This window comes from Hevea brasiliensis, chromosome 17 (assembly GCF_030052815.1).
Source record: "Hevea brasiliensis isolate MT/VB/25A 57/8 chromosome 17, ASM3005281v1, whole genome shotgun sequence".
NCBI lineage: Eukaryota > Viridiplantae > Streptophyta > Magnoliopsida > Malpighiales > Euphorbiaceae > Hevea > Hevea brasiliensis.
In genome coordinates, this window is record NC_079509.1 from 20,858,598 (window position 1) to 21,002,776 (window position 144,179).

The window sequence follows — 144,179 nt, forward strand, 5'->3', positions numbered from 1 at the left end:
CACTTTCTTTGGTCTTTTGGGCATGGTTTCTTCAGCAAAATTGTTTACTGTTCATTTGGTCATTCTGCAGAATCTGATTTCAGGGTATCCGGATTAGGGCCAATTTTTGGTCCACTTGCTTTGGTCTTTTGGGCATGGTTTCTTCAGCAAAATTGTGCCATTATATGTCTAGTTTCATGTCCAATTGGCCAATTACCAATTGAACCTACATAGCCAAAGATATGGCAGTCCAAACAGGCTGGACTCATAGCCTCCCTGCTGCCCTCACTAGGCAGCAATACCATTTCAGTTTGTAACACTCTAGTTCACTTCAAATTATGGTCAACTTACCTCAAATGGTCACTAATTGACCATTAGAATGTTCACTTATCATTTCATAAGCCAAGTCCAAATTTCACTCCCAAAACCCTAATTCCTATTATGATTCACACCACACACCTTAGTTAACACTTTCATTCCTTATATATATATATATATATATATATATATATACACTTTAAACACCCTCTCTAATCCACTCTAAGCCCATCTAAACCATCAAAGTCATAACCCTCACTAGGCAGCCGAATTCCATGGTATACATACACATGAGTTCTAGTCCATTTAATTCACAATTTCATATTAATTTCAAGTCCCTAACATGGAATAAAAGAAGTATATGCATAAATAAGCACTAACCTCTTGTAGGGCAGAATTTTCCAAGCTTAAACTTCACTTTCTTTCCTTTACTAGGCTGCCTAAGGGTTATTCAAGGTGCAAGGATGAATTTTAATGAAAGGAGTAGGAGGATTTATGGTGAAACAAAGAGAGAAATGGAGCTTGTGGAAGTGTTAGTGGAGGTTTGGTCTAGGGCATGGATTTCGGCTGGTTTGGGGAAGAAGAAGGCAGCTGGTATTTTTAATTCCTTTGGTCTTATTTTGTCTCTTTTTATTAGTTAATTAGATGATTGTTTAATTGTGATTGGAGGGAGCTTTTAAATGACATCATAATATGTCATAAATGAGCCTTTTATCTCATTTTCTATTCTTTACTTCTCTACTTATTTTCAATTTAATTTTTAGCAATATTTATTCACATTTTATGTCATAATAATTATTTACTCAACTGGACAAGTCGGCCAAAAATCGTCTCTGAAGGCAAAATGACCAAAATGCCCTCCGTTTGGCTTAACGGGTCAAAATTGTCTGTACCGATTGAAAAATTTTTCTAAATATTTTCTTGGCATTCTAATGCCATAGGAACCTCAATGACCCTTCTCTGAAGTCCAAAAAATTATTTTATGAATTTTTCCTCGGGTCTAGGGCTCCTAGTTGCCAGAACCGCAACTTCCCTTTGGGTTACCCATCGCTTGAGCATCGACTCATTTGACTTGGTTGTATTTTATTTCTAAAATTTTTACTAAATTTTTCTTATTAATGTTTGAGTTAATTATGGTCTCTCACTTTAATTTAAATATTTTTCCGGACGTTCTAGCTGTCCGGACCGACACTAGTCACCGGAACAGTAGAATGTACGGAGTTGCTACCGGGAGGGTGTTACAAGGCATCACGCTATGATTGACTATAGATTGAAGACAGTCACTTTTGGTCTCCCTCAGTACAGTGATGTAGTAATATATGGGGAAGGGCAGCTATTGCCATCTAACATAATTTCGGCTGCACTAGCCAGAAAAATGATCAGAAAGGGGTGTGAATCATACTTGGCCCATGATAAGTGCATAATTTATTAATTTTACTCCCATCACATTTAGTGTTTCTAGTGTTTTTTTACGCATAATTCAGTTGATTAAAGTATATTTATCATTTAGGCATATTTTTAGATAATTGTTGGAATAATTGTGTTAAATGGAGAAATTTTCAACATTTGACCTTTGCTGTAATTTTCAGGTGTTTCTAAAGTTGTGGGTCTCCCAATTAAGTGCTGTTTAATCCATTGAAAAGCTCAGATAGAGCACTACAAATGATAAAGAGGGACCAAAGCCCAAATCAGTCTCCAAGGTTGACAAAATGAGCTATGGATCTATTACAAAAGCTCAGACTTGATGTGTGACGACCATTTTTAGTATTTATTTTGTATCTAGAGTTCTAAACGTCCAAATGAAGCAAGCCTAAGCCCAATTGAACCTTAAGAGCTACCTCTACAACTTTTATGAAGGGCTGGATGCGAGCTGAGGCCATTTTAATTGTCAAAAATGGCAATGAAGTCGTCACTATGGGCTGGACCGTCTATCTGAACCAGTCCCAATTTTTGGGCCATAACTTGGGTTGTAGACCTCAGATTTGGGCAAATGAGTACCCGTTGGAAAGCTAAGAATTAGGCTTATAACTTTCCTGAAGAGGGCAGAGGCAGACTAGGAAAGGAAGTTGCTAAAAATCAGCCTTGATTTCAAAAACGTGAATGCAGGCTGAAAATCTATCTTTTGAATTTCAAAACTTTTCCTAGTTTGATTCCTATCTTTGGGATTAGGTTTTTGATTATAAATACATCTTTGGGCAGCAGCTAAGAGCATCCCATTTAGACCTTCATTCTCCATAGAAGACATTCATTCTCCATTCTCTTTTTAGATTTATTCTTTATTTTTCTTTAGTTTTTCTGTAAGCCATGAATATGAGTGGCTAAGTTTTTAATTCAGTTCAAGGGATTCAAGTTCTTTTGCTTGATTTGTAAGACTAGGTTATTAATTTAATTTATATCTTTTTGAATATCTATTATTTTTTGATTTCATTGTCCTTGATCTATTGAATGATTTGCTAAAAAGGCCTATTAGTTTATTGTTTGATGTGGTCAATTGCTAGTTTATCTTCATAATCCGTAATTATTGTGTAAGATTGAATATGAGTAGTAATTAGGTTTTATTGATTATGATCCTAGTTTTCGATAATAACTTAAGGAAACAATAGGGTGAATTAAATGATTTATGCTTCATAAATTGTTGTTCAGCTTAACCATTTCCTATTCTTAAAGCAGTTATTAATTTGATGAGGATTGCTTAATACCAATTCAGTTAATAATTAGAGTCAACAAGAGTGCTGGGCTCGAATTGATGAGTATAGGGAAGTCAGGGGTTTACCTCGCTGTTTGGTAAATCTACGTTTAGTATTCAATATGAGATAATTGTATTTCTTTTGTCTATGATCAAATTAATGCATTGGAATGCGAATTACCTTGAACTAAAGTTTGTTTAATTAGAGATTTTCTTATTTTTAGATCTTAATTTTGGATTTTTGATTTCTTCTTTGGATTGCGAATTAAGCCCCCCCCCCCCCAACCTTTGTTTCTTTTTCCATTACACAAGTGTACGAAATTTAATAATTAAGTCTCTAAGGTTCGACCTAGATTTACTACTTACTGCATAAAATATTTCATAATTGATGATTTCAGTTAATTTAATTTATGGTGGATTCAACAACCATCAAGAATTTTAGCGCCGTTGCCGGGGACTGAAATTCATTGGATTTCGTATTTTTAGTGTTAGGGTATTTTTTTTATTAATTTTGTTTGGGAAGTGTTGTTATTTTTAGGTTTTTGAAAAAAATTACGGTGTTACTATTCATTGACAATTTTTTGGTTGAATTTGGAGGGCAGCCCATGCCTATTTTGAAGGAAACGATGCTCTGATCAAGACCAATCAATCCATAAAATTCCTTGGCCCCACCCTCTTAAGGCCAAATTCCATTGTTTTCTAGGGTTTTGAAGCATTTTTCTAATTTTACTTTAATTTTTTTGTTTATGACAAGAACTTCTCAATCTGGTGAGTTTATCTTTGATCCAGAAGTAGAAAAAATAGCTAAACGGTTGAGAAAATTGGCTAAGCAAGCTAGGCAGATTTCGAGTACATCTAAAGGAGTTCAATCTCCAAGGGAGTTAAGTTCAGATTCAGATTTGGATTCAAATCCCAAAAACGAAACCATGGTTGCTAGAACTTTGAAAGAGTTGGCTGCTCCTTATCTAAACCAACAGCCTTTGTGTATCCAATACCCTGCTTTAAATGTTGCTTTTGAGTTGAAATCTGGACTAATCCATTTGTTGCCTAAATTTCATGGTCTTGCGGGTGAGGATCCACATAAGCATCTAAAGGAATTTCATATTGTATGTTCCAGCATGAAACCTCAAGGAGTTTCAGAAGATCAAATCAAGCTTCGAGCTTTCCCTTTCTCACTGGAAGGCACAGCCAATGATTAGTTGTATTACCTTCCTTCTGGATCTATCAACTCATGGAATATGATGAAGCAGATATTTTTGGAGAAGTATTTTCCTGCTTCCCATGCTGCCAATATAAGAAAAGAAATTTATGGCATTCGGCAGTACAATGGAGAGAGTTTGTATGAGTATTGGGAGAGATTTAAGAAGCTGTGTGCAAGCTGTCCCCATCATTAAATAAGTGAGCAGCTATTGATTCAGTATTTCTATGAGGGACTTCTACCAATGGACTGTAGTATGATAGATGCTGCTAGTGAAGGAGCTTTGGTTGACAAGACACCAGAAGAGGCAAGGAGGCTGATTGTTGACATGGCAGCAAACTCTCAACAGTTTGGAATGAGAATGGATCACACACCCATGAAGGTTAATGAGGTAAGTACATCTAACCTTGAGAAACAGATTTCTGATTTAACTTCTTTGGTGAGGCAATTGGCTGTAGGGAAAATGCAAACTGTTAAGGTATGTGGGATTTGTTCGGGTTCGGGTCATGCTACTGATATGTGTCCTGCATTACAAGAGGATGAATTAATGCAACATGTTAATGCAGTAGGAAATTATGGATAGCCATAACACATGTATGATTCCTATTCAAATACTTATAATCCAGGATGGCGAGATCATCCCAATTTGAGTTATGGGAATCAACCGGTGCAAAACCGATACCATCAGCAGAGACCACAAGTGAATCAACCACCTTCACCTCCATCTCCGCCTCCCTCAAATCAAGGTATATCACTTGATGAAATTGTTAAGGCTTTGGCTAACAATACACAACAGTTTCAACAGGAGACCAGAAATAGCATTCAAAACATAGAGAGGCAGATTGGTCAGTTAGCTTCATTTGTGAGCAAGCTTGAAGCTCAAGGTTCTGGAAAGCTTCCATCACAAATAGTCATGAATCCCAGAGAAAATGCGAGTGCGATACTATTACGAAGTGGGAAAGAAGTTGATAATCAGACTCCACATGAGCCAATAAAAAAGAAGAAGTAAAGAGCAAAAGAGTCTGAAGTTCTTGAAGTTGAGGTAAATACTAAACCTAACTTGAATAAGGTTAATAATTCTATTCTTCCTCCATTCCCATGCAGGTTGGCCAAGACGAAGAAAGAAGAATAAGAGAAAGAAATTTTGGAGACTTTCAGGAAGGTAGAGGTCAATATACCTTTACTTGATGCGACAAACAAATTCCCAGGTATGCTAAATTCCTTAAGGAGTTATGCACTACAAAGCGCAAGTTGAGGAATAATGAGAAGATCAGTGTGGAAGAAAATATGTCAGCATTAATTTAGCAAAAATTACCCCCTAAGTGTAAGGATCCAGGTTCATTTTCTATTCCCAGCAGAATAGGCGATTCTAAATTTGAATATGCAATGGCAGATTTAGGAGCATCTATTAATGTTATGTCAAATTCCAGTTTTTCAAACTTTAAATTTGGGTCCTTGGAAAGAAACCAGTGTCATTATTCAATTAGCAGATCGTTCTAATGCTTACCCATTGGGAGTAGTTAAGGATGTGTTGGTGCAGGTTCGAGAATTGATTTTTCCTATAGATTTTTACATTCTGGACATGGAGGATAGTGTTCCCACATCAAAGTCAGCTTCGATTTTATTTGGAAGACCTTCCTTAAAAACTGCCAAGACAAAAATTGATATGGATGAGGGTACCTTAACTATGGAGTTTGATGGAGAGATTGTCAAATTTAATATCTTTGATGCCATAAAGTATCATGCTGATAATCATTCTATTTTTTCTATTGATGTTGTTGATACATTTGTACAGGATGTTTTCGAGTTAAGCATGGAGGATGAGTTAGAAAGAAAATTTGTCACACCTTATCCCTCTGTAAGGCATAACATGATCCCGTAGAATACCTAATGAACTACAAAACTTCACCTACCGATAACTCATTAAGTACCCTACAAGGGATTTTAAAACCATTTTCTTACTTTTTGGAAGTGGTGAGCATTTTCTTATATTTAATAGAAGTTTATAAGCTAGTTAAAATTTTTGTCCATTTTTATCTTTTGGCAAATTTTGAAAAAATTTCGGCAGATTGCCATCTATATTTGGGGAAAACAGTTCTTCAAAAACCTGTAAAAACACATCCTATAATTCTTTCCATCAAAATCCATCACTACCACAACAACAAACTCAACATCAATTTTTCCCAAACTCCAAAATTCCAACACAATTCTCAATTCAAATATCATAAAAAATAATACTAAATAATTTCATTAAAGTAAAATCAATTTACATTCATCAACCAAACTTTACATTAGCAAATCCAAAATAATATTATTACAAACTCTGTACAACTGCTCGTGACCAGTTTATACATGTACATACATCAAAAAAAATATTACAATCAGGGTATAAAATATACTCGATAAACTTCAAGGGTGTAGCTCCAATATCCTCAGCAGCTCACTCTGTTGCTTCTCTAGTCTCTATATCTGCGACAGCAATAACAACCATCGCTGAGTATTATGACTCAGTGGTGCACAACATACTAAAATAATATTTATACATAATTTAAATCACATTTATTCAAATACATTACTAAAAATGAAAGGCAGGTGCAAAACATGATTTATAAACTTTTAGTCCAAACAATTTCATTTAGGAATTCTCAAATCAATTGCATAAAAACACACAGTTATATCATGCCATTCGAAACATATTCATCTCAATAGCCGAAGGCTTATGAGAAATCACAAGGCTAGCTAGCTCAAACTATGGGTACCCATTCAAATTTCTTCTTCTACTGGCACACACCTCAGCACTTCAGCTAGAGAAGGAATCAAAATTCGAAACTAATTTCTCCCACTAGTCATGCTAGTGAGACATTCAAATATATGGTCATGACACTGTGGTTTCAAAACTATCTTATCAATTTATCAAACATTTACTGACAATTAAATCACATATCATCAAATTTCCAACAATTTAGATAAAAAACATAGTGTACATTTCAATCATTATTTTGCAATATAATTAAACCACAAATCATTTCATGCACTGTGCACAGAAATTTTAAAGAATGTTTATATTGTGCACAAACCTTATACGAGTCGCCTCTTGGCCTTGACTCGATGCTTCAGGTTCTTTCTCAGTATTTTTTTTGACTGAAACACACAATTTCACAGTGTTTCAGTATCATAATTTATCATAAATCCAAAAATAATTTCAAATCTATTTTTACCTAGCTTTAATATGCTAAACTTGATGTTCGTTAAAATTTATACTTCGGGATTACTATTCATGATACTATTCAAGTTAATTTGTTGACTTTCTAATGCTTAATAGGTATGGGAATTCTAATTTCACCCACATACCACATTTTGGTTACCTAATTTTTTAGTTTTGGTTGTTTCCTCAAACTTCAAGTCTCTTAGGCACAAATTTCAAAATTTCAATTTTGGTGTTCAGTCTTGCACTGTTCCATTGGTCATGTTGCTGTGATAATTTGGCTAAGTTTTCTTCATAGAAGTTGTTTCTTATTGTCTTAACTTTATTTTCCTTTTTGAATCACTCCATTTGGAGTTTTGTAGCCCAGGTTATAGCTATTTGAACATGACTGGCCGGATTTGGTATTACCCAGAATTTTGGGCAAACTCTGGATTTTGGCAATTTTTGTGGGTTGACTGCAAGTGATTTTTCAAACAGCTTATGATCAAATTTTGGGTTTGTTTTCTTCATGAAAGTTGTAGGGCTATGTCTCAGCTTTATATCAATATAAAATTCAAGTCATTTGGACCTTCCTAGACCAAGTTATGGTCGTTTACATAACGACTGTTCATTTAGTCATTTTTGTACAGGTCAGTGTGCCCACTTCCAGATTTGGTCTAATTGTTCACTAAGTTATGGTCACTTTTTGGGCATGATTCCTAAATGAAAAATTTTCCATTTTGTGTCTAGTTTCATTCCTAATTGGCCTCACACCAATTGGGTTAGTAAATTATTAGTTTTAATCCCTGAAAGGGACCTAGGTCAAGCTGCCTGCATATTGACCCTAACCAATCTGAATTGAAACTTATTTCTAACAAATCACACACACCACAAATGATCACAATTGACTATTTCTCAACTCAAATAAGGTTATTTACATTCATTGACCAATTTATACAATTTTTCTTTTTCAAACCCTAAGTCAAGAACCCTAATTTTCTGAGTAACATAATTCACTCAATTTCAATTACTTAAATCATGCATATACTTCATACAACACTAGAATTCATATTTGATTAAACCAAACCACTCAATTCATCATCCACCCATCCTAGCCGAATTCCATACTCTTCCACTCATACAATTTCCTCTATTTCTCATGGCATTTCATCACCATTAAACTTAAATTCATGAACTTAATAAGAATTTAAGCTTGAAGTTGGACTTAGCTCACTTGGTCAATTTTCTCAACCTTCCAAACTTCAAGATTTCTTCTTTCTTTTGCTTCCAATCACTCTAACAAGGCCAAATGGTAAGTTTTTATTCTAGGGGCTATGGAAAATATGGCAAATTTTAGGGTGTCTTTAAGCTCAAAATGAGCTTTTACGGAGGAAGTGGAAGAGAAAAGAGAGAGATGAGAGAAAGAAAGGCTCACAGCAAGAAGAAGAGAGGAATGAAAAAAAATGTCTTTTTAATTTTTTTAAATTCTCTTTAAATGATTATCCTCTAATTTTCAAACTATAAAATTTAAAATTTATTTCATCATGCTTAGGTAATTTATGATGTCATAATATTCTTTCTTTTTGAATTTTTCATCTTATTTTTTTTTCTTTAGTTCTTTAATTTAATTCTCGATCCCAAAAATTTTGTTTCTTCGATTTTATTAGACAGTTAGGCCAGGAGTCAGCTTTAGGGGTGAATTGACAAAGTTGCCCTTCGCCGGTTCGATCCAGTTTGCAAGTTATTCGATATTTCTTTCAGATCCCTAACTTAATTATTTAACTTGCTTAACAATTCTTTTCTGTGAGTTTCTCTTTTCCATTGTGTTCGCAATAGTCCTAAGGACTGCAACGTCACATTTTACCATTCGAAATTTGAGTTTAGACTGACCTCGTAGTCATTCCCGAAAAGGTCACCCATCGCTGTGACTCCCGGCTCATTTAACTTATTGTATTCTGTTTTTCTTCTTTATACTTAACTATTTGATAATTACTAATTATTTAAGTTCAGGGCTTATCTAGGTGTCTTAGACATGGTTTTAATTCTCTTAATTATCCGGACTGACACCGGTCACTGGAACAGTGAAATATACTAGGCTATACAAATAGAGGTATTACAAAATCATATTTGCATGAATTAGAGGAAATTTGCCTTAAGGCTTATGAGAATTCTAGGATCTATAAAGAAAAGATAAAGGCATTCCATGACAAAATAAGGAAGCAGTTTGTGATTGGACAAAAAGTTTTATTATATATTTCCATATTGAAGCTGATGCCTGGTAAGTTACATTCTAGTTGGATTATACCCTTTGTTTTTACTAATGTGTTTCCTTATGGTGCAATTGAAATTCAAAGTTTAGGAACTAACAAAGTGTTCAAGGTCAATGGTTATGAACTCAAGCCATTTTATGAATGGTTTCAAGAGCATTCAGTGGATTAAGGAGCTTTATCATGTCGAGCTAACGACGATAAACAAAAGCGCTTCTTGGGAGGCAACCCATGGTTGGCTTGTTAGCCACAATCAGATTTGTTTTCTTTTCCTTATTTTATTTTTTTTCTAGCATTTTTTTTCTTTTCTTTTGCATTTGGGCTTTACATTGGGGACAATGTAAGTTTTAAGTGTGAGAGAGGAGAAATTTTGTAACACCCCTATTTGCATAGCCTGGTATATTTTACTATTCTCGTGATTGGAGCCAGTCCAGACAATTAAGGAGATTAGAACCACACTTAAGACAACTAGAGAAGCCATAAACATAAATAATTAGTAATTGCTAATTAGTTAAGTATGAATAAGAAAAATAGAACATAAGAAGTTAAACGAGCTGAGAGTCATAGCAATGGGTGACCTTCTCGGGAAGGATTGCGAAGTCAATGTAAACTCGAATTTCGAACCGTAAAATATGACGCCGCGGTCCTTAGGACTATTACGAACACAGTAGAAAAGAGAAAATCACGAAAAAAGGTTGTTAAGCCAGTCAAATAATTAGGTTAGGGAGCCGAAAGAAATATTGAATTATTTGCAAACTGGGTTGAACCTGCGAGGAGCAATTTGGTCAATTGACCCCGAGAGTTGACTCCTAACCTAGCTGTCAAATAAAATCGGCGAAAAGAAAATTTCAGAAATAGGAATTAAATTAAAAAAATAAAATAAAAGAGATGAAAAAAAAATTCAAAAAAAAAGAAAAGAATATAATGACATCATGTGGTGACCTAAGCATGATCATAAAAATAATTACATTTAATTTTTTTTTTGACTAAGTCAAAAATTGAATAAATATACAATAAAAATAACTAAATAAAGAAAATTAAAATTTGGTATTCTTCATCACTTTAGGCCGCCACTCTTCATTCTCTCTCTCTAAATTTTTTTTCTTTCCTCCATTAAAGCTTTCCTTTGAGCTTTTGTGATCTTAAAACCCCCCATAAATCCCTTAGAAAATTAGTAGAAATCCTCAAATTAAGCTTCAAGGAGGAGTTTGGGAGAAGTGAAATTAAAGAAAAATTGGAGGGTTGGAAGATTGAAATACAAAGAAGAGGTTAGTGCTTATTCCCTTCAAATTCTATTTAAAGATTTGTTTATGTAGTAGAATATAAATTTAGAATTGATAAAAGAAATGAAACAAACCAAGTGTGTAGAGTATATGTGAAATTCGGTCAATATATAAGATTTAGGATGTGAGTGATATGGATGCAATCAAAGACACAATTAAGCTTGGTAAAGTATGTAAACAATGTTTAGACACTTTAATTGCACTTTGATTTAACTAATTGAGCATTTTGCATGAGTTAGGGTTTTGGACACTTAGGGTTTGTCACACCCTACTCTCCCGTAAGATGTAACATGATCTCGCAGTACACTTAATGAATTACTGTACTTCGCCTACCGATAACCCATTAGATATACTACAAGGGATTTTAAAATAATTTTCGTGAAATTTAAATCATCGATTAAAATCTGGTGTTATAAAATTTTTTCAAAATCTAAAGTGAAACAGCTAACACATTTGAATTATTAGTAATTTCTGTAAAAATTTTGGCGGAGTGCCATCTGTATTTTGAAAAACAGTTCTTCAAAACCTGCAAAGAAACACACTTCCAATATAATTTCTCAAATACAACTCCAATAAACTTTATTTCATCTCACAATTCAATCTCAATAATCAAATCAATTTATTTTCAAACCAACCTCATCATAAAAGAAACATTTCATTGATTACACGACTCAAAAATTAATATTACAAAGCTATTTAGTTGAATGAAATCTCAGATTTATATTTATAATAATTTACATTTAATTACATACTAAAATATTTTACAAGAGTTTTTATACAACTGCTCAAATAATTTTCATACATATTATTACATGCATACATCAAAACCTATGTACATGGGTAAACTTGGAGCTGATCTGAATGTCTCTTCAAAGAAGCTTACTCAATTGCTCTATGCTCTTTTCACCTGCGACAGCATACAAAGCTATCGCTGAGTGGTGAACTCAGTGGTGTACAACTATAATTTAAAACATAGTACAATATACCTTAACAAAAATTATAGCAAATAATTTGGAAATCTGTGTTAGTAGTATGCCCTAGAGCATATCATTTAGTATGTATCTTGTAGATATTTTATTAATAAAAGGCATTTCCACTTTTCCGTTTACATAATATATTTATGTGTAATAGAAAAGGTCCATTGATATTTTGTTAGAAATATTATTCTTAAGTTGTTAAGAATATGAGTGACAATATTTCTAGCACAAAGTATCATAAATAGGTTCACAATCGAGGATACTTCATAATAAGGACATGACTTATCCAGAAAGATTGTATTCATGTTTGTTCCCAAGTTATTTATATGAGATATAAATAAGATGGAATGGTGAGTCTCATGCCATATAACAAACATGATAGGCACTTATAAATGATAAGTAGGCTGAACCAGTGACGCTTATGACAAGCACATGGAGTTTACTCTTGTCAATGTTTTGTCATAAATCATATCAGTGCATATAATCTTTAGACCTGAGATAGCACAGTTATCTTGTATATAGGTAGTTTGAGTTTGATATTGCTTTCATACTTGTACTATGTATGGGTATATGGGCATCTGTTGGCTCCTACTAGTTATATATGGAGGTAGGTGTTGATCAAGATGGAATCTGTTCCTCTAAGTAAATAGAGATAAAATCCTATGTTCATTTAATTGTTCTTGATGTTTCAAGTTCTGCCAGACAGATAGATTTATTCGTAAAAGAGTTTCGATGAGAAAAATCTTTTAATCAAGAACTGGAATTAAAAGAGAACATAATATTCATAGCAAATGGAGTTTGACATAAACCATGACTCGGCTTGAGTTGGGATTTTGTAACAGAGAGATTCTAGTGCATGGTAACATATGATTATAGGTTCATTTAAGGTAAATCTTATTACTAATTGGGTGGCCATGGCATGCTATGCTAGGTGTTAACCATGGTCTATGAGGTTCATAAAATGATTTAGAGAAATCATTTATGGTAAGAAAGAGTTCTGATGATATTAAGAGTTGATATCATGTCTCATTGCCAATTAGTGATGAGCCTAGTAAGTCACACACATACACAAGTTATCACCTATTTAAATATGATTTAATTAATTAATTAAAGAGTTTAATTGATTAATTAAATAGATTTGGTTTGCAATTAAATTGCAAAGTCCCTAGCATGACTTGAAACCAAATCTAGATTATTGGATGTGTAGTATAAATTAAATTTATATTTAAAGTGTTTAAATATGAATTTAATTGATGAGAAATTAATTAATAGAGATTAATTAATTAATTTATATTTGATATAAATTAATTAGAAGAAGAAAATAATTATTTTGGGTTAAGAACTCAAAATTAAGACAGGGCATTTTGGTCATTTTGCGGGTGACACGTGGCACCATGAGATGGTGACACATGGCATAACACATAAGCTTACAAATATTTTTAATCATGTAAGATTATTAAAATCAAGATTAAATATAGGTTTGACACTTGGCACAATGTGATTGGGTCACTTAAACCTAGAGCTAATCAAAAGGTGACATGTGGCTAGGGTTTAATGTGTTAACCTAGCTATTTAAGTGTGGTTATGAAAAGAAAACATAACCAGTAGCCTCTCCTCTCATATGTCACGCCACTTTGAGCCTCTCCAGCTATTTCTCTTCATCTCTCATCAATTCAAAGAGATTAGCCATCAATCTCTTGAATTAAGAACACTAGAAATTGTTTCTAGTGTCCTGTTTACATCTCTAATCTCTTGAAAGGCAGAACTTGAATTTCTAATTAATAGAAAAGGCTTTAGAAGCTGTTCAAGGGCTGCCATAGGTGTTCTTGGTGTGGACAAGCTAGAGGGACAACATCCGTGTCCTCAAGACGAATCTCAAAGGCGCAGACATGCAAGACATCAAGAGGTTAGTGTAATCGTTCTTGATTTAATCTAGGTTCTAAAATTAATCTGATTAATTTTAAAATCTTAAATGGCAAATACAGATCCAAAAACATATTAAAAGAGTTTTAATATGTTGTTTATCATTGAAATCAAATAGATAAAAATAAATCTTGCATGGTGCTTGTGACCCTAGGTGAAAATTTTTGAATTCAATGGTATAATCTTGTGTTTTTCACGCCTGCCTTCAATTGGTATCGAGCCACTATTTTTGCCATTTAGATTGTTGATTATATAATTTAATTGTGTGTTTGATCATGAGATCAAGAGATTCATTGCTGGTTGGATCATGAGATGTGGCGTCACACATGGAGAAGCCACCATTGGTGGCGGCAACAATGGTTCCATGGGTGATTCAAGGTTTGGCTTTTATTTCTGCAATTGTTGTATGATCTAAGGCCTATTCTTTGACTAATTAAAGTGTTTAATTAGTTGTTTTAATCACACAATTAAATTATGATTCAAATCAGAATTTTAAAAAATGTTTGAATTTGATTCAAATCAATTTTAAAAGTTGTTTGAATGAGATTCAAATCTGAATTTTTAAAGTTGTTTGAATCATATTTAAATCTGATTTTTAAAATTGATTCAATAAAATTCAGATCTGATTTTTAAAAATATTTGAATGTGATTCAAATCTGATTTTTTAAAAAATGTTTGAATGTGATTCAAATCTGAATTTTTGAAGTTGTTTGAATGTGATTCAAATCTGAATTTTTAAATTTGTTTGAATGAGATTCAAATCTGAATTTTTAAATTTATTTGAATCATATTCAAATCTGGAATTTTAAGTTGAATATGAGATATTCAATTTAATTTAAGAATGTATGTTTTATTTAATTGTTAAATAGTGATATGCATGATGGATGATCATGGACTATAAAAGACCAATGTGATTGGATTTATTTCTTTTATGTTTCTTTGGGATTGTAAATTAATTAATTTAATTTAATTTATTTTGGGCATGTATTATTAAGTTTGTAATATTTTTTGGGTTGTAATTTCATTTATTTAAGTTCTTGTATATTCGCCTTGGTATGCCAAGGATTACTATGTAATATTGGATTGCAAGAAGTTCAAGGAGGTCAAGAGCATTGGTGGGACCAGTGGGAGGAATTCAATATCAAGTGTTGATTATGTACTCCTTCAGCAACTCTTGTAAAATGAATGAATGAAATGCACCTAGGAATGCCCAGATTCAATTCTTAGTGGCTCGATTGAATCCCTTAGAAAGTCCATGATCATACCATATTTACTGCTTATCCATGAATGCATGAGATGTATGGGAATGTATGCAATTATATGATATATGCATGCTAAATGGATAATGTGCAAAGTGAGACCTTAATAGTAATTAGGATGGCTATAAAATCTTCCAAACAAATGATTAAGTTGGAAATGCTATAATTAAAGTAATTATAACATAAGCCCTCCATTGGGGCAATTATTTTAAGAAATTTTAAATAGTTGCATGAGATGCAATTAATTTAAGAGATTTTCTTAAGAATAATTGTTAAGCATGAGATGTTGTAAATATGTAAATGGTTTGGTGGCCAATATTGGATGTACTGAGGACATTAAAATTATTTGCATAATTATCGCTCAATGGGATCAACTTAACTAATGCAAGATAATTCAATATTGCATGTACCAGAGATTTTGAGCATTAGGGGCTAGTAAAAGGATTGAACCTCACATGAGATGTGATGGGCAAGGAGTTGCTCACTTATAGTTTATTGTAATTCCAATAATGGATGTACCTGAGGATGATCAATAGAATTATAAGAATTCAATCACCCACTAGAAATCCATCCAACTAGGATTTCCGTTTTCTACTTTGGAAGTGTAGGATTCGCTAAGTTAGTGGGAGGACCAATTTGATTAAAAGACCATAATCATTTTGGTTAATTACATGATACATTTACTAATTAATCGTTATTTTCTGCAGTTAATTTTCTCGATAAAAATGAGCACAAAACAACCACCACCATCCAATATCCTTGCAAGCATACTTGATCGCAATAGGTTGACAGACCTAATCATGCGATTGGCTAAGAAATTTGAAACTTGTCTTGAACCTTGAACATAGAGGATATGTTCTAGATTCAAATGTTCCTGGTCCCTTACCTCCAGAGGCCACACAAGAGGAACATGAAACTTTGGACAAGTGGAAGGGGCATGATATGAGAGCTAAGTGTTACATGTTTGCTTCCACGAGTAATGAGTTACAGAAGCAGCATGAAAACTTGCAGAGTGCAAGTGAGATCCTCCTTCACCTACAAGAGTTATATGGTGAGCACAGTAGCAATGCTAGGTATGAGATATCTAGGCAAATTGTCCGCATGAGGATGTCCGAGGGATGTAATGTTGGGGATCATGTCCACAAGATGATTCGGCTGATTGAGCAGTTGGAACATCTTGACTTCAACATGGATTTCCAACTACAAACGGATTTGATCCTTCAGTCCCTTCCTGAGTCTTTTGGGAATTTTGTGACAAATTTCCATATGACTAAATAGGAATGCACCTTAGCTAGTTTACTCAACATGCTGGTTATTGCCCAAAAGAATATGCCAGGCAATAAAGGGAAAGAGGTAGCTTTGGTTGCATCTTCTTCTGCTGGAAAGTCCAACAAGAAGAAGGGCAATAAGAAAAAGAAACCTCAGATTCCTGGTCCTTCCAAGAAAATAGCTAAACAGAAAAGGAAGACCAAAGCTGACAAAGGCAAAGGAAAGCGTTTCCACTGCCAACAGGAAAGTGTTTCCATTGCCAGTAAGAAAGTGTTTCCACTGGCCAGAGTATATCAATCTAAATGAATGCAATGCCATGGTGAAAACCAACTCAGGTTCAAAATATATTTGGCACTTAAGGTTATGTCATGTTGCAGAAGATAGGATTGCAAACTGGAGAAAATGGGGATTCTATCCTCATTGGGCTCGAGCCTACTCTAACTTGTGAATCTTGCCTTGTGGCAAAATGACTAAATCACCCTTTGTTGGACAAGGGCTAAGAGCTGAAAATATTTTGGAGCTAATACATAGTGATGTATGTGGTCCATTTAAAGAAATGGCTAGAGGGGATTTTCATTATTTTATTACCTTTACTGATGATAAATCAAGGTTTGGGTATTTGTATTTGATGAAATACAAACATGAATCTTTTGAAAAGTTCAAAGAATTTAAATCTGAAGTAGAAAATCAAACAGGAAAAAATATTAAAGCTCTTCGATCAGATCGTGGAGGTGAATATTTGAGTACTGAATTTGATGAATACTTGAGAGAGCATGGCATTGTTTCTCAGCTGACTCCTCCAGGAATGCCACAACTGAATGGTGTATCTGAAAGGAGAAATCATACCCTATTGGATATGGTACGTAGTACGATGAGCTATACTGATATGCCAATCTTCTTTTGGGGATTTGCATAAGAATCAGCTTTGTATATTCTGAATAGGATTCCATCAAAATCAGTTTCTTCCACACCTTATGAGATATGGCATGGAAGAAAACCAAGTCTTAAGCATGTTAAGATTTGGGGTTGTCCAGCTTATATTAAAAAGCTGAACACTGATAAATTGGAGACCAGATCAGAAAAAGGTCGATTTGTTGGATATCCAAAAGATAGTTTTGGATATTATTTTTATTTGCATACTTCACAAAAGGTTGTGATAAGTAGAGATGCCACATTTCTTGAACAACAGTTTGTTCAAGAAGGAGGCAAAAGAAGGCAAATAGAGTTAGAATTGGAGAATTCTGACCAACCAACAGATCAGATGGATATAGATCCATCTAGTCAACCTATACCCATTGATGAAACATCTACAGCTGTTCCTCGTAGAACAACCAGGGTATCTCACCCACCAGTGAGATATGGTTTTCTTCATGAAGAAGAACAAGAGTTGTCTACTCATGAAGAAGTAGATCATGGAGATGATCCACTTACCTATGAAGAAGCTATATCAGATATAGACTCTTCAAAATGGATTGATGCTATGAAATCCGAGATTGATTCCATGTATAAGAATCAAGTTTGGGATCTTGTTGACCCACCTAAAGGTATTGTACCTATAGGGAACAAATGGGTTTTCAAGAAGAAAATTGGTTCTGATGGAAAGGTAGAGACCTATAAGGCAAGGCTAGTAGCGAAAGGGTTTCGCCAAAGGCAAGGAATAGACTATGAGGAGACTTTCTTGCCTGTTGCCATGCTTAAATCAATTAGGATTTTATTAGCAATAATGCATACTATGATTATGAGATTTGGCGGATAGATGTCAAAAAACTTTTCTCAATGGATACATTGAAGAAAACATTTTCATGGAACAACCTAGGGGTTTTGAATCCCAAGATGGTTCCAAGGTATGCAAGCTAAAGCAATCCATTTATGGGTTGAAACAAGCTTCGAGGAGTTGGAACATCCGTTTTGATGAAGCCATTAAATCTTTTGGTTTTATCAAAAATGAGGATGAGCCATGTGTATATAAGAAGGTTAGTGACAGTGCTATCACTTTCCTTGTCTTATATGTGGATGACATACGTTGATGGGTAATGATACAGTATGTTGATGACTATAAAGGTATGGTTGTCAAATACATTCTCCATGAAAGACTTAGGGGAGGCAACCTATATTCTTGGGATTCGCATCTATAGAGATAGAGCGAAAAGAATAATTGGTTTATCCCAAAGTCTATACTTGGAAAAGGTGTTAAAGAGGTTTAACATGCTTGATTCCAAGAGAGGATTGTTACCAGTGAGACATGGTATCCACCTTTCTAAAGAGATGTCTCCAAAGACACCTGAAGAAAGAGATAAGATGGCCAGATTCCATATGCTTCGCTATTGGAAGTTTAATGTATGCAATGTTGTGTACTAGGCCTGATATCGCATATGTTGTTAGTTTGACTAGCGGTATCAATCCAATCGTGTTTGGAACATCGATAGTCACAAGAATATCCTTAAGTACTTGAGAAGAACTAAGGATTTATTCTTGATTTATGGAGGTGGAGACTTGCAATTGGATGGTTATACTGATTCTGATTTCCAATCAGATATCGATGATAGAAAGTCTACCTCTGGATATGTGTTCATTTGTAATGGAGGTGCAGTCAGTTGGAAGAGTTCCAAACAGAGCACGACTGCAGATTCCACTGCAGAGGCTGAGTATATTCTTTGCATCGAATCTCGCAAATGAAGTCGTTTGGATAAAGAAGTTCGTAACAGAACTTACAGTAGTTCCTTCCATTGAGTTAGCAGTTCCACTACACTGTGACAACAATGGAGCAGTCATACAGGCTAAGGAACTAAGGTCTCACCCAAAATCCAAACACATAGAAAGGCACTACCACATTATCAGAGATATAGTTGGGCAAGGCGATATAGCCATGCAGAAAAAATAACCTCACGTGTAAAACCTGTTGATCCATTCACGATGCCTTTGTCACAAGCTCAGTTAGACTGACATCTTGAGAAGATGGGTCTAAGGTATTGTAATGAATGGCTCTAGTGCTAGTGGGAGATTGTTAGTAGTATGCCCTAGAGCATATCATTTAGTATGTATCTTGTAGATATTTTATTAATAAAAGGCATTTCCACTTTTCCGTTTACATAATATATTTATGTGTAATAGAAAAGGTCCATTGATATTTTGTTAGAAATATTATTCTTAAGTTGTTAAGAATATGAGTGACAATATTTCTAGCACAAAGTATCATAAATAGGTTCACAATCGAGGATACTTCATAATAAGGACATGACTTATCAAGAAAGATTGTATTCATGTTTGTTCCCAAGTTATTTATATGAGATATAAATAAGATGGAATGGTGAGTCTCATGCCATATAACAAACATGATAGGCACTTATAAATGATAAGTAGGCCGAACCAGTGACGCTTATGACAAGCACATGGAGTTTACTCTTGTCAATGTTTTGTCATAAATCATATCGATGCATATAATCTTTAGACTGAGATAGCACAGTTATCTTGTATATAGGTAGTTTGAGTTTGATAGCTTTCATACTTGTACTGTGTATGGGTATATGGGCATCTGTTGGCTCCTACTAGTTATATATGGAGGTAGGTGTTGATCAAGATGGAATCTGTTCCTCTAAGTAAATAGAGATAAAATCCTATGTTCATTTAATTGTTCTTGATGTTTCAAGTTCCTGGCCAGGACAGATAGATTTATTCATAAAAGAGTTTCTGATGAGAAAAATATTTTAATCAAGAACTGGAATTAAAAGAGAACATAATATTCATAGCAAATTGAGTTTGAAATAATCCAAGACTCCTGCTTGAGTTGGGATTTTGTAACAGAGAGATTCTAGTGCATGGTAACATATGATTATAGGTTCATTTAAGGTAAATCTTATTACTAATTGGGTGGCCATGGCATGCTATGCTAGGTGTTAACCATGGTCTATGAGGTTCATAAAATGATTTAGAGAAATCATTTATGGTAAGAAAGAGTTCTGATGAAATTAAGAGTTGATATCATGTCTCATTGCCAATTAGTGATGAGCCTAGTAAGTCACACACATACACAAGTTATCACCTATTTAAATATGATTTAATTAATTAATTAAAGAGTTTAATTGATTAATTAAATAGATTTGGTTTGCAATTAAATTGCAAAGTCCCTAGCATGACTTGAAACCAAATCTAGATTATTGGATGTGTAGTATAAATTAAATTTATATTTAAAGTGTTTAAATATGAATTTAATTGATGAGAAATTAATTAATAGAGATTAATTAATTAATTTATATTTGATATAAATTAATTAGAAGAAGAAAATAATTATTTTGGGTTAAGAACTCAAAATTAAGACACAGGGCATTTTGGTCATTTTGCAGTGTGACACGTGGCACCATGAGATGGTGACACATGGCATAACACATAAGCTTGCCAAATATTTTTAATCATGTAAGATGATTAAAATCAAGATTAAATATAGGTTTGACACTTGGCACAATGTGATTGGGTCACTTAAACCTAGAGCTAATCAAAAGGTGACATGTGGCTAGGGTTTAATGTGTTAACCTAGCTATTTAAGTGTGGTTATGAAAAGAAAACATAACCAGTAGCCTCTCCTCTCATATGTCACGCCACTTTGAGCCTCTCCAGCTATTTCTCTTCATCTCTCATCAATTCAAAGAGATTAGCCATCAATCTCTTGAATTAAGAACACTAGAAATTGTTTCTAGTGTCCTGTTTACATCTCTAATCTCTTGAAAGGCAGAACTTGAATTTCTAATTAATAGAAAAGGCTTTAGAAGCTGTTCAAGGGCTGCCATAGGTGTTCTTGGTGTGGACAAGCTAGAGGGACAACATCTGGTGTCCTGAAGACGAATCTCAAAGGCGCACGCGGCACATCAAGAGGTTAGTGTAATCGTTCTTGATTTAATCTAGGGTTCTAAAATTAATCTGATTAATTTTAAAATCTTAAATGGCAAATACAGATCCAAAAACATATTAAAAGAGTTTTAATATGTTGTTTATCATTGAAATCAAATAGATAAAAATAAATCTTGCATGGTGCTTGTGACCCTAGGTGAAAATTTTTGAATTCAATGGTATAATCTTGTGTTTTTCACGCTTCCGTTCCTTCAATCTGGATATTCATCAAATTCCAAAACTCAAAATATTCATTGCCAATAATATGAATCATTTATATAAAATGAATTTGATCACGAAGTTCAATTTATCAAATCATAACTAACCATTTAAGGTAATTCCAACAAAATCAATTATACATAAATCATAATTGAAATCACAATTCTTTACTATTTAAAAACATTCTGTATCTCAAAAACCATTATGTATCTCACTAACTATGCAAAACTAATCCGAAAGGGCCATCTTCGGAGTGATTCTAACTCCCTATGGTCGGGGAGGTCGAATCGGATTCTAACTCCCTATGGTCGGGGAGGTCGAATCATCGTGTACAGTACACATCATAATAATGAATGTTCCAAAAGGGTCATAACATAAAAAAAAAAAACTTAGATGTAACCTCTAATAAGAGGAGAATCTAAGCCTGTGCACGTGCCATGGTAATCAAAACACAACTAACTCCATTGTCTTCTCAACAAATGAGAGAGACGGGTAATAATCTAGTCAAGCATCTATAGTGAGATATAAAACAATATCACAATCCTTTTAGTGAGCATAAATCACAATACAATTTGATTCAAAGTCAATTCCAATATCCAATAATTTTTATGCTCATCACCATTCAAATCATAAATTTGCATTTTCCATGCAAATTTCCCATCACAATTGAAAACATGTTCTATCACAATTTTTCAAAACATAATTTATTCAATTCACAACAATGCTTAATACTTGTGGAAATACCATTTCACAAAGCTAAATTCATACATACTATAACAATTTCAATAATCATTGAATTAAATCCAATGCTTGTTAAATATAATACATAAGAAAAATATGTCATTTAATCATATGAAATATTCAGAACAAAATCAGTTAAAAACTAGTTGTGCACAAACCTCTGATAACTGTCTCTTGGCTCTGACTTAGTGTTTCCTTCCCCTTCCCTAAGTCTTTGCTAATTGAAACACACAATTTGAAGTGTTTCAGTACTCATTTAAACCGTTTCTAACAATAAAGCTTAATACTTAATTTATTGAATTCTATTATTTCCTTAGTCAACCTAAGATGTTGACCCTCGATGCACTCTAGGTGAATTAGGTTTTAATGTTACCAATGTGTCATTTTTAATAGCCTTTTAGTGTTGGTACATGTTACCCAATTCATTTTCATGTATAGTGCATTTTATTGCAATTTGCTGGATTATGGTGTACTAATTTGACCTAGCCGGATGACCTAGTTCCCTCGGTTTTTAGGTTTTGGTCAAAACTACAAACTTGTAGTCTATGTCTTATTGCACGTGAGGCAAAATTTTAAATCATTTTGAGTTATGTAGACCAAGTTATGGTCAATTTACCAATGCTGGTCAGAATGCATCAAAATGATCACTTTAGGTCATTTTTAGGTCACTTTTGGTTCGGCCAGTTTTTGGACCGGAAATTTTGCAAGCTATTTGAGTTGCTTATGTTAATTTCTTGGTGTTAGTGTCTTTATAAGAATTGTAGATATATGTCTCAACTATTCATGGTAAAAATTTCAGGTCAATTGGACCTGTTTTGAGTGAGTTATGGCTAAAACACTAACTGCTGCCCAAATGATCAATTTTCAGGCTTTCAATGCACTAATCCGGATTTGGTCATTTTTCAAGTCATCTTCCAAGTAGAATTTTGGTAAGCTTCCTTCATGAAAGTTGTCAAATTTTGTGCCTAGTTTCACCTGCAATTGGTCTCATACCAATTGGAGTCACACACTTAAGGTTCTAAGCCAAAACCTACACTGCCCTATTACACATTGTTTATCCCTCATCAAAGGACACATTCAACACTTACCAAGTTACACATCCATGCCAATTCTGGTTTATACCATAACATAAACACATTTAGTAACTCATTTTTGGTCATCTTAGCAGCTTATAACCACACTCAATATGCACATTATAGTCTAGAATTTTCCAAGTCCAATTACAAACAATTTAACCACATGACAAGCTCATTTACATGTCCAAACTCAAACCTTCATACACATATACATGCTGCCCTAACAAGCACCATAATTCAATGATATAATTCCATAAACTAAACCATGAAACAACACTTTTTTGGCCTACACTTCAAGTTTGCCGAATTGTACATCTCTCCAATTAGCTTCCAAGCTTCCAAAATCAAGTGTACTTTCACATATACATTTAGTATACATTATCCAATTTATTCCTATACACATAAATACTTACATCAACACTTTAATCTACCATTTACATGCAAAGATAAACTACTCTCAATGAAGTTCCATGGCTTCCAAAATATACCTCTCCATTAACACATCAAACTTCAAAAATCCTTCCACAATTCAACTACCCATAACATCACTTCAAGGTTTAATGAAACAATAATAAAAAATAAATACTTACCACTTTTGAAACTCTTCAAAATCTCACCAAAACTTGATCTTCTTGTTGCCTATCTACTGCCCAAGTTGTGTAGGGCAACTTTAGTGAAGGGATCAAGTGGAAAAATGGCTTGGATAATGGGAAATGGAAGCTTGCATGAATTCGGCCATGGAGGATTTTCTCAAGGAAATTTTCGGCTGGTGTTTGGGAGGGTTGAAGAAGATGAGTTTCTGTCCAAATGAAGGTATAGTGGTCCACTTAAGTGGAATAAGTGGAGCACTAAGTGAGGGTTAAATATTTATTTATTCTAAAGTTCCAAATTCTCACATTAAGCTCCTATCTTTTGCTATTTGAATTAGGTACCACCAATTTTATTTTTCATGACATTTTCCAAGTGTAACATCATTTATTTTTAATGGAAATTTAGGTCAAAAGATAACTTGGGGTGTCAAATGACCACAATGCCTCTGTTCGGGTTGCATTCTCGATTTTTCGATAACACCGAGTTTTGTCATTTTCTCAATTTCCCATTTTTCTTTGTACTAATTAATTAATTTTTCTTTGATATTTTTAATAATATTTATGCTTCAATAGATGTCTATTTAAGTCTTAAAAATATTTTTCAGGGTTTCCCACGGTCCAGGGCTAGTTAACGGTCCACGCCGTAACTTTTTGGTGTGGTCACCCATCGCTAGGGTTCTTGGCTCGTTTAACTTGATTACATTTCATTGCTATTATTTTTCCTTTGTTTTTCTTGTATTTTCTTTTCTTGTATTTCGTTATTTTTTGTCTCCTCATCAATATTTAAATGTAGTTCTAGGCATTCTAGCTGTCCGGACAGACACTGGTCACCAGAACAGTAGAACGCACTACCGAACATAGGGGTGTTACAATTCTCCCCCCCTTAAAATAAATTTTGTCTCTAAATTTTACCTGGAATTAATCTCTGAACAGCTATGGGTGCTGTCTCCTCATATCCTCTTCACGTTCCCAAGCAGCTTCCTGGCCTGAATGATGGCTCCACAGCACTTTAACCAGGTATATCTGTTTATTCCTCAGCTGCTTCACCTCATATGCCAGAATTTCTATGGGTTCTTCCTCATATGAGAGGTCTAGATTTACCTCAATCTCTTCAACTGATAGCACATGAGATGGGTCAGATCTGTACCTCCTTAACATGGACACATGGAAGACACTGTGTATCCTTTCTTGCTCCAGAGGTAATGCCAACCGATATGCCAAAAGACCCACTCTTTCCAGAACCTCATATGGTCTGATGAAACGAGGACTTAGTTTCCCCTTTCTGCCAAATCTGATAATCCTCTTCCAAGGAGAAACTTTGAGGGATACCTTATCACCCACTGCATATTTAATATCTCTTCTCTTCAGATCAACATAGGACTTCTGACTGTCTGATGTAGCCTTGAGTCGATCTCTGATCAATCTGATCTTTTCCTCTGTCTGCTGAACAATTTCTTGCCCAATCATCTTTCTTTCACCAACTTCATCCCAACATAGGGGAGTTCTGCACTTTCTGCCATACAAAGCTTCATATGGAGGCATCCCAATGCTTGATTGGTAGCTGTTGTTATAAGCAAACTCAATCAAAGGCAAGTGTGTATCCCAACTATCTTCAAACTCAATCACACAAGCCCGTAGCATATCCTCCAATATCTGAGTTACCCTCTCAGATTGGCCATCTGTCTGTGGGTGGAATGCTGTGCTGAAGTTCAATCAAGTTCCTAGGGCTCTCTGAAGACTACCCTAGAATCTAGAAGTGAACCTAGAATCTCTGTGAGATATAATCGCTACTAGCACTCCATGCAATTTTACAATTTCATATATGTACAATATGGCCAATCTCTCCAGGCTATAGTCCATTCGAACTGGCAAAAAGTGAGCAGACTTGGTCAGTCTGTCAACAATAACCCATACTGCATCATGACTATTCTGTGTCCTTGGAAGTCCCATCACAAAATCCATAGTTATCCATTCCCTTACAGTGTTTCATAGGGTGCCGTTTGTATGCTAGCTTGACACTTATTATTATATACAAATTCTGTTAGTGGAAGGTATCTGTCCCATCTTCCCTCGGATTCAAGGACACAAGTTCTCAGTATATTCTCGAGGGCTTATTACATTTTACAGGTTATTATTATCATTTCATTTCATTGTTTATAGAAACTCAATGAGTTTCAAAATTTACCTGAATCACTTATTTCGACTGTCCATCCGTCTGAGGATGATAAGTCATACTGATATCTCTAAGCTTATAGCAATTACTATGGTACAGGTAGTTCACATTAATGTAACCGAGTCACTGACTCTAGCTACCTTACAAGTGTAGTCGTTTGATAGGCTAGTTCTGAAGTTTTAAATTTCTTACTAGAATTTTCACATTTATTTCCCGTAATAGTACTCTATTCGGGCGCAACTGTATCAAATTATAGATTACTTACAAATATTCTTAGTTTATTGTACCACGAGGAAGCACGTAGCTCTATATAACAATCCCATGTCGGTACTGTAATCTGCAGCTTACAATACAAACACTGAGAACATTATATAGTCACTATGTTATAACCTCATGGACTAGGTTTTCTAACATCTTTATCTTTCTCGAATCCACTAATATCCTAAATCGATTCTGATTACAATATCCCTTGGCAATTACTCACAGTAACATCTTTGTCCTCATCTAGAGCAATTCTATTATTGTAACTTACTTTTAGGTCCTCTTGCCTTACATTAAGTAGGCTCGCCAATTAGCTTTATAATTTATGGTGTTTTAGAAAATACTTTTAGCTAACAATTCTTCCAAAATTAATGTCAATCATACTTGTTATTATAGTTCTTATCCTAAAAAACTAGTCACTAATACATCAAAATTTATTCCCATGTAAAGGAATAGCAACAAAACATATAGTTCTAACACTAACATACAACTAAGTAGTGCTGGGATCAAATAATAACTAATTGTTTCTTTCAAAAATTAAGAACTTACTAGCAGCTACATTCGAAGTTTCTGTTCTTTCTCCTTGGTGCATAGTGGACGCTCTGACTGGTGCGCTACTATATTCGGGTTGATTCACTGTGTTATAGTGGTGAGGAGTACCAACTCTATTTCTATCTCGACTCTGACTGATGGTTTGTGAACCCCGGAGAGCAGATCGAGGTGCTCTAGTACAATCTCTAACAAAGTGTCCAAGCTTTCCACAATTGTAGCAGGCTCCAGAGGCCTTACGATAAATACCTCCATGTAGCTTACCACAAACATGGTAGAAACGGGTAGAATAGGAACTTCTGGTTATTCGATAACTAGATCTTAGTGTTCTCTGCCCTGATGATCCGCCTCTGTCATATCTCTGAGCTCAGGGTTCCTCAAATTCTTTTCTCTTCCCCAAATTACTGTTCGAGCTCTGACCCATATGTTCCTCCCCTTTCTCCATTTCATGTTGCCCTTGTGGGGGTTGGGTTTGTGCTTGAGCTTGAGCTGATAGAGTATCAGCCATTTGTTGAAAGAAAGTGGCCATTTGCTGGGCCATTTGTGCAGTAATTTGTATCGGTAAAACTGGTACAGTCGGGCCTTCGACACTCTGAGGAGCTGGGGCCTTAACTTGTACTTTTGCCATCACGGACTGTTCTATTATCTCATTCTTCTCTTCCATATTTTTTTACAAGATTTTCTATTCCTGTACAACCAACACAAGGAGATTTCTCTCCATTAGTTCATATTTATGATGTAAATGTACTATATATATCAAACATTTGAGCAGTTATAGTTACCGACAATAAGATTTCAAATACATAGTTCAAAATTTACTTTAAAACCATACCACAAAATATGTCACCCTACTCCCCCGTAAGATGTAATATGATCCCGTAGTACACCTAATGAATTACCGTACTTTGCCTACCGATAACCCATTAGATATAGTACAAGGGATTTTAAAACAGTTTTCATGAAATTTAAATCATCGATTAAAATATGGTGTTATAAAAATTTTTCAAAATCTAAAGTGAAACAGCTAATACATTTGAATTATTATTAATTTTTGTAAAAATTTTGGCAGAGTGCCATCTGTATTTTGAATAAAACAGTTCTTCAAAACCTGCAAAGAAACACACTTCCAATATAATTTCTTAAATACAACTCCAATAAACTTCATTTCATCTCACAATTCAATCTCAATAATCAAATCAATTTATTTTCAAACCAACCTCATCATAAAAGAAACATTTCATTGATTACAAGACTCAAAAATTAATATCACAAAGCTATTCAGGTAAATGAAATCTCAAATTTATATTTACAATAATTTACATTTAATTACACACCAAAATATTTTACAAGAGTTTTTATACAATTGCTCAAATAATTTACATACATATTATTACATGCATACATCAAAACCTGTGTACATGGGTAAACCTGGAGCTGATCTGAATGTCTCTTCAAAGAAGCTTACTCAATTGTTCTATGCTCTTTTCACCTGCGACAGCATATAAAGCTATCGCTGAGTGGTGAACTCAGTGGTGCACAACTATAATTTAAAACATAGTACAATATACCTTAACAAAAATTACAGCAAATAATTTGAAAATCTGGATATTCATCAAATTCTAAAACTCAAAATATTCATTGCCAATAATATGAATCATTTATATAAAATGACTTTGATCACGAAGTTCAATTTATCAAATCATAACTAACCATTTAAGGTAATTCCAACAAAATCAATTATACATAAATCATAATTGAAATCACAATTCTTTACTATTCAAAAATATTCTGTATCTCAAAAACCATTATGTATCTCAAAAACCATTATGTATCTCACTAACTATGCAAGACTAATCCGAAAGGGCCATCTTCGGGGTGATTCTAACTCCCTATGGTCGGGGAAGTCGAATCAGATTCTAACTCCTTATGATCAGGAAGGTCGAATCATCGTGCACAGTACACATCATAATAATGAATCTTCCGAAAGGGTCATAACATAAAAAAAAAAAAAACTTAGATCTAACCTCTAATAAGAGGAGAATCTAAGCCTGTGCACGTACCATGGTAATCAAAACACAACTAACTCCATTGTTTTCTCAATAAATGAGAGAGACGGGTAATAACCTAGCCAAGCATCTATAGTGAGATATAAAACAATATCACAATCCTTTTAGTGAGCATAAATCACAATACAATTCGATTCAAAGTCAATTCCAATATCCAATAATTTTTATGCTCATCACAATTCAAATCATAAATTTGCATTTTTTCATGCAAATTGCCCAACACAATTCAAAACATGTTCTATCACAATTTTTCAAAATATACTTTATTCAATTCACAACAATGCTTAATACTTGTGGAAATACCATTTCACAAAGCTAAATTCATATGTACTATAACAATTTCAATAATCATTGAATTAAATCCAATGCTTGTTAAACATAATACATAAGAAAAATATATCATTTAATCATATGAAATATTCAGAACAAAATCAATTAAAAACTAGTTGTTTATAAACCTCTGATAACTGTCTCTTGGCTCTGACTCAGTGTTTCCTTCCCCTTCCCTGAGTCTTTGCTAACTGAAACACACAATTTGAAGTGTTTCAGTAATCATTTAAACCGTTTCTAACAATAAGGCTTAATACTTAATTTATTGAATTCTATTATTTTCTTAGTCAATTTAAGATGTTGACCCTCGATGCACTCTAGGTGAATTAGGTTTTAATGTTACCAATGTGTCATTTTTAATAGCCTTTTAGTGTTAGTACATGTTACCCAATTCATTTTAATGTATAGTGCATTTTATTGCAATTTGCTAGATTCCGGTGTACTAATTTAACCTAGTCTGATGACCTAATTTTCTCGATTTTCGAGTTTTGGTCAAAACTACAAACTTGTAGGTCTATGTCATATTGCACGCGGGGCAAAATTTCAGGTCATTCTGAGTTATGTAGACCAAGTTATAGTCAATTTACTAATGCTAGTCAGAATGCATCAAAATGGTTACTTTAGGTCATTTTTAGGTCACTTTTGGTCCGGCCAGTTTTTGGACCCGAACTTGTGCAAGCTATTTGACTTGCTTATGGTAATTTCTGGGTGTTAGTGTCTTCATAAGAATTGTAGATATATGTCTCAACTATTCATGGTAAACCTGTTTTGAGTGAGTTATGGCTAAAACACTAACTGCTGCCCAAATGGTCAATTTTTAGGCTTTCAATGCACTAATCTGGATTTGGTCATTTTTCAAGTCATCTTCCAAACAGAATTTTGGCAAGCTTTCTTCATGAAAGTTGGCACATTTTGTGCCTAGTTTCACCTCCAATTGGTCTCATACCAATTAGATTCACACACTTAAGGTTCTAAGCCAAAACCTACACTGCCCTATTACACATTGTTCATCACTCATCAAAGGACACATTCAACACTTATCAAGTTACACATCCATGCCAATTCTGGTTTATACCATAACATAAACACATTTAGCAACTCATTTTTTGTCATCTTGGCAGCTTATAACCACACTCAATATGCACATTATAGTCTAGAATTTTCCAAGTCCAATTACAAACAATTTAACCATATGACAAGCTCATTTACGTGTCCAAACTCAAACCTTCATACACATATACATGCTGCCCTAACAAGCACCATAATTCAATGATATAGTTCCATAAACCAAATCATGAAACAACATTTTTTTGGTCTACACTTCAAGTTTGCCAAATTGTACATCTCTCCAATTAGCTTCCAAGCTTCCAAAATCAAGTGTATTTTCACATATACATTTAGTATACATTATCCAATTTATTCCTACACACATAAATACTTACATCAACACTTTAATCTACCATTTATATGCAAAGATAAACTACTCTCATTGAAGTTCCATGGCTACCAAAATATACCTCTCCATTAACACATCAAACTTCAAAAATCCTTCCACAGTTCAACTACCCATAACATCACTTCAAGGTTTAATGAAATAATAATTAAAAATACATACTTACCACTTTTGAAACTCTTCAAAACCTCACCAAAACTTGATCTTCTTGTTGCCTATCTACTGCCTAAGTTGTGTAGAACAACTTTAGTGAAGGGATCAAGTGGAAAAATGGCTTGGATTATGGGAAATGGAAGCTTGCATGAATTCGGCCATGGAGGAATTTCTCAAGGAAATTTTCGGTTGGTTTTTGGGAGGGTTGAAGAAGATGAGTTTCTGTCCAAATGAAGGTGTAGCGGTCCACTTAAGTGGAGTAAGTGGAGCACTAAGTGAGGGTTAAATATTTATTTATTCTAATGTTTCAAATTCTCACATTAAGCTCCTATCTTTTGCTATTTAAATTAGGTACCATCAATTTAATTTTTCATGACATTTTCCAAGTGTAACATCATTTATTTTTAATGGAAATTTAGGTCAAAAGACAACTCGGGGTGTCAAATAACCACAATTCCCCTGTTCGAGTTGCATTCCCGATTTTTTTGTAACACCGAGTTTTATCGTTTTCTCGATTTCCCGTTTTTCTTTGTACTAATTAATTAATTAATTTTTTTTTGATATTTCTAATGATATTTATACTTCAATAGATGTCTATTTAAGTCTTAAAAATATTTTCCAAGGTTCCCCGCGGTCCAGGGCTAGTCAACGGTCCACGCCGCAACTTCCCAATGCGGTCACCCATCGCTAGGGTTCTCGGCTCGTTTAACTTGATTACATTTCATTGCTATTATTTTTCCTTTGTTTTTTTTTATTTTATTTTCTTGTATTTCATTATTTTATGTCTCCTCATCAATATTTAAATGTAGTTCTAGGCAATCTAGTTGTCTGGATAGACACTGGTCACCGGAACAGTAGAACGCACTGCCGAACATAGGGGTGTTACAGGGTTTAGGAGTAAAAAATGAAAATTTACAAGTCCAATTGGTATGAGACCAATTGGGAATGAAAATAGATACAAAATGACACATATTTTTCATTTGGGAATCATGCCCAAAAAGCGACCAAAACCTAGTGAACAGATTGACCAAATCCGGATTTTTGCAGTCTGACCTGTACAAAAATGACCAAATGAAAAGTGTTTGTTCATTTAGCCATAACTTGGGCTAGGTAGGTCTAAATGACCTAAAATTTTACCAGTGGATAGCTGAGATATAGACCTAAAACTTTTGTGAAAAACACAAACCCAAATTATGCCCTTAACCAAGTCATTTGGCCACCCAAATTTGGTGACCTAAAATTGCCAGAACCAGAATTTACCCAGAAAATCTGGGTTAAGTCTAATCTGGCAGCCATGATTCAAATGGCTATAACTTGAGCTACAAAACTCCAAATGGAGTGATTCAAAAAGGAGAATAAAGTTAGGAAAATAGGGAACATTTTCTATGAAGAAAGTTTTGCCAAATTCTAACAGAAAGATAACCAATGGAATAGTGCAACTTAAGACACTAAAACTAAAAATTTACAAATTTGCCTAAAAGACTTAGAATTTGAGTAAACAACCAAAATCAACAAATTTAGTGACCAAAATGTAGTATGTAGGTGAAGTTGGAATTCTTATACCTATTAAGCCTTAGAAATTCAACAAATTGACTTAAATAGTATAGTGAATATGTCACACCCTACTCCTCATAAGATGTAATATGCTCCCGTAGTACACCTAATGAATTACCGTACTTCGCCTACCGGTGACCCGTTAAATATACTACAAGGGATTTTAAAACAATTTTCATTTTTTTTTAAATTGGTTGGTAAATTTTTTTTTTCAGATATTAAAAACCTTTATTTAAAGTCCAAACATAAATCAAATTTTTAGATAATTAAAATCTCCGTAATTTTTACAAAAATTTAGGTAGAGTGCTATCTGTATTTTGAGAAAACAATTCTTCAAAACCTGAAAATAAAGACACTCCCAATATTTTTCAATCACAACTCCATTATTCAATCTCATTTCACAAATCAACACAAGCAACTCAATACGCAGTTTAAATTAATTCAAACATTGAAATATCTCATTAAGATAACAAAATGAATATTTACATTCATGGGATTATTAAAAATTTAGTAATACAAACTTTATAAATATATAAAATCTCAAGATAACCTTATAATAATTTGTATTTCAATACAATCCAAAAATATATTACAAAAGAGTTGGTACAACTGCTCAAAGGAAATTTCATACATATAATTACAGAATTACATCAAAATCTAAAGTACAAGGGTATACCTATGATATACCCAAAGATAGTCTCACTACGTCTTTTCAGAAATCTTGCTCAGCTGCTTTATTATTCCTTTCACCTGCGACAGCATACAAAGCTATCGCTGAGTGGTGAACTCAGTGGTGCACAAACTAATAATTTAAATCTTAATACAAATTATTCTTAACAATTCATAATGAATAAAAATTTAAAATTTCTAAATTCTTTAAAATCCATGAAATTCAAAAATCATTATTTTTATTCATGCAAATTATTCATTTGAATAACATTTTGATTAAATAACAACTATTTATTTACATTTCTTTTAAATTCCAAAACACTACAAAAATATTTTGAATCACTAACAAATTATTTATTTCAACCACAATTTATCAAATTATGCATAATTTAAAGGGTGTTGCCAACAATTCACACAGTTGAACCCATGACCCAAAATTCAAATAGATGCCGTGTTGTACACCATGACATTTCACACTCTCCCAATAACCAAGGCTAAAAGGGAGGAACAAAGACTAGCTAGTATATATGAGTACTCATTCAAACTCTTCCCCAACTGGCAAGCCAGAGAGGAAGGAACTCGCCCCATCTAGTGGAGGAGATATCTCACTAGACAAGCTAATGAGAATTCACAACAAATTTTGTCATGTCAACTGTGGTTTCAAATCATATTCAAAACAATTTCTATTTACAAAGTGTTTTCAAATCATCAACGTATTTAATCATCATAAATTCATGCTTAAGGTTGGCAACACATCAAACTTAAAATTTACAATCCTCGAAACATACAATAAATCCTTAAATGCATAAGAAAATTTATATTTAAATTATACAATTTCATTTAATAAGTTAAAATTCTCAACACAACAAAATCATAAGTCACAAAATAAACTTGTTCAAATCAATTTAGAAGTAAAAAAAAATAACAAAAGAGTTAGTTGTGCACAAACCTTATACGAGTTGCCTCTTGGCCTTGACTCGATGTCTCGGGTTCCTTCTCGGTATTCTTTTCCATTGAAACACACAGTTTCACAGTATTTCAGTATCATAACTTAACATAAATCCAAAAATAAATTTAAATTCACTTTTACCTAGCTCTAATGTGCTAAACTTGACGTTCTTTAAATTTTGTGTTTTGGGGTTACTATTCACTACACTATTTAAGTCAATTTGTTGACTTTCTAAGGCTTAATAGGTATGGGAATTCCAACTTCACCCACATACCACATTTTGGTCACTAAATTTGTTGGTTTTGGTTGTTTACTCAAATTCTAAGTCTTTTAGGCAAATTTGAAAATTTTTAGTTTTGGTGTCTAAGGTTGCACTGTTTCATTGGTCATCTTACTGTTGGAATTTGTCAAAACTTTCTTCATAGAAAATGTTTCCTATTGTCTTAAGTTTATTCTACTTTTTAAATCACTCCAATTGGAGTTTTGTAGCTCATGTTATAGCCATTTGAACCATGGTTGCCGGATTGGACTCAACCCAGTTTTCTGGGTAACGTTTGGTTCTGGCAGTTTAAGGTCACCAAATTTGGGTGGCCAAATGACTTGGTTAATGGCATAATTTGTATTTGTGTTCTTCATGAAAGTTTTAGGTATATATCTTAACTATCGATTGGTAAAATTTCAGGTCATTTAGACCTGCCTACCTCAAGTTATGGCCAAATGAACAAACACTGTTCATTTGGTCAGTTTGTACAGGGTAGACTGAGATTTTCCAAGTTTGGTCAATTTGTTCACTAGGCTTTGGTCACTTTTTGGATATGTTTCCTAAATGAAAATTGTGTCATTTAGTGTCTATTTTCATTCTCAATTGGTCTCATACCAATTGGACTTGTAAATTTTCATTTTTGGTCCCTTAAAGGGACCTTGGTCATTCTACTAATAGCATGACCACACTCAATCCGAATTTAAACTCAACTCCAACACTTCCAACACACTTTATTTGGTCACAAATGACCATTTCTCACCTCAAACTAGGTCAAACACATCATTTCACCATTTCTCCAAATTTTGTCTCCCAAACCCTATGTGTCCAAAACCCTAACTCACTAATTTGTTGCATTTAACCAATTCAATACCTATACACATGCTTCTTCAGCTCAATCAAGCTTCCTAACACATTTAATTCATTCAAAACACATCATATTCTCATACATCCATGGCTGGCTGAAAGTCACTAAAAGACCCCCAACAATTATTTCCTTTGATTTTTAGATTAAAATCTAAGTTAAATTAACTTAATATACGTGCATCAAAACTAAAATTTCAAAGAAAATTACTTACCTTCACTTGAATTCCAATTCTTCAATTTCACTCCCTTTTTCCTTTTCTTTTCTTCTTCAAATGGTTCCCCAAGTGAAGTTAACAAGTTTTTATAAATTAAGTTAGGGACAAAATAAGGTTAAGTGGGTGGAATCAAGCTTGTAACCAAGCTTTAATGGTGGATTGTCAATGGAGGTGAAAATGGGTGGGGCGGCCAAAACTTAAGGAAAAAGGAAGAATTGATTTTTCTTTTTAATTTTAGGTATTTTAAATGAAATTTTATGTATTAGACTTGGTAAAAAAAGTTGAGAAAATAAAATTAATTTTTTGACATCACAATGATGTCATTCACATGATGTCATATACCTTTTTCTTTTCTTTTTCAATTTTCCTTAATTTTTCATTTATTTTTCTTTAGTTCTTCAATTTAATTCTTGATTCTGAAATTTTTTTTTCTCTGATTTTATTTGACAGTTAGGTCAGGAGTCAGCTATCGGGGTCAATTAACCAAATTGCCCTTCACTGGTTCAACCCAGTTTGCAAATAATTCAATATTTCTTTCGGCTTCCTGACCTAATTATTTGACTGGCTTAACAATTCTTTTTCGTGATTTTTCTCTTTTTCACTGTGTTTGTAATAGTCCTAAGGATCGCGGCGTCACATTTTACGGTTCGAAATTTGAATTTAAATCGACTTTGCAGTCCTTCCCGAGAAGGTCACCCATCGCTGTGACTCTCGGCTCGTTTAACTTCTTATGTTCTGTTTTTCTTATTTTACTTTTCTATCTGGTAATCACTATTTATTTTCAATCAAGGCTTTTTTAGGTGTCTTAAACATAGTTCTAATCCTCTTAATTGTCTGGACCGATATCGGTAACAGGAACAGTAACATATACTAGGCCATGCAAATAGGGGTGTTACAGAATAGTAACCCCAAAACACAAATTTTAAAAAAACGTCAAGTTTAGCACATTAGAGCTAGGTAAAATTGAAATTAAATTTATTTTGGATTTTTGATAAGTTATGATACTGAAACACTGTAAAACTGTGTGTTTCAGTTGAAAAGAATACCGGGAAGGAACCCGAGGTGTCGAGTCAAGGCCAAGAGGCGACTCGCTTAAGGTTTGTGCACAACGTATAATTTTTGTAATTTATCTTCTGCATATTATTTTGAATAATTTGAAATATTGAATTGGAATATCATTATGATGAAATGTTTATTATGCTTTTGATTTAAATTGTTGTAAGTTATTTGTGTATATTTGAAATGGCAATGTTTAGTAAATTGTTAAGATAAGTTTTGAAACCACAGTGTCATGACCATATATTTGAACACCTCACTAGCATGACTAGTGGGGGTGATCAGTTTCGAATTTTGATTCCTTCTCTTGCTGAAGTGTTGAGGTGTGTGCCAGTAGAAGAAGAAATTGAATGGATATCCATATATTTGAGCTAGCTAGCCTTGTGATGTGACTTCTCCTTAGCCTCTGGCTATTGAGATTATATTTGTTTTGAATGGCATGATATAACTGTGGGTTTTATGAAATTGGTTTTGATACTTCAAAATGAACTTGTTTGGATTAAAATCTCATAATTCATGTTTTGTATTAAATTCTCATGTTCAGTCCAATTTTTGAATAAATGTGATTTAAATTCTGCATAAAGATTATTTTAGTATATTGTGCACCACTGAGTCCTAGTACTCAGCGATAGCTGTTATTGCTGTCGCAGATTTAGAGACTAGAGGAGCAGCAGACTGAGCTGCTGAGGATTGAGGACCTACCTGCTTGATGTTATCGGGTATATTTTATATCCTGACTGTAAAAATTTATTTTGATGTATGTAATGTATGTAAAGGTATGGACATGGAAATTGGTCTTGAACAGTTTGTACAAAGTTTGTAATAAATTTTAGTTGGATTATTTCATAATATAAATTTTTAGTATGATGTATATAAGTTGTTTTACATTTAATTACATATGAATGCAAGTATTTTATTCTAATTTGAATGAAAGTAATTAGTAATATTTTGGATGGTATTTGAATTGGATATTGTGGATTTGAATTTTTGGAAATTGATAAATGATGTTGAAATTGGTTGGGATGATTGTGAATTTGAAGAAGTTGTTGAGAAAATTATTGGAAGTGTTTTTTTTAGGTATTTGAAGAACTGTTTTCTCAAAATACAGACGGCACTGCCGAAATTTCTATAAAATTTGCGAAAAAATAAAATGAGAAAAATATTTTAACTAGTTTTCAACTTTAATTAAATGATTTTAATACCTATTAGAAAATAATCACCACTTATAAAAGTAAGAAAATTGTTTTAAAATCTCTTGTAGAGTACTTAATGAGTTATCGGTATGTGATGTTTAGTAGTTCATTAGGTATTCTACAGGATCATGTTATGCCTTATAGAGGGGTAAGGTGTGACAAATTTGTTGCTGCAATCTTTTTAATTGTTTAAAGAAAAAAAATAATAAAATAAAATAAAATAAAATTTGTTCTCATAAGCTTAATTCATGATTCTATATTAACTCTCGGAGATAAGTGCTTTGTCCTTGAAATGACTTTTCTATTTTAGATTGAATTTTTGAGATTTTAGGCAAGATAATAGTAACTTTAATGATGGATTTTCCCTCTTCTCCATACCATATAGCAATTTTTTCTGCATAAATCATTTAGGCTTGATTTAATGGTGAAATGATTAGTTATGTGTGCTTTAAACTAATGTCAAGCATATTTCAGAACTTTGTTTAATCTATCAGGGCACTTTTATAATATGTAGATGCTTAAATTGGGGGAAATAAAATGTTGAACTTGAAAATTGCTCCGCTATTTTAGTTAAGTAAACTAACTAGGGGTCTTCATGAACCCCATATCGATTCTCAAGCTAAAAGTTAGCTAGGATATGAGCAAGGTACTTTTTTGAAGGTGACGGTTGGAAAAAAAAAATAGTAACTGTGACAAGAGAGAAGTACCAATTTCAAAATAAAAAAAAAATCTCCTCTAAGATTTGCAAAGAGTTATAATTGTTGTGCCTTGATAAATTAGCCTTGTGTTTTGGTGTGTATTGATTTAAAATTTTATGAAACTTTAATTGTGTGAGCTTAATTGATTTCAAGCCTTTTGTTTTATGTTGGAAAATTATTGATATATTGGTATGGTGTTGATGGAATTTGTTGTGATGGTTATTACCTTACTTGCCTCTTTTTTCAAACTTTTAATCTTTTGTTAGAGAATGTTGTGATAGGGTGAAGTTAAGAAACTTCAAAGTGGAGTTGATTGGGAATTTAAGTCATGCTTTAGGACAAGCATGGAATAAGTGTGGGGGAATTTGATAAGTGTATAATTTATTAATTTTACTCCCATTGCTTTTAGTATTTCTAGTGTGTTTTTATGCATAATTCAGTTGATTAAAGTATATTTATCATTTAGGCATATTTTTAGATAATTATTGGAATAATTGTGTTAAATGGAGAAATTTTTAGCATTTGACCTTTGCTGTATTTTTCAAGTGTTTCTAAAGTTGTGGGTCTCCAAATTGAGTGTTGTTTAATCCATTGAAAAGCTAAGATAGAGCACTACAAATGATAAAGAGGGACCAAAGCCCAAATTAGTCTCCAAGGTTGATAAAATGAGCTGTGGATCTATTGCAAAAGCCCAGACTTGATGTGTCACGACCAGTTTTAGTATTTATTTTGTATTTGGAGTTCTAGACATCTAAATGAAGCAAGCTCAAGCCCAATTGAACCTTAAGAGCTACCTCTACAACTTCTATGAAGGGCTGGATGCGAGATGAGGCCATTTTAATTGTAAAAAACGATAATGAAATCTTCACTATGGGCTAGATCGTCTGTCTGAACCAATCCCAATTTTTGGGCCATAACTTGGGCTGTAGACCTCAGATTTGAGCAAATGAGTACCCGTTGGAAAGAGAGCTACAACTTTCCTGAAGAGGGCAGATGCAGATTCGAAAAGAAAGTTGCTGAAAATCAGCCTTGATTTTACAGATGTGAATGTAAGCTGAAAATCTATCTTTTAAATTTCAAAAATTTTCTTAGTTTGGTTCCTATCATTGGGATTAGATTTTTGATTATAAATATGCCTTTGGGCAGCAGCTAAGAGCATCCCATTTAGACCTTCATTCTCCATAGAAGACATTCGTTCTCCATTCTCTTTTTAGATTTCTTCTTTGTTTTTCTTTATTTTTCTGTAAGCCATGAACATGAGTGGCTAAGTTTTTAATTCAGTTCAAGAGATTCTAGTTCTTTTGTTTGATTTGTGAGACCAGGTTCTTAATTTAATTTATATCTTTTTGAATATCTATTGTTTTCTGATTTCATTGTCCTTGATCAATTGAATGATTTGCTAAAAAGGCCTATTAGTTAATTGTTTGATGTGGTCAATTGCTAGTTCATCTTCATAATCCGTAATTGTTGTGTAAGATTGAACATAAGTAGTAATTAGGTTTTATTGATTATGATCTCAGTTTTCGATAATAACCTGAGGAAACAATAGGGTGAATTAAATGATTTATGCTTTATAAATTGTTATCCAGTTTAACTACTTCCTATTCTTAAAGCAGTTATTAATTTGATGAGGATTGCTTAATACCAATTCAGTTAATAATTAGAGTCAACAAGAGTGCTAGGCTCGAATTGATGAGTATAGGGAAGTCAGGGATTTACCTCACTGTTTGGTAAATCTACGTTAAGCATTCAATAAGAGATAATTGTATTTCTTTTGTCTATGATTAAATCAATGCATTGGAATGCGAATTACCTTGAACTAAAGTTTGTTTAGTTGGAGAGTTTCTTATTTTTAGATCTTAATTTTGGATTTCTGATTTCTTCTTTGGATTGCGAATTAACACCCCCCCCCCCAACCTTTGTTTCTTTTTCCATTATACAAGTGCATGAAATTTAATAATTCAATCTCTAGAGTTCGACCTGGATTTACCACTTACTATAGAAAATATTTCATAATTGGTGATTTCAGTTAATTTAATTTTTGGTAGAGTCAACAACCATCAGCCCATGTGGTAAACACCCATGTGAGGAGTCCAGCATTGAGGGGCATCTCTACAGTGTGTGACTTTCCGAATGTGTTTTCTGAGGAGTTGCCAGGATTACCTCCAGAAAGAGAGGTGCAGTTTGAGATTGATGTTATGTCTAGTGTGGACCCAATCTCCATTACACCTTACAGAATGGCACTAGCAGAACTAAAAAAATTGAAAGTGCAGTTGCAAGAGTTACTTGACAAGGGCTTCATTTGCCCTAGTGTGTCATCTTGGGGAGTGCTAGTATTATTTGTTAAGAAAAAAGATGGCACTCTCCGCTTGTGTATTGATTATCAACAGTTGAATAAGGTGACAATAAAGAACAGATATCTATTACCCTGCATTGATGACCTGTTTAATCAACTTAAGGGTGCAGCTGTGTTCTCTAAAATTGACTTAAGATCAGACTATTATCAGTTGAAGGTGCAAAAATAGAGTATCCCAAAAACTGCATTTATAACTTGATATGGCCGTTATGTGAAGGAGCGGAAGCATGAAAAACATAAGTTTAGATCATTGAATTAAAAAATTTTTCATCTAGGGTCACTTGCATCATGCAAGATTCATTTTTGTCTATTTGATTTCAATGATAAAAAACATATTCAAACTCTTTTAATATGTTTTTGGATCTACATTTGCCATTTAAGATTTTAAAATTAACAGATTAATTCATTAGAACCCTAGATTAGATTAAGAACAAGTACACAAACCTTTTGGATACACTGCAGTGTGTTTGGCACCTTTAGGATGCACTTAGGACACCAGATGTTGCCCCTCTAGCTTGTCCACACCAAGATCACCAATGGTAGGCCCTTGAACAGCTTTTAAAACTTTTCTAATCAAATAGAAAATTAGGTTTTGCCTTTTGAGAGATTATAGATGTAAACAGCATACTAGAAACAATTTCTAGTATTTTTAATTCAAGAGATTGTTGGTAAATTTCTTTGAATTGATGAGAGATGAAGAAGATGAGAGGGAGAGCAAGGCAAGGGTGGTGGTACCTTTGGATGAAGTAGATTGTATTTTGTTATTTCATCCTTTCCCTTATCTAGCTAGGTCACCACTTAAAACCCTTGCCACATGTCACCTTCTGATTGGCTTTAGGTTTAATTGACCCAATCACATTGTGCCAAGTGTCAAACCTATATTTAATCTTAACTTTGATCATCTTACATGATTAAAAGACATATGGCAAGCTTATGTGTAGTGCCATGTGTCACCATCTCATGATGCCACATGTCACCCTGTGAAATGACCAAAATACCCTTGTGTCTTAATTTTGAGTTCTCAATCCAAAATAATTATTTCTCTTCTTCTAATCAATTTATATCAAATATAAATTAATTAATTAATCTCTATTAATTAATTTCTCATTAATTAAATTCATATTTAAATACTTTAAATATAAATTTAACTTATACTATACATCCAATAAATTAGATTTGATTTCAAGCCATGCTAGGGACTTTGTAATCTAATTACAAACCAAACCTATTTAATTAATCAATTAAACTCTTTAATTAATTAATTAAATCATATTTAATTTGTTGATTACTTGTGTATGTGTGTGACTTACTAGGCTCATCACTAATTGGCAATGAGACATGATATCAACTCTTAATATCATCAGAACTCTTTCTTACCATAAATAATTTCTGTAAATCATTTTATGCACCTCATAGACCATGGTTAACACCTAGCATAGCATGCCATGGCCACCCAATTAGTAATAAGGATTACCTTAAATGAGCCTATAATCATATCTTACCATGCACTAGAATCTTTCTGTTACAAAATCCTAATTCGAGCTGGAGTCATGGTTTATGTTAAATCCCATTTGCTATGAATATTATGTTCTCTTTTTATTCCAGTTCTTGATTAAAAAGATTTTCTCATCAGAAACTCTTTTCTGATTAAATCTATCTGTCCTAGCCAGGAACTTGAAACATCAAGAACAATTAAATGAACATAGGATTTTATCCCTATTTACTTAGGGTAACATATTCCATCTTGATCAACACCTACCTCCATATATAACTAGTAGGAGCCAACACATGCCCATATACCCATACACAGTACAAGTATGAAAGCAGTATCAAACTCAAACCACCTATATACATGATAACTGTGCCATCTCAGGTCTAAAGATTATATGCACTGATATGATTTATGACAATACATTGACAAGAGTAAACTCCATGTGCTTGTCATAAATGTCACTGGTTCGACCTACTTATCATGTATAAGTGCCTATCATGTTTGTTATATGGCATGAGACTCACCATTCCATCTTATTTATATCTCATATAAATAACTTGGGAATAAACATGATTATAATCTTTCTGGATAAGTCATATCCTTATTGTGAAGTATCCTCGATTGTGAACCTATTTATGATACTTTGTGCTAGAAATACTGTCACTCATATTCTTAACAACTTAAGAATAGAATTTCTAACAAAATATCAATGGACCTTTTCTATTACACATAAATATATTATGTAAATAGAAAAGTGAAAATGCCTTTTATTAATAAAAACATGTACAAGATACATACTAAATGATATGCTCTAGGGCATACTACTAACATTATGAATTCCTGGTTATGCCATTCAGGTTAACTAATGCTCTAGCTGCATTCATGGACCTGATGAACACTATCTTCAGGCTATACTTAGATCAGTTTGTGGTGGTATTCATTGATGACATATTAGTCTATTCTAAGAGTGCAGAGGAGTATGATAGATATCTACGGATTGTGCTACAGACTTTAAGGGAGAAATAGCTATATGTCAAATTATTGAAATGTGAATTTTGGCTGAAAGAAATTTCTTTCTTGGGGCACATAGTATCGGCAGAGGGCATTAAGGTAGATCCCAGTAAGATTGAAGCTATCCTTAATTGGAAGCCACCTAGAAATGTTACAGAAATCCATAGTTTTTTGGGTTTAGCTAGATACTACCACCGATTTGTGAAGGGATTTTCTATGTTGTCTTCTCACTGACCAAGCTACTTTAGAAAGATATGAAATTTCAGTGGATGAATAAATGCCAGCAAAGTTTTGATGAAATGAGGAGGTGTTTGACTGAAGCTCCAGTCCTTACTTTACCTACACCGGGTAAAGAGTATACAGTTCACAGTGATGCTTTTCACAATGGGTTAGGCTGTATACTGATGCAAGATTGAAATGTCATTGCATATGCATCACGCTAGTTGAAACCACATGAGAGAAACTACCCTACACATGACTTGGAGCTTGCTGCTATTGTATTTGCTCTTAAGATCTGGAGACACTATTTGTATGGGGAGAAGTGTTACGTTTACACAGATCACAAGAGCTTATAGTACTTGGGCACCCAGAAAGAGTTGAATTTGAGACAGAGGAGATGGTTAGAGTTGATAAAGGATTATAATTGTCTAATAGACTACCAGCCAGGGAAAGCAAATGTAGTGGATGATGCCTTAAGTCGTAAGACTATGGCAAGTCTAAGAATCTCTCTTTTGTCCATGGTACATGAGTTGAAAGCACTACAGGCTAGTTTGGACGTTGATGATGAGGGGCAGACGTTAATTGCATGGCAGATACAGCCAGTGTTGATTGATCAGATTAGAATGGCTACTCAGAATGATGAGAAATATCAAAAGCTGCTGGAAGACGTTCGACAGGGCAAGAAACCTAAATTCTATGTGAGAGATGATGGCTTACTACTACATTAGGGTAGAATGTGTATTCCTAATGATGTTGAATTGAGACAAATCATTATGAAGGAAACACATGAGTTTCCTTTTGCTATGCACCCTGGTGGCACTAAGATGTACAGGGGGCTAAAGGAGCATTACTGATGGATGGGTATGAAAAGAGATATAGCTGATTTTGTATCTAAATGCCTAACTTGTCAACAAGTGAAGGCAGAACATCAAGTATCAGCTGGGTTACTACATCCATTGCCAGTGCGTGAGTGGAAATAGGAAAGGATAACAATGGATTTTATGATGGGACTTCCGAGAACACAGAAGAACCATGATGCAGTATGGATCATAGTTGACAAATTGACCAAGTCTACTCATTTTCTGCCAGTGAGGATGGACTATAGCCTAGAGAGATTTGCTAAACTATATATTGATCAGATAGTGAGATTGCATGGAGTGCCAGTATCGATTGTATCAGACAGAGATCCTAGGTTCACTTCTAGATTCTAGGATAGTCTTCAGAGAGCCCTAGGAACTAGATTGAACTTTAGCATGACATTCCACCCATAGACAAATGGCCAGTCTGAGAGGGTAATTCAGATATTGGAGGATATGCTATGGGCTTGTATGATTGAATTTAAAGGTAGTTGGGATACACACTTGCCACTAATTGAGTTTGCTTCTAACAATAGCTACCAATCAAGCATCGACATGCCTCCATATGAAGCTTTGTATAGGAGGAAGTTCAGAACTCCTCTATATTGGGATGAAGTGGGCGAAAGAAAACTAATTGGCCCAGAGATTGTTCAGTAGATAGAGGAGAAGATCAGACTTATCAGAGATTGACTCAAGGCTACATCAGACCCACAGAAGGCCTATGTTGATTTAAAAAAGAGGGATATTGAGTACACAGTGGGTGATAAGGTATTCCTCAGGGTTTCCCATTAGAAGAAAATTATGAGATTTGGCAGAAGAGGAAATTAAGTCCTCGTTTCATTGGACTATATAAGGTTTAGGAAATAGTGGGTCCTTTGGCATACCGATTGGCACTACCTCCAGAGTTGGAGAAGATACATAATGTCTTCTATGTGTCTATGTTGAAGAGGTATAGATCAAACCCATCTCATGTGCTATCAGTAGAAGAGATTGAGGTAAATCCAGACCTCACATATAAGGAAGAACCTATTAAGATTCTAGCATATGAGGTGAAACAACTAAGAAACAAGCAGATACCCCTAGTAAAAGTGCTATGGAACCATCATTCAGGCCAAGAAGCTACTTGGGAACGTGAGGAGGATATAAGAAGATAGCACCCACAACTGTTCAGAGACTAAAGATAGGTAAAATTTCGAGATTAAATTTATTTTTAAGGAGGGGGGGGGGGGGGGGGAAGAATTGTAACACTCCTATATGCATAGGTTTGTGTATTTTACTATTTCGGTGACCGGTGTTGGTCTGGACAATTAAGAGGATTAGAACCATATTTAAGTTATCTAGAAAAGCCCTAAACAAAAATTAATAATGATTACCAGAATGTTAAATACAGATCATAAAAATAGAACATAAAAGGTTAAATGAGCCAGGGGTCACACCGATGGGTGATCCAGACTGAAGTGATCATGAGATCATCAAAACCCTAATTTAAATGACGGCATTGTGACACCGCAGTTCTAGGAAAAATTGCGAAGCTAGGGGAAATGTGAAAATCACAGAAAAAGGTAAAGAACTAGATCAAATAATTAGGTTAGGGCTCTGGAAGAAATACTGAATTATTGGTAAACCGAATCAGACCAGTGAGGGGCAAATTTGTCAATTCACCCCTAGAGGTGACTCATGACCTAATTGTCCAATAAAATTTGAGAAATGAAAATTTTGAAGTATAGATTTAAATTAAAGAAGTATGGAAAAAAGAAAGGAAAAAGAAAAGAAAAGAAAATAGAATAATGACATCATCAAGAAGACATCATGCATGACCTCAAAAATATTTACCCATTTAATTTATTTTTGACTAAGTCAATTATGGGCATAAAAACAAAATTAAAAAGACATTTTTTTTACTTCTTCTTCACATTGCTGTGGCCCTCTCTCTCCCATTTTTCTCTTACTACACACCTCCATTAAAGTATGAAATCAAGCTTTTAAAACCCCAAAATTTCCATAAATTCCCCAAATTCTCTACTTAAACCTTGCTCTTGCAACTTGAAAAGAAGGTTAAAGAAGAAAAGGAAGGAGGAAAAATAGATATTTGAAGAATTGAAATTCAAAGAAAGAGGTTAGTGGTTAGTTTCCAATTTTATGTTTAAATTCATAATTAAGTAGTTGAATTACACTAGAAATTGATAAAAAAAAATGAAACAAATCATGCACATCTACACTTATAGGAATTTCGGCCAACACTAGAAGGATTAGGGTTTGAGCGAGTTTAATGCAATTGAAAGTGTAATTAAGTGTGTAGAAGAGGATTATAAACTTTAATTGCATCAATTGAATAAGTTGCAAAATTAGGGTTTTTGAGCCAATGAATTGAAGGAGCAAAAGCATGAAAAATTATTAGTTTAGAATATTGAATTCAAAATTTTTTTTCTAGGGTCTCATGCATCATGCAAGATTCAATTTTTACCTATTGATTTCAATGTTTAATTGCATATTAAAACTCTTTTAATATGTATTTGGATCTATGTTTTCCATTTAAGATTTTAGAATTAACAGATTAATTCATTAGAACCCTAGCTTAAATCAAGAACATGTGCACTAACCTTTTAATGCACTGTAGTTGTGTTTGGTACCTTTGGGATGCACCTATGACACCATATGTTGCCCTCTAGCTTGTCCACACTAAGATCACCAATGACAGCCCCTTGAACAGCTTCTCAAGCCTTTCCAATCCATTAGAAATTGAGATTTTGCCTTTTAGAGAGGTTACAGATGTATATTGTACACTAAAAATGATTTCTAGTAATTTTAATTCAAAGAAAATAATTGTTTTCTCTTTGAATTGATGAGAGATGAAGAAGAAGAGAGGAGAGAGTCTCTTTGGGTGGCGGCACACAATGAGAGAAATCAGATTGTTCTTTTGTTCTTTCATCCTTTCCCTTATATAGCTAGGTCATCACTTAAAACCGTTGCCACATGTCATCTTCTGATTGACTCTTAGTTTAATTGACCCAATCACATTGTGTCAAGTGTCAAACTTAGATTTAATCTTGACTTTGATCATCTTACTTGATTAAAAGATAAATGGCAAGATTATGTGTAGTGCCATGTGTCACCATCTCATGGTGCCATGTGTCATCCTGTGAAATGACCAAATTACCCTTGTGTCTTAATTTTGAGTTCTCAACCCAAAATAATTATTTCTCTTCTTCTAATCAATTTATATCAAATATAAATTAATTAATTAATCTCTATTAATTAATTTCTCATAATTAAATTTATATTTAAACACTTTAAATATAAATTTAACTTATACAATACCTCCAATAACCTAGATTTTGTTTCAAGCCATGCTAGGGACTTTGCAATCTAATTGCAAATCAAACCTATTTAATTAATCAATTAAACTTTTTAACTAATTAATTAAGTCACATTTAACTTGGTGATTACTTGTGTATGTGTGTGACTTAATAGGCTCATCACTAATTGGCTATGAGATATGATATTAACTCTTAATATCATCAGAACTCTTTCTTACCATAAATGATTTCTCTAAATCATTTTATGCACCTCATAGACCATGGTTAACACCTAGCATAGCATGCCATGGCCACCCAATTAGTAATAAGGAATACCTTAAATGAACCTTTAATCATATGTTACCATGCACAAGAATCTCTCTGCTACAAAATCCCAATTCAAGTTGGAGTCATGGTTTATGTCAAACCCCATTTGCTATGAATATTATGTTCTCTTTTAATTCTAATTCTTGATTAAAAAGATTTTCTCATCAGAAATTCTTTTCTGATTAAATCTATCTGTCCTGGCCAGGAACTTGAAACATCAAGAACAATTAAATGAACATAGGATTTTATCTCTATTTACTTAGTGTAACAGATTCCATCTTGATCAATACCTACCTCCACATATAACTAGTAGGAGCCAACACATGCCCATATACCCATACACAATACAAGTATGAAAGCAGTATCAAACTCAAATCACTTATATACAAGATAACTGTGCTATCTCAGGTCTAAAGATTATATGCACTGGTATGATTTATGACAATGCATTAATAAGAGTAAACTCTATGTGCTTGTCATAAATGTCACTAGTTCGGCCTACTTATCATGCATAAGTGCCTATCATGTTTGTTATATGGCATGAGACTCACCAGTCCATCTTATTTACATCTTATATAAATAACTTGGGAACAAACATGATTATAATCTTTCTGGATAAATCATGTCCTGTGTGAAGTATCCTCGATTGTGAACCAATTTGTGATACTTTGTGCTAGCAATACTGTTACTCATATTCTTAACAACTTAAGAATAAAATTTCTAACAAAATATCAATGGAGCTTTTCTATTATGCATAAATATATTATGTAAACGGAAAAGTGAAAATGCCTTTTTATTAATAAAATATGTACAAGATACATACTAAATGATATGCTCTAAGACATACTACTAATAATCTCCCATTAGCACTAGAGCCATTCATTACAATATCTTAGACCCATCTTCTCAAGATGTCTGTCTAGCTGAGTTTGTGACATAGGCTTAGTGAATGGATCAGCTGGATTTTCAGCTGATGCTATTTTCTACATGGCTACATCGCTTCGCCCAACTATCTCTCTGATAATGTGGTAGCGCCTTTCTATGTGTTTGGATTTCTGGTGAGACCGGGGTTCCTTAGCCTGTATGACTGCTCCATTGTTGTCACAGTAGAGTGGAACTGCTGACTCAATGGAAGCAACTACTGCAAGTTTTGTCATGAACTTCTTTATCCAAATAGCTTCCTTTGCAGCATCTGATGCAGTAATATGGTCAGCCTCAGTAGTGGAATCTGCAGTCGTACTCTGTTTGGAACTCTTCCAACTGATTATACCTCCATTACAAATGAACACATATCCAGAGGTAGAATTTCTATCATCAATATCTGATTGGAAATCAGAATCAGTATAACCATCCGATTGCAAGTCACCACCTCCATATATCAAGAATAAATCCTTAGTTCTTCTCAAGTATTTAAGGATATTCTTAACAGCTATCCAGTGCTCCAAACCTGGATTGGATTGATACTTGCCAGTCAAACTAACAGCATATGCGATATCCGACCTAGTATATAACATTGCATACATCAAACTTCCAATAGCAGAAGCATACGGAATCCTGACCATTTTATCTCTTTCTTTAGGTGTCTTTGGAGACATCTCTTTAGAAAGGTGGATACCATGTCTCACTGGTAACAATCCTCTCTTGGAATCAAGCATGTTAAACCTCTTTAACACCTTTTCCAAGTATAGATTTTGGGATAAACCAATTATTCTTTTCACTCTATCTCTATAGATACGAATATCAAGAATATAGGTTGCCTCCCCTAAGTCTTTCATGAAGAATGTATTTGACAACCATACCTTTACAGTTGTCAACATACCTGTGTCATTACCTATCAATATAATATCATCCACATATAAGACAAGGAAAGTGATAGTACTATCACTAACCTTCTTATATACACATGGCTCATCCTCATTTTTGATAAAACCAAATGACTTAATGGCTTCATCAAAATGGATGTTCCAACTCCTCGAAGCTTGTTTCAATCTATAAATGGATCGCTTTAGCTTGCATAACTTGGAATCATCTTCGGATTCAAAACCCCTAGGTTGTTCCATGAAAATGTTTTCTTCAATGCATCCATTGAGAAAAGTTATTTTGATATCCATTTGCCAAATCTCATAATCATAGTATGCAGCTATTACTAATAGAATGCTAATTGATTTAAGCATGACAACAGGAGTCTCCTCATAGTCGATTCCTTGCCTTTGGCGAAACTCTTTCGCTACTAGCCTTACTTTCTAGGTCTTTACCTTTCCATCAGAACTAATTTTCTTCTTGAAAATCCATTTGTTCCCTATAGGTACAATACCTTCAGGTGGATCAACAAGATCCCAAACTTGATTCTTATACATTGAATCAATCTCGGATTTCATAGCATATATCCATTTTGAAGAGTCTATATCTAATATAGCTTCTTCATAGGTAAGTGGATCATCTCCATGATCTACTTCTTCATGAGTAGACAACTCTTGTTCTTCTTCATGAAGGAAACCATATCTCACTGGTGGGTGAGATACCCTGGTTGATCTACGAGGAACAGCTGTAGATGTTTCATCAATAGGTATAGGTTAACCAGATGGATCTATATCCATATGATCTGTTGGTTGGTCAGAAATTCTCCAATTCTAATTCTATTTGCCTTCCTTTGCCTCCTTCTTGAACAAACTGTTGTTCAAAAAATATGGTATCTCTACTTATCACAACCTTTTGTGATGTAGGCAAATAAAAATAATATCCAAAACTATCTTTTGGATATCCAACAAATCGACCCTTTTTTTATCTGATTTCCAATTATCAGTGTTCAGCCTTTTGATATAAGCTGGACAACTCCAAATCTTAACATGCTTAAGACTTGGTTTTCTTCCATGCCATATCTCATAAGGTGTGGAAGATACTGATTTTGATGGAATCCTATTCAGAACATGCAAAGCTGATTCTAATACAAATCGCCAAAAGGAGATTGGCATATCAGTATAGCTCATCATACTACATACCATATCCAATAGGGTACGATTTCTCTTTTTAGGTACACCATTCAACTGTGGTGTTCCTGGAGGAGTTAGCTGGGAAACAATGCCATGCTCTTTCAAGTATTCATCAAATTCAGTACTCAAGTATTCACCTCCATGATCTGATCGAAGAGCTTTAATACTTTTTCCTGTTTGATTTTCTACTTCAGATTTAAATTCTTTGAACTTTTCAAAGGATTCATGTTTGTATTTCATCAAATACAAATACTCAAACCTTGATTTATCATCAGTAAAGGTAATAAAATAATGAAAACCGCCTTCAGCCATTTCTTTAAATGGACCACATACATCACTATGTATTAGCTCCAAAATATTTTCAGCTCTTAGCCATTGTCCAACAAAGGGTGATATGGTCATTTTGCCTTGAAGGCAGGATTCATAAGTTGGAGTAGGATCAGAACCCAATGAGGAATAAATCCCAATTTTCTCCAGTTTTGCAATCCTATCTTCTGCAACATGACCTAACCTTAAGTGCCAAATATATTTTGAACTTGAGTTGATTTTCATCATGGCATTGCATTCATTTAGATCACTTGCATTCAATCTGTGTTTATCATTATTATCCAAATAATAAAGACCATCATGCATATAACCCGAGCCAACATATTTATTTTCAAAATAAATATTGCAAACATCATCTGTGAACTAAAATTTATAACCATCTCTAGTCAAACTAGATATCCAAATGATGTTCTTAAAAGCATTAGGTACATATAAGATATTATTCAAACACGAAATATGTTCAGACATGTAAAAAGATTTAGATCCTATGGCTAAAGCTTTAATAGTTGAGCCATCACCAATCCGGAGTCTAACATCTCGAGAACGCAAGCTGCTATAGTTTATTAGTTCCTGCATATCATAAGAAATGTGAGAACTGGTACTAGTATCTAAAACCCAAGCTGTAGATGAACTATGATTATCATCAGAATCTAAATAAAAAGATATGGACATACCTTCCGAAGGTGTATCCTTCTTGTCCTTCAATGAAGCAAGATACTGGGCAGTTCCTTTTCCAGTGCCCATCCTGCTGGCAGTGGAAACACTTTTCTTTGTCTCCATCAGCTTTAGTCTTCCCTTTCTGTTTAGCTATCTTCTTAGAAGGACCAGGAATTTGAGGTTTTTTTTTTTTCTAATTGCCTTTCTTTTTTTTAGAATTCCAGCAGAAGAAGATGTAATCAAAGCTACCTTTTTTCTTTTATTTCCTGGCATATTCTTTTGGGCAATAACCAGCATGTTGAGTAAACCAGCCAAGGTGCGTTCTTGTTTAGTCATATGGAAATTTGTCACAAAATTTCCAAATGACTCAGGAAGAGACTGAAGGATCAAATCCGTTTGCAGTTGGAAATCCATGTTAAAGTCAAGATGTTCCAGCTGCTCAATCAGCCGAATCATCTTATGGATATTATCTCCAACATTCTGTTCCTTAGACATCCTCATGCGTAATAGCTGTTTAGATATCTCATACCTAGCATTCCTGTTGTGCTCACCATACAACTCTTGTAGGTGAAAGAGGATCTCACTCGCACTCTGCATGTTCTCATGCTGCTTCTGTAACTCATTACTCATAGAAGCAAGCATTTAACACTTGGCTCTCATATCATGCTCCTTCCACTTGTCCAAAGTTTTATGTTCCTCTTGAGTGGCCTCTAGAGGTAAGGGACCAGGAACATTTGAGTCTAGAACATATCCTATATGTTCAAGGTTCAAGACAATTTTCAAATTTCTTAGCCAATCAGAGAGATTAGGTCCTGTCAACCTATTGCAATCAAGTATGCTTGCAAGGATATTGGATGGTGGTGGTTGTGGTATGCTCATTATTATCAGAAAATTAACTGTAGAAAATAATCAGATTAATTAGTAAATGTATCATGTATTTAACCAAAATGATTATGGTCTTTTAATCAAATTGGTTCTCCCACTAACTTGGCGAATCCTACACTTCCAAAGTAGAAAACGGAAATCCTAGTTGGATGGATTTCTAGTGGGTGATTGAATTCTTATAATCTTATTGATCATCCTAAGGCACATCCATTATTGAAATTACAATAAACTATAAGTGAGCAACTCCTTGCCCATCACATCTTATGTGAGGTTCAATCCTTTACCTAGCCCATAATGCTTAAAATCTTAGGTACATCCATTATTGACTTATCTTGCATTAGTTAAGTTGATCCCATTGACCAGTAAACATGCAAATAATTTTAATGTCCTCAGGCACATCCATTATTGGCCACCAAACCATTTACATATTTACAATATCTCATGCTTAACAATTATTCTTAAGAAAATCTCTTAAATTAATTACATCATATGCAAGTATTTAAAATTTCTTAAAATAATTGCCTCAATGGAGGGCCCATGTTATAATTATTTTAATTATACCATTTTCAACTTAATCATTTGTTTGGAAGATTTTGTGGTCGTCCTAATTACTATTATGGTCTCACTTTGCACATTATCCATTTAGCATGCATATATCATATACTTGCATACAATCTCATACATCTCATGCATTCATGGATAAACAATAAATATGATATGATCATGGACTTTCTAAGGGAATCAATTCTGAGCCACCAAGAATTGAATCGGGGCATTCCTAGGTGCATTTCATTTATTCATATTACAAGAGTTGCTGAAGGAGTACATAATCAACACTTGATCTTGAATTCATTCCACTGGTCCCACCAATGCTCTTGACCTCCTTGATCTTCTTGCAATCCAATTACATAGTAATTCTTGGCATACCAAGGCGAATTTACAAGAACCAAATAAATGAAATTACAACCCAAAAAATATTACAACCTTTATAATACATGCTACTAAAATAAATTAAAATAATTTAATTAATTTACAACCCAAAGAAACATAAAAGAAATAAATCCAATCACATTGGTCTTTTATTGTCCATGATCATCCATCATACATATCAATATTTAACAATTAAATAAAACATACATACTTAAATTAAATTAAATATCTCATATTCAACTTAAAAATCTAGATTTGAATCTCATTCAAACAAATTTAAAAATTCAGATTTGAATCACATTCAAACAAATTTAAAAATTTATATTTGAATCACATTCAAACAAATTCAATTGTGTGATATAATTCCTAATTAAACAATTTAATTAGACATGGGCCTTAATATTATGCAACAATTGTACATACAAAGCCCATTTACCTTGCGCATACCATGGTGCTCAAACCATGCGCATGCTTTGTGGTCACTACACCATGCCACCACTCTTGGTGAAGGCAACCAGTAATGGATCAAACATCTTATGATCAAATCACACAATTAAATCATATGTTAAACAATCTAAATGGCAAATATAGTGGCTCTGATACCAATTGAAGGAGCAGAAGCATGAAAAATTATTAGTTTAGAATATTGAATTCAAAATTTTTCTTCTAGGGTCTCATGCATCATGCAAGATTCAATTTTTACCTATTGATTTCAATGTTCAATTGCATATTAAAACTCTTTTAATATGTATTTGGATCTATATTTGCCATTTAAGATTTTAGAATTAACAGATTAATTCATTAGAACCCTAGATTAAATCAAGAACATATGCACTAACCTTTTGATGCACTGTAGTTGTGTTTGGTACCTTTGGGATGCATCTAGGACACCAGATGTTGTCCCTCTAGCTGTCCACACCAAGATCACCAATGGCAGCCTCTTGAACAGTTTCTCAAGCCTTTCCAATCAATTAAAAATTGAGGTTTTGCCTTTTAGAGAGGTTGCAGATGTATATTGGACACTAGAAATGATTTCTAACAATTTTAATTCAAAGAAAACAATTGTTTTCTCTTTGAATTGATGAGAGATGAGGAAGAAGAGAGGAGAGAGTCTCTTTGGGTAGCAGCGCACAATGAGAGAAATCAGATTGTTCTTTGTTCTTTCATCCTTTCCCTTATATAGCTAGGTCATCACTTAAAACCCTTGCCACGTGTCATATTCTGATTGGCTCTTAGTTTAATTGACCCAATCATATTATGCCAAGTGTCAAACTTAGATTTAATCTTGACTTTGATCATCTTACATGATTAAAAGACAAATGACAAGCTTATGTGTACTGCCATGTGTCACCATCTCATAGTACCACATGTCACCTTGTGAAATGACCAAATTACCCTTGTGTCTTAATTTTGAGTTCTCAACCCAAAATAATTATTTATCTTCTTCTAATAAATTTATATCAAATATAAATTAATTAATTAATCTCTATTAATTAATTTCTCATAATTAAATTCATATTTAAACGCTTTAAATATAAATTTAACTTATACTATACATCCAATAACCTAGATTTGGTTTTAAGCCATGCTAGGGACTTTGTAATCTAATTGCAAACCAAACCTATTTAATTAATCAATTAAACTCTTTAACTAATTAATTAAATCACATTTAACTTGGTGATTACTTGTGTATTTGTGTGACTTACTAGGCTCATCACTAATTGGCAATGAGATATTATATTAACTCTTAATATCATCAGAACTCTTTCTTACCATAAATGATTTCTCTAAATCATTTTATGCACCTCATAGACCATGGTTAACACCTAGCATAGCATGCTATGGCCACCCAATTAGTAATAAGGAATACCTTAAATGAACCTTTAATCATATATTACCATGCACTAGAATCTCTCTATTACAAAATCCCAATTAAAGTTGGAGTCATGGTTTATGTCAAACCCCATTTGCTATGAATATTATGTTCTCTTTTAATTCCAATTCTTGATTAAAAAGATTTTCTCATTAGAAACTCTTTTCTGATTACATCTATCTGTCTTGGCCAAGAACTTGAAACATCAAGAACAATTAAATGAACATTGGATTTTATCCCTATTTACTTAGGGTAATAGATTCCATCTTGATCAACACCTACCTCCACATATAACTAGTAGGAGCCAACACATGCCAATATACCCATACACAGTACAAGTATGAAAGCAGTATCAAACTCAAACCACCTATATACAAGATAATTGTGTTATCTCAGGTCTAAAGATTATATGCACTGATATGATTTATGACAATGCATTGACAAGAGTAAACTCCATGTGCTTGTCATAAATGTCACTGGTTCGGCCTATTTATCATGTATAAGTGCCTATCATATTTGTTATATGGCATGAGACTCACCATTCCATCTTATTTATATCTCATATAAATACATTGGGAACAAACATGAATACAATCTTTCTGGATGTCCTGTGTGAAGTATCCTCGATTGTGAATCAATTTATAATACTTTGTGCTACAAATACTGTCACTCATATTCTTAACAACTTAAGAATAGAATTTCTAACAAAATATCAATGGACCTTTTCTATTACACATAAATATATTACATAAATGGAAAAGTGAAAATGCCTTTATATTAATAAAACATGTACAAGATACATACTAAATGATATGCTTTAGGGCATACTACTAACATGAATTTGGTGGGAAAATTTGGAGAAAATTTGTAATTGATGTAATGGGACCTAATTGAAAATTGAAATGGTCAATTGGAGTCAAATGGAGTGTGTTGGAGTGATGAGAAATGAAATCAAATTCAGATTGGTGAGAGTCAATTATGGACAGCCAGACCGAGGTCCATTTCAGGGACCAAAACTGTAATTCTGCCACTCCAATTGGTGTCAGGCTAATTGGAGATGAAAGTAGACACATAATGTCACAATTTTCATGTGAAAACTCTGCCCAAAAAATGACTTTAAGTTAGTGTCGTAAGGGTTTTTGAGGTCGCTTGGACGAACACTTCACCGTAGTGGGAAAAGTGAGGAGTCACCACTTTAATTTTGAGGGAAATTAAAGAAAACCATTTGTAATAAAAATTTAAAAAGAAACTACTTCGAAAACAGAGATTCTAGGTTTGAGGTCCGTCTACGGGTGGGGAAGGTATTAGGCACCCCACCTCGTCCCTCAACGAGGATAAGCAGATTTAACATTGTGCTATTCATAACTTAAAACTAGTAATTAGGGGGGTTGGAGTGACGATGTTAATCTTTCATATGAATAAAAGGAATATTTGATATTTCACTATTCAGGGCTGCTCGAGAACATAAGTGCATGAGATGACCCTTAGTGAGTAGATATCGTGTAGTGGATTTTTGTTTAGGGGTTACTTTGTGTATTGAAGTTGTGATATTTTAATGTTGATTTTAGTTATGAGAATTCGGATAAGAAATTTCTCCCGATTTCTTGATGTATTTTGTTAAGAGTTTGAGCAGGAGATTTTGGATAAGAACTATCCTCCGATCTCCACATATGTTATTAAGATTTTGGCTGAGAATCGAGTAAGAACTCTCCCTCGATCTCTTAAAGTATTCTGTTTAAAGTTTAAGTGAAGGATCTCGGATAAGGACTCTCCTCCGATCTCCACATTAAAATTTTGGATGAGAATCGGGTAAGAACTCTCCCCCAATCTCTTAAAGTATTCTATTTAAAGTTTTAAGTGAAGGATCTCAGATAAGAACTCTCCTCCGATCTCCACATATTTTATTGAAATTTTGGTCGAGAATCAGGTAAGGACTCTCTCCCAATCTCTTAAAGTATTTTATTTAAATTTTTAAATGAGGGATCTCGGATAAGAACTCTCCTCCGATCTCCACATATTTTATTGAAATTTTGGTCGAGAATTGGGTAAGAACTCTCTCCCGATCTCTTAAAGTATTCTGTTTAAAGTTTTAAGTGAGAGATCTCGGATAAGAACTCTCCTCCAATCTCCACATATTTTATTGAAATTTTAGTCGAGAATTGGGTAAGAACTCTCCCCTGATCTCTTAAAGTATTCGATTTAATGTTTTAAGTGAAAGATCTCAGATAAGAACTCTCCCCGATCTCCACTCATTTTATTAAAATTTTGGTTGAGAATCGGGTAAGAACTCTCCCCCGATCTCTTAAAGTATTCAGTTTGAAATTTAGATTGAGTTCGAGCAAGAACTCTTCCTTGAACTCTTAAGGTGTTTGTCGGAATTGCATTTTATAAGAACTACGAACTAAAGATTCTGGTGACCGAGGGCGCAAGAAAACCCTACCAAACTTTTCCTACCCCACTGAGCCTTATAACTAGAGAGTGGATGCAAGACCGAACTTCTCACCGATCTCCTATGTGATCGCCTTATCAGAATTCTTTGATTGGCGATATCTGATCTCTTTTAATCACTTAGTTAGGGATCCGATCCTATCTCGATTCTCGCTCTATTATGTTATCACCTGGGCTCATTTCGTAGCCCGACCTCATAACTTATTTGTTTGACCTACTATTCGACCTTTTGTTACATCTATGCTTTTGTCATTTTTTGATTGTAAACTCTCATATCGAAATACCCCTGCCTACGTCTTTTGAATATTTATAAGTTACCTGTGAGTTGAATGTCTACTCTTAAAGGAAATGAAAACTAAATGACAATAAATGAAATTTACAAATGAGAGAGAAGACACAGGAAATAACTATTAGCTTGGACAATCTATTTTAGCGCGACTGAATATAAAAGAAATTTTAAGAATGAAAACAGAGAAAATAAGCACGAGCATTCGACAAAATGACAGTCTAGACACTTACTTGTGAGAAGTTGAGGAGACTAATGAGCTAGTTCCTGTGTCCACAAATCTTGTAGAGGTGAACGCCAAATGGCCAAAAGACTAGTGCTCACTCGAAATAGCGTGAACTAGTTCGAAATGAAGTTGAGCTTTGGAGAGTAATGTACCGATATTAGGACGGTGAGAATGAAACTAAACAAAGAAAATGCCCTTACAGAGCAATGAACAGGCACTGAAAATGAAAATTTTAGGGTTCAGAACTCCTTCGATGCAGATACTTAAGAAAACTGGTTTCTAAAGTTTCTCAAAAGCTTAGAAAAGCAAAGTAGTAAGACTGAATCAAATTTTAGAGTCTTTCCACTATAATCACCACCACCTTTTTTGTCCGTCCCTTCTACAGTATTGCATGTAGGTATTTATAGGGAACGGGTGCTCATCATGGAGGGTCAGGATCTCATCAGGGGAGACAGAGGGTTTAGATTCAAAGGGACATAATCCGATGTCTGAAAATTAAAGAGAATCAAAATGGAGGGTTAGGATTCTATCCAGAATATCCGTCCTTTCTTCTTTTAATCCAACGGCTCAGGGTATTGCCTTATAAGATAAATCCGAAGGCTAGGACTAAAAAGCGCCGAACTTATCGTCTGCTTTTTGATCCAAGGGCTCTAGGTCCATCCTTACAATTGTGATCATCGGTGGAGATCGAAATGTACAGGACTGCCATAACTGTTTTAGCGTCTGTCAGCTAGGTAGGCATTTCTGCAGATGAGGCGTGTGGTGAAGATTTGATCACACCTGCAACGCTTTAACTAACTCGACTCTGATTATGAAGAGAGTTTATTGAAAGTTATTCAATCTCTCCGATCTCTATTTCTTCCGATCTCCCTATTATGACCCTCTCCTTTTCCGATCTTTCTCGTATCGGGTCTTCTCTCATTTCCTGATCTCACCCATTCTAGATTTTTTTTCTTTATCCGACTTTCTTTGGTCAATCGCAATTAATTCTTCAGTTATCGATGCATCTGCTTCAGTTTTTGTATGCAATAAATGCCCAGGCCCTATATATATGCACCAACGGGGAAATCCCCTTCACACTTCACTTTTCTCCTTCAGTTTTTTTCAATGCCCTTTTTCTCCAATTCAAGCTTCTCTGGTAATAATTCTGACTATGGTGGCCATTTTGATCTTTTTCTAACTGTTTTCTTCACCCTTTGCCTGAAAGTTTATGATCCCAGTGATCGGAGAACCATCAAGACGTTATCTGATGTCAGTGATGGAACCAGACTAATTTACCAATCAAGATCGAAAGTGATGAACGTGCCGATCTCGAATAGGTCTACCAGTATAATCGGTGGACCGATCTCAGGCAAGAGGACTGCTAATTTCAATCTTAATGTCGTTGACTGCCTCTTGAAGTTCATTTGGCCCCTCACCACATTGGGCATCCCGACTGCAGCTCGGTTCTGGTTGATGACATCGACGATGACTCTGCTCACTATCATGAGAGTCATAGTCACCCTATCTGTGTCACACCCTACCCCTCTGTAAGGCATAACATGATCCCGTAGTATACCTAATGAATTACCAAACTTCGCCTACTAATAACCCATTAAATACACTACAAGGGATTTTAAACCTTTTCTTACTTCTTTTTACAGTGGTGAGCACTATTACAGGTGTTAAAAAGTTTCTTTTACTGAAGTGAAACAACTAACACATTTGAAGAATTAATAATTTCTATAAAAATTTTGGCAGAGTGCCATCTGTATTTTGAATAAAACAGTTCGTCAAAAACCTGTAAAAAGCACTTCAAATATATTTCTCAATCTCAAACTCCAACATCCAATTCAAAACAATAAGTTTCTCAACATTTGTCTACTCAATCCACAATAATTTTTCAGTGTTTTCAAAAGCTGAGATAAAAGAAATATATCACAATATTTACAAACCAAAATAATTTACAAATTTAGTTTACAACTTTAATGTACAATTTTAATTTACAACTGCTCAAAACCAAGAACACTATATACATATAGTGAACATACATTATAGTACAAAATGTAAAATATGGTATACTCAATATACCAAACTCTCAATATAGCATTAGCAGCCTAGTCTGCTGCCCTGTCAGTCAGTCTACCTGCTACAGCAATGAAAAGCTATCGCTGAGTAAAATTTACTCAGTGGTGCACAATAATAATTTGAAATGCGATATATAAATCTTTTATTGACAATTCACAAATCAAATAATTCACAATTCCATTTCACAATTTACAAAGTTCATAAACACAAATTTGATCAAACAATTGAATAACATAGTTTTGCCAATCAATAACACCATTTGATCAAATAACTGAATAATACAGTTTTGCCAATCAATAACACCATTTGATCAAATAACTGAATAATACAGTGTTGCCGATCAATAACACAATTTAGGCCATGACACAAATTTTTGACACATGCCGTGTTATACACCACGACAAGACACACTCACCCCAATAATCGAAATCAATGAGGGAGGAAGCTAGCTAGATAATGAGTACTCATCCATACTCACCTCAGACTGGCAAGTCAAAGAGGGAGGAATATAATCACACTCACCCTAGACTGATAAGTCAAAGAGGGAGGAATATAATAACAGTGTCATGCCAAGTGTGAATCAAAACAATTCCAAATCACAATATTTCATACAATTCCCAAATCACATTTTATCTCAAAATTTCCATTTGCAAAGTAGGCAACACAATAATTTCCAAATAAGATTCTCAAAGCCAAAACAATAAAAAATTATTCATAATTCATTTCTCTAAATAAATTTTCTAGTAAAAGCAGTGAATATAAAAAGTATTGTGCACAGACACAATTTAAAACTATAATATTCAAATAAATTTTTAAGTAGAATCAAAATTATTGTGCACAAACACAATTTAAAACAATAACATACAATTAATCATAATTTATTTCAATTGAAAAATTCAAAAGAAATAACTATTGTGCACAAACCTCTAATATATGCCTCTTGGCCCTGACTCAGTATTCCTTATGCTTTTCAATATCCTTTTCAATTGAAACACACAATTTAAAGTATTTCAGTACTCAATGAATTTGTTTCTAACAATAAAATCCAATATTTAAATTTTCTTGGTACTATTCCCTTTAATTCATTTCATTAGTCAACCTATAATAGTGACCCTTGATGCACTCTAAGTGAGTCAATTCTAATGTTATCAATATGTCACATTTAATAGCCTTTTAGTGTTGGTACATGTTACCAAATTCATTTTCAAGTATATTGCATTTTATTACAATTTGCCGGATTTCGGTATACTAATTTGACCTACCCGGATGACCTAGTTCCCTCGATTTTCGGGTTTCGGTCAAAACTACAAACTTGTAGGTCTATGTCTTATTGCACGCGGGGCAAAATTTTAGGTCATTCTGAGTTGTGTAGACCAAGTTATGGTCAATTTACCAATGCTGGACAGAATGTATCAAAATGGTAGGTTTAGGTCATTTTTAGGTCACTTTTGATTCGGCCAGTTTTTGGACCTGAAATTGTGCAAGCTCTTTAGCTTGGTTCTGGCCATTTCTGGGCTTTGGTGTCTTCATAAGAATTGTAGATATATGTCTAAACTATTCATGGTAAAAATTTCAAGTCAAGTGGATCTGTTTTGAGTGAGTTATGGCCAAAATACCAACTGCTGCTCAAATGGTCAATTTTCAGGTTTTCAAAGCACTAATCCGGATTTGGTCATTTTTCAAGTCACCTTCTAGGCAGAATTTTGGTAAGCTTCCTCCATGAAGGTTGGCACATTTTATGCCTAGTTTCACCTCCAATTGGTCTTATACCAATTGGAGCCATACACTTAAGGTTCTAAGCTAAAACATACACTACCCTATTGTACATTGTTCACCCTTTACCAATTACACATCCTATGCTTACCAAGTCACTCTTCCATGCCAATTCTGGTTTATACCATAACATTAACACATTTAGCAACTCATTTTTGGTCATTTTGGCAGCTTATAACCATTCTCAATATGCACACTATAACCTAAAATTTTCCAAGTCCAATTACAATAATTAAACACGTGAATGCACCTCATTTACATGTCCAAATTCAAACCACTATACACATATCCAAATTCAACCAATTATTCATATACACATGCTGCCATCAATGACAACATAATTCAACAATATTTCATGAACTCAAACACTTCAATCTTCTTCATAAGGCTACCACAAATTTGCACATACCCATCAATTGCCATTTTCACTTTTTAAGCTTCCAATTCAAATCTTACACATGGAATTCAACTTCAATACAATTAAACATTTAAATCATCATCCAAACCACTATTTACATGCAAGAATAAACTGTTCTTATTGAGGTTCCATGGCTGCCAAAATGTACATCTCCATTAAAACATCAAACTTCAAAAATTCTTCTACAAATCAACTACCCACAACATCCATTCAAGGTTTAATGAAACAAGAATAAAAATACATACTTACCCCTTTTGAAATTCTTCAAAACCTCACCAAAACTTAAATTTCTTGCTAGCTATCTACTGCACAAGTTGTGTAGAACAACTTTAGTGAAGGATAATGGAAGAAAATTGGCTTGGATCATGGTGAGAGAGAGCTTGGCCATGGACGGCCATGGATAAATTTGAGAGAAGAGAAGCATTTGGCTGGTTTTTATCTTTGAGGTTGAAGATGATGTTCAGCTGTCCATTTAGCTTATATAGTGGTCCCAAATCTGCCTTAGTAGAGCACTTACATGATTTTAATGTTTAATTATTCTAACTTTCTAAATTTTCATTTTTATGCCCCAAACTTCCATCATTTATATTATGTACTTCAATTTTAATTTTCATGACATTTTCCAAGTGTAATATCATTTATTTTTAATGGACATTTAGGTCAAAAGACAACTCGGGGTGTCAAATGACCACAATGCCCTTGTTCGGGTTACATTCCCGATTTTTTTGTAACACCAAGTTTTATCGTTTTCTCTATTTTTCATTTTTCTTTGTACTAATTAATTAATTTTTCTTTGATATTTCTAATGATATTTATGCTTCAATAAGTCTTTAATTATTTCTTAAAAATATTTTCCAGGGTTCCCCGCGGTCCAGGGCTAGTCAACGGTCCACGCCGCAACTTTCCAGTGCGGTCACCCATCACAATGGTTCTCGACTCGTTTAACTTGGTTACATTTCATTGCTATTATTTTTTCTTTGTTTTTCTTGTCTTTTCTTTTCTTGTATTTCATTATTCTATGTCTACTCACTAATATTTAAATATAGTTCTAGGAATTCTAGCTGTCCGGACAGACACTGGTCACTGGAGCAGTAGAACGCACTACCGAACATAAGGGTGCTACAATCTGAGCTGCACATCTATCCAATACCTGTGGCTGACTTTCTGATCAAACACATTTTTTGATTCAGCCATAAGACTAGGCTTTGACATAGGTAAGATGTAGTGCTGATCTTTAGAGATCGCCCAAATGATGTAATCCGATCTTTAATGATTTCCCCAATGATGTAATCCGATCTCTTGAGATCGCCCAGATGATGTAATCTGATCTTTTGAAAATGAAATAAAATTTTATTTGAAGGTTTTTATTTTATTATTGCATTAGTTATTTTTTTGATCTCTGATATGCATGTCCGATCTGATCCCTAAACGAATCACCATTAGCCGATCCATGATTTTGGAAGTTTGTTTGATCCGAAGACCTCGGCTAACCGATCTAATTTATTCAATTTTTATTATGTTTCTAGAACCTTCTTGCGATGTGTCGACAAAGTGGTCGGTTCCGCTAACCGATGCGTCGCTTGGGACTTCACGAGCATTTAAATGCTTAGACGGGTATAAATAGGGACGAGGTGAGTCAGTCATTTCCTTATGTCATTTTTAGAACCTCTATAGTAATCCCAGCATTTTCTCTCATTTTCTCAAGTTTCTCCGACACCGATCACATTTTGGTAAGGATTTTGATTCTTTTCTCGGTTAATTTCTTTTGTTTTCTTGAAAATGAGTGGTGCCGAGGGTCAGAAAGCTGCTAGCCTGCCTTCCGTCCATGTTTCATGGACCTCGAAAGAGGGCGATGTGATTAGATCTGGTGGTCAAACTAGTACGGCCATAGTTTCGATTACTGGTCCGACTGCCAAACTAAAGCGAGGAACCTCTTCGAGGAGGGAAAACCTTCCAGTTGATGAGCTACCGTCTGTTCTGAGGGAAACCGATCTCCAGTCCATAAGTCAGGAGTACAACCTACGGATCGACTCCTTCGAACTGATCAAGTGCCATGGCGTCCATCGGGCCCATCACTTCTTTGATGAAGGCAATCTCCTCATAGTATATGAAGAATAGCTAAAAGCTGGACTCTGTTTTCCTTTGGACGAGTTTTACAAGGCCTTCCTAAAGTTCCACCACGTCTTGGTAGCTCAAGTGCATTCAAACTCCTAGCGGACTTTAATAGCTTTCCGGGGCCTCTGCCGAGCTAAGGGACTAGAACCCACGGCTAAAGTCTTTGCCGAGCTATATAGGCTTGCCCGAAGGAAGGATGACGAGTTCTGGTTCTTTCAGGCTAAGCCAAACCGCTCACTCTTTATTGATCTCCCTTCTTCATTGAAGAATTGGAAGGACCGCTTTCTTATATTGAGGAGTAAGATTCCAAAAGGCTTTGTGGGTATCCCACGGAGTTGGCAACACCTGGTCACTTTGATCCTGAAGAAGATCACCTTAAATAAGGACAAAGAAGCCATGGTGAAAGAGTTAAAGTCTCAGGCGTCCATCTAGAAATTCTCATGCTTAGACGCGGTTATGGCCGAACTGAAGTATTGGATGATACGGCTGATCACTGACGAAGACTACGAGCTTCAGCTCTCTGACCTCGGCCCTGGTACTATCCATATCTCTGGCCTCTGAATCTTAGCGAACTCACTGACTTCTTCACTGTGTAGGTATGGCGAGCGGCGACACTTCGAAGGAGAGCCGCAAGCGAAAGAGGGAGGTCTCCCAAAAAGTGCGAGCGATGAAATGGGCCACTGTTGCTGATGCTCAAACCCCTCAGTGTAAATTGGTAGAGGTGCCAAGCTCTCCTCCCCGACCTCAGGAGCAACCGATCCCAGAGGTAGAGGTCGTCGCTCCTACTGCTCAGCAGATCAAACTTTCGCCTCCCCCGCCTCCTCCAATCTCTTCCAATGTCGAAGGGGAGTCCTCAGGTCCTACGGTTAGGATGCTTTCCTGGGGCCCTCAACTCCTGATCCAATCACTGGAAAGGAACCGCTCTACAAGAGGGAATCCCGCCCTAGCCAAAGTTATGGGTGCCTCCATCTGCTTCCAAGAGGATTGGAACAGATTGGCAGAGGAGAGCATTGATGATATTCTAAGTCAGACTATGAGTTTGGGCTTGAAGGCCATCGCAAATCAATACGTGATCAGAGAGAAGGCCCATGCCTTAAGGAGGGAGATCCTTAAGGGGGTCCAGGACACCTCAGCTGCACAAGCTCAATTCTCCTTTACTAATGACTACATCGCTGGAATGGAAGATTGGATGAAGCATTATGAAGAGAGGATAGCAGAGGTGGAGCAGAAACTTAAAGACTCCTAGGCTGGTCTATCTGCTGATTTCACTCGTTTTGCTGAGGCCCTTGGGGCCAAAGAGGAGGAGCTCCGAGCCAAGGATGAGGAGCTCTGAGCCAAGGATGAGGAGCTCCAAGCTAAGGAAGAGGAAAGCACCATAAAAGAGGCCGGGGCTTATGAGAACGCCCATAATGACCTTCTGGCCAAGCTGAGGAAGCAGTATCCTGAAGAAGAATTCTTGTGAATGAATGAGCTCACCCTAGAGGCTGAAGAGGAGAGCGACGAGGAGCTAGAGAGAGAGAGAGAGAGAGAGAGAGAGAGAGAGAGGGAGAGAATCAGAGAGTGGAGGATGTACCTGGGGAGCAGGCTGGGGGTGACCCACCTACTGAGTGACTTGTATATTATTTTTCTTTGAAATGAATGGAAATCCTTTTTGTTTAATTTCTTGATGAGATCGGCAAGCGTTCAAATTGTATGAGTACCTAATTATTTGAACGTATTGGAACATTAAACTTGAAAGCAACCATTAACCCAAGTATAAGAGATCGGAAAAACATTACACATAAGCATGAGATCGGGCTAAGCCATGACCAAATACCGAGTAAAACTTTAGAACATTAGAATTGGAAAGACTTGACATTGATTTGGATTCTTAAGATCGGGATCGTCATTAGACCAGACAGAAACCTTAACTTCATTTTAAGGAATATCTGGGGCATTCAAGTGAGAAGCACGATCATAACATTAGCGAAATGAAGTTTCACAATATTTGTAAAGAGAGATCGGAGGTAAGACAGGATGGTCTAGAGACCCAACATTGATTCGAACCCATCTAATAAGAGATCGGAAAATAATTAACTAAGTATGGGATCGGTTTATTCCATGGTTGAGCAATCGGTGAGTTTGAAAAAGTCATTTGTGATCGAAGGACGTCGGCTGAGAGCGGATGATAAAGTCAATTTTAAAGTCCCTTGACTTCGAAGATCGGCCAAAATATGGTGTCGACAGTTACCCCTCTTTATATAATTTCTATTGAAGAGAATGAAATTCTCCTGTATAGGAATTATGTAAAGATTCAGACCTATATTTTGGGCGGTTGGAGTATGGAAAATTAAAATGCTGAGAATCAAAATCAACTTGGATCTAGGAACCAAAGGTTGATAACTGAAATTAAAATGCTAAAAATTAAAATCAACTTGGATCAAGGAACCAGAAGTTGATGACCGGAAATTAAATGCTGAAAATTAAATTGATGATCGGAAATTAAATGCTGGAAATTAAAATCAACTTGGATCAAGGAACCAGAGGTTGACAACTGGAAATTAAAGTGCTGGAAATTAAAATCAACTTGGATCAAGGAACCAGAGGTTGGTGATCGGAAATTAAATGCTGAAAATTAAAATCAACTTGGATCAAGGAACCAGAGGTTGATAATTGAAAATTAAAATGCTAGAAATTAAAATCAACTTGGATCAAGGAACCAGAGGTTGATAACTGGAAATTAAATGCTGGAAATTAAAATCAACTTGGATCAAGGAACCAGAGGTTGATAGCTGGAAATTAAAATCAACTTGGATCAAGGAACCAGAAGTTGATAACTGGAAATTAATTGCTGGAAATTAAAATCAACTTGGATCAAGGAACCAAAGGTTGATAACTGGAAATTAAAATGCTGGAAATTAAAATCAAGTTGGATCAAAGAACCAGAGGTTGATAACTGGAAATTAAAATGCTGGAAATTAAAATCAACTTGGATCAAGGAACTAGAGGTTGATGATCGAAAATTAAATGCTAAAAATTAAAATCAACTTGGATCAAGGAACCAGAGGTTGATGACCAGAAATTAAATGCTGAAAATTAAAATCAACTTGGATCAAGGAACCAGAGGTTGATAACTGGAAATTAAATGTTGAAAATTAAAATCAACTTGGATCAAGGAACCAGAGATTGATAGCTAAAAATTAAAATGCTGGAAATTAAAACCAACTTGGATCAAGGAACCAGAGGTTGATAGCTAAAAATTAAAATGCTGGAAATTAAAATCAACTTGGATCAAAGAACCAGAGGTTGATGATCGAAAATTAAATGCTGGAAATTAAAATCAACTTGAATCAAGGAACCAGAGGTTGATGATTGGAAATTAAATGTTGGAAATCAAAATCAACTTGGATCAAGGAACCAGAAGTTGATGATTGAAAATTAAATGCTGGAAATTAAAATCAACTTGGATCAAGGAACCAGAGGTTGATGACCGAAAATTAAAATGTTGGAAATTAAAATCAACTTGGATCAAGGAACCAGAGGTTGATAGCTAAAAATTAAAATGCTGAAAATTAAAATCAACTTGAATTAAGGAACCAGAGGTTGATAACTGGAAATTAAATACTGGAAATTAAAATCAACTTGGATCAAGGAACCAAAGGTTGATAACTGGAAATTAAAATGCTGGAAATTAAAATCAACTTAGATCAAGGAACCAGAGGTTGATAACTGGAAAGTAAATGCTGGAAATTAAAATCAACTTGGATCAAGGAACCAGAGGTTGATAGTTGGAAATTAAAAGCTAGAAATTGAAATCAACTTGGATCAAGGAACCAAAGGTTGATAGCTGGAAATTAAAATGCTGGAAATTAAAATCAACTTGGATCAAGGAACCAGAGGTTGATAGCTGAAAATTAAAATGCTGAAAATTAAAATCAACTTGGATCAAGGAACCAGTGGTTGATAGCTGGAAATTAAATGCTGAAAATTAAAATCAACTTGGATCAAGGAACCAAAGGTTGATAACTGGAAATTAAATGTTGGAAATTAAATGTTGGAAATTAAAATCAACTTGGATCAATGAACCAGAGGTTGATAACTAGAAATTAAAGTGCTGAAAATTAAATCAACTTGGATCAAGAAACCAAAGGTTGATGGCAGGAATTTAAAATACTGAGAATTAAACATACTGACAAAGTAAGGCAAACCTGACACAAGATGCTCCCCAATCAAAGTGCACTTAACAAGGTTCTGAAGATAAATGATTAATGGAGGACGAGACTCAAGACTTGGCCTACAATTTCCTTCTCTTACTCACTCCTCAGGACGCCCTTTCTGGTTTTCATTCCTTTCTTATTTGCAAAAGTGCCATTACGGGTTTTCACTTTCTCACATTTTGCTAGGAGTGTCCTTTCGGGTTTTCACTCCTACATATTTTTTTTTGGTGGCCATCATTCATTTCCTGCAAATCTCATAGCAAAGTATATGAGGTTATCAATATTGAAATCCTGATCTTATGATAAAGTTTTAATGAATTAATAGCACATAAATAAAGGTATATAAGAAAGATAAATTAGAGTGAATGAATGACTTTATTATGGTTTGAGAATAAAGGTACAGTTTCAAAGGAAAAGGGTACAAGGATAAATCTCACAAATTCCTTGTAGCTAACTTTGAACTCACTTTATTGCCATTATTTCAAGTAATCTTTCGACGAACGTTCATGCCGTGGTGATTTATTTCCTTTCCTGGTCCTGTGCTCCCTTCCTTATTTCTCCGTTTTCTGGTTCTAGGGGCGCCTTTTTGGGTTTTCACCTCTAGACTTTTTTTTTTTTTTATCATTTTCGCTTGCTTTTTCAGGATGCCTTTTCAGGTTTTCACCCTTCACTCATTTTACAGAAAGCGCCCTTATGAGTTTTCGCCCTCTTTCGCACATTTTTCTAAGAGCGTCCTTTCAGGTTTTCACTCCTACGTTTTTTTTTTTGGCATAATACCTTTTAATAGCATTTGCATTCATGGGTCTCGAGAATTTTTCGCCGTCCATATGAGTCAAGATCAGTGCACTACCAGAAAATGCCTTCTTAACCACGTAGGGTCCCTCATAAGTTAGCGACCATTTGCCCTGGGAATCATTTTGATTAGGGAGGATCTTTTTCAAAACCAGATCTCCCAATTGAAATTCGCGCTGGTGAATGCCTTTGTTAAATGCCCTAGCCATTCTTCTTTGGTACAATTGCCCATGACACGCTGCTGCTAGTCTTTTCTCGTCCAGTAAATTCAGTTGGTTCAACCTTGATTGAATCCATTCTGACTCATCGATTCCTGATTCTTTCAGAATTCTCAGGGAAGGAATTTCCACTTCTATAGGTAAAATGGCCTCCATTCCGTAAACCAATGAGTATGGAGTTGCCCCAGTCGATGTTCTCACGGAGGTCCGATAAGCATGAAGGGTGAAGGAAAGCATATCATGCCAATCTCTATAAGTGATGGTCATCTTCTTGATTATTCTCTTGAGGTTCTTATTAGCGGCCTCCACTACTCCGTTCATTTGGGGACGGTATGGTGAAGAATTGAGATGCCGAATTTTGTACCGGTCACATAAACTCCAAACCTTTGGACCATTCAAATTCTTAGCATTGTCAGTGACAATTTCGCTGGGGAGGCCGTGTCGACAGATGACATTATTCTTTGAGAAATTTAAGGAACGTATTCTACGTGATATGAGCATATGATGTCGCCTCAACCCATTTGGAAAAGTAGTCGATGGCCACCAAGATGAACCTGTGCCCATTGGATGCCTTGGGATTAATGGGACCAATTACATCGATGCCCCACATTGTGAAAGGCCAAGGCGAGACAAGATTAAATACCTGATAAGGGGGGATGTTTATTGGATCAGCATAGATTTGACATTTATGATACTTTCGAAAGTACTTGATGCAGTCTTTTTCCAAAAATAGTCCAGAAGTATCCTCGTCTCATGATTTACTTGGCCATCATATGCCCATTGGTATGAGTAGCACAATTTGCCTCATGAGTCTCAAAAATGATCCTCCTTGCTTCTTTTGCATCCACGCATCTCAATAATTCACCATTGGAGCTCCTCTTGTACAAAATTTCACTGCTGGGGAAGTATCCCAGTGCTAATCTCTTAATCATTCTCCTTTCGTTTCTGCTTGCCCCTGTAGGGTATTCTTTGGTCTTGATGTAGACCTGGATATCATGATACCAGGGTTTACCATTGGTTTCTTCTTCGACCATGAAGCAATAAGCCGGCTCACTCCTTGTTTTGATTTGCAACACCTGTGTTTTCTGTCCCTCTTCCATCTGAGCCATGACAGCTAGAGTGGCTAAGGCATCGGCAAATTGGTTCTTGTCGCGATTGAGGTGAGAGAAGGAAACCTCTTTAAATTTCTTAATTAATTCCAGGAGGTACTTTTGGTATGGGATCAGTTTCGAATCTTTAATCTGCCATTCCCCTTTGACCTGGTAAATGATAAAGGTCGAATCTCCGTACACCTCCAACTTTCTGACCTTCATTTCGATGGTAGCTTATAAACCCATTACACAGGCTTCATATTCTGCAACATTGTTGGTGCAATCGAACCTCAGCTTGATAGCTATCGGGAAGTGCTTTCTGTCAGGGGATACCAATACAGCTCCAATCCCATTATCAGACAAATTGACTGCTCCGTCGAAATACATTTCCCATGCATCAGTCGATTCTTTGTCCTTCCTACTGACCTCATTGACATGCTCATTGGGGAATTCGAAATCCAAGGCTTCATAATCTTGGATTGGGTTTTCTGGCAGGAGATCAACAATCACACTTCCTTTTACTGCCTTCTTGGTCATATAGATGATGTCATATTGAGAGAGTATGACTTGTCATTTCGCTATCCTTCTTGGCACGAACGGGCTTTCAAATACATACTTAATGGGATCCATTCAGGAGATGAGCCACATTTTATGATTCAACATGTAGTGTTTGAGTCGATTTGCCGTCCAGGCCAATACGCAGCAAGTTTTCTCCAGGGAAGAGTACCTCGACTCGCAATCGTTGAATTTCTTACTTAAATAGTAAATGGCTCTTTTTTTTTTTTGCCCCGTGTCATCGTGCTGCCCCAGAACACAACCCATTGAATTCAGCTGAACTGCCATGTACAGAATCAATGGCCTTCCCACCACTGGAGGAACCAATATTAGCAGATTTGATAGGTATTGCTTAATCTTTTCAAAAGCCTCTTGACAAACTTGATCCCATCGAGCGGTGTTATTCTTCCTGAGTAGCTTAAAGATGGGCTCAGCTTTAGCAGTGAGGTTGGAAATGAATCTTGAGATGTAGTTCAGCTTTTCCAGAAAACTACGCACCTCCCTTTTTGTCTTTGGGGATGGCATTTCTTGAATGGCTCGAACATTGTCTGGATCTACTTCTATTCCCTTTTCACTTACTATGAATCCCAATAGCTTACCCGACCTGGCCCCAAACACACATTTAGCTAGGTTTAATTTTAGTTGATACTCTTGAGTCTTTCGAATACCTTTTTCAACACTTGTACATGACTTTCTCCCTCTCTGGACTTGATGATCATATCATCCACATACACCTCCACTTCCCTGTGCATCATGTCGTGGAATAATGTGAGCATGGCGCATTGATAGGTAGCTCCAGCGTTCTTTAATCTAAATGGCATGACCCGATAGCAGAATATCCCCCACTGGGTAATAAAAGCAATTTTGTCTTTGTCCTCGTCATCCATGGGGATTTGGTTATACCCTGATGCTCCGTTTATACACGAACATCTCCCCAGTCCGACAGCATTGTCTATTAACACATCTATATGAGGGAGAGGAAAATCATCCTTCAAGCTCGCCTTGTTGAGATCCCTATAATCAACACACACCCTGACTCTTCTGTCCTTTTTCATTACCGGGACAATGTTGGCTATCCATTGAGGCTATTTGACCGCTTCCAGGAATCCAGCATCATACTGCCTTTTGGTTTCATCCCTAACTTTAAGCAGTGTGTCGGGGTTCATTCTTCTTAACTTCTGTTTTACTGGAATCGTCCCAAGAATTAGAGGGATCTTGTGAGTTACTATTTGAGGATCCAATCCAGGCATATCATCATAGCTCCATGAGAATATATCGATGAATTCCTTGAGCAAGCTGACCATACTCTCAAATTCCCCATTATTTACGACTTTGAGTTCCTTCTTTATTTCTTCAGTCCCTAAATTTATGGTATGCGTTTTATCCCCATAAGGCACCAGGGAAGGTTCGTCTTTTTCACCCCGTTCTTCTACAGGTTCTTCTTCAGAATCACTTAAAGTAATGGCAGTTATGGGAGTTTTAAAATTAACATAAGGAACTTCTGAGTCAATTGAATTATTAGGTGTGATTCGGTCAATGGTCTTGAAGAAATGAAAGTGGAGTATATTAAAAGAATGGATTTTAAGGAAAAGAGAATTGGATGCAAAACGTGCTATTAATTCATTAATTCATTTATCATAAAAAGGGGTCCATTTACAGCACTACACTTGTCACCATGGACAAAATGATCAAGTGCTGATAACAAAATGTACTTTACTCGAGATTGAGCACAGGAATGTCTTCTGTTGCCTAATTATCCAGTTCTTGCCCCTCAGCAATCGGTGAGATCAGTGCTTCAGATAGGGAGTCTAGTTGTATGACATCGACGAATGGTTCTTTAGGAGATTTTTCACCTTCCTCTGGATTCTCAATGATCGGTTTGGTGAAAACATCTGTGATTTTCGGGACAACTTTTATTTTCCCGACTCTTTGGTCAAACCTTTGATCCCAGAGCGTGTTCCTCATCCAGAACCTCTCATACATGAGAGCCTTTTCCTCATATCCCAGGCTGAAGCGACCGATCTTCTGAATAGCTGGTATGCATTTAACAATTCCCTGTAACGTGACGCCCAATCCCTTGCCCTTCTCGTATCCACTCTTAAGCATCACCTTCACAACCATAGCGGCAGCCCCTTCATCCCTCTAGGTAGTTTCTTATAACTCTAGTGTTTGGAAAGAACTTTCCAAGGACTTTTCAGCTGTTTCCACATAAGGAACTGATTGCGGCTTGGTGACTAGCATGGCTTCCTCCCCCCTTATTGTGATGATTTTGCCACCCATGATGTATTTAATTCTCTGGTGCAGGGTCGAAGGCACAGCGTTTGCCTAGTGGATCCAAGGTCTCCCCAATAGCATGGTGTATGCAGGCTCGATATCCATCACATGGAAAGTGATGTTGAAGGTGCATGCCCCAATTTGCAATGGCAAATCGATGTCCCCAAGCACTTCTCTCTCGGTACCATCAAAGGCTCTTACCACCATAGCACTCTAGCGGATGGCTGAAGGGTTAACGGGTAGTCTTGCCAAGGTGGCATTAGGCAAGACATTAAGAGCTGATCCATTGTCAATCAGAACCTTGGCAACTATGCATCCTTTGCATTTGACTATCATATGTAGAGCTTTGGTGTGCTTTAAGCCAGCCGGATCTATCTCGTCTTCCGAGAAAGTAACAAAACTGGATGCCTGAATTTGTCCCACTATTTTCTCAAATTGCCCTGGTGTGACATCGAGGTTCACAAAGGCATGATCCAGAATCTTCTGTAAGGCTTAGTGATGCACTTTCGAGTCCAGAATTAGTGACAGTAATGAAATCCGAGCAGGCGTCTTTCTCAATTGCTCATTGATGTCATACTCACTCTGCTTCATTATTTATAGCAACAATTCTTCCTCTTCCTTTGGTTCAGCAGGTTCCCCTTTCTCAACTCTCAAAGCCCCATCCTCCATGTTCTCTTGTGGCTCTCCTATTTTTACTTTTCCCTTCTTCTTTTCCCTCTTATCATTTTCGTAACACCTCTCACTCCGAGTTATAAATTCTACCTCTTGATCTAGTGGGAAGGAGTCAGTGGTCGTGATAGGTTTTGGGTTTGATTGGGGAGTAGCATCATTGGAGGGTCTGGAATAAGTCATTTTAAAGTGCTCGTGAGGAGCGAAACATGGTTTAGAAGGGGTTATAGGTTGAGTACGTGTATAATTGAGGGTAGGGGCTAAGGTGCTGTTGGATACCTCCTGAGTAAAGACTTGAAGGTTATAGTTCCAAGGCACTACATGGGTGTTTATGACTGGGAGTTGAGGCGGGGTTCGGATGATTGTTATTGGAGGTGGTGGTGTTGGTATGCTGGGAGCAGAAAAGGTTAATCTAGGATTGGGGGTGGAGGCAATCTGGCCAAACCTAGCTGTGTTCACTTCGCCCTCCAACCTTGTTCTCCGCTGACATCTCAAAGTTTTGAGTGACAACATCCTTCAGACTTCCTGCTTGAACTGTAACACCCTAGGCAAATCCCACATCGACAAAACATGGGAGAGATGCTAGGTTTATAAGTTGGCAGTTCATAACCCCTAGCAACACATTTTAAAATCGTAAGGGCTTCGGCCTAAAGCGGACAATATCACTAGTGGGTCGGGCCATTACATTAGTGGTATCAGAGCCGCTCTGCGTGCAACCTTGGGCGATGGTGGGGCGAACCTCAGCGAGGACGCTGAGTCCCATAAGGGGGGTGGATTGTAACACCCTAGGCAAATCCCACATAGACAAAATACGGGAGAGATGCTAGGTTTATAAGTTGGCAGTTTGTAACCCCTAGCGACACGTTTTAAAACCGTGAGGGCTTTGGCCCAGAGTGGACAATATCACTAGTGGGCTGGGCCATTACATGAACTCTTCACAGTTTTATAGCTCATGGTTAGCCGCTCCTCTGTGGTAGGGGCATCCTATACCACTTTCCGACCTGGACGTCTGAGGGCATAGATATCCCTCTTTTATTGCCATAGCAAAAATCTTTTTGAAATGAGGAATCAGCCGATCTACTTCCAAAATTGAATTTTCATCTTGTGGCTCTATCATATTCACGCCACTGCCTGTACCATGATTAGGCAATGGGTTTGAAGTGACATTGGGAGGAGAGCCATTTCCCTCAATTTTTAACCAAACGTTTCTATTCAGGGCCTGCACTCTTCCCCTGAGAGCTTCGCAGTTGTCAATTAAGTGCCCGAGTGCCCCGCCATGATATTCACATCGGGCATTGGCATCATACCGCTTGGGATATGGTGGCTAAATCAGATCAAGGGGGATAGGCACTATTTGATTTATACCGAGTAAGTACCGGTATATTTTACTGAGTGGAAGGGGGAGAGGTGGATCAGGGTTCCTTTATGGTCTCGGGTTAGTTTGGGGAGGAGGTGGTCTTGATTAATTCGGTTGGGCAGGCGGTCTGGGATTGTAAGCTGCTTGTGGTGGATATTGTGGGCGAGGGTGAGGATAATTTGGGAAAGGGGGTGGAATGTTTGCTACTGTCGGGCCTTGGTACGGCCGAAAATTATTCTGAGAGAATGGAGGTTGGGTTTGTCGGGTGATGGAGTGCACATCACCTTTTTTCTTCTTTCCATAACTGGCGGTCTTCTTTGCAGAGTTCTCAGTCAACTCCTATAGTCTCCCTAACCTGAGGTTAGCTTTAATTCTTTCGCTAGCTTGAATGTTGTTTGAAAAGCTGTTGGAGGTGTTTCGATCATCATATTGAAGTATAGAGCCTTCAATGTCTCAATGAACAGAGAGCAGAGTTTATTATTAGTAACAGGAGGATATACCTCCGTTGCCTTCTCTCTCCACCTCTGGGCATACTCTTTGAAGCTTTCCCTTTCTCTTTGCACCAGATTTTGGAAGTCTCTCCTTGTGGGGGCAACGTCATAATTGAACTTGTACTGTTTTATGAAAGCATTGACCAAATCTTTCTAGGAGCGCAGTTTGCTCCTATCTAGTTGAATGTACCATCGCAGGGCTGCCTCGGAGAGACTCTCATAGAAGAAGTGGACTAGAAGCCTGCCATCTTTTGTAAGGGCTGACTTCTTGGAGATGTAAGTGGCCAAGTGAATACGGGGGTTTGAATTCCCAGTATATTTGTCGAAGTTTGAAACTTTGAATTTGGGTGGTACCACCACATCTAGTACTAATCTCAGTGACGACACATCTACTAAACCATACATGTTCAGACCCTCTATTGCCCTTAATCTTTCTTCTAGAGCAGTAAACTTCTAATTTTCCTTTGCTCTACTTTCTCCTATTGCATAGGGCATTCCCCTAATTGGGAAATAAGTTGTAGGGTGAAAAGGAGGGGTCGGTATGGAAGTGTGTAACTCGGCATTTGAGACAGTCGAATGATAAGGGAAATGTAAGTCATTATTTGTGAAGGTCGGATTGACAATGATCGTAGGATCAGGGATAGGAGGTTGAAAAGTGAAAGAGGTTGAAGCTTGATGGGAATCAACCGTTGTAGACAGTGGGGGAGGTAGTGGCAAATTTGGTTCTGATGCAGGTTTATTTTGGGATATCTCCTTCATTAGTTTCATGAGTTTTGAGACTTGGTCTCTCAATTCAAAAACCTGCCCCTGTAGGTTCTAGACTTGTTCCTGGTGTCACACCTTACCCCTCTGTAAGGCATAACATGATCCCGTAGAATACCTAATGAACTACCGAACTTCACCTACCGATAACTCATTAAGTACCCTACAAGGGATTTTAAAACAATTTTCTTACTTTTGATAAGTGGTGAGCATTTTCTAATAGGTATTAAAACATTTAATTAAAGTTGAAAACTATTTAAATTTTGGTCTATTTTATTTTTCCACAAATTTTATAAAAATTTTGGCAGAGTTTCGTCTGTATTTTGAGAAAACAGTTCTTCAAATACCTGTAAAAAGCACTTCCAATAATTTTTCTCAACCACTACTTCAATTTCATAATCAATCTCAACCAATTTCTCAATTCTCAAAATTCAATAGTCAACATTTCTCAATTTCCAAAAATTCAATAATCATTAAAATAATATCTATCAATTTCACTCAAATTAAAATAAAACATTTCCATTCATTATTTCATTAAAGACAAACAATCTATATATACAACATACTAAAATCTACATTAGGAAATTCAAACTAAATTTTATTACAACTTAATACAAACTTTGTACAGACTGCTCAAGACCAATTACATGTCCATACATTTATGTACATTATATATATCAAAATAAATTTCTACAATCAGGGTATAAAATATACCCGATATAACTTCAGGATGAGTCGTTCGATAATCCTCAGCAGCTCACTCTGCTGCTCCTCTAGTCTCTAAATCTGCGACAGCAATAACAGCTATCGCTGAGTACTAGGACTCAGTGGTGCACAACATACTAAAATAATCTTTATGCAGAATTTAAATCACATTTATTCAAAAATTGAACTGAGCATGTGAGTTCAACACAAAACATGAATTATGACATTTTATTCCAAACAATTTCATTTCGAAGTATCAAACACGTTTCATAAAACCCACAGTTAGATCATGCCATTCGAAACAAATATAATCTCGATAGCCAGAGGCTAAGAAGAAGTCACATCACAAGGCTAGCTAGCTCAAATATATGGATATCCATTCAAATCCTCTTCTACTGGCACACCTCAACACTTCTCCAGAGAAGGAATCAAAATTCGAAGCTAATTACCCCCACTAGTCATGCTAGTGATGTGTTCAAATATATGGTCATGACACTGTGGTTTCAAAACTTATCTTAACAATTTGCTAAACATTTCTATTTCAAATATATACAATAACTTTCACAATTTAAATCAAAACATCATAAATAATGTCACAAATAAACTTTCAACAATTCAAAGCAAAAATAAAATACATATTTCATTCACTTTATCAATGAATTTTAAAGCATAGTGATGTTGTGCACAAACCTCAAGCGAGTCGCCTCTTGGCCTTGACTCGGTTCCTCGGGTTCTTTCCCGGTATTCTTTTCAACTGAAACACATAATTTTACAGTGTTTCAGTACCATAACTTAGCATAAATCCAAAAATAATTTTAATTTCACTTTTACTTAGCTCTAACGTGCTAAACTCGACGTTCTTGAAATTTTGTGTTTTGGGATTACTATTCACTACACTATTCAAGTCAAATTGTTGACTTTCTAAGGCTTAATAGGTATGGGAATTCCAACTTCACCCACATACCACATTTTAGTCACTAAATTTGTTGGTTTTGTTTGTTTATTCAAATTCTAAGTCTTTTAAGCAAATTTGATAATTTTCAGTTTTGGTGTCTAAGGTTGCACTGTTCTATTGATCATCTTACTATTGGAATTTGGCAAAAATTTCTTCATAGAAAATGTTCCCTATTGTTTTAATTTTATTCTCCTTTTTGAATAACTCCAATTGGAGTTTTGTAGCTCAAGTTATAGCCATTTGAACCATGGCTGCCGGATTAGACTCAACCCAGTTTTCTGGGCAATTTTTTGGTTCTGGCAGTTTTAGGTCACCAATTTTGGATGGCCAAATGACTTAGTTAATGGCATAATTTGGGTTTTTGTTCTTCATGAAAGTTTTAGGTCTATGTCTAAACTGTCCACTGATAAAATTTCAGGACATTTTGACCTGCCTAGCTCAAGTTATGACTTCATTTGGTCATTTTGTACAGGGCAGACTGAGATTTTTCGAGTTTGGTCAATTTGTTCACTAGGTTTTGGTCACTTTTTGGGCATGCTTCCTGAATGAAAATTGTGTCATTTAGTGTCTATTTTCATTCCCAATTGGTCTCATACCAATTGGACTTGTAAATTTTCATATTTGGTTCTTCAAAGGTAACTTGGTCATGCTGCCAATAGCATGACCACATTCAATCCGAATTTGCTTTTGATTCAAACACTCCTAACACACCTCATTAGGTCACAATTGACTATTTCTCTCCTTAAACTAGGTCAAAGACATCATTTACAAGTTTCTCAAAATTTTGTCTCTAAACCCTAATGTCCAAAACCCTAATTCACACTAATTCTTGCATTTAACCAATTCCATGCCTTTAACCATAGTCATTCAACTAATTAAGGTTCATATACTCATTCAAATCCAACAAACCATGCAATACACCCCCACACACATGCTGGCTGAAATTTACTCATGATCCTTCAACAAGAATTTTCTTTTCATTTTAAGTTTATTTCTAAGTTAATTAGGTCATAAACACAAGTAATAAACTCATTTTGTAACTTAAATCACTAACCTTTGTGTAGTAACTTCTAACTCCCCTTTTCTCTAATTTTCTTTCTTTTTCTTGCTCCTCTATACTCTTCAAGATGCAAGGATGAGGTTTAAGTTGATAATTTAGGGAAATTAGGGTTTAATTGGTGAGTTCAAAAGCTTTGTGAGGCTTATCAATGGTGGAGAATGAAATAAGAGAGAGGGAAGAGAGAGAGAGAGGGTGTTTCGGCCAAATGAAGAAGACAACCCAACAATTTTTTTTATTTGTTTTTACATCTAATTATCTTAAATTTTGACTTAGTCAACTTTAATTAAATAAATTGTATTTTTGACATCATGTATGATGTCATTTGGATGATGTAATAATTCATATTTCATTTTCTTTTCTTTTTCTTTTATTTTTTCATGCTTCTTTAATTTAATTCCCGATTCCAAAGTTTTCTTTTCTATGATTTTATTTGATAGTTAGGTCAGGAGTCAGTTCTCAAGGTCAATTGACCAAATTGCCCCTCGCCGGTTCAACCAGGTTTGCAAATAATTTAATATTTCTTCCGGCTCTCTGACCTAATTATTTGACTGGCTTAACAGTTCTTTTTCATAATTTTCTCTTTTCCACTATGTTCGTAAGGGTCCTAAGGACCGTGGCGTCACATTTTACGGTTCGAAATTTGAGTTTAAATCGACTTCGCAGTCGTTCCCGAGAAGGTCACCCATCGTTGTGACTCTTGGCTCGTTTAACTTCTTATGTTCTATTTTTCTTATTTATACTTAACTAATTGACAATTACTAATTATTTGTGTTTATGGCTTATCTAATTGTCTTAAGTGTGGTTCTAATCCCCTTAATTGTCCGGACCGACACCGATCACCGGAACAGTGAAATATAACTGGCTATGCAAACGGGGGTGTTACAATTCTCCCCCCTTAAATAAATTTCACCTCAAAATTTTACCTGGTATTAATCTCTCAACAGCTGTGGGTGCTGTCTCCTCATGTCCTCCTCTCGTTCCTAAGTAGCCTCCTGGCCCAAATGATGGTTCCACAGCACTTTCACTAACGGTATTTGCTTGTTCCGTAGCTGCTTCACCTCATAAGCCAGAATCTCTATGGGTTCTTCTTCATATGTGAGGTCTGGATTCACTTCAATTTCATCTACTGGTAGTACATGAGATGGGTCTGATTGATACCTCCTCAACATAGACACATGGAAGACATTATGTATCTTCTCCAACTCTGGAGGTAGTGCCAAACGATAAGCCAAAGGACCCAATCTTTCTAGAACCTCATATGGCCCAATGAAACGAGGACTCAGTTTCTCCTTTCTGCTGAATCTCATAATTCTCTTCCAAGGGGAAACCTTGAGGAATACTTTCTCACCCACTGCATACTCAATATCCCTTCTCTTCAGATCAATGTAGGACTTCTGATGGTCTGATGCAGTCTTAAGTCGATCTCTGATCACCCTGATCTTTTCCTCAGTTTGCTGAACAATTTCAGGTCCAATCATCTTTCTTTCACCCACGTCATCCCAACACAATGGGGTTCTACATTTTTTGCCATATAATGCTTCATATGGAGGCATCCCAATGGTTGATTGATAGCTATTGTTGTAGGCAAACTCAATTAAAGGCAAGTGTGTATCCCAACTGCCCTCAAATTCAATCACACAAGCCCGTAACATATCCTCCAAGATCTGAATTACCCTCTCGGGTGGCCATGCATGCGTGGGTGGAATGCAGTACTGAAGTTCAATCTAGTTCCTAGGGCTCTCTGAAGACTACCCCAGAATCTAGAAGTGAACCTAGGATCTCTGTCTGATACAATGGATACTGGCACTCCATGTAGTCTCACAATCTCATCAACGTACAACCTGGCTAATCTTTCTAAATTGTAGTCCATTCGAACTGGCAAAAAATGAGCAGACTTGGTTAGTCTGTCAATAATGACCCATAATGCATCATGACTCTTTTGTGTCCTCGGAAGTCCCATCACAAAATCCATCGTTATTCTCTCCCATTTCCATTCTGGTACTGGTAGTGGATGTAACAACCCAGCGGGTACTTGATGCCTTTACTTGCTGACAAGTTTGGCATTTGGAAACAAACTCTGCCACATCTCTTTTCATACCCATCCACCAGTAATGCTCCTTTAGCCCTCTATACATTTTTGTGCCACCAGGGTGCATGGCAAAAGGAGACTCATGTGCTTCCTTCAAAATAATATGCCTCAAATTAACATCATTAGGAACACACATTCTGCCCTGGTGTAGCAGCAGATCATCATCTCTGATTGAGAATTCCGGTTTCTTGCTCTGCCGGACTTCTTCCAATAGCTTCTGATATCTTTCATCATTCTGAGCAGCCATTCTGATCTGATCAATCAACACTGGCTATACATGCCAGGCAACTGCTGTCTGCCCCTCATCATTAATCTCTAAGCTGGCATGTAATGATCTCAATTCATGTACCATAGACAAAGGAGTAACACGTAGACTTGCCATAGTCTTGCGACTTAAGGCGTCAGCCACAACCTTAGCTTTCCCTGGCTGATAGTCTATCAGACAATCATAGTCTTTTATCAACTCTAACCATCTCCTCTGTCTCGAATTCAACTCCTTCTGAGTGCCCAAATACTTCAAACTCTTATGATCTGTGTAGATGTAACACTTTTCCCCATACAAATAGTGTCTCTAGATCTTAAGAGCAAACACAATAGTTGCAAGCTCCAAATCATGTGTTGGATAATTCCTCTCATGCGGTTTCAGCTGGCGTGATGCATAGGCAATGACATTTCGATCTTGCATCAATACACAGCCTAACCCATTGTGAGAAGTATCACTATAAACTGTGTATTCTTTACTCAGACTAGGTAAAGTAAGGACTGGAGCTTCAGTCAAACATTTCTTCAATTTATTAAAACTCTATTGGCATTTATCCGTCCACTGAAATTTCACATCTTTTCTAAGCAGCTTGGTCAATGGAGATGCCAACATGGAGAATCCCTTCATAAACCTACGGTAGTATCCAGCTAAACCTAGAAAACTGTGAATCTCTGTGACATTTCTTGGTGGCTTCCAATTAAGCACAGCTTCAATCTTACTTGGATCTACCTTGATGCCCTCTTCTGATACTACATGCCCTAAGAAAGATATTTGTTTCAGCTAAAATTCATATTTCGATAATTTGGCATATAGTTGTTTCTCCCTCAAAGTCTGTAGTACAATCTGCAAATGTCTATCATGCTCTTCTGTTCTCCTCGAATAGACCAATATATCATCTATGAATACCACAACAAACTGATTGAGGTATGGTTTGAAGATAGTGTTCATCAGATCCATAAAAGCAGCCGGAGCATTAGTCAACCCAAATGGCATGACCAAGAACTCATAATGGCCATAGCGGGTTCTGAAGGTAGTTTTAGCAATACTCTGCTCTTGTACTTTCAGCTGATAATAACCTGATCTCAGGTCAATTTTGGAGAATACAGCTGTACCCCTGAACTAATCAAACAAGTCATCAATGCGGTGCAATGGATATCGATTCTTTATTGTCACCTTATTCAACTGTCGATAATCAATATACAAGCGGAGAGTGCCATCTTTCTTCTTTACAAACAACACTAGCGCTCCCCAAGGTGACACACTAGGACGGATAAAGCCCTTGTCAAGTAATTCTTGCAACTGCACTTTCAACTCTTTCAATTCTGCAGGTGCCATTCTATATGGCGTTATGGAGATTGGGTCCACACCAGGCATAATATCAATCTCAAACTGCACCTCTCTTTCTGGAGGTAATCCTGGCAATTCATCAGGAAACACATCCAAAAAGTGACATACTATAGGGATGTCCCTCAGGGCTAGACTTCCCACTTGGGTGTCTATCACATATGCCAAGTATGCTTCACACCCCTTTCTAATCATTCTCTGGCAAGTGCAACCGAAATAATATTTGATGGCAGTAAATGCCTCTCCCCATGTATTACCACATCACCATACAAAGGGAGACCAAAAGTGACTGTCTTCAGTCTACAGTCAATCATGGCGTGATGCCTGGCTAACCAATCCATGCCCAAGATGATATCATAATCTCTGAAAGGCATTTCAATCAAATCTGACAGAAAAACATGTCATTGGATCACCAAAGGATAGTCCCTATAAATTCTTTTGACCCGAACCTCTTGTCCTAACGGACTAGTTACTAGCACTTTAAAACCCATTTGCACACATGGAACAACAAGTGAACTAACTATGCTAGCACTAACATATGAATGGGTTGAACCCGGATCAAACAATACAAATACTTCTTGATCAGAGATAGGGAATGTACCAGCTACAACATCGGAAGTCTCAGCCTCTTCTCGCTGTCTCATCGTGTAGACTCTGGCTGAAGCACTTCCTTGTGCTGACTAACCAACCGTACCTTGATTGCCTGAAGTAGTGCCTCTACCTCTGCCTCTTCCTCTACCAACTGATTGTAAACCTTTGGGAGCAGGACTCTGAATAGATCCCTCGGCAGTAGTAGGAGCTGGACCATATCTCGGAGCACTAGTGCAGTCTTTAGCTATATGGCCCTTGCCTCCATAGTTAAAGCAGGCTCTAGTGGCCCAATAACATTCTCCCCCATGAATCTTCCCACAAGTCTCATAGGGGCGGGTAGAATGTGAACCCCTGCTCGACTGCTAACTAGACCTAGGGGGTCTCTGTCCAGAAAAATCTACCCCTACCAAGTCTTCCACCTCGACCCTTGCTGGGTCCACTAAATTTCTTCTTCTTTCCAGAGGTACCACTAGAACTTGGCTCTACCGACTTTTCCCCCTTGTCTTTCTCTGATTTCTCAGCTTTCTCTGATTTTTCTTTTATTGGGGTTGCCTCTGATTTAATCCTTTCTAGCTCATGTGCTTGAGACATGAGTTCTGAAAAATTGCTGTGCCTGAATCCCACTATTTGCATTCTCAAATTGGGCTTCAAACCAGTCTCAAATCTCTTGCATCTTGCCTTGCTGGTAGTAAGGAGACTCCCTGCATAGTGACTTAAGCGGGAGAACTCCCTCTCATACTCTGCCACTGATCGATTCCCTTATTTCAAACTTAAAAATTCTTGTAACTTCTGATCAACATATGCATCTGGGATGTATTTCTGTCTGAATTCTCTGATGAAGTCATCCCAGGTCAGTACTGGTGGTTTAGCCAAGCTGTAGGGGATAGTCTTCCACCAATCATACGCATCCCCTTGCAGTAGAGACACAGAGTATGCAAACTTCAGTTCATCTTGGTAGTGCAGCTTCTTAAATACTCTGTCCATTCTTTCAAGCCATTGCTCTGCCTCTAAAGGGTCCACTGTACCATTAAATTCTGTAGCCCCATACTTCAATAACTTATCATACTGTCTGGCTGGAGGCAGTGGTTGTGCCATAGGTGTCTGGGGTGGAGCTTGAGCAAGCATACCCCCAGCCATTTGTTGAAACTTCACAGCCATCTGCTATGCAAACTGTGTAGGAAACTGCAGCATTTGTGGGGCTAGTGCTATTGATCCACTAACATTCTGCAAAGCTGGGGCTTCCCCTTGCGCCTCAGCTTCAACAGACTGCTCAACTGAGCGATCCCATTCTTCCATTTCAGTCTGAAGTTAGGGTATCTCCTGAATAAGTAACACATGGAGATTCCCTCCGTTAGTTCATATTCATGATGTAATGCACTGTATGTAACAAATATGGACATTGAGCAGTTGTACTTAACAAGGAAAGACACAAATTCTTCAAGTTAAAACATACTTCAAAAATTTTCTCTGATACCACTAAAACATGTTACACCTTACCCCTCTGTAAGGCATAACATGATCCCGTAGAATACCTAATGAACTACCGAACTTCACCTACCGATAACTCATTAAGTACCCTACAAGGGATTTTAAAACAATTTTATTACTTTTGATAAGTGGTGAGCATTTTCTAATAGGTATTAAAATATTTAATTAAAGTTGAAAACTATTTAAAATTTTTGGTCCATTTTATTCTTCTGCAAATTTTATAAAAATTTTGGCAGAGTTCCGTCTGTATTTTGAGAAAACAGTTCTTCAAATACCTGTAAAAAACACTTTCAATAATTTTTCTCAACCACTACTTCAATTTCATAATCAATCTCAACCAATTTCTTAAGTCTCAAAATTCAACAGTCAATATTTCTCAATTTCCAAAAATTCAATAATCATTAAAATAATATCTATCAATTTCACTCAAATTAAAATAAAATATTTCCATTCATTATTTCATTAAAGACAAACAATCTATATATACAACATACTAAAATCTATATTAGGAAATTCAAACTAAATTTTATTACAACTTAATACAAACTTTGTACAGACTGCTCAAGACCAATTACATGTCTATACATTTATGTACATTACATATATCAAAATAAATTTCTACAATCAGGATATAAAATATACCCGATATAACTTCAGGATGAGTCGCTCGATAATTCTCAGCAGCTCACTCTGTTGCACCAATAGTCTCTAAATCTGCGACAGCAATAACAACTATCACTGAGTACTAGGACTCAGTGGTGCACAACATACTAAAATAATCTTTATGCAGAATTTATATCACATTTATTGAAAAATTGAACTGAGCATGCAAGTTAAACACAAAACATGAATTATGAGATTTTATTCCAAACAATTTCATTTCGAAGTATCAAACACGTTTCATAAAACCCATAGTTAGATCATGCCATTCGAAATAAATATAATCTCAATAGCCAGAAGCTAAGGAGAAGTCACATCACAAGGCTAGCTAGCTCAAATATATGGATATCCATTCAAATCCTCTTCTACTGGCACACCTCAACACTTCTCCAGAGAAGGAATCAAAATTCGAAACTAATTACCCCCACTAGTCATGCTAGTGAGGTGTTCAAATATATGGTCATGACACTGTGGTTTCAAAACTTATCTTAACAATTTGCTAAATATTGCTATTTCAAATATACACAATAACTTTCACAATTTAAATCAAAACATCATAAATAATGTCACAAATAAACTTTCAACAATTCAAAGCAAAAATAAAATACATATTTCATTCACTTTATCAATGAATTTTAAAGCATAGTGATATTGTGCACAAACCTCAAGCGAGTCGCCTCTTGGCCTTGACTCGGTTCCTCGGGTTCTTTCCCGGTATTCTTTTCAACTGAAACACACAATTTTACAGTGTTTCAGTATCATAACTTAGCATAAATCCACAAATAATTTTAATTTCACTTTTACCTAGCTCTAACGTGCTAAACTCGACGTTCTTGAAATTTTGTGTTTTGGGGTTACTATTCACTACACTATTCAAGTCAAATTGTTGACTTTCTAAGGCTTAATAGGTATGGGAATTCCAACTTCACCCACATACCACATTTTGGTCACTAAATTTGTTGGCTTTGGTTGTTTATTCAAATTCTAAGTCTTTTAAGCAAATTTGATAATTTTTAGTTTTGGTGTCTAAGGTTGCACTGTTCCATTGGTCATCTTACTATTGGAATTTGGAAAAACTTTCTTCATATAAAATGTTCCTTATTGTCTTAATTTTATTCTCCTTTTTGAATCACTCCAATTGGTGTTTTGTAGCTCAAGTTATAGCCATTTGAACTATTGCTACCGGATTGGACTCAACCCAGTTTTCTGGGCAATTTTTTGGTTCTCGCAGTTTTAGGTCACCAATTTGGGTGGCCAAATGACTTGGTTAATGGCATAATTTGAGTTTTTGTTCTTCATAAAAGTTTTAGGTCTATGTCTAAACTGTCCACTGGTAAAATTTTAGGTCATTTTGACCTGCCTAGCTCAAGTTATGACTTCATTTGGTCATTTTGTATAGGGCAGACTGAGATTTTCCGAGTTTGGTCAGTTTGTTCACTAGGTTTTGGTCACTTTTTGGCCATACTTCCTGAATGAAAATTGTGTCATTTAGTGTCTATTTTCATTCCCAATTGGTATCATACCAATTGGACTTGTAAATTTTCATTTTTAGTCCTTCAAAGGTAACTTGGTCATGCTGCCAATAGCATGACCACACTCAATCCGAATTTGCTTTTGATTCAAACACTCCTAACACACCTCATTAGGTCACAATTGACCATTTCTCTCCTTAACCTAGGTCAAAGACATCATTTACAAGTTTCTCACATTTTTGTCTCTAAACCCTGATGTCCAAAACCCTAATTCACACTAATTCTTGCATTTAACCAATTCCATGCCTTTAACCATAGTCATTCAACTAATTAAGGTTCATATACTCATTCAAATCCATCAAACCATGCAATACACCCCCACACACATGTTGGCTGAAATTTACTCATGATCCTTCAACAAGAATTTTCTTTTCATTTTAAGTTTATTTCTAAGTTAATTAGGTTATAGACACAAGTAATAAACTCATTTTGTAACTTAAATCACTAACCTTTGTGTAGCAACTTCTAACTCCCCTTTTCTCTAATTTTCTTTCTTTTTCTTGCTCCTTTATACTCTTCAAGATGCAAGGATGAGGTTTAAGTTGATAATTTAGGGAAATTAGGGTTTAATTGGTGAGTTCAAAAGCTTTGTGAGGCTTATCAATGGTGGAGAATGAAATAAGAGAGAGGGTGTTTCGGCCAAATGAAGAAGACAACCCAACAAATTTTTTTTTATTTGTTTTTACATTTAATTATCTTAAATTTTGACTTAGTCAACTTTAATTAAATAAATTGTATTTTTGACATCATGTATGATGTCATTTGGATGATGTAATAATTCATATTTCATTTTCTTTTCTTTTTCCTTTATTTTTCTATGCTTCTTTAATTTAATTCCCGAATCCAAAGTTTTCTTTTCTCTGATTTTATTTGACAGTTAGGTCAGGAGTCAGCTCTCGGGGTCAATTGACCAAATTGCCCCTCACCTGTTCAACCCGGTTTGCATATAATTCAATATTTCTTTGGACTCCCTGACCTAATTAATTGACTAGTTTAACAGTTCATTTTCATAATTTTCTCTTTTCCACTATATTCGTAAGGGTCCTAAGGACTGCGGTGTCACATTTTACGATTTGAAATTTGAGTTTAAATCGACTTCGCAGTCATTCCCGAGAAGGTCACCCAACGCTGTGACTCTCAGCTCGTTTAACTTCTTATGTTCTGTTTTTCTTATTTATACTTAACTAATTGACAATTACTAATTATTTGTGTTTATGGCTTATCTAATTGTCTTAAGTGTGGTTCTAATCCCCTTAATTGTCCGGATCGACACCGGTCACCGGAACAGTGAAATATACTAGGCTATGCAAATGGGGGTGTTACAATTCTCCCCCCCCCCCCCTAAATAAATTTCGCCTAGAAAATTTACCTGGTATTAATCTCTGAACAGCTGTGGGTGCTGTCTCCTCATGTCCTCCTCTCTTTCCCAAGTAGCCGCATATAAGCGCGAATATTTATGGGTGGCCGCCTGAGCTTTTAATTCTTTCACCGTGGCGCCTTCGACTTTGTCTAAAGTGAGCTTCTTAGGAACTTGGGGGACCAAATAATTCCAATTACGTGGGATCCCCTCAAACCCATTTCGATCCTTGCTCCTAGGGATGAAAAACCGATCCTTCCAGTTTTTCAATGAAGAAGGGAGATTGGTGAAAAGCCCGCAGTTCGGCTTTGCCTTAAAAAACCAAAATTTGTCATCCTTTCTTCAGGCAAGCCTATGTAGCTCGGCACAAACCCTAACCGTGGGCTCTAGTCTCTTGGCTCGGCAGAGACCTCTGAAGGCTACTAAAGTCCGCCAGGAGTTCAGATGCACTTGAGCTACCGAGACATGGTGGAATTTCAGGACGGCCTTGTAAAATCCATCCAAGGGAAAATGGAGCTCGGACTTCAGCTGCTCCTCGTGCACTATGATAAGATCGCCTTCTTCAAAGAAGTGATCAGCTCGAAGATTGCCATGGCATCTGATCAGTTTAAATGAGTCAATCCGCATATTGTATTCTTAACTAATAGATTGGAGATTAGCCTCTCAAAGGATTGATGACAGTTCATCAACTGGCAGGTTCTCTTTCTTCAAAGACGTTCCTCGCTTCGGTCTGGTAGCTTGACCAGCAGCCGGAATGATGGTTGTGCTGGATCGCCTGCTTGGTCTAATCGCATGGCCTTCTTTCGAGGTCCACGAAATCTGGGCTCGCAGCTCTCTGACCCTTAGTACCACTCATTTTCAGGAAATAAAAAGAAAAATTGATCGAAAAAAGATTAAAGCTCTTACTGGAGTACTATTCAGTGCCGAAAAAACTTGGAAAACGAGAGAGAATTTGATATCGATGAGAGAAATCTGAAAGTGGCATGATTTGATACCCCCTCCCTATTTATACCCACTGGTGCATTAAATGCTGCATCGATAAGTGAAATCTGACCGTTCCAATGCCCCGAGAAAATTCCAGAAGTGCGGAAAAGAGATCGGATAAAGGAGATCGGTTTATGAGTTCGTTTGGCGGGATTAGATTAGACACAATTAAAAGAGATCGAAAAATAATGCAATAAAAAAAATAAATATTCAAATAAAATTTCATTTCATTTTCAAAAGATCAGATTACATCATTTGGGAGATCTCTCAAGATCAGCAATTACAAGTATCCTTACACTACATTCTACCTAACTCAAACTACTTACGAACTCAAAATGTCACACGATGGGCCTATGTCAAAGCCTAGTCTTGTGGCAGAATCAAAGATATGTTTGATCAGAAAGCCAGCCACAAATATTAGATAGATGTACAGCTCAGATAGGGTGACTATGATTCACATGATATTGAGCGAAGTCATCGCCGATGTCATTGACCAGAACCTAGCTGCAGTCTGGACGCCCGACATGGTTGGGAGCCAAATGAACTTCAAGAGGCAGTCATCGACATCAAGATTGAAATTAGCAGTCCTCTTGTCTGAGATCAGTCTACCGATCATACCGGTAGACCGATTCAAGATTAGCACGGTCGTCACTTTCGACCTTGATCGGTAAATTAGTCCAGTTTTGTCGTTGTCATTAGATGACATTCTCATAGCTCTCTAATCACCAAGGTCATAAATTTTCAGGCGAGGGGCGACGGAAACAGTCGAAAAAAGATCAAAATGGCTATCATAATTAGAATTATCGCCGAAAAAGCTAGAATTGGGGAAGTGGTGCATTGGAAATAAATTGGAGAAGGAAAAGTGAAGTGTGAAGGTGATTTCCTATTGCTGCATATATATAAGGCCCTGGCATTTATTGCAAAACTCGAAGCGGGCTCATCGGTAACCGAAGAATTTATTGCTTTGACTGACACAAGTCGGATTGAGTAAGAGATTGGAAAATAGAGAGATCGGGAAGTAAAAAGGACCGGATGCAAAAGAAGATAAAGATCGGAATAACAATCTTAAGATGGGTCAATCACAATAAGATCGGAATAACAATCTTAAGATGGGTCGTCACAATAAGATTGGAATAACAATCTTAAGATGGGTCAGTCACAATAAGATTGGAAAAAATAGGGGACGATCTATAGAGATCAGAGAACTCATGAGGGTTAAATAACTTCTAGTCAGGACCTTCAATTAGCTTCTTTCACCATCAGATCCGAGTTAGTTAAAGCATTGCATGTAACACCCTAGGTAAATTCCACATCGGCAAAACACGAGAGAGATGCTGGGTTTATAAGTTAGTGGTTCGTAACCCCAAGTGACGCATTTTAAAACTGTGAGGGCTTCAGCCCAATGTAATGGCCCGGTCCACTAGTGATATTGTCTGCTCTGGGCCGAAGCCCTCACGGTTTTAAAACGCGTCACTAGGGGTTACGAACCACTAACTTATAAACCCAGCATCTCTCCCGTGTTTTGCCGATGTGGGATTTGCCTAGGGTGTTACATTGCAGGTATGATCTGATCCTCACCACACATCTTATTTACAAGGACGCCCTCCTAGTAGCCAAACGCCAAACAGTTAAAATAGCCCTGTACATCTCGATCTACACTGTTGATTATAATTGTAAGGACGAATTTGGAGCCCTCAGATCAAAAGCATATGACAGATTTGGCACCTTTTGTTCTCAGCCTTTGGATCCATTTTGTAAGGCGAGACCCTTGACCGTTGGATTAAGGGATGAAAGGACAGATATTCTGAACGGAATCCCAACCCTCCACTTTGATTCTCTTTAATTCTCAGACATCAAATTATGTCCTTTTGAATCTAAGCCTTCCGTCTCCTCCTGATAAGATCTTGACCCTTCATTTTGAACACTCATTCCCTATAAATACCTACATGCAATACTATAGAAAAGAAGAGGTGGTGATTATCGTGGAAATACTCTGAACTTTCAATCAGTCTTACTGCTTGTCATTCTAAGCTCTCAAAGTTTTGAGAAAGTTTAGAAACCAATTTTCTGAAGTATTTCATTTTAAAGAGCTCTAAATCCTGTGATTTTCATTTTCAGTACCTGCGCACTACCCTGTGAACCCAACTTCACTCCGCCTCATTCCCATCACTTTAGTATCTGTGCATTACCCTTCGAGCTCAACTTCATTCCGCTTTATTCCCATTACCTCGGGTAAGCTCATGTTCTTCGGCCGTCTGCCTTCAACTCTCTAAGATTTGTTAATACCGGAGTCGGCTCATTTGTCTCCCCAACTTTCTACAGGTAAGCATCTAAACTGTCATTTTTTGAATATCCTTGGTTCGTTTTCTCAAGTTTTTTTTTACATATCTAGTCACACTAAATCTCAGAATAGGTTGTCTTAGCCCTTAGTTATTTCCTTTGTCTTCTTTTTTTTATTCAATCATAAATTTCATTTATCATCACCCCATTTTCATTCCTTTCGAAAGTAGATGTTTGAGTCATTGGCGACTTATAAATACTCCAAAGAGTATAGGCAGAAGTACTTTAACAAATAAATGAAAACAATAGGATAATGAACGTAACTCCGGCGATCATAAAAAGATCACAATAGGCTAGAGAGGCCGCCGAAATGGAAAATAAGCTATGAGATCGGGGCCTGGAATAAACTCTGACAACAAGACAAGAGATCGTAAATCAAAACGAAGTTCGGACCTCAGGCAGGCAACCAGAAAAGGGATCGAGTCTGAAACCAAAGAGTTTGGATAAAGCAATCATGCGGGAGATCGGCAAGGAGTTTGGCCTAACGTCCGCCATTTAGTTATAAAATTCCATAGGCTAGGAAAAGCTTTTTACAGGGGTTTCCTGTGTCTTCGGTATTTCTTTCTCATATAAAAGGGATCAAGAAAAAACCTTTACCTGAATCCCTAGTTTGAAGTTCTAATAAAATGCCATTCTTATAAATATATTAAGAGATCGGGAGAGAGTTCTTACCCGAACTCAACCAAATTTTCATGCAAAGCATTTTAGACTGGGAGAGAGTTCTTACCTGAACTCAGTCTAATTTTTAACGCAATATATTAAGAGATTAGGGGAGAGTTCTTACCCGAATTCTCAGCCAAAATGTTAACAAAATATATTAAGAGATCGGGGGAGAGTTCTTACCCGAATTGTTAGCCAAAATTTTAAAATATATTAAGAGATCGGAGGAGAGTTCTTACCCGATTTCTCAGCCAAAATTTTAACAAAATATATTAAGAGATCGGGGGAGAGTTCTTACCTGAATTCTCAGCAAAAATTTTAAAATATATTAAGAGATCGGAGGAGAGTTCTTACCCGATTTCTCAGCCAAAACTTTAACAAAATATATTAAGAGATCGGAGAAGAGTTCTTACTCGAATTCTCAGCCAAAATTTTAAAATATATTAAGAGATTGGGGGAGAGTCTTACTTGAATTCTGAGCCAAATTTTTGACAAAATATATATAGAGATCGAGGGAGAGTTCTTACCCAAATCCTCCGCTTAAATTTTAACAGAATACATTAAGAGATCGAGAGTGAGTTCTTACCTGAATTCTCTTAGCTTAAATTCAAATTAAAATATATTAAGAGATCAGGAGAGAGTCTTTACCTGAATTATCTTAACTAAAATCCTAATAGAACATTTTAGATCGGGAGAAAGTCCTTTCCCTTCTAACTCCATTGCTATAATTAATACTCATCATACGTCCTAAATGGTGAGTCTGTGGGAGAGTTCATCCAAAGTATCCCGAATATTATGTTGAGGCCCAATGGAGAGTCCTCCTCAAGGCACTCATATTTATAGGGCAAAAATTCTCCCTGAAAATATCGCAACTTCAGTATTCATATTAATCCCCAAAATACCTATTACACAATACCTATTCAGTGAAGGGTTATCTCAAGTACTCGTGTTCTTGGGCAACTCATAATAGTGAAATATCAAACATTTCTTTTATCTGTATAAAGGATTAACATCATCATTCTAACGAGCACAACATTAAATCTACTTATCCTTATTGAGGGACGAGGTGGGGTGCTTAACACCTTCCCCACCCGTATATGGATCCCGAACCTTGAATCTCTGTCTTCGAGGTGGTCTTTAATTTGTTCTTACAAACAGTTTTCTTTAATTTCTCTCAAAATTAAAGTGGTGACTCCTCACCTTTCCCATTTCGGTGAGAATCATTCAACGATCGCAATGTCCTTGCGACAAATCATATACCATACATAAAGGAAAAGGCTAAAGCTATCCCTGATGCTTTCTCTTTAAAGCACTCTTATAATCCTACAATCCTGCATGTCACACCTTATCCCTCTGTAAGGCATAACATGATCCCGTAGAATACCTAATGAACTACCGAAGTTCACCTACCGATAACTCATTAAGTACCCTACAAGGGATTTTAAAACAATTTTCTTATTTTTGGTAAGTGGTGAGCATTTTCTAATAGGTATTTAAAACATTTAATTGAAATTAAAAACTAGTCAAAACTTTTGGCCCATTTTATTTTTTCGCAAATTTTATAAAAATTTTGATAGAATTCCGTTTATATTTTGAGAAAACAGTTCTTTAAATACTTGTAAAAAAAGCACTTCAAAAAATTTTCTCAACCACTACTTCAATTTCACAATCAATCTCAACAATTTCTCAAATCTCAAAATTCAACAGTCAACATTTCTCAATTTCCAAAATTCAATCATCAGTAAAATAATATTGTGACACCCCTTACCCGTGTACAGTATATCCGAGTAAGCAATGTCACACGGTGTACCGGCACACTCTGATTTACCTTAATTAATTTTTATCATAGTTTTGAATATAACTTGTGAAATATTATTTATTTAAGTCATTTATTGAAATTATAATTTATTTGGGGTTCCGAAAATTTTATAGAAAATCCGACAGAGTACCGGCTAAAAATGGAGAAAACAGTTCTTCGGAACCTGTGAAAAATACTTCCAAAATCATTTCCAAACAATCCCAACTCCATTTTATCAACAAAGTCTCAATATGATTTTCAACAACCTTTCCATTACTCAAACATTCATTTCTCATGATACTCATATACAAGCACTAAATAAATACTCAAATTTTACATTCATAACCACAATTTTCATTATTTACATGAACATCAAAATACATTACATAAGTTCAATTACATATGAGAAAATAAAAATTAGTTACAAAATACCAAAATGAAACCTAGTGTCCTACCAATGCACTGAAGATGGTGAGGTGACACGAACACTATGCAGGGCTGCAGGATGGTCTCACCCAGTCTGCGGTCTACTGGGCTCTCGATCAGTATCTCCAGAACCTACGCGTGGCAAAAGCAATGCGCTAAGCAATAATGCTTAGTGGTGCAATAATAAAATAAAAGGAAATAGCAGAAAATAAATATGTATTGAATGTATCGATGTTTTACTGGTTTTGTACTTGTTATAATCATTTATTTCGTTAACTTTATCCACTTTCATTCTTTTGGTTGCCCAAGTAACCTATACTGGGCGACTGGACTGGATAAACAGGTAAACTGATACTGGGTATCAAGTACCTCAGACCGTCACACCATCGGTCACATATGTATCTCCCGGTGTGCAACAGAACAGCTAACAAGCTATAAATAATATTAGGCACGAGGCCAAATCTCAACACAATGTCAAAATGGCTAAAAGTCATAAAATCACAGAATGGCATAATGCCATGTGCAGTACTGCTAACTGAACCCTATTGGCATGCCAAACTATCCAAACCAATCTTGTTAGGTATACTAGGGCATTTAATACTTTTGAATTCTTCAATTTTTGAATTTCAAGTTTTGGTGTCACTATTCACTTCATTGGTCAACAAAAATGTTGACTTTTGGATAGAAAATAGGTACATTGGTTTTAACACTCTCAATGTACCACATTTTGCATTCAAAACTTGTTGGATTTAATCACCAATACCATTTCTAAGCTTAGAACTAAGGGAGCAGAATTTTCAGTTTTTGTACCTTAACTTTACTGTTCCATTAGTGACTGTTACAGTGGGAATTTGAGAAAATGATAAACATGAAAGTTGTTCCTTGTTTTGTCTATTTGAATTTCCTTTTTTGAATCACTCCATTTGGAGTTTTTTAGCTCCAGTTATGGTCCAAAAACCACAGCTGGCCGGATTGAAAAATTGCAGAATTGACCATATCTACAGTGCAGTGAATAGTGACTGCTACTGCCTTGTTGGATAGGTTCGAGTCATAATTTGGGATAGGTTTCTTCATGAAAGTTGTTTTTCTATATCTTAACTTGTTGCTGTAAAAATTTCAGGTCAATTGGGCCATTCTACAATGAGTTATGGCCAAATGAACAATTACTGTTCATTTAGTCATTCTGCAGAATCTGGTTGCAGGGTATCCGGATTGGGGCCAGTTTTTGGTCCACTTGATTTGGTCTTTTGGGCATGGTTTCTTCAGCAAAATTGTGCCATTATGTGTCTAGTTTCATGTCCAATTGGCCAAATACCAATTGAACCTACACAGCCAAAGTTATGGCTGTCCAAGTGGGCTGGAATTACAGCCACCCTGCTGGTTACACTAGGCAGCATACCAAACCAGTTTGCAATGCCATAATTCACTTCAAGTTATGGTCAACTTCCCTCAAATGGTCACTAATTGACCATTAAAATGTTCATTCACCATTTCATAAGCAAAGTCCAAGTTTCTCTCCCAAAACCCTAGCTCAAATTCAAGGTTCACACAAGTTACCTTAGTTAAACTAACTAATTCATTATCCTTATATATATATACTTTCAACATGATCTCTAGTTCACTCCAAGTCCATCAAAAACACTCAATCTTATTCCTTCCTTAGGGCTGCCGAAATCCATGGTGTACATACACATAAATTTTATTCATTTAATTTACAAATTCTTACTTATTTCAAGTCTCTAACATGGAATAAAAGAGGTATATGTATAAATAGGCACTAACCTTGAATGGGGTAGAATTTTCTCAAGCTAAAACTTCACTTTCTTTCCTTTTTTAGGCTGCCAAACACTTTCCCAAAAGGTATGGATAAGTTTTAATGAAACGTGTCTAGGGTTTAGTAGTGGAAATTCATGGAAAATGGAAGTAATGAAAGAAAATTTTCATGGAGGGAGTGGAAGAGAGGGTCACGGCTTTGGAAGAAGAAGAAACCAGAAAATGGTTTCTTAATTTTTCATTTTTCCCTTTTTAAAGAATTTTTGTTGTGTTGTTGAATGGTGATTAGTGGAGGGCATTTAAATGACATCATAGTGATGTCATAATTAAGGATTTAAGTCATTTTCTTTTTCTTTCTTTTCTATTCATTTTTAATTTAATTTTTAGCAATATTTATTCATATTTTAGATCATAATAATTATTTACTTAACTAGACAAGTCGGCCAAAAATCGTCTCTGAAGGCGAAATGACCAAAATGCCCTCCGTTTGGCTTAACGGGTCAAAATTGTCTGTACCGATTGAAAAATTTTTCTAAATATTTTCTTGGCATTCTAATGCCATAGGGACCTCAATGACCCTTCTCTGGAGTCCCAAAAATTATTTTATGAATTTTTTTCCCGGGTCTAGGGCTCCTAGTTGCGAAAACCGCAACTTCTCACTAGGTTACCCATCGCTAGGGCACCGGCTCATTTAACTTAGTTGTATTTTATTTCTAAAATTTTTACTAAATTTTTCTTATTAATATTTGAGTTAATTATGGTTCCTAACTTTAGTTTAAATATTTTTCCGGATGTTCTAACTGTCCGGACCGACACCGGTCACCGGAACAGTAGAATGTACGGAGTTGCTACCGGGAGGGTGTTACAAATATAAATCAATCTCATTCAAATTAAAATGAAGCATTTCCATTCATTAAAGATAACAAGCTATATATATACATCATACCAAAATCTACAGTATGAAACTTTAAACTAAATTTTATTACAACTTTATACAAACTTTGTACAAACTGCTCAAGATCGATTTCCATGTCCATACATTTATGTGCAATATATACATTAAAATAAATATTTACAAGCAGGGTATAAATTATACCCGATAACTTCAAGCTGATAAATCCTCAATCCTCAGCAGCTCAGTCTGTTGCTCCTCTAGTCTCTATATCTGCGACAGCAATAAAAGCTATCGCTGAGTACTAGGACTCAGTGGTGCACAACATACTAAATAATCTTTATGCAGAACTTAAATCACATTTATTTGAAAATTTCACTGAACATGAAAACTAAATACAAATCATGCATTATGAGATTTTAATCCCAAACAATTTCATTTTGAAGTATCAAATCACATTTCATAAAACCCACAGTTAGTTCATGCCATTCGAAACAAATAGAATCTTAATAGCCAGAGGCTAAAGAGAAATCACATCACAAGGCTAGCTAGCTCAAATATATGGATATCCATTCACATCCTCTTCTACTGGCACGCCTCAATACTTCTCCAGAGAAGAAATCAAAATTCGAAACTAATTACCCCCACTAGTTGTGCTAGTGAGGTGTTCAAATATATGGTCATGACACTGTGGTTTCAAAACTTATCTTAACAATTTGCTAAACATTTTCATTTCAAATATACACAGTAACTTTCATAATTTAAATCAAAACATCATAAATAAGGTCACAATACTTTCAACGATTCAAAGCAAAACTAAAATGCATATTTCATTCACTTAATCAATGAATTTTAAAGCATAGTGATGTTGTGCACAAACCTCAAGCGAGTCGCCTCTTGGCCTTGACTCGGTTCCTCGGGTTCTTTCTCGATATTCTTTTCAATTGAAACACACAATTTTACAGTGTTTCAATACAATAACTTAGCATAAATCCAAAAATAAATTTAACTTCACTTTTACCTAGCTCTAACGTGTTAAACTCGACGTTCCTTAAATTTTTGTTTTTCGGTTACTATTCACTATACTATTCAAGTCAAATTGTTTACTTTCTAAGGCTTAATAGGTATGGGAATTCCAACTTCACCCACATACCACATTTTGGTCACTAAATTTGTTGGTTTTGGTTGTTTATTCAAATTCTGAGTCTTTTAGGTAAATTTGATAATTTTCAGTTTTGTAGTCTAAGGTTGCACTATTCCATTGGTCACTTCTGTTAGAATTTGGCAAAACTCTCTTCACAGAAAATGTTCCTTAATGTCTTAAGTTTATTCTCCTTTTTGAATCACTCCAATTGGAGTTTTGTAGCTCAAGTTATAGCCATTTGAACCATAGCTGCCGGATCGGACACAACCCAAAATTCTGGGCAATTTTTTTTGGTGCTGGCAGTTTTGGGTCACCAATTTAAGGTGGCCAAATGACGTGGTTAATCGCAGAATTTGGGTTTGTGTTCTTCATGAAAGTTTTAGGTCTATATCTCATATAACCACTGGTAAAATTTCAGGTCATTTATACCTGCCTAGCTCGAGTTATGACCAAATGAACAAATACTATTCATTTGGTCAGTTTATACAGGGTAGCCTGCAATTTTCTAACTTCGATCAATTCGTTCACTAGGTTTTAAACACTTTTTGGGCATGCTTCCTAAATGAAAATTGTGTCATTTAGTATCTATTTTCATCCCCAATTAGTCCCATACCAATTGGACTTGTAAAATTTCATTTTTGGTCCCTCAAAAGAAATTTGGTCATGCTACCATACTCCATCCGAATTTGGCTTTGATTCAAACACCTCTAACACTCTTCATTAGGTCACAAATGACCATTTTTCACTTTACATTAGGTCAAAGACATCATTTACCACTTCTCCCATTTTTGTCTCTAAACCCTAAGTCCAAAACCCTAGTTCACAATTTCTTTGCATTTAACAAAATCTAAACATTTCAATCTCAATACCACATTCACATAAGCTTGCCTAACATATTAAATTCAATCAAAACACATGCTTTTCATCACAAACCCTAGCTGCCAGAATTTCCATCTAGTCCTCCAACAATTAATTTCTTTTCATTTTAAGCATATTTCCATGTTCTTCATGCTATAAATACTTAAATTAAACTATAATTTCCAAGTTTAGCTACTAACATTTAATGTAGAATTTTCAATCTCCCTTTTCTTAATTTTCTCCTTCTTTCTTTTCCTTGAATCTTCTTTTCTAGTTGCTCAAACAAACTTTAACCATGGTAAGACAATTTTCTATGGTGGGATTTTGTAGTCTTCAAGCTCAAAGATGAGAAAGAGATGGGTCACGTTTTTTTGAAGAAGAAGATGACTTTATTTTTCTTTTCTTTTCTTTTCTTTTCTTTTATGTCTTAGGAAGACCAAAAATTCCAATTAATTAAATATATTAATTATTATTTTTATAGCATCATGCATGATGTCATGCATGATGTCATCAACTTTTTAACTTTTTCATTTTCTTTTTTATTTATTTATTTTTCTATTAGTTTTTTAATTTAATTCTCGATTTCGAAATTTTCTTTTCTCCTATTTTATTTGACAATTAGGTCAGGAGTCAGCTCTCGAGGTCAATTGACCAAATTGCCCCTCGCCAGTTTAACCCGGTTTGTAAATAATTTAATATTTCTTTTGGCTCCCTGACCTAATTATTTGACTGGCTTAACAGTTCTTGTTCGTGATTTTCTCTTTTTCACTGTGTTCGTGATGGTCCTAAGGACCGCGGCGTCACATTTTATTATTCGAAATTTGAGTTTAAAATGACTTCGCAGTCCTTCTCGAGAAGGTCACCCATCGCTGTGACTCTCGGCTCGTTTAACTTCTTATGTTCTATTTTTCTTATTTATACTTAACTAATTGGCAATTACTAATTATTTGTGTTTATAGCTTATTTAGTTGTCTTAAGTGTGGTTCTAATCCCCTTAATTGTCCGGACAGACACCGGTCACCGGAACAGTGAAATATACCAAGGTATACAAATAGGGGTGTTACACTGCACCAGGGGGTTAGGGGAATAGGGAAAGCTTACACAAGCTTAGTGAGTAAACTAACCATCAATAATTATATTATTCATTCACACATGTGCAATGCATCATTCATATGGGTTTTTATATTATAAACATTTCACGTAAGATGGATATTATCACTAATAACTCTCCAAACTTTCCTTTTAACATCACCTGTGTGATGTATCCTGGGGCAACTTACAGATCTCCCTTGAAGGGCAACTTAAAGATCTCCCTATGGGATTTACATTATGGATCTATAACATATGTAACATTACATAGTCATAACATGGGGGGAGTTAGTGGGTCATCCAATATCCATCAATGCACTAATGACAAATTATACAACATCTTCATGTTCCACACGCATATATCCTAAGTAAATATGACATGATGCATGAGGATGCTCATTAATTACCTGTAAATGGTTTTCATTTTATTAAGGTTAGAATTACTCACCTCTTGTAGCTTATTAACCACCTTACTCAAATGGGAGCTATCCTCGATCCTTACCCTTCTAAGTCCTTCACATTTGATCCTATAAAATCAGGCACTAGAGAGTTATAAAAGGTTTTAAAAATCTATACATATCATAAATATCCTATTCTAAGCCCTTAAGAACTATGAAATCATGTTTTGGAACCTTAGAAAAGAAGGGAAAAAAAGTTAGGCAGTACCCACTTTCGCTACTGAAGTCCTGAACTTCGGTTGCCAAAGTCTTAGACTTCAAATAACACTTTTGTCCAATGTTGACTTTAGCTGCTGAACCTAAACTTTTCTTAATTTTTTGAGAAATTACATGCTTTGGCTACCGAACCTCTAGCTTTTAACAACCAAACCTGGGAATTTCTAGAATTTCTAAGTCGAAAACCTATAAATTCCTTCTCCCATCAACACCCAAACTCATTTCAAAGTTTCAAAATATAATCCTATCACATAAACACATCTTTGGGGCCTAAGACAACTTGGAAACATGCTTAATACTCCCATACATTAATTAAAAACTCAAATCCTAGGTTTCCCTCAAAACCAACATAGCATATACATGGATTTCTTCAAATCCATTAAGGGAAACTAGCCATTTAAGGCCCATAACACTTAAATATAACTATTTTAACCATAAAACATGCAACTTCAATAGAAGATCACAAAACCCTAACCCTAACATGCATAAGTTTCCCTTAAAACTCAACTGAAAACAATTTTTCATGAAATTAAAGTTACAGAGACCTTATCCCTCATCAGCTTTCTTATATCTACCTATTAAATCAAGAAGAAAAGACAGTTACATGTTTTCTTAGAGCTTGGAGGTGGGAAAACCAAAACTTCAAATCTTGAATATACTCTTCCATATTATTAAATGGAAGAATCGCTCTCTAAATTTTCAAAAATCCAAGGAAATCTCTTCAAAGAGCTCCTTGTATACCTCAATAGTTAAGAGAGAGAGAAAAGAAGGAAAATCCAAGTGTTTTTTATAGCAAAATAGGTTTTGGACCCCTTTTATACCCTCCTTATCGAGGGATTTTTGGCTGCCGAAGTCGTTTATGATCAAAAGAGCTTTTAGGTAGTAAAAAGGAGTTTCGGCTGCTAAAAGTCTATATTTTAGCTACCAAAATTTCTTCTATCAGACACACTCAAAATTTAAAAAAAAAAAATTTCATTCTTAAGTACATTTTGAACATTACATACATACATAAGCATACCTTCACATATTACTGCCACTCTCTTATTAATGAAATTTTACTTTTCACTAGAGTATTCCGTTAAAGATAGATATTCCGATATTGAAAAATGGCCGATATTATAAACCGGCTCTTAATGCCTGTATCTCTCATTCTCTTGTAAAAATCTCTCGCCCAAATAACTGATTGCTTCTTCAAATTCACCATAATAATTATGATTAACAAGATGCTACAAATCATTGAAAGTATCATTAGGATCCATCTCTAGAGTGATTAACTCTAATCATTCCATCTACTCTAGCCCTTTGTTGAGTAATAAAGATCTTATAATGGTTCTAACAAGATAAACCATATTGTTGTATATATACAGAAAGAAAAATTTAAAGTCCATAAATATTTATTTTCTAAAAAATAAATAACATTAATAAAAATAATAAAAATATTCTAGGTGAGTGAAAAATAATTTAAAATTATATCTAAATAATTTTGGATATTTTAGAATGATTTTAGATAATTAAAATAATTTTAAAGAACTAAAATTAAAATAATTATCAAAAATCCAAAAAAATAATAAAATAAAAAAATGTCATAGAAATTAAAATTTTCATCACCAATATTTTTAAAATAATTTTGGGACCTCGTAGAAATTTTTTCCAGAAAAAAACTCTGTGAAGACTAGTTTTCTAATTTATATATATATATATATATATATATATATATATATATATATATATTTCAAATAAATAATTAAAAAAATGATATTTCTTATTCGTTTGAGTAGGATATTTTCGAAAAGATAAGGACTTCATCATAAGGTTTTGGGGTGTATACACCTTAATCGCAACTGAAAACTCGCTAGAAGGGTCTCTTTTAACTTTTTATAATATAAAATTTCGGGTGACTTTTCGATAATTTTTAAAAAATATAACTCTCTTATCTTTTATCCAAAAAATACAAATAATATACCCATGTCTACTTTATAATGGTATAATAATCATGCATAAAGAACAATATACATAAAGATATAATAGCTCAAAGCAAGTACATTAAACATGTTTTAATAAATTTATATTTACAAAATTAAATCTCAAATTTAATTGTAATCACCTTAACATGTATTTAACATGTCGAATAATACATCTAGACTAGAAAAAGAAGAAACCACGCTCAAATACTAATGTTAGAAAAAATTAATATAACCTAATCATATTATATCATGCATATATAATCTATAATCAACATTGTATTATAGTTTATATTCAATCATATGATAATCACGAATTAAATATAAATTTCACAATTTATATATACCTGCAGTGTTTTCCAAAAATAAAAAATATAAAAGAAATCAAGAAAAGATACCCCTTGATTGCACCAGGATTGAACCATCCAAAGCCACTTGCACCTTGAAGAACAATTCCTTCAATATGTCAGCCGAAAATCACTTGAGATTGACGAGCCCAAAATCAGATCAAATCTTCGAAGAATTTTGTCCCCTTGCTGCCGTCTAAGTCCTTTTGGAAGTAAGCCCATCTTGTGTGGGCTAAATTCCCTTCAGGTTTAATGAAAGTCCTTTTTTATTTAAAAAAAATAAATTTATTATTTAAAATTACTTTTTACATTATGGAAAATTTTAAAATAATACGTTTACCATTTATTGCCTCCCGCAAGGAAAAATTTTTTTCTTTCAAAGTTAGAACATTTTCAAACAGGATTATTTTTTTTCCTATTATATTTCTTTAATAACAAATTGCAATGATAACTTGAAGAAGATCAACGAGCTTTGAATATCGCATTATGCCCAGCTGCCCAATTGGAGATGCTTTGTAAAATTATAGTAATTAAAAAAAAAATATATATATATATATATATTATGATTGGTATATAATAATGGATTTAAAGGTTATTTTTTTTGTGATAAATCTTCAAATTAAAAAAAAATTGCAGAATATGAGTCGTTTAACTTGTGATAGAAGAATTTATATTAAAACAATAATTAAGAACAATGGTGACAACTTCCCTAAAAAAAGGTGATAACAGTGATATTTACTTAATTTTTTTATTTTAATTTGAATTTTCAAATAAAAAAAGTAATTATTTGAATTTTTTTAAAATAAATAAACTGTTAGAGTCCAAATCCAATTGAAATTAGAAAGTATAATTAATTTAGAAAGTATAATTAATTTATGAAATTTAGTAGAATTTAAATTATAAAGTTTCATAATTAGAATCCTAAAAAGACTAAATTTTAGTAGCCTGTATAGATGAATAGTTGGTTGGCCATTATATGGAATATATTGCAGAGAGCCAAAAAGTGAAGAGGTGTATTGAATTCCGTGAGTTTTGTTTGAGTGATTTTGAGGGTGAGAAAAATAATTAGTGGTTGTAATTATTTTTCCTTGATAGTGGATTTATTTAGTGGAATAGGCTTAGGCTGAATCACGTTAAATTTTGTGTTCTTTATTTTATGTGGGTATATTTTTTCACAACACGTGGTATCAGAGCTATGATTTAAAATGTCAAAGATGGCGAGCACAAAATTTGAGGTGGAGCCGTTCGATGAGAAAAATAATTTCAGTTTGTGGGAAATCACCGTAAAGAATGTCCTTGTACAAAAAAGATTAATTAAAGTATTGAACGAAAAGCAACCAGCGACCATGTGATGCCCCTTACCCATCTACTGTATAACCGAGCAAGAAGTACCACATTCGGTGCCAGAGAACCCTATCTTGTTTTATCATATCTATTGTAAACTTCTAATATTATTTAAAATAGGTACTTCATATGTGGAAATTTTTTTTTTAATAACTTATTTCTGTGGAGACTCGGACAAAGCCTCCTCTATTTTATTAGCATCTGGCGAGTTCCACTAAGTACCTGTTAACATATCTATATTCATTTCACACTTTTCCATATCATATTCTTTTTTATCATATCATTCACAACTATTTATGAGATCTCAAAATGAAATATCATCTATTGCATTCATATGGAAATTCATAGATAATAAATTACAAGTTTTCATTTCAATCTCAAAGTTTAAATTGCAAGTTCAAAATGAAATACATCATAAACTAGTAATTAAATCATCACTAGACATAATGAACCAAAATACTAGTCTATACATGGGTCCTACCAAAATATAAAAGACTAGTGAGGTGACTCTGGACAGTGGCAAATCTGGTCGGAGCTCTGTCAGGGCACTACTGGTACTGCTGCTGCGGCTGCTCGAACTAGTCTCCAATACCTAAGCATAACGCTTAGTGATGTATAATTTATAATAACAAATACTAAACAATTTAAATAATAATGACAAATTCATAATTTCTGTGTCTTTTACATTTTTACTGCACTTTGAAAACAATTTAAATTATCAGGATCTTTTCTATTTACTTATTATATATTCAATCTTAATTAATCATTATCAATGCCCAAGAAACCTATAACAGACTATAAGAGCTAGATACATAGGAGTATACGAGTTAGACAGCCATATGTCTACCCTGTATGCATCTGTCAGGCACGAGGCTAGCTAACGGGCATGAGACCCGCTGTCAGGCTTGTAAAGCCAAAAATAAAGTAGGCACAATGGCTAGTAAGTAGGCATATAACCTGTAGAATAATCATACCAGACATATATTGTCAGTTCATAATTTTCTCGGTAGGCAGTACTGTTATCTGTAGTCCATAATTGGTATACCAATTGATCCAAACTAAATAAATAAGTCTAGGTATACTATGGGCAATCACACCTTATTACATTTTTATTTGAATGTTCATATCACGTTATAGTGGGAAAATAGGTTCCACATACCTCTTTCAAGTAGCTTGGTGTTTAATAGTTTGTTAGGGAAAATAGGTCCACTGTTTTAGGGTCAGGTGGAGTTTGGTCAGGTTGCAGGTTTTGATGCAGTGATTTATTCTAACTGTTTGACCTAGTTCTCTTATTTTTCAGATTTTGGTCAAAATACCAATTTTGTAGGTCTATGTCTTGTGGACATTTTGCCATTGGTTTTATTACATTTAAGTTCTCGTAGACCAAGTTATGGCCATTTTGCCAAAACTAGTCAGGTGAGTTTATGTCCAGCAGTTTCTGGACAACCTAATTCTGGGCAGTTTTGTGACCCAATTTGGGCTAGCAATTTAGTTTGATTTTTAGCATTTCTAGGTTCATTGGTCCTCATGAAAATTGTAGCCCTATATCTAAGCTTTCCAATGGTATCAAATTCAGGTCATTTGGACCAATACAGAGAGAGTTATGTTTATTTGGTCATTTTCTGAGTTTCAGTGTTTGGTCATCTGGGTTTGAGCGGAGAATTAGTCATGATTTTGACAAAATTTGGGCATGGTGTCTACATGAAAAATGGGCTATTTTGAGTCTAATTTCAACTCCAATTGGTCTCATACCAATTGGAGTCACACATTTTTAGTTATGGTTCAATAAAGGGACTAGACTCATTAAATCCCAACCTGCAGAAAATCAAACACTCCCAATATCTCAATTCCTCCGACTCCCTTACTTCAATTGGCATACAAAGCACTTCTATAAATCACCAATCCATCTCAACAAGTCAAATTTCATCAATTGCACAAAATTTCCAATTTTCAATCAAAACCCTAACTTGAATTTTCATAACTCATAGTTAATGCATAAATTTCACAATTTAACTTAATTACACTCATCACACACCATTACTAACATAGTTAAGAACATTAAAAGCATCAATTACCCCTAATCCTATGGCTGCCGAAAATCAATGGGTTCTTTCTTTCAAATTTTCTTTTCAATTTCATGCAAATTTTCAATTGATTTAGCATGATATTCATGCTTAAAGAAGAGATTAAAAGTTTAAAGCACTAACCTTTGTGGTGACCCAACTTCAAGCTTCTTAAACTTCAACTTTTCTCCTCTTTATGGGTATCTATAGCTTCCTTAAATGTGAGGAGGATTTTTAATGAAGGGGACTATGGGTTTTGGTGTGTGGAGAAGAGGAGATTCAAGCTTGAAGCTTGAACAAAAATGGTGAGAGAGAGGACTAGGGTGGATGGCTAGAGAGAGGGAAGAGATGGAGAAGATGACTTGGGTTTGTGAGTTTTGTCTCTTATGCTATATATATATATATATATATATATATATATATATATATATATATATATATATATATATATATATATATATATATATATATATATATATATATATTTTTTATGTGTACTTAATTTGTTTTAAATTTTCATAAACATTTTTCTTTTCTTTTTCTTTCTTTTCTTTTCTTTTTCTTTTCTCTTCTTCTTCCTAATTAAATTCATAAATTTTAATTTGTGTTAATTATTTTTTTATTCTCTAAATTTTATTTTGACATTTAGGTCAAAATTCATCTCTGGGGTTAAAATGACCAAAATACCCTTCATAGTGCATATCGGGTTATTTTTATTATTTTTGTACCAATTAGTAAATTCTCTTAATTTTTAATTTATTTTCTCTTAATTTTTTTTCCTATATTTTCCTAACATTTATTCCATCGATTTATGCCTCCTCACTATAGTTTAAGAGTAGTTCCAGATAGGGGTGGCCACAGTCCTGTTTTGAATTGAAACCAAACCGAAACCGGTTCGATCAAAACCAGTTAAAATCGAAACCGGCTTCGAACCGGACCGAAACTGTCATTCTGAAGTTTAATTCAGGTTCATATTTTTTAAGAACTGTGAACCGGTGGTTCGAAACTGGATTGAACCGATGATTTCGAATCGGATTAAATCGGCGATTTAAATATAAAAAAAAATTCAATAAATATGTTACCTCACTTCTAATTCATTTATATATATCATTAATTATCTACACAATTATTCTCTACATTTTCTTCAATTCTTAATATTTTTTCAATTTTTCTCAAATTCTCTAAATAATTATTTTCTACACTCATTTTAATTTTCAATACTCTCTCAATTTTCCTACTTATTATTTTATATACTTACTGAAATTTTCAATACTATCTCAATTACTTTGTTATTATTTTAAATCCTCAATAAAATTTCCAATACCCTCTATTTTATTTTTTTTCTCTTTTATACTTTTTTAATTATCAATTATTATATAATTTTTTAAAAAAGGCAAGTAATGGAACTAGAAATTTTTATTCCTTTAAATCCTAAAGCGATACATAGGCAAAATTAAGTTCATACACTTTTTGCTAATTCTTTAAAAAAAATTAATTTCATCTCTAGTTTTTTAATCAGGTTCAAGTCTTTACTTATTAAATTTTTCTTAAAGATAAATTATTTTCTTTCTTTTTTTTCTTATTTTATTTTGATTGAAAGATTTATAAGAAAAATTAAAATATTTTTACAAATATAACTTAAATTTTGAATCAATAAAATTTTTCTCTAATTTTTTTTTTGTCTAAGCTACCCTTAAACCATCCCTAAACCCCTTTCAAACTGTCCTCCAAACTGTCTTGAACCGTTCTTTTTCGAACCGCCCTTCAAACTGTTTTAAACTGGGGCTCAAACCAGAACCGGCGATTCAGGAACCGTCTTCCAAACCGTCACCTAGCGGTTTGGTTCAAGTTCATGATTTCATTGAACCTAAACCGGCGGTTCAGGAACCATAACCGGCGATTCCTAAATTGTGGCCACCCCTAGTTCCAGACATTCTAACTGTCCGAACAGATATTAGTCATCGAATAATAAAATGAACGGATTACCTATGGTGAGGGCATTATAATTCTTCCCCTCTAATAGAAATTTCATCCTCGAAATTTACCTGATGTGAATAGCTGAGGGAACTGCTGCCTCATCGTCTCCTCGCTCTCCCATGTTGCTTTTTCTGTGTTGTGGTGTCTCCGCAGGACTTTTACTAATGGGATTCTCTTGTTTCTGAGTTCTTTCACTTCCCATGCTAAGATTCTGACTGATTCTTCTTCATATGTCAAATCAGGTTGTACAATTATCTCCTCTGCTGAAATGACATGTGAAGGATTCGATCTGTATCTCTTGAGCATCGACACATGGAACACGTTGTGAATCTTGTCCAGCTCAGGTGGTAAAGCTAGCCTGTAGGCTACTAGACCCACACGCTCAATGACATCGTATGAACCAATAAACCTAGGGCTTAACTTACCCTTTTCACCAAATCTCAGCACTTTCTTCTAAGGTGATACCTTGAGAAACACCTTATCGCCAACCTCATACTCTATATCCTTTCTTCTCAGGTCTGCATATGACTTCTATTTGTCTAAAGCGACTTTCAAATTGTCTCTGATGAGTTTCACTTTTTCCTCAGTCTGTCTCACCAATTCTGGGCCCACTACTTTTTCTTCACCCATTTCTGTCCAGCATAAGGGAGTCCTGCATCTCCTCCCATACAATGCTTCATATGGTAGCTATTGTTGTATGCAAACTTTACCAAAGGAAGATACTTCTCCCAACTTCCTTCAAAATCAATGATGCAACTCCTTAACATATCCTCCAATACCTATCATGTAATTCATGTCATTATTAGTAGTCTTTTGACATCTATAATAATTTATTAGGTTCTAAGGGTTACTTGAATTACCCGTTCTGACTGTCTATCCGTCTGTGCATGAAAAGTCATACTAAAGTGCAGTCAAGTGCCTAAGGACTCCTGTAGCCTCTTCCAAAACCTTAAAGTAAATCTCAGGTCTCGGTCAGATATGATTGATGTTGGCACTCCATGTAGCCATACTATATCCTCTATGTAAATATCTGCTAATCTCTCCAGTGAGTAGTCGGCTCTAATTGGTAGGAAGTGAATTGACTTGGTCAATCTATCCATAATCACCCATATAGTATCATGCTTCCTTTGTGTCAATGATAACCTAGTCACAAAATCTATGGTGATGTGGTCCCATTTCCATTCTGGTATGGATATAGGTTGTAACAACCCTGATGGAACCTGATGCTTAGCCTTAACTTGTTGGCACATCAAACATCTAGTCACAAAATCACCAATCTCTTTCTTCATTCCAGGCCACCAATAATGTGTTTTCAAGTCTTTGTACATCTTGGTACTTCCTGGGTGCATAGCATGAAAGCTACTATGCGCCTATTTTAAGATATTCCTCTTCAGTTCCTCATCTCCTGGTATACAAATTCTACCTTTATAATACAAGCACCCATCTCCTTTCAACTCATAGTTAGTTTCCTTCCCCTCTTGAATTCTACCCATAACAGTTAGCAACTTTTCATCCCTTTGCTGTGCTTCTTGTATTTATTGCAGCAAGTTTGGCTTTACAAGCAACTCAGCCAAAAGTACTCCATCCTATGCTAAAGATAACTGAGTATTCAGTACTTTCAAAGTCATCATGAACTTCCTGCTTAGGGCGTCAGCCACTACATTTGCCTTTCTAGGGTGATAGTCGATCACACAGTCATAATCTTTAAGGAATTCAATCCATCTCATCTGTCTCAGATTGAGTTCCTTCTGGGTTGGCAAATACTTCAGACTCTTGTGATCCGTATAGATGTAGCAATTCTCACCATAAAAGTAATGCCTCCATATCTTCAATGCAAATATTATTGCCGCCAATTCCAGATTATGAGTTGGGTAGTTCTTTTCATGTGGCCTTAGCTGTCTGGAAGCATAGGCAACTACTTTCCCTTCCTGCATCAGAACACACCCAAGCCCATTGTGAGAGGCATCACTGTAGATCACATAGTCTTTCTCTGACTGGGGTTGTGTCAACACTGGAGCTTCTATAAGCATAGCCTTCAGCTTCTCAAAGCTAGTTTGACATTTATCCTTCCAGCCAAACTTTGCATTCTTGTGCAGTAACTTAGTTAGTGGGGCTGCTATAAGGGAAAATCTCTTTACAAATCTCTTGTAGTATCCAACTAACCCCAAAAAGCTTCTGACCTTTATTACATTTCTGGGAGGCTTCCATTCAACTATTGCTTCAATCTTCCTTGGATCTACCCTGATCCCATCTGCTGATACAATGTGTCCAAGGAAGGATATCTCATCCAACCAGAAGTCACTCTTGGATAACTTGGCATACAACTGCTTTTCCCGCAGGTGCTCATCATGCTCTTCTCGATTCTTAGAATACACTAAGATATCATCTATAAAGACCACAACAAACCGATCCAAGTAAGGATGAAAGATACGATTCATTAGATCCATAAAAGCTGTTGGTGCATTTATTAGTCCAAATGGCATCACTAGAAACTCATAGTGTTCATACCAGGTCCTGAAAGAAGTTTTAGGAACATCTTTCTCCTTTACTCTCAACTGGTGATAGCTTAATCTAAGATCTATCTTGGAGAATACTCCAGCTCCCCTCAACTGATCAAACAGGTCATCTACCCTAGGTAAAGGGTATTTGTTTTTCACAGTCACCTTATTCAGCTGCCGGTAGTCTATACATAGCCGAAAGGTACCGCCCTTCTTCTTCATAAATAGCACTGGTGCTCCCCAGGGTGACACACTAGGGTGTATGAAACCCTTGTCTAGTAGTTCCTGTAACTGAACTTTCAACTCTCTCAGTTTAGTGGGTGCCATCCTATATGGAGCAATGGACATTGGTGTAGTACCCGGCATAACCTCTATAGCAAACTCCACTTCTCTATCAAGTGGCAAACCCGGCAACTCTTCCGGAAACACATCCGAAAAATCACATACAGTGGGGATCTCTTGCATGCTTGGGCTAGTCTTCCTAGTGTTAACCACATGTGCTAAGAAAGCCTCACAACCCTTTCTTATCAATCTCCTGGCTATTGTAGCTGATATGATGGTAGAAAGACAACCTGTTCTTTCACCTACAACTATAATCTCATACCCATTTGCTGTCTGTAGTGACATCCTCTTTAGCCGACAATCTACCATCGTGTGATGACGTGATAACTAGTCCATACCCAATATCACATCGAACTCATGGAATGGTAGCTTAATCAAGTCAGTTGGGAACTCATAACCCTGTATCCTCAGAAGACAACCCTTGTAGACCTTTTTCACCATGACACTATGGCCTAAAGGGTTTGTGACTTGTATGTCCTCTTCTAACTCCTCTATCTGTACCCCTCTATCAACCGGCGGTGTGATACACACATATGAATGTGTGGAACCCAGATCAATCAATGCACATACTAACAGATCATGTAGAGAAAATGTACCTCTAATGACATCAGCTAGCTCTGGCTCATCTCGAGCTCTCATAGCATAAGCACGAGGTGTTACTCTAGTCTCCTGCCTCTGAACTATCTCTGCAGTAGGCCTCTGTGATGTACCAGCTATATCAGGCCTCGTAGGTTTTCTACCCCTCTGTGCTGTTGGGGCAAACGTCTCCATTTGAGGTGGAACAGTGGGAGTACTAGTGTTCCTCTGTGGACAATCCTTCAAGAAGTGATCCGTAGACCCACATCTAAAACATCCACCCATCAATAATCTGCACTCTCCTCTGTAGGGTCTACCACAATGTACACAAGCAAGTGGTGGGGCTGATCCCTGTGTAGCTGCACCAGGTGAATTACCCACTGATACACCAGACTGTCCTCCTCCTCTCCTTGGAGCAAACTGAGACTTCTGCTTCTTACCCCGACCCTGAATCTGACCCTGAGACTCCTTGGGCCTCTTACTATCCGTGTCTGCTGAACCGGACAGACCAGATCCAGAATCCCTCTTGCATTGCCTATCCTTTCTAGACTGCTCTTCATTTCTGACTCTCTCCACATCAAGGGCTGATGCTACTAAGAGAGAAAAATCTATGAAGTGGTGAGATGTCACTATCAGTCTGATGTTGTCATTTAGTTCGTCTTCAAACCTTCTGCACTTATCAGTTTTTATAGGCATCAACTCCAATGCATATCCACTAAGTCTCATGAATTCTCGCTCATATTCGGAGACTGTAAGATGCCTCTATTTCAGCGGCAGGAATTCTCTCCTTTTGGCCTCCAAGTATACGTGACTAATGTATTTCTTATTGAATTCAGCCAGAAAAAACTCCCATGAGATCTGTTCAGGCTCCCATGTGATCTGTGCAGGCTGTACCACTCTCGATACTGTCACCCACCATCTATAAGCATCCTCCTATAGCAGTGATAGAGCACACTCCAACTGCTACTCTGGGGTGCAATGCAATTGCTGCAATACCCTCTCTGTCCTCTCCAGCCAATACTCTGCTGCGGCTGGATCATCATCCCTCTTACCCCTGAAGTCAACTGTCACATACTTCTGTAGTCTATCTAGTGGGGATCTATGTATAGGTTGTGACTGTGGGGGTGGAGGTGGCTGTACAGGTGGTGGTGGTGGCTGTGGCCTTGGAGGTGGGGGTGGGGGTGGCTGTGGTTGAGGAATGGCTCCGGTGACCTGACGGAGCAGCTGTGTCATCTGTTCATAGAAGGCCTACTGTGCCCTACTCATAACACCTCGAGATGATTCCGCTCTACTACTACTTCACCCCCGACTAGTAGCAGGTGCGGGTGCGTGACTCTCTACCTCTTCCTCTATCGGTCCTGGAGGTCCGTGCTCTGAAGGATCAGATGCTATCAATCCTATAAAATAGACAAAGAACATATCTGTACTAGTGTCACCTCGACTCTATTTAAAGGCCTATGCATATGATGCACTCTATTTATTTCTAACTATCTAGGTTTAGGACCGCCTAAAACTCAGCTCTGATACCACTAAATGTGACGCCCCTTACCCGTCTACTGTATAGCCAAGCAAGAAGTGCCACATTCAGTGCCGGAGCACCCTATCATGTTTTATCATATCTATTATAAACTTCTAATATCATTTAAAACAAGTATTCCATATATGAAAATTTTTTTTTTTATAACTTATTTCTATGGAGACCCGGACAGAGCCTTCTCTGTTTTATTAGCATCTGGCAGGTTCCACTAAGCACCTGTTAACATATCTATATTCATTTCACACATTTCCATATCATATTATCTTTTATCATATCATTCATAACTATTTATGAGATCTCAAAATAAAGTGTCATCTATTGTATTCATATGGAAATTCATAGATAATAAATTACAAGTTTTCATTTCAATCTCAAAGTTTAAATTACAAGTCCAAAATGAAATACATCATAAACTAGTAATTACATCATGACTAGACATAATAAACCAAAATATTAGTCTATACATAGGCCCTACAAAATACAAAAGACTGGTAAGGTGATTCTTGACGGTGGCAGATCTGGTCAGAGCTCTGTCAGGGCACTACTGGTGCTACTGCTGCGGCTGCTCAGACTGGTCTCCAATACCTACGCGATGGAAAACCAACGTGCTAAACATAACACTTAGTGGTGCATAATTTATAATAACAAATACTAAACAATTTAAATAATAATGGCAAATTCATAATTTCTGTGTCTTTTATATTTTTACTGCACTTTGGGAACAATTTAAATTATCGGGATCTTTTCTATTTACTTATTGTCTATTTAATCTTAATTAATTATTATCAATGCCCAAGAAACCTATAACAGACTATAAGAGCTGGATACATGGGAGTATACAGGTTAGACAGCCATATGTCTACCCTGTATACATCCGTCAGGCAAGAGGCCAGCTGTCAGGCATGAGACCCGCTGTTAGCCTTGTAAAGCCAGAAATAAAGTAGGCATAATGGCCAATAAGTAGGCATATAGCCTGTAGAACAATCATACCAGACATATATTATCAATTCATGATTTTCTCGATAGGCAGTACTGCTGTCTGTAGTCCCTAATTAATATACTAATCGATCCAAACTAAATAAATAAGTATAGGTATACTATAGGCAATCACACATTGTTACATTTTTATTTGAATGTTCATATCACTTTATAGTGGGAAAATAGGTCCCACATACCTCTTTCAAGTAGCTTGGTGTTTAATAGCTTTTTAGGGTTAAATGCCCTACCATAAGATAATTTATCTCATGGACCTTTCTTTAGTTTCAATTTTTGTATCTCAGTTTTACCTATCCAATGGATCAGGTTGCAGCCACTATTTGGCCACACTTCCTTCATGGAAGTTGTTACCCTATGTCTTATCTTTATTTTACTTTTTGAATCATGTCAATTTGATTTTTAGAACTCAAGTTATGGTCAGATAATCATAACTGACTCATTTCCAGATTCTGGTTCCTTAACTACGCAACTTTTGGACTTAAAGTTTACCTAATTAATGGAACAGGTTGTAGTCACTTTTAGGTATGGTGATCTTCATAAAAATTGTTGCCCTATGTCTTATGATCATTAAGAAATTAGTATCACAATTTTTCAAGTTTTGTGGAATTATTTATGGCCAATTAACTCACCTGGGCTCATGTACCCTGTGCCAATAGGGGCTCAGTTCAGGATAGTGATTGCAGGTCACTTTTTGAGGTTCTTACAGGCATAATTTGAGGAAGGTTTCTAAACTAAAGTTGTAGCCCTATCTCTCAGGTTTCTGGATAGGTATGGCTCATCTCAATTGGATTTTTCTACTGGGAGTTATGACTAAAATACTTTTCTAGGGTCAAGTGGAGTTTGGTCAGGTTGCAGGTTTTGATGCAGTGACTTATTCTAACTGTTTGACCTAGTTCTCTAGTTTTTTGGGTTTTGGTCAAAATACCAATTTTGTAGGTCTATGTCTTGTGGACATTTTTCCACTGGTTTCATTACATTTGAGTTCTTGTAGACCAAGTTATGGCCATTTTGCCAAAACTAGTAGGGTGAGTTAATGTCCAGCAGTTTCTGGACAACCTAATTCTGGGCAGTTTTGTGACCAAATTTGGGCCAGCAATTTAGTTTGGTTTTTGGCAATTCTGGGTTTAGTGGTCCTCATGAAAATTGTAGCCCTATATCTAAGCTTTTCAATGGTATAAAATTCAGGTCATTTGGACTAGTATAGAGAGAGTTATGACCAAATGAACATGTACTGTTCATTTGGTCATTTTCTGGATTTCAGTATTTGGTCATCCGAGTTTGAGTAGAGAATTGGTCATGATTTTGACAAAATTTGTGCATTATTTCTACAAAAAAAATGGGCTATTTTGAGTCTAATTTCACCTCCAATTGGCTTCATACCAATTAGAGTCACACATTTTTAGTTATGGTTCAATAAAGGGACTGGACTCATTAAGTCCCACCCTACAGAAAATCAAACACTCCCAATATCTCAATTCCTCCAACTCCCTTACTTCAATTGGCATACAAAGCACTTCTATAAATCACCAATCCATCTCAATAAGTCAAATTTCATCAATTGCATAAAATTTCCAATTTTCAATCAAAACCCTAACTTGAATTTTCATAACTCATAGTCAATGCATAAATTTCACAATTTAACTTAATTACACTCATCACACACCATTACTAACATAGTTAAGACCATTAAAAGCATCAATTACCCCTAATCCTATGGCTGCCAAAAATCAATGGATTCTTTCCTTCAAATTTTCTTTTCAATTTCATACAAATTTTAACTTGATTTAGCATGATATTCATGCTTAAAGAAGAGATTAAATGTTTAAAGCACTAACCTTTGTGGTGACCCAACTTCAAGCTTCTTAAACCAAGTCATCTTCTCCATCTCTTCCCTCTCTCTTGCCTTCCACCCTGTAACACCCCAAAGTTCGGTAGTGCGTTCTGCTGCTCCGGTGACTAGTGTTGTCCGGACAGCTAGGATGCCAAGAACCGTACTTCGATATGAGTGAGGAGACATAAAATAATGAAATACAAGAAAAGAAAGTACAAGAAAAACAAAGGAAAAATGATAGCAAAGAAATGTGATCAAGTTAAACGAGCCGGGAAACCTCACGATGGGTGACCGCACTGGGAAGTCACGGCGTGGACCGTTGACTAGCCCTGGACTGCGGGGAACCCTGGAAAACATTTTTAGGACATAAATGGACCCTTATTGAAGTATAAATCTCATTAGAAATATCAAAGAAAAATTAAATAAATAGTACAAAGAAAAGTGAGAAATCGAAAAACAGACAAAACCCGGTAATACCGAAAAATCGGGAACGTAACCCGAACAGGGGCATTATGGTCATTTGACATCCCGAATTGTCTTTTGACCTAAATGTCCATTAAAAATAAATAATATTACACTTAGAAAATAAAATGAAAAATTAGTTTAGTGGTACCTAAAGTAAATAGCTAAAATCATGGGTTAAATGTGGAATAAGTGGGAGTTAAGTTTATAAAATGATTAAATTTGTGAGTGGACCACTAATGCATAAATTAAATACATAATAGGGCAGCTGTAACTCCACTAAACCAGCAGAAATAGTCATCTTCTCCAAAACAACCAAAGTTGCCGAATTGAGAGGAAATGAAAAACACCATGGCCATTTTTCATGCAAGCTCTCTTAACCTCCCATTTTCAACTCCAATCCTTTAAGTTCCTTCACAAAAAATGGTCTACACATCACAAGGAAGATATTGATACCAATTTTGAGAAGTTTGGTGAAGGTTTAGCAAGTTACAATTAAAGGTAAGTTTGCATTTTTGAGAATTTTCTTGTTAAACTTTATGTTTATGTTATGGGTGTTAGTTTTGTGAAGGAAATTTTGAAGTTTAAATAGTTATTGAGATAGCCATTTTTGGACAGCCATGGGGTCACACATTTGATGATTTATTATGCATATAATTGATGAGAAATAATGTTGATCATGGTAAATTAATATCCTAATGAATTGTTTCACATATACATGGTGATTTTGGCACTTGGATGAGAATTGATGGATTGTAGGGCAATGTGGTGTTGAAGGACAATTTCGGCAGCCTTGGGGACACTTGAATAAATGTGTATATTCATGGGAGTGTTGGCAGAATTGTGGCATTAAGGAATGAAGGATATGTGTATGAAATTATTGTGTAAAGTGTATGTGAGAATTAGTGGTGTTTAGGTGTGTATGTAATGGTATTGAGATATTGTAAATGTGAATTATATTTGGTGTGTTGAGGGTAATGGTAATCTGCCCAAAATAATGTCAATGTAAAGTAGATTATACTGTGGTTAATGTACCAAAACAGATTGGTAGGGAAGTAAACAAATTGCAAAGTAAATGGGTGTAGTTGATGTGTGTTAAGCAAAGTAATCAAGGGCAGTGTACATTTTAGCCTATAACCTTAAATGTGTAACCTCAATTGGTATGAGACCAATTTGAGGTGAAACTAGGCACAAAATGTGCCAACTTTCATTGAGAAACCATACCAAAATTCTGCTTGCAAGGTGACCTAAGAAAATGACCAATTCGGATTAGGTACACTTGAGACCTAAAAACTGACCATTTGGGCAGCAGTGAGTATTTAGGCCATAACTCACTCAAAACAGGTCCAATTGACCTGAAATTTTAACCATGGATAGTTAAGACCCATACCTACAAGTCTTGTGAAGACACCAAAACCCAAAAATGACCAGAAGCAAGTCAAAAAGCTTGCACAAGTTCGGATCCAAAAACTGGCCGAACCAGAGTTGACCAAATTGACCAAAAATTGACCTAAAATGGTACCATTTGACCAGCAATAGTATAATGACCATAACTTGGTCTACTTAACTCGGATTGACCTGAAATTTTGTCCCGCGTGCAATAAGACCTAGATCTACAAGTTTGTAGTTTCGACCGAGACCCGAAAACCGAGGGAACTAGATCGTCCGGTTAGGTCAAACCAGTATCCCGGAATCCAGCAATTTGCACTAAAATGCACTAAACAAGGAAATGACTTTGTTAAAACGTACCAAACATAAAACCAGTTCGAATGTGACATATTAACGACACTAATACCTATTTTACCTAAAAAGCAATGAGGTTGGTATATTAGGTGATTAAGTGAATAATTGAGTTCGATGCATTATTTACCAAACACCATCGATAGAGCAGTTTAATTTAGCATCAAACACTTCAAATTGTGTTTCTCAGTTAACAAGGACTCAGCAAAAGGGAAGGAAACACTGAGTCCAGATCAGGGAGACAGTCATCAGAGGTTTGTGCACAACTAGTTTTTAACTGATTTTACTTTGAATATTTCATATGATTAAATGACATATTTTTCTTATGTATTATGTTTAACAAGCATTGGATTTAATTCAATGATTATTGAAAATTGTTATAGTATGTATGAATTCAGCTTTGTGAAATGGTATTTCCACAAGTATTAAGCATTGTTATGGATTGAACAAATTATGTTTTGGAAAATTGTGATAGAACATGTTTTGAATTGTGTTGAGCATAAAAATTATTGGATATTGGAATTGACTTTGAATCGAATTATATTGTGATTTATGCTCACTAAAAGGATTGTGATATTGTTTTATATCTCACTATAGATGCTTGACTAGGTTATTACCCGTCTCTCTCATTTGTTGAGAAGACAATGGAGTGAGTTGTGTTTTGATTACCATGGTACGTGCACAGGCTTAGATTTTCCTCTGATTTGAGGTTAGATCTAAGTTTATTTTATCGTTATGGCCCTTGCGGAAGATTCATTATTGTGATGGTACTGTGCACGATGATTCGACCTCCCCGACCATAGGGAGTTAGAATCAGATTCGACCTCCCCGACCATAGGGAGTTAGAATCACATCGAATATGGCCCTTTCGGATTAGTCTTGCATAGTTAGTGAGATAAAGATTGATTTTTGAGATACATAATGACTTTTGAGATACAATATGATTTTTGAGATACATAATGACTTTTGAGATACAATATGATTTTTGAGATACATAATGACTTTTGAGATACAATATGATATTTGAGATACATAATGATTTTTGAGATACAGAATGGCTTTTGAATGGTAAGGAATGGTGATTTTAATTATGGTTTATGTATAATTGATTTTGTTGGAATTACTTAAATGGATAGTCAAGATATGATAAATTGAATTTTGTGCTCCAAGTCATTTATACAAATGATTTACATTATTGGCAATGAATATTTTGAGTTGTGAAATTTGATCAGTATTCAGATTCTCAAATTATTTACTGTAAAATTTGTCAATGTATATTGTACTATGTTTTAAATTATAGTTGTGCACCACTGAGTTCACCACTCAGCGATAGCTTTGTATCTTTGTCATGAGTAAGAAGAGCATAGAGCAGTAAGTAAATTTCCTTGAAGATATATTCAGATCAGCTCCAGGTATATCATAGGTATACCCATGTACATAGGTTTTGATGTATGCATGTAATAATATGTATGTAAATTATTTGAGCAGTTGTATAGAAACTCTTGTAAAATATTTTGGTATGTAATTAAATGTAAATTATTGTAAATGTAAATTTGAGATTTCATTTACTTGAATAGTTTTGTGTTATATTTCTTGTATCTCAATCTTTGAAAAATCACTGCGGATTTGAGTTGAGAAAAATGTTGTGTTGAGAAATATGTTGGAGTTGAGATTTGCAAATACATATTGAAGTGCTTTTTACAGGTTTTACAAGAACTGTTTTATCCAAAATACAGAGGGCACTCTGCCAAAATTTTCTGAAATTCCAAATAATTCAAATGTGTCAATTCTATCACTTCAGTTCAAAAAGGTTTTAACACCTGTAAATAGTGCTCACCACTGTAAAAGAAGTAAGAAAAGTTTTGAAAATCCCTTGTAGTGTATTTAATGGGTTATCAGTAGACGGAGTTGGTAATTCATTAGGTATACTACGGGATCATGTTATGCCTTACAGAGGGGTAGGGTGTGACATGTTTTAGTGGTATCAGAGCAATGGTTTTAAAGTGAATTTTGAACTGTGAATTTGAAATCTTTTTGTCAGAACTACAACTGCTCAAATGTTTGATACATATAGTACATTTACATCATAAATGTGAACTAATGGAGAGGAATCTCCTTGTGTTGGTTGTACAGGAATAGAAAATTCTGTGAAAAAAATGGAAGAGAAGAATGAGATAATAGAACGATGTGATGGCGGAAGAACAAGTTGAGGCCCCACTCCACAAAGTGTCGAAGGCCGACTGCATCAGCTTTACCAAGACAAATTACTGCACAAATGGCCCAAAGAATGGCCACTTTCTTCCAACAAATGGTCGATAACTGTCCGGCCCAAGCCCATGCTGCACTCCAACCCCACAAGGGCAGTGTGAAATGGAAAAGAGGGAGAAACCTATGGGTCAGAGCTCGAACAGTAATTTGAGAAAGAGAAAAGAATTTGAGGAACCCCGAGCTCAGGGATACGATAGAGGTGGATCATTAAGACAGAGACCACCAAGGTCCAGTCGTTGAACAACTAGAAGTTCCTACCCTTCCCGCCTATGTGAAACTTGTGGAAAATATCATGGTGGGATATGCTATAAGACCTCTGGAGCCTGCTACAATTGTGGAAAACTTGGACACTTTGCTAAAAATTGTACTAAACCACCTCGATTTGCTCTCCAGAGTTCACAGACCGTCAGTCAGAGTCAAGATAGAAATAGAGTTAGTACTCCTCACCACTATAACACAGTGGATCAACCCGAATATGGTAGTGCACCAGTCAGAGCGTCCACTGTGCGCCAAGGAGAAAGAGCAGAAACTTTAGATGTAGCTACTGGTAAGTTCTTAAATTTTGAAAGAAACAATTAGTTATTATTTGATCCCAGCACTACTTAGTTGTGTGTTAGTGTCAGAACTATATGTCCTGTTGTTATTCCTTTACATGGGAATGAATTTTGATGTATTAGTGACTAGTCTTTTAGGATAATAATTGTAATAACAAGTATGATTGACATTAATTTTGGAAGAATTTTAGCTAAAAGTATTTTTTAACATACCGTAAATTATAAAGCTAATTGGCGAGCCTACTAATGTAAGGCAAGAGGACCTAAAAGTAAGTTACAGTAATAGAATTGCTCTAGATGAGGGCAAAAATGTTACTATTAGTAATTGTCAAAGGAAATTGTAATCAGAATCAGTTTGGGATATTAGTGGATTCGAGAAGGATAAGATGTTAGAAAACCTAGTCCATGAGGTTATAACGTAGTGACTATGTAATGTTCTCGATGTTTGTATTGTAAGTCATAGATGCATCGACACGGATTATTGTGTAGAGCTACATGCTTCCTCGTGGTATAATAAATTAAGAATAATTGTATGTATTATATAAATTGATACAAAAATCTTGAATAGAGTACTATTATCGAAATAAATGTGGAAATTTTAGTCGAAATTTAAAACTTGAACTAGCCTATCAAACGACTACACTTGTAAGGTAGCTAGAGTCGTGACTCGATTACATTAGTGTGAATTACTGTACAAGAATTGCTATAAGCTTAGAGATATCAGTACGACTTATTATCCTCAGATGGATGGACAGTCGAAACAAGTGATTCAAGTAAATTTTGAAACTCATTGGATTTCTGTAAATAATGAAATGAAATGATAATAATAACCTGTAAAATGTAATAAACCCTCGAGAATATACTGAAAGCTTCTGTCATTGAATCCGTGGGGAGATGGGACAGATACATTCCACTAATAGAATTTGTATACATTAATAAGTGTCAAGCTAGCATACAAGTGGCACCCTATGAAACATTGTAAGGGAATAGATAACTATGGATTTTGTGACAAGATTTCCGAGGACATAGAATAGTCATGATACAGTATATTATAGTTGATAGACTAACCAAGTCCGCTCACTTTTTGCCAGTTCGGATGGACTATAGCCTGGAAAGATTAGCCAGATTGTTATGCGATATGAGATTGTAAACCGCATGGAATGCCAGTATCAATTGTGTCTGACAGAGATCCTAGGTTCACTTCTAGATTCTGGGTAGTCTTCAGAGAGCCCTAGGAACTAGATCAACTTCAAAGACAAAGATTCCACCCATGCATGCATGGCCACCGAGAGGGTTATTCAGATATTGGAGGATATGCTACGGGCTGGTGTAATTGAATTTGAAGGTAGTTGGGATACACACTTGCCTTTGATTGAGTTTGCTTATAACAATAGCTATCAATCAAGCATTGGGATGCCTCCATATGAAGCTTTGTATGGCAGGAAGTGCAGAACTCCTTTATGTTGGGATGAAGTAGGTGAAAGGAAGATGATTGGGCCAGAAATTGTCCAAACAGAGAGGAAAAGATCAGAATGATCAGAGATAGGCTCAAGGCTGCATCAGACCGCCAGAAGTCCTATGTTGATCTAAAGAGAAGAGATATAGAGTATGCAGTGGGTGATAAGGTATTCCTCAAAGTTTCTCCTTGGAAGAGGATTATGAGATTTGGCAGAAAGGGGAAACTGAGTCCTCGTTTCATCGAACCATATGAAGTTCTGGAAAGAGTGGGTCCTTTGGCATATCGGTTGGCATTACCTCCAGAGCTAGCAAGGATACACAGTGTCTTCCACGTGTCCATGTCAAGGAGGTACAGATCTGACCCATCTCATGTACTATCAGTTGAAAAGATTGAAGTAAATCCAGACCTTTCATATGAGGAAGAACCCATAAAAATTCTGGCTTATGAGGTGAAACAACTGAGGAACAAACAGATACACCTGGTTAAAGTGCTGTGGAACCATCATTCAGGCCAGGAAGCTACTTGGGAACGTGAAGAGGATATGAGGAGACAGCACCCACAGCTGTTCAGAGACTAATGCCAGGTAAAATTTCGAGACGAAATTTATTTTAAGGGGGAGAGAATTGTAACACCCCAAAGTTCGGTAGTGCGTTCTGCTGCTCCGGTGACTAGTGTTGTCCGGACAGCTAGGATGCCAAGAACCGTACTTCGATATGAGTGAGGAGACATAAAATAATGAAATACAAGAAAAGAAAGTACAAGAAAAACAAAGGAAAAATGATAGCAAAGAAATGTGATCAAGTTAAACGAGCCGGGAAACCTCACGATGGGTGACCGCACTGGGAAGTCACGGCGTGGACCGTTGACTAGCCCTGGACTGCGGGGAACCCTGGAAAACATTTTTAGGACATAAATGGACCCTTATTGAAGTATAAATCTCATTAGAAATATCAAAGAAAAATTAAATAAATAGTACAAAGAAAAGTGAGAAATCGAAAAACAGACAAAACCCGGTAATACCGAAAAATCGAGAACGTAACCCGAACAGGGGCATTATGGTCATTTGACATCCCGAATTGTCTTTTGACCTAAATGTCCATTAAAAATAAATAATATTACACTTAGAAAATAAAATGAAAAATTAGTTTAGTGGTACCTAAAGTAAATAGCTAAAATCATGGGTTAAATGTGGAATAAGTGGGAGTTAAGTTTATAAAATGATTAAATTTGTGAGTGGACCACTAATGCATAAATTAAATACATAATAGGGCAGCTGTAACTCCACTAAACCAGCAGAAATAGTCATCTTCTCCAAAACAACCAAAGTTGCCGAATTGAGAGGAAATGAAAAACACCATGGCCATTTTTCATGCAAGCTCTCTTAACCTCCCATTTTCAACTCCAATCCTTTAAGTTCCTTCACAAAAAATGGTCTACACATCACAAGGAAGATATTGATACCAATTTTGAGAAGTTTGGTGAAGGTTTAGCAAGTTACAATTAAAGGTAAGTTTGCATTTTTGAGAATTTTCTTGTTAAACTTTATGTTTATGTTATGGGTGTTAGTTTTGTGAAGGAAATTTTGAAGTTTAAATAGTTATTGAGATAGCCATTTTTGGACAGCCATGGGGTCACACATTTGATGATTTATTATGCATATAATTGATGAGAAATAATGTTGATCATGGTAAATTAATATCCTAATGAATTGTTTCACATATACATGGTGATTTTGGCACTTGGATGAGAATTGATGGATTGTAGGGCAATGTGGTGTTGAAGGACAATTTCGGCAGCCTTGGGGACACTTGAATAAATGTGTATATTCATGGGAGTGTTGGCAGAATTGTGGCATTAAGGAATGAAGGATATGTGTATGAAATTATTGTGTAAAGTGTATGTGAGAATTAGTGGTGTTTAGGTGTGTATGTAATGGTATTGAGATATTGTAAATGTGAATTATATTTGGTGTGTTGAGGGTAATGGTAATCTGCCCAAAATAATGTCAATGTAAAGTAGATTATACTGTGGTTAATGTACCAAAACAGATTGGTAGGAAAGTAAACAAATTGCAAAGTAAATGGGTGTAGTTGATGTGTGTTAAGCAAAGTAATCAAGGGCAGTGTACATTTTAGCCTATAACCTTAAATGTGTAACCTCAATTGGTATGAGACCAATTTGAGGTGAAACTAGGCACAAAATGTGCCAACTTTCATTGAGAAACCATACCAAAATTCTGCTTGCAAGGTGACCTAAGAAAATGACCAATTCGGATTAGGTACACTTGAGACCTAAAAACTGACCATTTGGGCAGCAGTGAGTATTTAGGCCATAACTCACTCAAAACAGGTCCAATTGACCTGAAATTTTAACCATGGATAGTTAAGACCCATACCTACAAGTCTTGTGAAGACACCAAAACCCAAAAATGACCAGAAGCAAGTCAAAAAGCTTGCACAAGTTCGGATCCAAAAACTGGCCGAACCAGAGTTGACCAAATTGACCAAAAATTGACCTAAAATGGTACCATTTGACCAGCAATAGTATAATGACCATAACTTGGTCTACTTAACTCGGATTGACCTGAAATTTTGTCCCGCGTGCAATAAGACCTAGATCTACAAGTTTGTAGTTTCGACCGAGACCCGAAAACCGAGGGAACTAGATCGTCTGGTTAGGTCAAACCAAGATCCCTAATCCAAAGAATTTGCACTAAAATGCACTAAACAAGGAAATGACTTTGGTAAAACGTACCAAACCTAAAACCCTATCGAATGTGACATATTAACGACACTAAGACCTAATTTACCTAAAACGCAATGAGGGTTGGTATATTAGGTGATTAAGTGAATAATTGAGTTCAGTGCATTATTTACCAAACACCATCGATAGAGACAGTTTAATTTAGCACTGAAACACTTCAAATTGTGTTTCTCAGTTAACAAGGACTCAGCAAAAGGGAAGGAAACACTGAGTCCAGATCAGGGAGACAGTCATCAGAGGTTTGTGCACAACTAGTTTTTAACTGATTTTACTTTGAATATTTCATATGATTAAATGACATATTTTTCTTATGTATTATGTTTAACAAGCATTGGATTTAATTCAATGATTATTGAAAATTGTTATAGTATGTATGAATTCAGCTTTGTGAAATGGTATTTCCACAAGTATTAAGCATTGTTATGGATTGAACAAATTATGTTTTGGAAAATTGTGATAGAACATGTTTTGAATTGTGTTGAGCATAAAAATTATTGGATATTGGAATTGACTTTGAATCGAATTATATTGTGATTTATGCTCACTAAAAGGATTGTGATATTGTTTTATATCTCACTATAGATGCTTGACTAGGTTATTACCCGTCTCTCTCATTTGTTGAGAAGACAATGGAGTGAGTTGTGTTTTGATTACCATGGTACGTGCACAGGCTTAGATTTTCCTCTGATTTGAGGTTAGATCTAAGTTTATTTTATCGTAAAGGCCCTTGCGGAAGATTCATTATTGTGATGGTACAGTCCACGATGATTCGACCTCCCCGACCATAGGGAGTTAGAATCAGATTCGACCTCCCCGACCATAGGGAGTTAGAATCACATCGAATATGGCCCTTTCGGATTAGTCTTGCATAGTTAGTGAGATAAAGATTGATTTTTGAGATACATAATGACTTTTGAGATACAATATGATTTTTTTAGATACATAATGACTTTTGAGATACAATATGATTTTTGAGATACATAATGACTTTTGAGATACAATATGATATTTGAGATACATAATGATTTTTGAGATACAGAATGGCTTTTGAATGGTAAGGAATGGTGATTTTAATTATGGTTTATGTATAATTGATTTTGTTGGAATTACTTAAATGGATAGTCAAGATATGATAAATTGAATTTTGTGCTCCAAGTCATTTATACAAATGATTTACATTATTGGCAATGAGTATTTTGAGTTGTGAAATTTGATCAGTATTCAGATTCTCAAATTATTTATCAGAAATTTGTCAATGTATATTGTACTATGTTTTAAATTATAGTTGTGCACCATCGAGTTCACCACTCAATGATAGCTTTGTATGTCGTCACAGTAAGAAGAGCATAGAGCAGTAAGTAAATTTCCTTGAAGATATATTCAAATCAGCTCCAGGTATATCATAGGTATACCCATGTACATAGGTTTTGATGTATGCATGTAATAATATGTATGTAAATTATTTGAGCAGTTGTATAGAAACTCTTGTAAAATATTTTGGTATGTAATTAAATGTAAATTATTGTAAATGTAAATTTGAGATTTCATTTACTTGAATAGTTTTGTGTTATATTTCTTGTATCTCAATCTTTGAAAAATCACTGCGGATTTGAGTTGAGAAAAATGTTGTGTTGAGAAATATGTTGGAGTTGAGATTTGCAAATACATATTGAAGTGCTTTTTACAGGTTTTCTGAAGAACTGTTTTATCCAAAATACAGAGGGCACTCTGCCAAAATTTTTACAGAAATTCCAAATAATTCAAATGTGTCAATTCTATCACTTCAGTTCAAAAAGGTTTTAACACCTGTAAATAGTGCTCACCACTGTAAAAGAAATAAGAAAAGTTTTGAAAATCCCTTGTAGTGTATTTAATGGGTTATCAGTAGACGGAGTTGGTAATTCATTAGGTATACTACGGGATCATGTTATGCCTTACAGAGGGGTAGGGTGTGACACACCCTAGTCCTCTCTCCCACCATTTTTGTTCAAGCTTCAAGCTTGAATCTCCCCTTCTCCACACACCAAAACCCATAGTCCCCTTCATTAAAAATCCTCCCCACACCCTAAGGAAGCTATAGATACCCATAAAGCTATATATTTATGTGTACTTAATTTGTTTTAAATTTTCATAAACCTTTTTCTTTTCTTTTCCTTTCTTTTCTTTTCTTTTCTTTTCTTTTTCTTTTCTCTTTTTCTTCTTCTTCTTCCTAATTAAATTCATAAATTTTAATTTGTGTTAATTATTTTTTTATTCTCTAAATTTTATTTTGACATTTAGGTCAAAATTCACCTCTGGGGGTGAAATGACCAAAATGCCCTTTATAGTGCATATCGGGTTATTTTTATTATTTTTGTACCAATTGATAAATTCTCTTAATTTTTAATTTATTTTCTCTTAATTTTTTTCCTATATTTTCCTAATATTTATTCCATCAATTTATGCCTCCTCACTATAGTTTAAGTGTAGTTCCAAACATTCTAACTGTCCGAACAAATATTAGTCGTCAGAACAATAAAATATACGGACTATCTATTGTAAAGGCGTTATAGACCATGAAAGATGATGATTGGGAGGAGCTTCAACAAAGGGCTATGAGTACAATTAGATTGACGTTAGCCCCATATGTGAAGTACAATGTCGTGGAGAAGACTTCACCAGTTGTTTTGTGGAAGAAATTTGCATGTCAAAGTCACTCACAAATCGCTTGTACTTGAAGAAAGAGTTATACCAACTCAAAATGGATGAAGAAACTGATGTGAGAGATTACCTTAATACTTTTAATAAATTAATTACCTAATTAGCTAGTATTGGTGTGAAGGTTGATGAAGAAGATAAAACCCTCTTGTTTTTAACCTCTCTCCCACACTCTTATAAAAGCTTGGTGACAGCTCTAACAGTTGGGAAGGAGACTTTGAAGATGGAGAAGGTTAACGCAGTTATCTTGGATGATGAGAAGTTTAAGAAGACAAGTACTAACAATGAAGGTGGAGCTTTTGTTGCTGATTCTAGTCGTGGTAGAACCAATTCACGTGGAAACAATTGGAGAAGGAATAGTAGATCGAGCTCGAGACTATGAGTAGACCATGAAGATAGAGAATGCTACTACTATCATGAGAAGGGTCACATTCAATACCGTTGTATGAAGACGAAGGAAGATCTTATAGAATTTAAATAATTCAAAAAGAGTCACAGAAAAGAAAAAGAAGGAAGTGCTACAATTGCAATGGATGATGGTGTTAATGGGGAATGTTTAAATGTGGATGATGACAAGGAAAAGGCAAAAGGTCCATTACGAGATGAGTGGTTAATAGATTCTGCTTGCCCATTCCATATTTGCTCAAAGAAGGAGTGGTTTGATGTGATTAAAGAAAAGAAAGGAGAAAAAGTGAAGCTAGCCAATGGGAACAAGATGGAAGTTGAAGGTATTGGAAGAGTGAAGATCAAGCTGCATGGTGATCAAGTAAAAGTGTTCAATGAAGTAAGATATGTTCCTAAATTTGAAAGGAACTTAATTTCCTTGGGTAAATTAGATTCTTTGGGTTATGGGAGTTCGATTCATGGTGGAGTCATGAGAGTTAGTCAAGGTGCTCTTGTAATCATGAAGGGTGAGAAGATTAGTACAAAGAATCTTTACAAATTGGAAGGAAGCACATTGATTGGAAGAGTGCAAGTGGAAGTAATAGGCAACATCAACAATCAAGAGTGTAAGGAAATACCCAAGAGAAAATTGACTTTTGTAGAAATTGTAAAGACCAATTCCATTTGACTTGGAGGTGGAGATTATTAGAGTCCAAGTCCAATTAGAATTAAGAAGTATAATTAATTTAGAAAGTATTGTAACACCCCTATATGCATAGGTTTGTGTATTTTACTATTCCGGTGACCGGTGTTGGTCCGGACAATTAAGAGGATTAGAACCATATTTAAGTGACCTAGAAAAGCCTTGAATGAAAATTAATAGTAATTACCAGAAGGTAAAGTCTAAATAAGAAAAACAAAATATAAAAGGTTAAATGAGCCGGGAGTCACAGCGATGGGTAACCTTATTGGGAAGTGATAAAAGAAAAAAAAAATTGGAACTAGTCTTCTTCCTTCTTGCCGTGGCCACCCTCTCGCTTCTCTCTCTTCATTCATCTTCCACCATTGATGAACCACACCCAAGCTTCACAAACCCTAATCTATCTATAATTTCCCTAAGGTTTCTTAAGTAAATCTTATCCGTGAACCTTGATTCACCCATTTATAATAAAAAGAAGAGGAAAGAAGGGGAATTTGGGAAGAGAGGAAAGACACACAAAGAGGTTAGTGACTAATTCTTTGATTTCTCTTTATATTCATGCATATCTACTTGAATTAAGTTAGAATTGAGGGAAATAAAACAAAAACAACATGTTAGGGACTAAGGAAGAATTTGGCCAGCTGAAGGAGTGTTAGGGTTTGATTTATTTTAATGCAATTAGAGGTGTAATTAAGCTTGATTAAGTGTGTAGATATGTTATTGCACTTTAATTGCAAGAATTAAATCAAATAGAAAAAAAATTAGGGTTCTTGGTTTAGGTAAATTGGGGGAAAAAAATTAGGGATTTTGGAATTTGATGCAATTGGACCTAATTGGGACTTGAAATGGTCAATTGGGGCCAATTAGGGTGTGCTAGAATGGTGAGAATTGAAATGCAATTCGGATTGGTAGGGGTCCTATTCTAGACAGCCAGACCTAGGTCCATTTTAGAGACCAAAACTATAATTTTGCCACTCCAATTGGTGTGAGGCTAATTGGAGATGAAAGTAGACACATAATGCTACAATTTTCATGTAGAAACCCTGCCCTGAAAATGGCTTTAAGTTAGTAAACAATTAGGTCAAACCCGAAATTGGCACACTGCCACTGTACAGAAATGACCAAATGAACAATATTTATTCATTTAGTCATAACTTGGTGTAGGAAGGTCCAAATGTCCTGAATTTTATACCGATAGAAATATGAGACATAGCACTACAACTGTTATAAACCAAAATTCTAACCATAACCTATCCGAAAAGTGAGCTGCAGTCGGCACACCAAAACTGCCAGAACAGAATTGGTACCCAGAATTCTGGGTTAAAACCAATCCGGCTAGCCACATTGAAATTAACATAACTTGAGCTACAAAACTCCAAATGAAGTGATTCAAAAAGAGAATTAAAGATAGGACAATAAGGAACAACTTTGATGAAGGAAAGTTGGCCAAATTTCTATTGTAACCAAACCAATGGAACAGTAGAAAATAATGACCCAAAACTGAAAATTTAAAATTTCTCTTAGGAAGCTTAGAAATTGAAATGGCAACCAATGCCAACCAATTTGACACTCAAAATGTGGTATGTAGGTGTAAGTGGAATTCACATACCTATTAAGCATGAAAAAGTCAATATTTTGACTTAAATAGTGCAATGAATAGTAACCCCAAAATGTAAAGTCTAAAGAATTCTATTTTAAGCAATTTTAGGGGTGCAATTAAGTAGGCATGAAATTATTTGTTGGATTAATATTGTGACTTGATACTGAAACACTGGAAATTGTGTGTTTCAGTTGGAAAAGACACTAGGAAGGAAAAAGAAACAATGAGTCAAGGCCAAGCGGCGACTCATAAGAGGTTTGTGCACAATATAATTACTTTTTGAAATTCTTTTGAACTTTGAGTTGAAATGCTTTATAAAGATTAATTTATGACTTGATTTGTATGGAATGTTTCCATTGAAAAGATATATGTGCTATTGACCAAATTGTTTGGAAAGTAAATTGTATGGAAATTGTTGGCATGTTAATGCTTAAAAAATTATTAAATTAGTTTGAAGCCATAGTGTCATGACCAAATGTTTAAACTCCTCACTAGTTGGCCTAGTGGAAAGAAATAGTTTTGTATTCCCTCTCTGGCTGAAGTGTTGAGGTGTGTACCGGTAGAGGAAGAATTTGAATGGGTACCCATAGATTTATGCTAGTTAGCCTTGGTATTCCTCATAAGCCTTTGGCTGTTGTGATGAAAAGTACATTGGTGTCATGATATGACTGTGTGATTTTAAAAAAGTTATTTTGTGATTTCTAAAGTGAGAATTTTTTGACTTCAATTTTAAATTATGTTTGTATCTGTTTAATAGTTTAAGTGCTATATTTGAAAAAATTGTGATTTATTATAGCATAAATTGGTATTTTTCCTTATGTTGTGCACCACTGATTATTTTTACTTAGCGATGGCTTTTCATTGCTGTCGCAGGTAGAGAGACTGATAAAGCAACAGAGTAGACTGTTAGTGACTAGAAGTACTTCATTCTTGGACTTTGTTGGGTATTTAAATTATACCCTTTGTAAATATTTATTTTAATGTATATGAACTGTATGTGTGTAATGTAATTGGTATTGAGCAGTTGTATATTAAAGTTGTACAGAAGTGTTGTAAATTATTTTGTTTTGTAAAATATTGTAATATAAACCTTTTATTTTAATATATGAATGCTCAATTATTTTCTCCATTTTGAGATTTGATTTTATGAATTAAGTTTGGATTTGAATTGTGTTGAAATATATTGGAGGTTGGGGTTGAGATTGAAAATTTATTGGGAGTGTTTACACAAGTTTTTAAAGAACTATTTTTCCCAAATATAGACGGAACTCTGCTGAAATTTTCAAAAAAAAATTTGAGGCAAAATAAAATTTACCAAAATTTTCACCTAGTATTTAAACTCCAACTAAAAGTTTTAATACCTGTCAAAATTGCTCACTACCTTTAAAAGAAATTAAAATTGTTTTAAAATCTCTTGTAGTATATTTAATGAGTTATCGGTAGGCGAAGTTCAGTAATTCATTAAGTATACTATGGGATCATGTTATGCCTTACGGAGGGGTAAGATGTGACATGTTTTAGTGGTATCAGAGCAAGTTTTTTTAAAGTATGTTTTGACTTGTGAATTTACATTTTCTTCATGCTAAGTACAACCGCTCAATGTCATTATTTGATACATACAGTATATTATATTATAAATATGAACTAATGAAGGAAAATCTCCTTGTGTTATTTATTCAGGAGATAGAATACCCTCTGATAGACTATGGAAGAAGGGGATCATTCTGTAGAACAATCAGTAGAGGCTGAGGCACAAGGGGAAGCCCCAGCCCTTCAAAATGTGAGTGGATCAGTTACACCAGCTCCTCCAATGCCACAGTTCCCTGCTCAATTTGCCCAACAGATGGCTGTGATGTTCCAACAAATGGCTGGAAACATGCCTACCCAAGCTCCACTTCAGGCACCTGTAGTGCAACCATAGCCTCCAGCCAGGCAGTATGATAAGTTGATCAAGTATGGTGCTACATAATTTAAGGGTACAGTGGATCCGTTAGAGGCAGAGCAGTGGTTGGAGAGGATGGAAAGAGTTTTCAAGAAGCTGCACTACACTAATGAGCTAAAATTCGAGTATTCAGTGTCACTTCTCCAGGGGGATGCATATGATTGGTGGAAAACCATCCCCCATAGTCTAATGGAACCTCCAGTACTGAGATGGGATGATTTCCTTAGAGAGTTCAGACAAAAATACGTCCCAGATGCTTATGTGGACATGAAACTACAGGAGTTTTCAAGTCTGAAATAGGGCAGTAAAATAGTGGTGGAATATGAAAGGGAGTTCTCCCGCCTGAGCCATTATGCCGGGAACTTGCTTGCTACGAGCAAAGAGAGATGTAAAAGGTTTGAGACTGGCTTGAAGCTTAGTTTGAGGATGCAAGTGGTCGGATTCCGACATAATAACTTCTCTGAACTCATCTCCCAAGCACTTGAGCTAGAAAGAATTGAAGCAGAAGGGGCACCAGTGAAAGAGAAAATAGAGAAGACTAAAAAAGAAAAAGGTGGAAAGTTAGTGGATTAGAGTTCCAGTGACCATACTGGAAAGAAGAAGAACTTCAGGGGACAAAGCCATGGTAAAAAGTCTAGAAGGGGAAAATTCTCGGGACAGAGACCCCCTCGATCTGGTCAGCAGACAACCAGAAGTTCTCACCTTCCCTGCCCTTATGAGACATGTGGCAAAACCCATGGTGGGATATGTTACTAGGCTTCGGGAGCCTGTTTTAATTATGGGGGTACGGGGCATTTTGCTAAAGACTATACCAGTACCTGTAGAGTTGGGCCACCTCCTACTACTGTAGAAGGCTTTGTACAGAGTTCTACCACTAGAGGTTCACAACCAGCTAGCAGAGGCAGAGGCAGAGGCAGAGGCAGAGGCAGAGGTAGGGGCAGCACCTCAGGCAGTTAGGGTACAATAAATCAATCAGAACAAGGTAGTGCTCCTGCTAAGGTCTACACAATGAGACAGCGAGAAGGGGCCGAGACTTCTAACATTATGGCTGGTACATTCTCTATCTCTAATCAAGATGTATTTTTGCTATTTGATCCGGGTTCTACCCACTCCTATGTTAGTGCTAGCATCATTGGTTCTCTTGCTGTTCCTTGTGTAAAAATGGATTTTGAGGTGCTAGTAACTATTCCACTAGGACAAGAGGTTAGGGTCAACAGAATGTATAGGGATTGTCCTTTGGTGATTCAAGGACATACTTTTCTATCTAATCAGATAGAAATGCCCTTCAGAGATTATGATATTATCTTGGGCATGGATTGGTTAGCTAGGCATCATGCGATGATTGACTATAGACTAAAGACAGTCACTTTTGGTCTCCCTTAATATGGTGATATGGTAATACATGGAAAGAGGCAGTTATTGCCATCTAACATAATTTCGGCTACACTAGCCAGAAAAATGATCAGAAAGGGGTGTGAAGCATACTTGGCCCATATGGTAGACACCCAAGTGGGGAGTCCAGCATTGAGGGACGTCCCTACAATATGTGACTTTTCCGAATGTACTTCCTAATGAATTGCCAGGATTACCTCCGGGAAGAGACGTGCAGTTTGAGATTGATGTTATGCCTGGTGTGGACCCAATCTCCATTACACCTTACAGAATGGCACCAGCAGAGCTAAAAGAATTGATAGTGTAGTTGCAAGAATTGCTTAACAAGGGCTTTATTCAACCTAGTGTGTCACCTTGGGGAGCACCAGTGTTGTTTGTTAAGAAGAAAGATGGCACTCTCCACTTGTTTATTGATTACCGACAGTTGAATAAGGTAACAGTAAAGAACAGATATCCACTGCCCCACATTGATGATTTGTTTGATCAGTTGAAGGGTGCAGCTATGTTCTCCAAAATTAATTTGAGATCAGGCTATTACCAGTTGAGGGTGCAAGACAAAGTATTCCAAAAACTACTTTCAGAACTCAATATGGCCATTATGAGTTCCTGGTTACGCCATTTGGGTTAACTAATGCTCTAGCTGCATTTATGGACTTGATGAACAGTATCTTCAGGCCATACTTAGATCAGTTTGTGGTGGTATTCATTGATGACATCTTGGTGTATTTGAGGAATGCAAAGGAGCATGATAGACATTTGTAGATTGTGCTACTGACTTTAAGAGAAAAATAGTTGTACGCCAAATTGTCAAAGTGCGAATTTTGGCTGAAAGAAATTGCTTTCTTGAGGCACATAGTATCAGCAGAAGGTATCAAGGTAGATTCTAGTAAGATTGACGCTATCCTTAATTGGAAGCCACCCAGAAATGTTATAGAAGTCTGCAGTTTTCTAGGTTTAGCTGGATACTACCATCGGTTGGTGAAGGGATTTTCCATGTTGGAATCTCCGCTGACCAAACTGCTTCGAAAAGATGTGAGATTCAGTGGACGGATAAATGCCAGCAGAGTTTTTATGAGTTAAAGGGATGTTTGACTAAAGCTCCAGTCCTGACTTTACCTACACCAGGTAAAGAATATTTAGTATATTATGCTTCACACAATGAGTTAGGCTGTGTACTGATGCAAGATCGGAATATCATTGCATATGCATCACGCCAGCTGAAACCACAAGTGAGAAACTACCCTACACATGACTTGGAGCTAGCAGCTATTGTCTTTGCTCTGAAGATCTTGAGACATTATCTGTATGGGGAGAAGTGTTATATCTACACAGATCACAAGAGCTTGAAGTATTTGGGCACTCAGAAGGAATTGAATTTGAGACAGAGGAGATAGTTAGAGTTAATAAAAGACTATGATTATTTAATAGACTACCAGCTAGGGAAAGTAAATGTGGTGGATGATGCCTTAAGTCGTAAAACTATGGCAAGTCTAAGAATTTCTCCTTTGTCCATGGTACATGAGTTGAAGGCATTACAGGTTAGTTTAGAGGTTGATGATAAAGGACAGATGTTAGTTGCATGGCAGGTACAGCCAGTGTTGATTGATCATATTAGAATGGCTACTCAGAATGATGAGAAATATCAAAAGCTACTGGAAGAAGTTCAGTAGGGCAAGAAACCTAAATTCTCTGTGAGAGATGATGGCTTACTGCTACATCAGGGCAGAACGTGCGTTCCTAATGATGTGGACTTGAGACAAATCATTATGAAAGAAGCACATGAGTCTCCTTTTGCTATGCACCCTGGTGGCACTAAGATGTATAGAGGGTTAAAAGAATACAATTGGTGGATGGGTATGAAAAGAGATATAGCCGAGTACGTGTCCAAATGTCTAACTTGTCAGCAAGTGAAGGCAGAGCATCAAGTGCCAACTGGTTTGCTACATCCATTACCAGTTCCTGAGTGGAAATGGGAAAGAATAACTATGGATTTTGTAATGAGACTTCCGAGAACACAGAAAAACCACAATGCAGTATGAGTTATAGTGGATAGATTGACTAAGTCTGTTCATTTTCTGCCAGTCTAGATGGACTATAGCCTAGAGAGATTGGCTAAACTATATATTGATGAAATTGTGAGATTGCATGGAGTGCCAGTATCTATTATGTCTGACAGAGATCCTAGGTTCACTTCTAGATTCTGGGGTAGTCTTCAGAGAGCCCTAGGAACTAGATTGAACTTCAGTACGATATTCCACCCACAGACAGATGGCCAGTCTGAGAGGGTAATTCAGATATTGGAGGATATGTTGCGGGCTTGTGTGATTGAATTTAAGGGTAGTTGGGATACACACTTGCCTTTGATTGAGTTTGTTTACAACAACAGCTATCAATCAAGCATAGGCATGCCTCCATATAAAGCTCTGTATGGCAGAAAGTGCAAAACTCCTCTGTGTTGGGATGAAGTGGGGGAAAGAAAACTGATTGGCCCAAAGATTATTTAGCAGACAGAGGAAAATATTAGACTGAACAGAGACAGACTAAAGGCTACATCAGACCGACAGAAGGCCTATGTTGATTTAAAGAGGAGAGACATTAAATATGCAGTAGGTAATAAGGTATTCCTTAAGGTTTCCCCTTGGAAGAAAATTATGAGATTTGGCAGAAAGGAGAAATTGAGTCCTCATTTCATTAGATCATATGAGGTTCTGGAAAGAGTGGGTCCTCTGGCATATCAATTGGCATTACCTCCAGAGCTAACGAAGATACATAATGTCTTCCATGTGTCTATGTTGAGGAGATATAGATCAAACCCATCTCATGTGCTACCAGTAGAAGAGATTGAGATAAATCCAGACCTCACATATGAGGAAGAACCTATTGAGATTCTGGCATAAGAAGTGAAGCAGCTGAGGAACAAGCAGATACCTCTGGTAAAAGTGCTATGGAACCATCATTCAGGCCAGGAAGCTACTTGGGAACGAAAAGAGGATATGAGGAGGTAGCATCCACAACTGTTCAGAGACTAAGAACAGGTAAAATTTCGAGACAAATTTTATTTTAAGGGGGGGGGGGGAGAGAGAATTGTAACACCCCTATATACATAGGTTTGTGTATTTTACTGTTCCGATAACCGGTGTCGATCCAGACAATTAAGAGGATTGGAACCATATTTAAGTCACCAAGAAAAGCCCTGAATGAAAATTAATAGTAATTACTAGAAGGTCAAGTCTAAATAAGAAAAACAAAACATAAAATGTTAAATGAGCCGGGGGTCACAGTGATGGGTGACCTTACCGGAAAGTGACTGTGAGGTATGTTCTAACCCTAATTTTGAATGGGACATTGTTATATTGCAGTCCTAAGAAGTATTGCGAAGCTAGTGGAAAAGAGAAAATCACAGACAAGAGTTGATAAGCAGGTCAAATATTTAGATTAGAGTTCTGGAAGAAATACTGAATTATTAGCAAACTGGATCAGACCGACGAGGGGCAAATTGGTCAATTCACCCCCTATAGGTGACTCATGGCCTAATTGTCCAATAAAATGTGAGGAATGAAAATTTTGAAATATAGATTTAAATTAAAGAAGTATGGAAAAAGAAGAAAAAAAAAAAGAGAAAAGATTAATGACATCACCCCATGACATAAGAATGACCTCATAAATAATTTTCATTTGCTTGATTATTGGACTAAGTCAACATATAAGATAAATATACATAAATAAAAGAAAAAAAAAATTGGGACTAGTCTTCTTCCTTTTTGCTGTGGCCACCCTTTCACTTCTCTCTCTTCATTCATCTTCCACCATTGATGAACCACACCCAAGCTTCACAAACCCTAATCTAGCCATAATTTCCCTAAGGTTTCTTAAGTAAATCTTATCCTTTATCCTTGATTCACCCATTGATAACAAAAAGAAGAGGAAAGAAGGGGAATTTGGGAAGAAAGGAAAGACACACAAAGAGGTTAGTCACTAATTCTTTGATTTCTCTTTATATTCATGCATATCTAAATGAATTAAGTTAGAATTGAGGGAAATAAAACAAAAACAACATGTTAGGGACTAAGGAAGAATTTGGCCAGCTTAAGAAGTGTTAGGGTTTGATTTATTTTGATGCAAGTAGAGGTGTAATGAAGCTTGATTAAGTGTGTAGATAGTATTATTTCACTTTAATTGCAAGAATTGAATCAAGTAGAAAAAAATTAGGGTTCTTGGTTTAGGGAAATGGGGGGAAAAATTAGGGATTTTGTAATTTGATGCAATTGGACCTAATTGAGACTTGAAATGGTCAATTGGGGCCAATTAGGGTGTGTTAGAATGGTGAGAATTGAAATGTAATTCGGATTGGTAGGTGTCCTATTCTAGGCAGCTAGACCTTAGTTCATTTCAGGGACCAAAACTATAATTTTGCCACTCTAATTGTTCTGAGGCTAATTGAAGATGAAAGTAGACACATAATGCCACAATTTTCATGTAGAAGCCCTGCCCTGAAAATGGCTTTAAGTTAGTGAACAATTAGGTCAAACCCAGAATTGGCACACTGCCACTGTATAGAAATGACCAAATAAACAGTATTTATTCATTTGGCCATAACTTGGGGTAGGAAGGTCTAAATGACCTGAATTTTATACCGATGGAAAGCTGAGACATAGCACTACAACTGTTATGAAGAACACAAATCCAAGGTTTATGACCATAACCCATCTAAAAAGTGAGCTTCAGACGGCATACCAAAACTGCCAGAACAGAATTGGTACCCAGAATTTTGGGTTAAAACCAATCCAGCCATCCACCTTGAAATTAACATAACTTAAGCTACAAAACTCCACATGGAGTGATTCAAAAAGGGAATTAAAGCTAAGACAATAAGGAACAACTTTGATGAAGGAAAGTTGGCCAAATTTCCACTGTAACCAAACCAATGGAACAGTAGAAAATAGTGACTCAAAACTGAAAATTTAAAATTTCTCTTAAGAAGCTTAGAAATTGAAATGGCAACCAATGCCAACCAATTTGACACTCAAAATTGATATGTAGGTGCAATTGGAATTCACATACCTATTAAGCATTAAAAAGTCAATATTTTGACTTAAATAGTGCAATGAATAGTAACCCCAAAATGCAAAGTCTAAAGAATTCTATTTTAAGCAATTTTAGGGGTGCAATTAAGTAGGCATGAAATTATTTGTTGGATTAATATTGTGACTTGATACTAAAACACTGGAAATTGTGTGTTTCAGTTGAAAAAGACACTGGGAAGGAAAAAGAAACAGTGAGTCAAGGCCAAGCGGCGACTCATAAGAGGTATGTGCACAATATAATTACTTTTTGAAATTCTTTTGAACTTTGAGTTGAAATGCTTTATAAAGATTAATTTATTACTTGATTTGTATGGAATGTTTCCATTGAAAAGATATATGTGCTATTGGCCAAATTGTTTGGAAAGTAAGTTGTATGGAAATTGTTGGCATGTTAATGCTTATAAAATTGTTAAATTAGTTTGAAACCACAGTGTCATGACTAGATGTTTAAATTCCTCACTAGTTGGCCTAGTGGGAAGAAATAGTTTTGTATTCCCTCTCTAGTTGAAGTGTTGAGGTGTGTGCCAGTAGAGAAAGAATTTGAATGGGTACCCATAGATTTATGCTAGCTAGCCTTGGTATTCCTCATAAGCCTTTGGATATTGGGATGAAAAGTACATTGGTGTCATGATATGACTGTGTGATTTTGCAAAATTTATTTTGTGATTTCTAAAGTGAGAATTGTTTTGACTTCAATTTTAAAATATGTTTCTATCTGTTTAATAGTTTAAGTGCTGTACTTGGAAAAATTGTGATTTATTATGGCATAAATAGGTATTTTTCCTTATGTTGTGCACCATTCAGTATTTTTACTCAGCGATGGCTTTTCATTATTGTCGCAGGTAGAGAGACTGATAAGGTAACAGAGTAGACTGCTAGTGACTAGAAGTACTTCATTCTTAGACTTTGTCGGGTATTTAAATTATACCCTTTGTAAATATTTATTTTAATGTATGTAGCAAGGATTTTGCGGTTGCCTGACGAGTACTCACCAAAGTGGGAAAAGTGAGGAGTCACCACTTTAATTTTGAGCAAAATTAAAGAAAACCATCTTTTTTTTAAATAAAACCCACTTTGAAAACAGAGATTCTAGGTTCGGGGTTCATATACGGGTGGGAAAGGTGTTAGGCATCCCACCTCGTCCCTCGACGAGGGTAAACAGATTTAATGTTGTGCTCTTTATAAATTAAAATTGATAATTAGGGAGTTGGAATGATGATGTTAATCCTTTAGACGGATAAAAGGAATATTTGATATTTCACTATTTTGGATTGCCCAAGAACATGAGTACATGAGATGACCCTTAGTGAGTAAGTGTCGTGTAATGGATTTTTGTTGGGGTTGATATGAATGCTAAAGTTTGTGGTATTTTAGTTTAGATTTCAGCCAAGAGAATTCAGGTAAGAACTCTTTCTCGATCTCTTAGAGTATTTTGTTTAAACTTTAAGTGGAGGATTTCGGGCAAGAACTCTCCCCCGATCTCCACTTATTTTATTAAGATTTTGGGCTGAGAACTTGGGTAAGAACTCTCCCCCAATCTCTTAGTGTATTAGAAATTTAAGTTGAGAACTCGGGTAAGAACTCTCCCCCGATCTCTTATTGTATTAAGAATTTATGTTGACATCTCGGGTAAGAACTCTCCCCCGATCTCTTATTGTATTTTAAGTTGAGAGCTCGAGTAAGAACTCTCCCCTGATCTCTTATTGTATTTTAAGTTGAGAGCTTTTCCGGTGATAATTCTAATTCACCTGAAAGTTTATGACCCCAGCTATCGAAAAGCTATGAGAACGTCATCTAATGACAGTGAGGGAACCTGACTAATTTACTTATCAAGATCGAAAGTGACGGCCGTGCCAATCTCAAATCGGCCTATAGGTACAATCGGTAAACCGATCTCGGACAAGAGGACTGCTAATTTCAATCTTAATGTCGGTGACCACCTTTTGAAGTTCATTTGGCTTCCAACCATATCGGGCGTCCCGACTGCAGCTTGGTTCTGGTTAATGACATCGGCGATGACTCCACTCAATATCATGAGAGTCATAGTCACCCTATCTGAGCTGCACATCTATCCAATATTTGTAGCTGGCTTTTTAATCAAACGCATCTTTTGATTTAGCCACAAGACTAGGCTTTGACATAGGCCAGCATTCTGAGCCTCGGAGTAGTCCTAAGCTAGGTAGAATGTAGTGCTAATTTTGAAAGATCGCCCAAATGATGTAATTGAGATTGCCCAACTGATGTAATCAGATCTTTTGAGATCGCCCAAATGATATAATCTTATCTTTTGGAAATGAAATGAAATTTTTATTTGAATGTTTTTGTTTTGTTATTGTATTAGTTTCCAATCTGATCCCTGATAAGTGTACCCAATCTGATCCCTAGATGAATCAACATTCGCCGATCCGTGGGTTTGGAAATTTGTTTAATCTGATGACCTTAGTTGACCAATCTCATATATTCGATTTTTTATTATGTTTCTGGAACCTTCTTGGGACGTGTCAAAGAGGTGGCCCGGTCCTACTAACCGATGCGTCACTTGGGACTTCGTGAGCATTTAATGGTCAGATGGATATAAATAGGGGAAAGGTGAGTCATTTGTTTCCTTATGTCATTTTCAGACCTTCCCGTACCGATTTCAACACTTTCTCTTGTTTTCTAAAGTTTTCAGGCACCAATTTATACTCCGGTAAGGGTTTCGATCTTTTCTCAGTTAATTTCTCTTTGTTTTCTGAAAATGAACGGTACCGATGGTTAGAGAGCTGCTAGTCCTCCCTCTATTCATATCTTGTGGACATCGGATGAAGTTGAGGTGGTTAGGCAGAGTGGGCAACCTAAACCTTCTACAACCTTTATCTTAGCCCACGGTCCGGTGGCCCATTCAAAACAGACATCTTCTTCAAGGAAAGAAAACCTACCCGTGGATGAGTTGCCGTCGATCCTCTAGGAAATTGATCTACAGTCCATCAGTCAAGAGTGTACCTTTGGACTGACTCCTTCGAGCTTATTAGATGTCATGGTAATCTCCGAGCCGATCATTTCTTTGAAGAAAATGACGTGATCATCGTGTATGCAGAACAATTGAAGGCCGGGCTTCGGTTTCCCCTGGACGACTTCTTTAAGGCCGTTCTGAAGTTCCATCATGTATGCATTGCCCAAGTGCACCCGAACTCATGGCAGATTCTGGTGGCTTTCACAGGCTTATGCCAAGCCAAAAAGCTCAAGCCTACAACAAAGGTTTTTGCTGAGTTGCATAGGCTCACTCGACGGAAGGATGATGAGTATTGGTTCTTCCAAGCCAAGCCGCATTGTGGGCTTTTTACCGATCTCCCTTCTTCGTTGAAGAATTGGAAGAATTGGTTCTTTATTTTGAAGAGTAAGATTTTGAATGACTTCGAGGGTATCCCACGTGGTTGGCAGTACCTGGTCCATTCAGTTCTGAAGAAGATCGCCCTAAATAGAGACGAGAACGTCATGGTAAAGGAATTGAAGGATCATGCGGCCACTCATAAGTATTCATGTCTAGATGCTGTTATGGCTGAACTAAAGTGGTGGCTAATGCAGATGATCGCCAATGAAGATTATGAACTACAGCTCTCTGACCTCGGACCCGGGATCGATATAACCTAAATCTTTAGTCTCCTGACTTAGGTGATCTCACTAACTTGTTTTCCGTGCAAGTATGGCTAGAGGCGAAGGCGCGAAGGAGAGTCATAAGCGAAAAAGAG

The 144,179-nt window shown here is 35.7% G+C and overlaps 2 protein-coding genes and 1 non-coding gene across 3 annotated transcripts; all 3 read right to left on the minus strand.

Moving 5' to 3' along the window:
* Positions 1–4,272: 4,272 nt before the first annotated feature.
* On the minus strand, positions 4,273–4,379 carry LOC131175784 (small nucleolar RNA R71). The gene has a single exon (XR_009145974.1). It is a non-coding gene; the product is annotated as a small nucleolar RNA R71 (small nucleolar RNA).
* Positions 4,380–69,278: 64,899 nt separating this feature from the next.
* On the minus strand, positions 69,279–71,682 carry LOC131175261 (uncharacterized). Its single transcript, XM_058138971.1, has 3 exons — positions 71,479–71,682; positions 70,920–71,361; positions 69,279–69,289 (listed from the first exon to the last, which is right to left on the minus strand). Exons 1-3 carry the CDS (start codon positions 71,680–71,682, stop codon positions 69,279–69,281), a joined length of 657 nt encoding a protein of 218 aa, XP_057994954.1.
* A 2,886-nt stretch (positions 71,683–74,568) lies between these two features.
* LOC131175262 (uncharacterized) lies at positions 74,569–114,275 on the minus strand. The gene is made up of 4 exons (XM_058138972.1): positions 114,095–114,275; positions 113,372–113,650; positions 75,116–75,177; positions 74,569–74,925 (listed from the first exon to the last, which is right to left on the minus strand). The coding sequence occupies exons 1-4, from the start codon at positions 114,273–114,275 to the stop codon at positions 74,569–74,571; spliced, it is 879 nt and encodes a 292-aa protein (XP_057994955.1).
* Positions 114,276–144,179: the final 29,904 nt, after the last annotated feature.

What these genes read in the sequence shown, in the direction of transcription:
- LOC131175261 (XM_058138971.1), bottom strand. Translation starts at nt 71,682, where the DNA reads ATGACCAAGAAGGCAGTAAAAGGAAGTGTGATTGTTGATCTCCTGCCA. An exon ending in ATGGGATTGGAGCTGTATTG is followed by an intron (nt 71,362 to 71,478) that starts GTATCCCCTGAC and finishes ATCGAAATGAAG; the next exon opens with GTCAGAAAGTTGGAGGTGTA.
- LOC131175262 (XM_058138972.1), bottom strand. Translation starts at nt 114,275, where the DNA reads ATGACACAGCTGCTCCGTCAGGTCACCGGAGCCATTCCTCAACCACAG. An exon ending in ATCAGCCCCACCACTTGCTT is followed by an intron (nt 75,178 to 113,371) that starts GTGTACATTGTG and finishes AGGGTGTTACAG; the next exon opens with TTCAAGCAGGAAGTCTGAAG. An exon ending in AGATGTCAGCGGAGAACAAG is followed by an intron (nt 74,926 to 75,115) that starts GTTGGAGGGCGA and finishes GTCTTTACTCAG; the next exon opens with GAGGTATCCAACAGCACCTT.